Source organism: Salvia splendens, chromosome 1 (assembly GCF_004379255.2).
Source record: "Salvia splendens isolate huo1 chromosome 1, SspV2, whole genome shotgun sequence".
NCBI lineage: Eukaryota > Viridiplantae > Streptophyta > Magnoliopsida > Lamiales > Lamiaceae > Salvia > Salvia splendens.
In genome coordinates this window covers 33,331,608-33,475,786 of record NC_056032.1, presented here as the reverse complement: position 1 = coordinate 33,475,786, position 144,179 = coordinate 33,331,608, and the positions used below count along the sequence as shown (strand labels likewise).

The 144,179-nt window shown below is 37.5% G+C and overlaps 8 protein-coding genes, 3 non-coding genes and 1 pseudogene across 11 annotated transcripts; 4 read left to right on the top strand and 8 right to left on the bottom strand.

Moving 5' to 3' along the window:
- Positions 1-7,188: 7,188 nt before the first annotated feature.
- On the bottom strand, positions 7,189-10,465 carry LOC121747692 (probable nucleolar protein 5-2). Its single transcript, XM_042141794.1, has 8 exons — positions 10,262-10,465; positions 10,125-10,166; positions 9,730-9,909; positions 9,485-9,649; positions 8,870-9,070; positions 8,028-8,525; positions 7,808-7,942; positions 7,189-7,730 (listed from the first exon to the last, which is right to left on the bottom strand). Exons 1-8 carry the CDS (start codon positions 10,337-10,339, stop codon positions 7,368-7,370), a joined length of 1,662 nt encoding a protein of 553 aa, XP_041997728.1. The 5' UTR covers positions 10,340-10,465; the 3' UTR covers positions 7,189-7,367.
- A 1,177-nt stretch (positions 10,466-11,642) lies between these two features.
- On the top strand, positions 11,643-19,590 carry LOC121775829 (annotated as a pseudogene).
- A 27-nt stretch (positions 19,591-19,617) lies between these two features.
- On the bottom strand, positions 19,618-23,030 carry LOC121747686 (beta-fructofuranosidase, insoluble isoenzyme 1-like). Its single transcript, XM_042141789.1, has 8 exons — positions 22,688-23,030; positions 21,912-21,920; positions 21,587-21,834; positions 20,885-21,496; positions 20,625-20,783; positions 20,272-20,516; positions 20,080-20,197; positions 19,618-20,002 (listed from the first exon to the last, which is right to left on the bottom strand). The coding sequence occupies exons 1-8, from the start codon at positions 22,866-22,868 to the stop codon at positions 19,805-19,807; spliced, it is 1,770 nt and encodes a 589-aa protein (XP_041997723.1). The 5' UTR covers positions 22,869-23,030; the 3' UTR covers positions 19,618-19,804.
- Positions 23,031-32,863: 9,833 nt separating this feature from the next.
- On the bottom strand, positions 32,864-34,892 carry LOC121798635 (40S ribosomal protein S14-3). Its single transcript, XM_042197730.1, has 6 exons — positions 34,816-34,892; positions 34,143-34,262; positions 34,016-34,061; positions 33,447-33,532; positions 33,201-33,330; positions 32,864-33,100 (listed from the first exon to the last, which is right to left on the bottom strand). Exons 1-6 carry the CDS (start codon positions 34,816-34,818, stop codon positions 33,033-33,035), a joined length of 453 nt encoding a protein of 150 aa, XP_042053664.1. The 5' UTR covers positions 34,819-34,892; the 3' UTR covers positions 32,864-33,032.
- On the bottom strand, positions 33,742-33,833 carry LOC121758146. Its single transcript, XR_006041354.1, has one exon. It is a non-coding gene; the product is annotated as a small nucleolar RNA Z101 (small nucleolar RNA).
- A 37,977-nt stretch (positions 34,893-72,869) lies between the features above and the next one.
- On the top strand, positions 72,870-88,033 carry LOC121747677 (transcription initiation factor TFIID subunit 2-like). Its single transcript, XM_042141780.1, has 26 exons — positions 72,870-73,253; positions 73,625-73,757; positions 73,988-74,320; positions 74,897-75,052; positions 75,154-75,220; positions 75,980-76,179; positions 76,366-76,519; positions 76,691-76,775; positions 76,857-76,948; positions 77,856-77,981; positions 78,063-78,116; positions 78,479-78,547; positions 79,653-79,750; positions 79,839-80,186; positions 80,288-80,375; positions 82,224-82,349; positions 82,436-82,492; positions 82,922-83,001; positions 83,090-83,132; positions 84,022-84,108; positions 84,351-84,440; positions 84,629-84,687; positions 84,825-84,915; positions 85,008-85,170; positions 85,363-85,546; positions 86,340-88,033. The coding sequence occupies exons 1-26, from the start codon at positions 73,238-73,240 to the stop codon at positions 87,841-87,843; spliced, it is 4,503 nt and encodes a 1,500-aa protein (XP_041997714.1). The 5' UTR covers positions 72,870-73,237; the 3' UTR covers positions 87,844-88,033.
- Positions 88,034-88,440: 407 nt separating this feature from the next.
- Positions 88,441-92,284, top strand: LOC121775746 (casparian strip membrane protein 1-like). Its single transcript, XM_042172819.1, has 4 exons — positions 88,441-88,703; positions 91,674-91,808; positions 91,907-92,015; positions 92,099-92,284. Exons 1-4 carry the CDS (start codon positions 88,441-88,443, stop codon positions 92,282-92,284), a joined length of 693 nt encoding a protein of 230 aa, XP_042028753.1.
- A 403-nt stretch (positions 92,285-92,687) lies between these two features.
- On the top strand, positions 92,688-95,051 carry LOC121798626 (small RNA-binding protein 11, chloroplastic-like). Its single transcript, XM_042197718.1, has 4 exons — positions 92,688-92,894; positions 94,283-94,351; positions 94,427-94,533; positions 94,615-95,051. The coding sequence occupies exons 1-4, from the start codon at positions 92,735-92,737 to the stop codon at positions 94,723-94,725; spliced, it is 447 nt and encodes a 148-aa protein (XP_042053652.1). The 5' UTR covers positions 92,688-92,734; the 3' UTR covers positions 94,726-95,051.
- An 8,885-nt stretch (positions 95,052-103,936) lies between these two features.
- Positions 103,937-105,670, bottom strand: LOC121775631 (protein FAR1-RELATED SEQUENCE 5-like). The gene is made up of 4 exons (XM_042172713.1): positions 105,666-105,670; positions 105,244-105,363; positions 104,572-105,156; positions 103,937-104,435 (listed from the first exon to the last, which is right to left on the bottom strand). Exons 1-4 carry the CDS (start codon positions 105,668-105,670, stop codon positions 103,937-103,939), a joined length of 1,209 nt encoding a protein of 402 aa, XP_042028647.1.
- A 10,703-nt stretch (positions 105,671-116,373) lies between these two features.
- LOC121798620 (probable F-box protein At2g36090) lies at positions 116,374-117,572 on the bottom strand. Its single transcript, XM_042197706.1, has one exon. It carries the CDS (start codon positions 117,524-117,526, stop codon positions 116,531-116,533), a length of 996 nt encoding a protein of 331 aa, XP_042053640.1. The 5' UTR covers positions 117,527-117,572; the 3' UTR covers positions 116,374-116,530.
- Positions 117,573-127,416: 9,844 nt separating this feature from the next.
- On the bottom strand, positions 127,417-127,502 carry LOC121758082. Its single transcript, XR_006041324.1, has one exon. It is a non-coding gene; the product is annotated as a small nucleolar RNA Z196/R39/R59 family (small nucleolar RNA).
- Positions 127,503-127,576: 74 nt separating this feature from the next.
- Positions 127,577-127,661, bottom strand: LOC121758076. The gene has a single exon (XR_006041322.1). It is a non-coding gene; the product is annotated as a small nucleolar RNA Z195/SNORD33/SNORD32 family (small nucleolar RNA).
- Positions 127,662-144,179: the final 16,518 nt, after the last annotated feature.

The following is a 144,179-nucleotide window of genomic DNA, read 5'->3' as shown; positions in this document are numbered from 1 at the left end:
ATTAGAGCTATACTTTTGTATTCATCTATGGTTTTATCATCATATCTTTTAATATCTTGCACAAGCTTCTGAAATCTATCAATATTATCATATATGTCCTTAGTTAAATCAAGCTTAAATTTGAACAATTTCTCAAGCAGGTACATCCTAGAACACATAGAGGTTTCTGTAAACAGAGAATCAAGATTTTTCCACATTTCAGAAGCAGATTCAATATGATCAACTTTCCTAATCACAGAATCAGACAGATTTAACACAATAGTGGCTCTTGCCAACTCATTCATCTCATCAATTTTATCTTGAGCAGTATCATCAGGTAAGGAGCCATCCACAACCTTAAACACCTTTTGTTGAATCAAAACACATTTCATTTTTGTTTCCAGATCATAAATCACTTTTACCATTGAAAGGGATCAGACCAATAGGCTGGGCCATTTTTGAAACAATTTTTGCAAGAACACAGGTAGCAAGACAAAAACACAGAGCCTTACAAACCTTAAAGCACACAGACATAGGCAAAAGACACCAAGAACACTTCAAGAAACCCAACACACATGAGTTCAGACCTCAAATCCTTGACTGTCACGAGCAACACTTTCCAAGGCTATCCCAGCTCGCAATCACTCACTACTGGAGGGCGCAAGGGGTCACTTGGGCAGTATACTATGCTTGGTGGCCAAGTAATGAGAGATCAAGAAAACACAGTGAAACAAGATCCAGCGGAAACAAGCTCACACAGATAACACAGAAGAGTCCTATGCATTTGCCAGAGGCTATCTACCAGCAACAAATATCCCAAGCCTATGGGTGGCACTACAACAGAAAAGAAAAAAAATACCAGAGGGTAACAGCCAATTTACCAGAGTGAATCCCCTCTCGTAAGAGGATTCCACTAGCCCACCTCCTTAAGCGACTTGGCGTGCCGATCTAGTCCCCCCGTGGCTCTGATGCCACTGTAGGGATCAGACTAGGGTCGGATTCACTAATTACCAAGACCTCTTTGTTCTTCATTAAGAGAGCTCAGTCAAACTCTAACCACGCGACTGATTTATACAATTCAAGGATTACAAAACTTGAATACAGGATTACAATCTAGCTATTACAACAAGATTAAGATCCTCTTTAATCTCTTGCGATTCCACTGCCTGCACGCCCAATAAACGAGTTAGTAACACAAAAGATAGATCCTCTCGGATCTTAAACAGTTAACCAAGTAAATCAAGAATAAGCAGAAAACACAGAAGAGAACAAGACTTCGCCTCAGCCACCCGCCGATAGAACAAGTCTATTCTCTAGAAAATAGATCCAAGGGAGCACAACTGAATCTACCAGTGATTGACCTCACACTCCAGATTTCAGCACCAACAGACTCCTCAACACCAGATCTAAAACCTTCGAGAACAAACTCACACAGAAACACTCACACACAAAACCCTAGTTTTCACCAACACATCAACAACCGAAGTGGTTGCCTTCTCTAGCACTGTAGCCAGATTTGCTACACTCTTAACCGTGAGAGATCACAAAGAAACTGTCGGAGTATCGTCGGAGAAGAAAGCAGAGAGAGAGAGCTTCTGAGAGAGAGAGCGCGTTCGAGAGAAAGAGAGAATGAGTGAATTGAGAATAGCAAGAGACACACCTCTCACATAACTAGCACACACCTCAATCCAATGGCTGAGAGCCTTGATCCGGATGGGAGTACACGTGACTGAAATCTGGCCAAGCCCAAATTAGCATCACCTGGGCTAAAGAAATAGACAGCCCAAATGAAAGTCCATCACCAAATATTCAACAATATTTTCGTTAAGCATAACTTAGTTGTTACTCCAAAGAATCGAAACTAGTATAATTCGTTTAGATACAGATCAAAAGTCCTTACATGAATTCAAATAGTAGAGTTTATATACACGACAAAATCCTAACTTTTCAGTACAAACTAATTTGAAAGACCTAACTTGTAATACGGACGAGTTCAAATAGAGATTATAGTTTATACATACTAGTAGTACTAAAAACCTGCTTCGAGATGTTTGTACATTGTAAACATTATTTTTTCTTTTATGTGTAGAATAATATCCACTATTTCCATTGGTTTGTTCTATAAAAATAGTTTTTTTACTTTTTTTGGTATGTTTCTTTCTTATTAGATGGACCTCATTCTCTACTAACATACTCTCATAATTTTTTTTCTCTCTCTCATACTTTACTAATTATTTATTAAAATTTGTGTCGTTCCAAATGTCTCTATTTTTATAGAATGAAGAAATATTATGTTGTGTATTCAATTATTTTATAATTGAGCATACAACTCTAGGTAATATACGTGGTAGACAAAGTGGTGGCCTATTCATAATCGAAGGCCTCTTAGTTGGTGTCTTGCACAAGTAAATTATGTTTCACAATCAAGAAAAGAGTAGGACGGTCTATCGATGTAGTGTCAGCCCAAAATCTGCTAACCTTAGCAAGATTATATAGAGACATTGCATAGCACTGAATGGATTCATATTGAAATAAGTCTTTAGTGGTGATAACGGAAAAATGAGATCTCAAGTATTATTCATTTCTTAACCTTTGTGTATGACATTGAGCGTACATTGTTAATTATGCACTACTTTGTCAGATATATAGTTGTGATTGAGGATGAGATCATGAGAAGAGAGAAAAAATAATTGCAAAAAGTATAAACATATACATCCGGTCAAAAAAATTACCGAAAGGACAAAAAAGTCATATAGTAGTGAAAAAGTCATTCTAGTGTTATTACATCAAAGGTCAGAGTGTGTGAAGATATTTTTAAAGAATAAGAATCGTGTTTGATATTATTTCATTGTTTAGGGTCTAAATTTGTAATTCTCTCATCAATTGAAAATTACAAAAATACCCCTCAACCAAAAAAATACTACCAAAAAGACAAAATTCTTTCAGCAAAATTACAGTATACTAGTTTTCTCTAATGTATTAGCAATTCCTGTGCATTTTCGTCCTAAAAAGTGCTATATATAATTTAGGATACTATAGCTGTTTGAAAGATATGCTACCTTCATTAAATTTAGTTTAATGATATTTGTTGCAGCGACTTTCGCACATGTACAAATTAATTAAAGTGTTCTACCAATATACTCCATATGACCATGTCAGTTCACGTCGCGCGATCGCCAATCAATGGTAAAATACTAAAATGAATTTCAAATGCAAATAAAAGTTGGCCTCGCGCAACAGATAACAATGCTGATCTCTAATTACAACTGTTAATGATTGATTTCCTTCAATTTTGTTGATGCTGTATAAAATGTTCAAACTAAAAAATGGCAAGCTAGCAGTATATGAATAGTTCAAACTATAAACTTTACGAAACCAAGTTAGTAAATTATAATAATTTAGTTGTTATTTTTCTCTCTTTTTTCATCTGTGGTTTCCTTTTAATTAAAACCCTAATTCTACCTTAGCTCTGTCTCCCTCGATCACCATGTGTGATCTGCCAGCATCGCCAGTCCGGCTTCGTTCTGATCGGGGCTCCTCCTCTCCGATAAGAACCGAGTTCTTATCAATATGTCTTATTCTCCATGGCCATCAATTAACTTGTTCTATTTCCCAACCACTCTATGACCAATTCATTGAAAAGGGTTGTTTTCGATTAATTACATTTCTATTCCACGTTTTTCATTTTTTTTACTAGCATGTTCTTCATTATTTAGAGACTGAAACTCTTTTCCATCACAAACATGCCAAGCTATTGTCACAATAAATGTGATTGTAACGATTCTCCTCTTCAAAAATATCACTAGTGGTAATAATAATATCATTATACTACTACTATTATTTTTCGACATGGTGTTGTGTTGCCACTAAATTTTTGGAGGGGAAAACAATGAAAAACTATGTAGAACTAGAAAAATATTTATTGCCTCTAATTAAGGAGTAACATAAAAATTATTTAATACTCAACTAACAAATGATAATCCATAATCATCATCAATTGCATGGATAATAATATAATTCCATTATTAATTCATGAGTATAGTAGTATCTACAAAATTTTGGGTTCGTTGGCTTTTCCTGTTCTGCGAAATATTATGTAGGTAGGGATGCATTTATGTTTTTAGCACATATTTATTTTTCAAGGGAGACATGTGCACATTATTGCTCCTTTTCTATATCTGTTTCCGGGTTTTTTTCTGCGATTATTTATTAAAAGAATCTAGTAGCTAGTATTTAATATCTGCGTGAATAACCATTATAGTCACATGCTGTGAAAGTCGAGAAAAAAAATCTACTACTATGCAACCACCAACTCTTAACACATGAATTTTGCATATCATAACAAAAAACAATAGTTCAGATCGTACTGATTTCAAATTAAAACATGATTTTTTCTAATCTTCCAATATAAAGTGAAATGTAAGATATAGTATATCATAAAGAGGATAGCATTATAGCAGAAACCAAAAGGAAAAAAATATTATCCTTTAACCTCTTTTTAATTAAGCACTCCTAACCCTGAATTAATATCGGTGTAATGAAATATCACCCCTTAACCAGTGGCGGACACAGTAAGGAGGGAGGAAGGGCTTAAGCCCCTCCCAACAACTCTTTTTTGTGTATTTTTTACTTCAATTTTTGGAAAATATTTCGTATACACTCTTTAGCCCTTCCCAAGTTTATATTATTGAAGAGTAAATCATCAAAATTGGAATGGTAGAAGGGGCTGAACTTTGGAATAAAAAAATTGTAGAGGTGAAATTGCAGAGATGAAAATGACTCCTTGTTTGAAGGAAGAAGAAGCGTCCTTTTTTAAAAAAAATAATAAGTGGAGTAATATAATATTATTTTATTCTAAAAGTTTCCTCGTGAATAGTGTAGAATATGTGGACTAGTTGAGCTATAATAATTAATAACTACTCTGTCAATATATTCACACATAGATTAAAAGTACAATCAATTCATAAATTTAATTTCAAAATATTTTTTTGTAATAATAGTGCTACTATTAAAATGTTAATTGTGTTCAATTTCCATTTAGGTAATGTAATAATTCTAAATTGATAATATAGCTTTTAGTACTATTCCATTAATCATTATGAAAGTATATACAATGTACCAAAATTTCAATTTAGTAGTCAAATTTTTGTTGTTAATAGTTACATCAATGATAGGTAGGCTATAGTAATAATTTACTAGTAATTGATATTTACTCTATTGAATATCTTATAACCTTGTGTCTAACAGAACATTTCATTATTTATTTGCAATAGTAATTTACAAAAAATTGATAAGTCTAATTATAATAATATACATTAAAACTTTAATTTTCTTTAGATAAATTGGCCGACTATTATTTGATTTGAGTTTAAGATGTTAGAATTGGAGTTTGGTTCAAATTAGATTCATATATTTTTCTATCTTTTTTTTATATATATTTGCAACATAGTAATATATTGATTTATGCATTATAATAATTTTTTTATAATTTTTTTTATCATTTTTATAGTTGTATTTGTGATTTTTAATATATTATTAATTTTTATTATATTTAGTGTTTTATTTATTGAATATAGTATATATATTGGGTATAATGCAGCCCCTACCAATAATATATATAGAGAATTATTTATCTCCCCAATCACCATCTTAACATACATGGTAATTCCAAATTAGTAGTGGATGTGTCATGTGTTCATTTTATTGGTGATGATGTACGCTATTATATGGTACTGATTTAACATACATACATACATACATACATTAGAACACGGTAAAAAAAAATTAATTTATACAACAAATTAAACCAAATCACGTGTATATGAAAATATTTTAGTTTAGGTGGGCCAACAGATACTTAAGTCATATTTAGATGGCTCGACTGATGTTTAAGCCAATTGATATCATGATACAGAGATAAATGTATATAATTTTCGCAATTTCCTTTTTAGAAATTGTTGAAATGGTTGGTGCTCAAAATGTAGTGTATATGTTTACATGCTCCTAGCCTCCATATTATAAAAATGTTACTACTATTTTGCTGAGTGAAATGCGATTGGATTTATGAACGTGCATGCATAAAAGAATACGCAAACTAGTCCAGCAGGCACACTAGATTCAAATATTCAAATATTTGACTAGCTAGTATTGACTACCATAGGGAAGTAACTTTAAAAAAAGATGATCAACAATACTTCTCCATCTACCTCCATGATGACTCGAACCCCCGACCTATTACTTGGAGGGGAAGCGTGTTATCAACTGAGTTGAAGTAAGGATCGATCCATCGAGATGAATGGATTGCAAAACATGTGCAAGGGCATTTTGTAAGAGGTTTGGTTGTTGCAACGCTTCAAGAGTGGGTTAAGAATTACACTACTTGTATTTCACTGCAAACAGAGGACTAAATTGATCAGTGTGCTAAGGGCAACACAAAAAATAATGTAACTAAATGGTAAGAAAAGCATGACAATGAACTGGTCAGTTAGATTGGATAATACATAATGCTTGGCAGGAGACACAAAAGCAATTTACCAGACACGCAAAAGGACTCAAATCAAGTAAAATCAGACGAGAGCACCTACTCTAAACAAATCAAGCAAGAATTGTTGCAAATAGACCAACAAGCTGGAAGAGTAACTTTGGACCACATTTTCCTTCATAGCTTAAAGGACTAAAAAGGTGAAAAGCATATGCATGATACATATAGCATAAAGTATTTTCAGATCTGATTCTCTAATTGGTTTCCTAGTTCTTCTCCAAGTAACAATTAAAATGTGAACGTCATGGATAAACACAAACAACGCGAACAAAACTTACTAACAATTGCTGCAAGCATCCAACAGACAAAAATAAAACGACACATCTTAAAACCAACATAAACTTCGATAAGAAAAAATGAATCTAGAAGACCATAAATAGTCACTCCCTTTATTACAAAACAATAAACTGATCCTTCAGATTATGATTGAGGGGAAACAGTCGAGAAATGAGGGTAACAAAGAATAATGTCGATGAACTAAAATAAATTGATACTAATAAACTTAATAAATCGAAACCATCGAAGGAGTACATGATTTAAATGAAAATTTCTATTTTGAAGCTTAACTATATAATGCAGAATACAAGAATTAAGTAGGGCACCAATAAGATATACCTACTACCTCAGTACCTAGCGGCACAAATATGTAAATTTGAGATTCACTAACATAAGTAAAATATATAAAGTCCCATTTGAAAAGCTTAATTATCCAACGCATAATAAGAAATACAGCCACGATAGTGGACGAACAAACATCTTACGAAGAAAGAGGCCCTCTACTTACATGCACAACACCAAATCTAGACCAGGGAACAAAAATTTTAGACCTGTTGCTCGTGTGCATGCATCAGTCTGCACTTTTCTTCTTCTTCTTTTTATCTTTCTTAGCAGAAGCTTCGTTGGCACCGCCATCCTCAGTTTCAGCATGTTTCCTCTTCTTTTTCTTCTTCTTCTTCTCACTAGCATCTGCATCACCATCTTCATCTGCTTCTTCAGTGTGCTTTCTCTTTTTCTTCTTCTCCTTCTTAGCTGGTTCAGTTTCAACTTCTGCATTGTCAACTACATCTGGTGTAGCATCTTCGGGTTCACTCCTCTTCTTCTTTTTCTTTTTCTTCTGCTCTTCGGCAACTTCAGGTTCCGTCTCTTCTTTATCATCCTTGGAGAGTGATTCAGTAAGTGCAAGAATTGAATCAGCAGCCGGATTGTAAGTCTGCAAAACGAGAGACTTTCAGATAATTGTACTAAAAAAACATTACGATACCATTGTATGATTAAAATGTTTTAGACCTTTGCGGGAGTGATCATCCCCCCTGATCCCTTCTTCTTGTCCTTGTCATAAAACTCAATCTTCGGTTTTCCTTTTACAGAACCAGCAGACCGACTTAGTTCTTTCCCTTCCAAGCTCCTCAATCGTGCTTCAAGCTATAAAAGAGTAACAAATGGGTTATGAGAGAGCAACTGGTGAAAACAAGAACATTCTTTACATAAAAAGAAAAGCAAAAATCACCTTGATTCTATTCTCCAAACCCATTGTGGCATCTTCGCCATCTCCAAGAGCATCACAACGGATAGCCAATGCAGCTTTGGCAGCAAGAGAACGCGAAATCTTACCCTTGTGCTTAGGGGCAGCTTGACCAATAAGAGAAGCATGATAGATAAGCCCATACTTGGGAGTTGCATGCTTAGTCTTCAATGCTCTGAAAAGTGCCTTCTCTGCACCAAGAATCTGCACTGTACTTCCAGGTTGCTTAGCCAGATTCAACAAGCTGCCTCCATGAGCAATCAAGCGAGCACCAACAAGTTCACCAACAAGTGCTGTTAAATTGGGAGCAATAGTGTTCATCCTGCTCTTTAGATAGTCGTACAGTTGAGCTCTGTACTCAGAAAGAGAAAGAACTTGGTTGCATAGGTCTTTTATGTTCTCCAAATCCAGATCACTAACTTCCGTTCCCATGGAGATCACTGCTGCCTCCTTTAGTTCAGCCTCAACCTCCTCTGGAAGTATCTATAATATTTATAATGTGAGTACTAGAAGAAAATCAAATCCTACCAACAAACAAAAAATAAATAAATTTACAGGAAAGTTATTTTTTATAAAGAACTGTATTTTACAGTCAGTACTAGAAAATAGCCAAGGGCCCAATTTCTATTTAATGATGTGAATGTAGAAATTTCATGAATAAACCTTCAAGCAATTAGATGATTGTTGCATTTTGTTTATCTCGTTCAAGCTTACAGAGGGTAAAATGTAAGCAACAGTTATATCCCTATTTACATGTATCTATTTATCAATTCACATTACTTATAGCTAAAAGGAGTGGGCAAATGACAACATAACTAAATGCCTACCTCTGAAAAATCAAGTTTGGCAGCATTGGAGCGGTAACCCATCAATTTCACAGACTTTGCATAGAGGATATTATCTTGCACAATCTTCGCAAGTTCGGGAAAATGCCATCCATACCATTCCCTGACCCTCATAGCATATGTATTCAACTCTTTGTCAAGGTCATCCAACAAGCTAATGGCTTGAATTATCATTGTATCAACCTAAAATAGGAATCATGAGCAATCGTCAATGAAAGAAGTCAGGGGCATAGATGCATTGTAACAATGGAGGCAGACAACAAATAAAACAAGTAACAAAATATACATGTCAATGTATTTAAATATTTTCCTTCCCCGTGTCTACCAATGACAATACTTTTTTAAGTATACAAAGCATACAAGATTACATCATTTTTTCCAGCTTCTTTCACCTTTAAAGATTATAAAATAATAGCAAACTTATGCATAGCACAGATAAGAATGATGTATTAATTAATACGATAGTTAAACTTTAATAAATACCATACAATATCAGAATGCATAATAAAACAGCAAAAGTAACAAAATTACTAATAAGCATAGTCTATTCCAGGCACATAAGTTGAACAATTCTGGCACCTTAGCCTTATAACTCACCTTATCAGGACTAAATTTCAACTTGTATCTGGATAGGCTGTGAGATAAACCAAGGCTCATTGGAGCCATATCTTGTGCTGCCAGACCTGATATCAGTTCATTCAATTGACTTCTGACCCCTCTCATTAATTCCATGACAGAATTGTTGTGGACGCATTCAATTTGCTGTAAGGTTTAAAATAATCATATATACAAACATTTTTCATACTATAACTTAACCAAATAACAAAGTTCTGCCCACTTACAAGCTTCTCTTTGATTGAGTTCCCAAGTTTAGAATCCGCTACAGCTAAAATGTCACCATCACAATGGCTACGGAGGAATTTACGTAAGTCTTTGCTGGGTTTGCTATCTATCAGTTGGGTAGTAGCAGACAATGCCTCCGCGGTATTCTCAAATTTAGAGAATGCTTTCAGCTTGACAATCTAAAGTAAAGTTGACATAAAGAAAATGGTTAATAAAGTCTATCATTAAAATTAAAATTAAAATAGAGGAGTCAAGCATTCAGCTATAAATGATGTTCAGATGAATCATTAAAATGACTTTCAATTCATAATCCTCACTATAACTATCCACCCTACTTATTCATCGCCAATAACAATCAGCAAAAACATAAGAAAAAGTATTCAAGGGTACATACCTGTCTAGCGGAGTCAGGGGAGGCGAATTCTTTCCCCAAATCCTGAAACAGCAAAAAATTAAAAAAGAAATGAGAAAAAAAAATTCAGAAAGTCATTAGATGAAACGAAGCGAAAACAGAGAGTCGGACGAAAATACCTCGACTTTGGAAAGTTTTCCCTCATCGAGAACCTTGAAAAGGGCAAAGCCGGCCGGTGTTTCAAATAGAAGCAACATATTTGGTTTGCTTACACCCAAACTCCGTCGTCCGCGGTTTTAGGGTTTTATAGAAGTGGAGACTGCTCCGCCGCAACCTCTAGGGTTTTACAAGTGGCTCAACTGAAATTCCGCTTAAGGGTTTTAGGGATGCCGCTGTATATATATATAAATGAAAGCGTGTTGTACTTATAAATTGTTTATTATAATTTCCATATTTGCATTTGATGTTTATATTAGCGATATTGGAGTATTTTTTTAGGGAAAATCTCAAATCCAAAATTGGAGTACATATAAAAAATGAAGTGTGTCCCATTTCATAGGGCCACATCAGACGCTTGCTGCGTGATATCGACTATATTGGTAGAAAAAAAGTACAAAAACAAAACTTAGGCATTTTATATCCATCCATATTTTTTTGAAACCTTTAAATAAAAATGAAAAAAGAAAAGTACGTTTAACACTGCACTACATATGTTTATAGAGTATTAAGGACAATTTGGTACTGTAGATAACAATAAAATAAAATAAAATAAAATAAAACAAAAGGGAATGGTGCATCACTTATTCAACAAAGAATGAGATAAATGACTCTTATACTCGAATACTCTAGCGGGGCAAGAGACCTTTTGGATGCAAAGGGCAAAACAACACTGGCTTCGGGATGGAGATCGTAATTCTAAATATTTTCATGCGAATGCTTCTACTAGGAAAAGGAAAAATATGATATCCCAGTTGAAAGATGAAAATGGTGTGTGGAAGTCTTGGGAAGATGGTTTGGGGTTAGTAATTTCCGATTATTACACTAATTTATTTACTGCCCAACCAGTGGAGTGTGAGTCAGTGTGGTTGATGCGGTGGCTAGTCGGGTATCTTCACCGAATGATGCGGTGGCTAGTCGGGTATCTTCACCGGATAATGCGTTGCTGACTGGGGAGGTAACTGAGGTAGAGATCAAGCATGTGGTATTCTCAATGCACCCGGACAAAGCTCTGGGACCCGATGGAATGAACCCGGGCTTTTTCCAGATTTTTTGGCATATTGTTGGTAGAGATATAATTGAGTCTTGGGTAAAATTTTCAACTATGAATCTTTACCTAGAGATTTTAATGACACTTTTGTTACACTGATTCCCAAAAAAGATAGGCCGGAGACCATAGCGGATTTTTGGCCCATTGCTTTATGTAATATCCTATACAAGATTATTTCGAATGTGTTAGCCAATCGATTGAAAAGGGTCCTCGACAAAGTGGTCTCATATTCACAGAGCGCTTTCATTCCTGGTAGGTTGATTACGAATAATGCGCTAATTGCTTTTGAATCAATGCACTGGATTCTAAGGAAATCAAAAGGTGGGACAGGTTATGCAACTCTTAAGCTTGATATGAGTAAGGCGTATGATCGCATTGAATGGAGTTTCTTACAACAAATGCTTTGTCGTATGGGGTTCGATGATCGGTTTATTCGGTGGATAATGATGTGTGAGTCATCTGTGAAATATTTTGTGGTGAATAACAACAACAAAGTGAGTCCAATCACAGCGAGTCGAGGCCTTAGGCAAGGGGATCCTTTATCCCCCTATCTCTTCATCATTTGTGTCAAAGGCTTCTCGGCTATTTTGAGAAGGGAGAAGAGGTTGGGGCGACTGCACAGTTGTCGGGTATCTCGGGGCGCCTACTATTTCTCATTTGTTCTTTGCAGATGATAGCTTACTTTTCTTCCGTGCAAATCAGGAGGAGGGGAATGTGGTGAAGCATTGTATCAAAGAATACGAAGAAGCATCTGGTCAACTGATAAATTATAGTAATAAATCAGAAGCTTTCTTCAACTCCAATACTTCCAACGTGGCTATAATTGAGTTGTGCGAGTTGCTAGGTGTAAATCTATCGGAAGGATGTGGTATCTATCTGGGGATGCCTATGTTTGTTGGGAGGAACAAAAAAATCGCTTTTCAATCTCTTAGAGAGAAAATGTGGTCAAAGGTAGCGGGGTGGAATAAATCTCTACTTTCCATGGCAGGGAGAGAAGTACTAATTAAAAGTGTAGCGTAAGCTCGACCATCTACTGGATGAATATGTTTTTGTTGTCAGATAGCATTTATGGCTTAGAAAAAATGTTAAATGGTTGTTGGTGGGGTGATAGAGAAAATAGGAATAAATTTTATTGGGCGGCTTGGGATAGGCTTTGTGTGCCAAAATGTTAAGGAGGTACGGGTTTTTGAAATTTGAAAGACTTTAATATCTCGATGTTGGGAAAGCAATTGTAGAGATTGATTGAGAATCCTGACTCTCTACTTGGGCGGGTTCTTAAAGCTCGATACTTTCCTAGATATGGGATTCTTGAGGCTGGTAAGGTTGATAATCAAAGTTCTTTTTGGAGTGGGTTAGTGGCAGCAAAAGATCATTTGAAGGCTGGGTTCTGGCAACACACTAGAGATAGACGGGAAACGCTTATCTATGGGGAAAACTGGTGGCCGAATGCCGATAAACTCCACCCAATCTCTTGTAGAGATGATCGGTTTCATGATGTTACGGTGTCGGAGTTGTTCTTTGAGGGGTCACGCGTGTGGAATGAAGCGGTGGTGAGAGCTGTGTTTAATGTGGAAGAAGTCGAGCAGCTGCTGAGCCTCTCGCTGGCCCAGAGCTCTAGTGAGGGTGCGATTTTTTGGTGTCAAGAGCAGAAGGGCTCTTTTTTTGTACGCTCAGCGTACAAGTTCTTGTGCGGTGGCTCCTTTGAAGTGGAGAGATACTCGATGGTGTGGAGAAGACTTTGGAGCCTAAAAAATTTTATAATCACCTATAAATACTCAATTCATATGAAGATTCTTTTCGCACAAAAAACTTTCTCTCGCTAATCTCTCTAAATATTCAATCTATATTTTGTTGAAAAATGTCCCGTGGAGACGGCAATGATTATTGGAGCCAATTTTATCTCAACATGCCTGATTTCCCAACGAACCAAACAAAGACTCCCAGATCAGCCGCCTCGATGACCACCCGAGTGAGGATGTGTATATCCACATGTGTCCTTCATGCCAAACCTCTGACGCAGACGTTGGACGAAATACGTCTGTGTTGTGGTTTGCTCAGCGGAAATTGCAAATTAAATAAATTCACAAAAAGAATCTATTTAGATGATTACGTGGATCGATTCAATTTCATGTCAACATGTTACAATTTTGATTCTCCAAAGAATCGAAGTGGCTTGCTACTTTTCCGCATGTAGATCTTGAAGCTTTATTACAAAACCAAAAATCTTCTAACCTATGACCCAACTCTAGATCTAACTTCCTTGTGTTTGTGTCACACCTCCTTCATCCCTATTTATAGAGTTTGTGATGGGCTAGGTTAGGGATCTATGAGGCTTGGATTGGGCCTCCCCATTTGGACATTTTATTTACTAATTAAATTATAACCCATAATTTAATATAAGGTCAATGGATTATTTCTTGTGCCACTAAAAAAAATAATATTGACCGCCCATCCAATCTCTGATTACAAGCAATCCGAGTTAATCTCTTTAATATATTATGTTCCGTGTTTAAGACTTTCTATACCCATTAATTAATTTATAGTCTGATGTAGACTTTAAAATTAATTAATATTTTATTTTCAAGAGTTTGTCTAGTATGCGATGTATATTAAAATAATATACTTGTCTTTACTATTATTCTTGGATTAAATCCAAACCGGTCGGGTTTCCGGATAATAGAACTTTTCTCGAACACCTCTTGGGAATATAGTTAAACCGCGAAAGCACACGATTCAATATAATAATAAAACTGACATCGTACTAGTTATTAATTACTACTACCCAAGATATCAGGAATATTGGGTTGCGAAAAACTCACACCTACTGAAACAGCGTATGATTAATAACGTATGTCCTATATTATTACAATGTTTAAGAAATATTAAATCTCTACGACATCATCTTTCCGTAGATAGCAATAAAGACGTGTCTATATTTTAGATCCTTTCAATGTTATACCACACAAGTGTCACTAATCATTCTTAAGGTAAAGATGACTTTCGGATGGACACTGCAACCTTTCGCGATAGGTAGTCAAAGGCTATCTAGGTTATGAAAAAGTTTTACTTCTACAAAGTTTCGGCTGAGTCACCTACTTTCCTGTTCCATGACCCAACCTTCAATGTAGAAGACTTAGACTGATTTTACTTTTCGGCGTTTTAATTGAATATAATTAAATATATAATTAAAACGGTCAATGCCCATTAAAATAAAATACACCGCATGAAGAAAACATTTATTATTCTCATTTAAAAAGAGAGTTTACAATATTTAGGTAATTTATCCAATAGTGGGTCCAACGAGCCATGACTACCAACACTAGCCATTTCACGCCAAAACAATTGAAGTCACATGCTCTACTTGTTCGTGGTTTCAATGAGGAGTTGCGGGAAAAAGAGTTTCAATTAAGTAATCTATAGTGAGTGGAGAATTGCCACGGGGAGCAGGAGTGATAGCCAGAGCAGTAAAACAAATTTTTGATACATTAGAGAGTCAAAATGCAGAATATAGTGTAAAAGTCACATTCTTGGAACTGTATAATGAAGAGATTACTGACTTGCTGGCCCCCGATGATTTGTCCAAACTTGTGTTGGAGGATAAGCAGAAGAAGCAGTTGCCATTAATGGAGGATGGGAAAGGAGGTGTTCTTGTGAGAGGATTAGAAGAGGAAATTGTGGAAAACACCAGTGAGATTTTCTCTATACTTGAAAGGGGATCAGCTAAGCGTCGAACCGCGGAGACACTGCTTAACAACCAATCAAGGTCATTGTCATGTTCATAGTAATCCCTTGCATAATTCTTTTGGTTCTCTGAAATAAAGTTGACATGATTTGCTTTGGGGCATCAGTCGATCACATTCTTTATTTTCCATAACGATACATATAAAGGAAGCAATACCTGAAGGCGAAGAGCTAATAAAATGTGGGGTTGAATTTAGTTGATTTGGCTGGTTCAGAGAACATATCTCGCTCTGGTGCACGGGAGGTAAACTTATGACCCAGTGATAAAGTAGTAGTTATTATCTTACAAAGTCATGTTTTTGTCATTATGATTTATTGTTTGAGATTTAAAATCTTATCAGGTGATATCCTGGCATATTTTTTTATGAGGCATTTTCAATGATCCCAACTTTCATCATTCCAGAGGAGAGCAAGAGAAGCTGCGAAATAAATAAAAGTTTGCTGACACTGGGGCGAGTAATTAATGCTCTTGTCGAGCATCTTGGACATGTTCCTTATAGGTTTAGCCTCTTACCGGTCACTGAATATTTTTGTTAGTCCTGTTACTATACTTTTTAAGCTAAAGGTCTCCAGCTAATTCTTAAAACAGGGATGGATAGTAAGCTGACTCGCTTACTTCGTGATTCATTGGGTGGAAGAACTAAGACATGTATTATTGCTACTGTGTCACCAGCAGTGCACCGTCTTGAGGAAACCCTTAGCACATTGGATTATGCTCACCGGGCTAAGCATATTAAGAATAAACCTGAGGTTTGTTTGTTTCATATTTTGCATTTCTTACTGACTTCATCTTTTTTTCTTTTTTGCTTATTCTTATCCTTTATCTTGTGAGCAAGTTAGATTATTTTATTAGCAAATCCTATCCTAGTACTCTTTAGCATAGTGTTCCGTCATAAGGCTCACCTATAATGTTTAATACCTACTGATAGTCTGATATATTTTTTTCGTTACCTTGTATGTGAATCAGAAAATGATGAAATCGACTCTGATTTAGGATCTCTATGGGTAAATAGAACGAATGAAAGCAGGTAAGTAGGTAACTGTCTCTTGGTTTTGATATGCTGTTTTTGTATCATACCGATGCTCCTTCTTAATGCAACTTTACGATACTCAACCCCCCATCTCTCTAGAGGTTTATGCTTCAAGGGAGAAGAACGGGGTGTACGTCCCTAAGGAACGATACTATCAGGAGGAGAGTGAGAGAAAGGTACTGCATATTAGATGTTTGCCTAAAAAACACATAATTTGGTTGAAAGAGTATGTGTATGTAGTGCTCAATACTTAGTTTTTTTTAGTGAATTCATTTGTCTAATCATAATATATGTTTCCTTATTATTGTAGGCAATGGCCGATCATATTGAACGGATGGGAGTGACAATAGAAAACCATCAGAAGGTCAACTTACTTGATGTTTATTTTTACACGGCATAAAATTAAGTAGATATATCTCAAAAATGCTTAATTGCCTGATGTATGATACGCAGCAAATAGAGGAACTGCAAAGTAAATATGATCTTCAGATTGAACAATGTACTGATCTGAGCAAAAAACTCGATGCCACTCAAGTAAGCAATACCCATTGAGAATAGTAATGTTTTTAAGCTGTCTATGAATCTTAATTTGAGTTGTTTGCAGAAAGACCTGGACCAAACCAGCAAGTTGCTGGCAAATGCCAAAGAAGAATTAAAAGAATCCCAACATTGCATCAAGGAGCAGGATTTTATCATATCTGAGCAAAAAAATTCTGGTATACTTTTTTTGGCCCTGCTTCCTATGTGTATTTTTCTTTTTGTGGTGTCTAATCTTGTTTCTAAATAATGTAACTAGAAAATGCTCTGGTGCATCAAGCTTGTGTCTTACGGGCTTATTTGGAGAAATCTCTGAAGGATAATGCTTCTCTATTTCTTAAAATTGGTACATCATTTTTGTTGCCTTTAAGTTCAAAACATTTATTCATCTGGGGAGGGGAAGATTTCACTGTTTTTCATTTCTGTTGGTTTTCAGCCAGAGAGGACAAACTGAATTCTGATAACAGATCAACTTTGGATAATTTTCGCGCTGATCTTTCCAAGCAGCTTGACACCCTTTGCAATTTGTTGCCTGGTTCTATATCTCGACAATGTAAATACCTCCAGTCTGTTGAGAATCTGTGTAATTCTTTTCTTTTAGCTCACAATACAGTAAATTTTTCTACCATCTGCTGGTTGTAGAACAATCTTTCATTCCTTCTTTCAAGAATGCCTTCAGTGAAATTTTTCTTTGTATTTTAAAAATTTCCATTTACTTGCTGCTTTAGAACTTAAGAAGAAAGTAAGTGCTTCAAGGACTTTGTGTGTCTCTCATTTTGAGGCTGTTCAAAATGTTGCCAGGCTGCACAAAGCAGGCAGTAATGCAGCTTTGGATGAGCTGTCAGCCATAGCTTCTTCTAACTCACATTCTATAGGAGAAGTAATAAACGTCTCTCACATTCCTGATGTTTTTTGTAGGTATTCGACTTATGTTTGATGTAATCTCACAAAATCTGTACTGTAGTTTTTAGCGGCAGAAGATGTTGAGATGAATTCCGTTTTTGTTGATCTTCAACAATCGTTATCAAATCATCAAAGGGAAATGGTTGACTTAGCAAGAGAGCTTAGACAGGTATGCATATGCAATCTACGTTTCCCTATTAGTACCTCTAAAAAGGAAGTTGCTGTACAGCCTGTACCACTAAGAATGTTCTGCTCCAGTTCTTCATAATAGTTGATGACTTGATTTATTAAATTGACAATTTTTTTGAGATTTAATGCTAGCAGGAAGCACAGGAAGAATTCCTCAGAATCTCTTCATGGATTTATCGAAAAGCTTGATGAAGAATCAAAAAGGCTTGGAAGTCATGCAACTAAAGTTGATGAAGTTCAGACAAAGTGCATTACTGACTTTTCCAGAGCTTATGAGGTTTGATGAATATATGGTCAACTGTCAGGATGAAATTGACTGTATTTCTTCGAGCTTATTAAGATTTGTATAAGCAGGAACAGTCCAGGACAGATGCACAGAAGCTTATTGCTGATGTGATCACCTTAGTTTCTGACTGCATGCATAGCCATAAAGAGATGGTTGGCTTCTTTTGTTTCATGTGCATTTTCAGTTTTATTGAGGTATCCAATGGTTATACTGGCAGGTGGATGCAAGGCTTGGTGATCTTAATGATAGTGTAATAGGGAATAAGATGTTTTTGGATGGATATGTTTCAACAATGGATGGCATTACTTCGGATTTGAAAAGAAAATGTCAGGACTCCTTTACACAAGCAGAAACTAACCTTTAGGATAATGCAGACTTTTCTGCAGCTAAGCATTGTCGTATGGAGTTACTTATACAGAATGGGTAAGGAACCTGTTGTTACTGAAACATTCTTTGCCCATAATCCATTTGTTTGACCTTCTTCTCTTTGCTTTTAATAATTTTTTCAGTGCAAACACTGGTGATGCAGCTTTGAAAAGGTGGCAAAGTAGCAAACAAGTATTGCTTGACATGGGCAGTCAACATGCCTCAACAATTGCTTTGCATGCTAGGTTAGTCATAAACTAAGACTATATTATCATGCAATTTATGTTAAATTAATTGCAAGCATAGGTTGACATGCAGTTGTATGGATTTGGTTAGATAATAGTTATGTTGGGCAGCTCAAAATCTAAGATTCTTAAATGCACATGTGCATATACTGGCATTGGAAGCCATGCGTTTAGTGAAAACTTAATGCAGCATGACAATTTTTCTGGAACCTTCTCTCAGGAGTATCAGTGAGAGTAGTGAACTACACGATGCTGAGATTGAATCTGCGAGAGTTACAGTCGAGAAGGATGCGGAAGAGAGTTGCAACGATATTATACGTTGCTTTGACGGTCAGTTACTCTACACTTGAATTTTTTATTGTTTTATTTGTTAATTGTAATGTTAAATATAAAGACCTATGTCGTTTGACATCAACCACTCCACTGCTAGACCAACACACACATACATTGCTGTTTATGATTTGTTAAGGTCACTGCTGTAGAGATTTATGTGGAAGAAAATTTTAGATCATTGGTCGGAACAAGAAAGAGCATCCGTTTCTGAAATTTCTGCAACTGCCAGAGCTCATTCAGAAACAGTAGATGATCTTAAGAGAGATCATTCTGAGCATGCAGCATGTATTCAACAACATGCCACTGACACTTTCATACAAAAATATATGGTATGCCTCATTTTGCATCTTATGAACGGTTTTTTACAGTAGTGTGAATCGGATTATTACAGCATTTTCATCTTTCATTTTAGGATTACGAGCCAACTGAGTTGATACCTGTAAGGTGTGAGCCAGTCATTCCCAGCAAGAGCACTATCGTCGAGTCACTCCGCACAATGCCTATGGAGACCCTTCGAGAAGAATTCCGAGAAAACCATTCATTTATAGTAGGCAAGGAAGTAAAGATCCAAGCTCCTCGTTCTCCGCTTTCACAGATCAACTAGGCAACTATGGCGCCTAATATTTACCAAGGGAGATAAAGAAATTAAAGCTCTTTTGCATATATAAACGGTCTTTTGCCCTGAGTTGTACCGAATATATGGCCACTCTCATCAAATGAGATACCAATAATTAGTTGTAGTTCACATTATTAGATACAAAATGAGTAGGTATGCTCCTAGTAGATAAGTCTAAGATGATACTACATGTTTATAAGAAACTATGTTAATCCTTGAGTTCCTGATTCATATGGTCGGGTTTGTCCATGCTCCACGCACTCAAGCTCTCGATTTGGATAGTTTCGGTTCCATTGTTGAATGCATACAAATGAGCGTCTCCATACAATGCCATGGTGGGATACACTCTAGAAGTAATGACAGTCTTTCCTCCCGCAGCAAAGCTCTCCACAACAGAGTTGTCAATCTACAAATGATACCTTTATCATCAAAATCTACCTTGGTAAGAAAACACAAACGAAAGAAAATCAAGAATATGCATACCAAACTCCTAAGAGAAATCTTCATGTCTTTCAAGTCTACATTAACAAATCCTCCAAAAGAGGGCCTATATGCATCCAACCCATTCACCATTTTGGTTTTGTCTTCCTCTATGGATGACCTGCATAAAGACTTGGATCAGACTTCTTCAACATCAACAATTTAAATAATCAATCAAAATTCAAAAATACTTACATGGATGCATCAGAGCACATAAGAACTAGATGCTTGTCATTATCCTTGAAGATTCTGAAGAAGACAGGAGTGAACTCCTCCAACTTCTTAGAAGCCAACGTCGCCAGCCCAAACGGTCCCAGTCCTCCTCCAACTGTCGATTTCTTCTCGCGGCATATCTTCTCCGCGTCATATCTATCCCAGCTCTCGTTAAACGGCTCAGCCTTGTCCAAGCTATCAAACGTAAACGTCACCTCCACATCAGCCTACACCAATTTTTTTCCCCATTAGCCCACCTTTTCCAATTACCACCACAATAAACTAACTACAGCCACAAAACACACACACTACACTACACTACTACACAACACTACCTGTGCAGCAGTTATCTGTTCGATCTCGACCTTCTCTCCCTGCTCGAGCTCGAAATTGCTCAACTCCATGTTCTCCGCCCTCAGCGACTCCAGTTCTTCAATCGGCCACTGCAGCAGCTGCTTCCCACTCGGATCAAGCACAATAGTGCGAGGAATAAGCTGAAACAACACAACAAGTATCACTACAAACCATTTTTTTAAATTTTCGACAACAAGGAATTGTTTGGGGGTGCTTGAGCCCCCACAATCAAGAAAATCACCTGAATACCAGCCCAGCCTTTCTCCACATCCTTATCAGTAGAATCCGACTCATTAGCCCAACCCCACAAGATCCTCCGGTTCTTACTCGGATCAAAGAAGGACTTGGACGCGTAAAAGTTGCCATAATCGAACCTCAGCCCATTCCATCCATCGACCATATCCTTATCGGGAACATACCTATCACTCTCAAGATCATACGTCCCAATAGTGTAATACTCATATCTAGTGAGGTCAAGGCTGACTTTGAACACATGCTTGACCTTAGGACCAATGACAGAAGTGTCCAAGCCAGCGGCGCAGTCGGTGGAGACCGGGAAAAAGTCAGGGCACTCCCAGTTGCCGGTGGCGGCCATGGAATGGAGGGGGTGCTTGGCCTTAGTCCAGCGGAAGAAGTCCCTGCTGCTGTATAAGAAGGACATCCCCCGGTGCTTCCTCCGCCCCCCGATGGTGATCCGCCAGTGGCCGTCAGGGGCCATCCATGCGGTGGTGGGGTCGCGGAAGGAGGTCTTGTTGACGAAGTCGTCTGCCACGATGAGAGGGTTGCTGTCGGGCTTGATCCAATGGCGGAGGAAGGGGTCGGAGAGGTTGGCGGGGACTGCGAAGTTCTGGACCTGTGATACAGACCAAACAGAAGAACTCAGCTCATTTAGTCTATATATCTCACACAAATGGCGTTTACAGGACATTGAGTCTATAACAACCTGGGTTTTGTTGGAGTCGACAATGCCGGTGTAGAGGATGACGGGCTTGTTGCCGGGGAGGACGGTGGCGGAGCCGGACCAGCAACCGAACTGGTCGAAGGGCTTGGAAGGGAAGATGGCGGGCTCTAAGGCGTGCCAGTTTATCAGATCTTTCGATACGGAGTGGGCCCACACGATGTTGCCCCACACTGCTCCCTTTGGGTTGTATTGGTAGAACAGGTGGTATATTCCGTTGAAGTACATTGGTCCTAATCATATATACCCATCAATTATATTTCATTTCGATCTTAATTAATCAGACTCACGGAAAGTTTAAGTAACTAACCATTTGGATCTGAGATTTTGTATCACCCGCCACGCCACATGAAACAAAAATAATATAAAATCAGTTTGAGTGAGTTGGTAAGTTTTGATGATCAAATCATCTCATATCAGAGAATTAACAAATACGGAAACGATATATAAGTGCAACTCATACTCTATCAAAGCCTTGGTTTGGATCAACCTAAGTGATTTGGGGTTAAGTTGTATGGACTCTATTAGTACTCCTATCTAATTAAGTTGAGAGTCAAAATTGGAGTAATAAGGCAAGTTGTTTCATGGGGACCATGATGACTTATACTTCAATTAAAGCATGCACAAGGATTTACACATCTTTTGGATTCCAGTTAGACAATATTTTGACATCTTTGAATTGTAGCCAAATTAATATTGGATAAATATACGTGGTTCATTCAAAAACACACAATTAGCAATGTTTATATATATTTTAAAAGTTATCATCTACTGCAGTCTGCAGTCTGCTGATGCAAACATAAATTACAATAGGTCAACGATAAGAAAAGGGGCAAATTGTCTCCATCCAAACACAAAAAGTATTACCAAAAAAATCAAGAAAGGCCACAAAGATAATATTTTTAGAGAATTAAAGTTTGACTCTTCCTGATTGGAAAACCAATTGAAGAAGTTGAGATACATTCATTATACTAATAACCTCATGCATTCAAACTCCATCATTATCATAATTTTTGTTCACCCCAAATTAAACCCAAACATATATAGTTACTACATGCATTCACAAAGAGAGAGAAGGAGAGAGACCGTTTATCCAATGTTTGGGTGGTTGAAAATGATAACCAGTCCTGCCTTGTTGCTTGACATCAACCACATGCTTGGATTTGGATTGTAAGTGCAGAAAAACATGGTGAGATGATTCGACGAGATCAAGGTTGAAAAGTGATAGCAATGAAAGTGCACAAACAAGGGTGTTGAATATATCCATGAATAATCAACGAAAATGTCTTTACTATGTTAATTGAAAGGATCCAAGTGAGCGTATTTATAGGAAAAACAAGATGGTGGATCCTTATAATCTATCAGGTGGAGAAAATGGAGTTTTTTTTTTCTGGAGAGAGAAGAAGAGAAAAAGAAAAAACTTGATAAGATTCAGAAATCGAATAAAAAAGATAATGATCCGTAATTTCGTGTTAAATGTTAATGCTCTTTAGGTTTTCCGAAATGGTCAACCGTTCCTTGGTTTTCTCTTTCGATAATGCTTTTTTTTTTGTCGACGGACCAAATTAGTATTTTCATTAATTTATAATTTTCTCTTCAATATACGATTCAAATTCTAAAAACAAACACGATTTCTTTTTTTTTAATTGAAAATAATGCATGCTTATTTTCGATGAGAAATATTTAAATATTTTAAGATAAGAAACTTACAATCGACGTACGTAACTGAATGTGGATAAAAATATTCACTTTTCAAAACTCGCAAAATATGGGGTCAAAACTAGAGAAGTTAGAAGGTTGAACTTGAAGCCAAAGACATTTCAAAATTAAAAGGATAATTGCTATTGATTTGATTATATTAATTTTAGTTATGGAAGTTGAGATTTTTGGTATATTTTGTAACGTGAATAAATTATATTTTTGTTAATTATAAACTTATTAAACGCTGGGGGGATAATTAACAATTTATACAGGTGTATCAATATATATGATGACAGTAGATCTAGATGATCAATTTAAGTTATTTAACCCATTCACGTACGATCACGACAATAGGCAAAAAATGAAAATGATATATTATTATTATTATTATTATTATTATTATTATTATTATTATTATTATTGTTGTTGTTGTTAATATACAATAAAATCACACCAGATAATTATATGAGCTGGCCCTTGTGTAATTAATTCTGTCGGAGTATGAAAACTATATGTTGACAGGTTGGACCAATGACTCTTCAATAAATGAGTAATAATCATAAATATAATAGTCTACATTTGAGTTTTGGAAAAAAATCTTCCTTTTACTCTTAATAAAGATATTCTAGAGTTTGACAAATTGAAATCACTCCTTCAATTTCTTATCGACAGTAAGAGAAGAAAAAAACTTATCATGGCTAAATGTGATGTGTAGCCGTAGTACATAAGTTAAATAATTAATCCAATCCCGATAAGCTTAGAAAACAGTATATTATTGAGAAATTTTTTTGAGCAAGAATTAAGTTAATTTATAATTAAATGAATTGTTGGACGTGAATTCGAGTATAACTCAATCTTAATTTACTTTTTAGATTAGATTTACCATCTCAATCTTCTTCTTGTTCGGTGAAGCCTGGTTTTTTTATACTATTTGTAGCGTCATTCAAGCTATTTCCTTTCTTGAATACTTGTAGGGTTCGTAGGGGCTCGTGCATTCGTTCTTGTCTATGATATTAATTTTTTGAGGGTCAATACCATAGAACATCGATTTTTGCATTTTTATAGATCGCGTTGAAGGTTTTGAGTAGGGATGTCAATCGGGTCGGTCAATCGGGTTTCGGGCCAACTCTACTCGGGTTGCGGGCTAATCGGGTTGTGATTTCTTTCGGGTTGCAAATGTTCAACCCTAACCCTAAAAGCTCGGGTTTCGGGCTAGCCCGGCGGGTTAATCGGGTTGCTACCGATAAAATTAACATGCGATCAATCCAATAGATAATGATGAAAATTAGTTATATTCATAAAATGTAAAATATTTAATTATGATAAATATGAGATATATTTGAGATACTAATATTTGAGATATTTCGTGAAATTTTAATGCTTGTTTTAGAAATTTAAATATTTTTTAAGGGAATTTGAAGTTTTTAATTTATTTATCAATTATTATATTAATAAAATTCAATATATAATTTATATATTTAATATAAAATTAAAAGTTATATTTTTAGTTATCTATATTATAAAAATTAATCAATGAAGTGTCGAATTAGAAGTAAAAAAATAGAATAATAGAAAGTTTATCGGGTTTTCGGGCCAGCCCATCGGATTTTCGGGTCTGGCCCTAACATGTTGCGGGTTAATCGGGTGCGGGCTAATCGGGTTTTAATTTTATCGGCCTAGAAATTTTCAGCCCTGCCTCTATAAATTCGGCAGGCTATTCGGGCTAGCCCACGGGTTGCGGGCTACACTGACATCCCTAGTCATGAGCATTTTCCGTCATTGTTGTCAAGTTGCCGATGGGACCGTATCATCAATACATATAGATTTTAGCAATGTTTTAAAAACGGACTGGACCGGCCGGTTCGACCGGTCGGACCGCGAACCGGTAGGTAGTCCGGTTCACCCCTTTAAACCACCACTGCATTGAACCGCCGTGAACCGGTGGAACCGGCCGGTCGGACCGGTTGGACCGTGAACTGGAAACCGGTTTTCTATTTTTTTTCAAAATTTTTTAAAATTTATTGTTGGTAGAGGTTGAACTCATGACCTCTCTTCTAGTTAAAAAGACCTCTACCATTCCACCACATGGGCTCATTGAACAATTTGAACATTAAATATTTTTATACATTAACCATTAATTTTATCTACAAAAACTAATAATTCATTTTAATTTTATTATTCTTTAATATAATTGTTAATTATAATATATATAATTATCATCCTTTATATTTTAATGATACTCTACTTACCACCTATATTATTATTAGTACCATATAAGATTCATTATTTACTATAAATAAATTTTTTATATTACATACTTAATTTATATACCCTAGCTATTGAGTCATTGACATTAATGAATAATCTTATCTAAACTAATTAATAAGTACTTAATTCGTATTTAATTATATATTATTTTACGAAATAAATTTTCTTAAATTAATATAAACATTATCTATTTTAATACGTGAAATATTAAATTTTTTATCTAGATTAACTAATATTAAATATATATATCTGAATATATTTACTAAATTTTAATATTATTTATATTTATACATCACTAATTATCTATAAGGTTTAATGTTTTGTGATATATTATTAATTGTAAATCATTTACTAAATTTAATATATTTTTATATATATTTACAACAGTAAAACGGTTAGACCGGTGGTTCGAACGGTTGGACCGGTTGAACCGTGAACCAGTAACGTCACCGGTTCGCTTGCCGGTCCGGTTTTTAAAACATTGGATTTTAGAGTACTCTTAAAATCACAGTTAACACCAATTTGAGCAAATGCATAAATAAATAGAACAACACCGATTATCTTTCAAGCAATTACCATTTACCTCAAAAGGTTGTCCATTATTCTCTTTTTTAACAAACTCAAAGTGTATAGTCCATTTTTCATTCAAAGTGTATAAACTTTTGGACAAATTACTAAAATTCATAAAATTTAGTCAAATTTAGGTTGGCATCACCATTTCAGAAATCAGTCTGAAAATAAATTAAATTTGGTTAAAATTTTTAACTATCAAAGAAAAAGTTTGGTCACCTATAAGCTGTGTTTCTTTTTTTTCCCATAAATTCCTAGCTATCTCCTTGCTATCCTAAAAGTATTTTTAATGTACTAAAATCAATTCTTTACCAATTAAGCATGTTAACTTTGATTGTACTTTTTCTCTTTCATTTATAGTAAAAGTCATTAAAAGATTTCCAGGATCCACTTAAATTTGAAAGCTGTTTGACACGTCTTTTATTATTTTAGCATCTACTGTTGTCTTTGTTGACATATATATGCATAATGCAGCTCAGATCCAATTGTTTAGACGTCTTTTTGTTGTCATATAGAGATATGGAGAAATTATTCTAGGTGTTGACTACGACTTATACCAGCTCAAACTTCAAATTATTAGACATAAAAAATCATAACATATATAACTACTCTATGTTAAATGCTGACGTATATTTAATTTAGCTCGTAGTCATGTGTAATTTGGGGCGGTTTCAGCGGTAAAAAAAACCCTAATTATCTAATTTTGACGTATCAAGAAACCATAATTTTCATAACTGTTGGAATTGGAACTTTATACTGCAAATGATGGAGTACAATATACTCCATATAGATATATATAGGAGAATTACATTCATCTTTTAAAAATAACAAATTTTGATTGATATACAATTGGTAAAAATAAAAATTTTAAAAAAGGGAATGAGAATAGATAGTGAAAATAGTGTGAATAGATCACGTTAGTAATACTACCTCCATCCTTTAAAAATGTACTAACATTCACGCAAGTTTTAATACACAATTAGTAAAATAAAAAATAGATGTAAAGAAAAAAGTGATTAAGTACTATTATATTAGTGGAGAATCAATCTCACCTTATTTGAGATAAGAAAAGTTTTTAAAATAGAAAATTCATAATTTTAAGTAATGAAAAAGAAATAATTCATAGTATTTTTAAGAGATGAAGAGAGTAGTGTTTAGTTGTGTTTGTATTTTTTAAAATAAAAAAGTATATAATTTTAAGAGATGTATTAAATTGAAAATAGTTGATATTTTTAAAAAACGGTCAAATGTAAATTGGTTATATATGATGAAATGATTTAGTGATGTATATAATTCCTTGAGGTGACATTTCCTATGTAGGATTAGTATAAAAAAGTAGTAATACAAGTCAAATGGAGTAATAGGGTGTACAGAAAATTAAAATATCTTAATGTGATTGATGATCTCTACGGTTTGAGAAAGCTTACATGCATGCTTCTTATATATCCAAATAAAAAATTGAATAGAAGAGATTATAATAATAATGATAAAAGGTGATCGTTTCGTAATTTGCCCTTACTATATCTTTTTTTACTTCGTGGAACTCATACATTTATAAACTGAAATGTAGAAAAGTTAGGGAGTGAACTTTGAATTTATGATATTTGGTATTATTAACAATACTAATACCATAGAATTAACAATATTCCATACACACATATATAACATATTTTTTATATCAATGTGACGTCAATATTACGCAGCTAAGTTTATAAGTATTTAGTATTTATTTGATCATAGTATAAGACAAATAGATTTAAGTGGGGGTCCAAGTTTTACCCACTCATCTATGCATACATAGGTTCTAGACTGAGATGACCACAAGTAAAATTCCTTCACCACTCTTCGAGATCATCCATGATTCATCCATGATATGATATGTCGTATTCAAATTTTATTTATTGCATCTAAATGGACTATATTTATTATATGTGATGTAGGGGAGTGATGTATTGCTAACTATTTTGCAATTATAAATAAGACCAAATCTTAATCATTAGATTAAGAAATATAATGGTGGAAATAATGTCAAATATATTATATTTTAAATTTAAAAAATTATTAAATAAACATAAAGGATATTAATGTCAATTCTCTCTCTTCAAAATCATCTTAAAACTTTAAATATATGTAACTCTCTTGATTTAAATTATTTTTTCACAAAAAATATATCAAATTAAAGATAATTTTATAAGGATTCCGACGAGATCTCAATTGCATATGTTCCGTCGATGTTCGGGTGATGAAATTTGATAAATTATATTTCAATTTTCGTACATGTTGATAAGCAGATTTTATCAACAAATGTAAAAAATATCTAAATATAGTATATGCAAAATCTCAATATAATGTAGGTAAAATATCAATAAAACTGTGTTGATATTTTCTTGTACTTGTGTTGATATTTCCATGTCATATTGTTGATATTTGTAATACACCATGTTGATAAAAAAACACACACGAAAATTATCATATGATAATATAATGACAATATTACCCTTTTGTTGATATTTTGTCTACTATTTATTGAAATTTGTGAGTTTAATCTCATCCACCCATTTCAAAATCGAATGGTGTATATTTAGTCTTAGTTTTGGATTATGGTGTTATAAGCATTAGAAGAGGATCCATGTGGCGTATATGTACAATACTACTTATAGACTATTTAAGAAAATATAACCAATTTTTTTTAACGTTAATAACATCAATTTGAACTCTCACTATCACACTTTATTGAGCACTACGCATTAAGATTGTGGCGAGAACAAAACATCCTTTTAACAAAACAACCGCACAAGGAGGAAATAAGTGAAATCTACAATCATTTTAGGGTTTCTATTTCTGTGTTTTGTTTCATGATTTTGGTGTGGAAGTTCCCCCATCACTTTTTAGAATTTACCTTCCCTTCAGTTTCATATGTATAAGTATTTAACACCAAATCATGATGCCAAAAAGCAAAAAACTGTAAATATTCTAACATCCTAGTTGAAACTTTTTATACCAAAAGAAGAAAGTCCACTCTAATTTATTTTCTTTCTCTTGTGCTTTTTTGGCATGGGGTTAAGCTTATGTACGTATTGAAGTCGTGGCACGTTTAAAAGTAGTAATTAAAAATTGCACATTTAGAAAAGGTTAAAAATTGCACGTTTAATAAGCTCTATTCTTATATATTGTTTTATCGTTATATTATTCTTAAATTATTATTGTTCTAAAGGGTATGTGTATAGTACTTAGAACATCCGTTTTATTTGGCATCCAAAAAAAAGTACTCCGTAGTATATCACATGGATATGATATTTCAGTTTTACGAACAACTCTTTTTACAAAATGAACCACGTAATGAGACCGTTAGTAATAGCACTCCTTCTGTTTCACAAGAGTATGCACTTTTGGTTGGACATGAATTTTAATACACAATTGGTAAAGTAAAAGAGATATAGAAAAAAGGTAATTGCGTTAGTGTAATGGTCTTGTTAGCTTTTGAGTGCCCGTTGATTGCCTTTTGGTGTTGACACTAAGAGAGTTCTCTAGCTTGGATAGTTTTTGTACTTGGTTTTGCCGCCTTGTGAACTTATGCTTACCACTCATGGTTTGAGCCTTTTATTTTTATCAAAGAAAGAAAGAAAAAGTAATTAAAGTATTGTTAGTGGAGAATGAGTTTTACCTCATTAGAGATAAAAGAGTTTTCAAAATTAAAAAGTGCATACTCTTGTGGAACAGAAAAAGTAAATAGTGCATATTCTTATGGGACGAATGAAGTATTATTTTTCTACGAAATATACATCTGCCAACATTCATCAATTATTTTCTTAAAATATGTGCCAAGTGACAGATCAAGGATTCAATTTTGAAGGAAGCGGAGTGAAATGAACAAATGATGAAGAATAACAAAATTTACTTTAATAAGAGATAAATTTTAATTTTATGAAATAAATATTTAAAAAATCTTCTTCTGTTAAAAAAATCCTGCAAATCGGGGTGACATCTAATCTTTTTCTACCGATCTTAAGAAAAAATTAGATCCTCCTCTCGATCTAGGGAGTCTTCATCTATTGATTATAGAGTGAACTTTAAATTTGGTTACGGGAAAATACACTTTGCACCTTTTAGGTTTCTGAATTCGAAAAAATATCGCTATAGGATATGAAAATTTCAAAATATCATTTGGCGTCCATTTTTTTTTCCCTTTTTTTACCCCTGGGCATCAAAAGGGGATAAATGTTAAATTCATTTTCATTTTCTCCTCGCTCTGATCTCATCTCACTTCTTGAACAAAATTCTCGATAACCTCTCTCCACACTTCTCTCTCTTCAATTCTCGATTAATGGTTGTAGATGTTCTACACAAAAATGTATTTACATAATAACAATATTCGTATGGCATGCATTAGTTTTGTGAAAAAGTTGATGTTGTTGGATTTTTTTCCCTTGTAAGCCAAATTCGACAATTCTAGATAATAATGATAGAGGAAAATGTACTCATGATTCCATTTCCCTTTTTTTTCTGTTTAGCTAAACGTGATTAAATTTACTTATACTAGTAATTAATGCAAACAAAAGTACGAATACCGAATTCACAGATCTGTCAATCAATGAGTGTGTATGGAGAATATATGAGTTACAATTTGATTTGGATGAGTGAGAAGTAGTTGGATCTCACTAGGAACTTAGTGGGATTTGAATGCCCACGCTTTTTTCATTTCTCCACTCTTATATTTCTGTTTACGTCGCCGCACTCCATCTTTTTCTTACACTTTTATCACACCTGAAGCGGTAACATTAATTAACCGAATGTTTTATTTTTTGTGGAAATTAATTTAGTTGATGTTACTCAATCGTTATCAAGGTAAATTTTGAGCAAATTAGAAAAGTCATCAGTTTTGGGATCTGGCCGAGTTCTTGGAAATGAAATAGAAGTAATACATTAGAATAGTCTAATGACTATTGACGAAATCATATCGACTAGGATTAAATTTAAGTCAAGAATCCAAACTGATCCAGTGCATTTGCAGTTGGTTGCCACCAAAATCTCATCTTGATACGTAATCTCAATTTGTGTTTGACTATGTTCTCTCGCAAGTTTGCAACTCTACCCTCCGAAATCAATTGCGTTGTCCCTGCAGACTATTTGAATATTTTCTTTCCCACATACTTAAAATCCTCTAGATTCTGGATAAACAACTGCTGGAGTACTGGCGTTCGTTCACATGCTAAAGATGCAAAATTTTGATCATAAGCATGCTCTTGACAGGTTTGTCAATGTTACTCAAATAAATTGAAATATAAGGATTTACATTAGTTAGTAAAGGTTGCTCAATTACGGCACTAGTTAAAAAAATTACTCACCGCGAGATTTAAAAAAATACTACTACTACTACTATTATTGAGTTTATTGGGAAAAATAAAGTAAAATATAGTACTAAGAAAGAATAACTATTCTTTTATAATAAATTGAATTCAGGGAGTGGACAACAAAGAGAAAATCAATCAATTTTAATGAAGAATAAAGTTATGCGGCCACATTATGGCCAGCCATAAATTAATTAAATAAAATTAATTAAATAATAAAAAAAATTGATTTTTTTTTCAAATTTTTGATTTAATACTACTTGATTTTACTTTTATATCATCTTCATTATATGTTGCTCAACATGTTAGTGTTGTTCTTTGGTAGTTTTTGCTCAACTTATTACTACTGTCATTTCTTGATTGTTGCTCAACGTATACAATAATTCGTGATATTAAGATGTTTTACGTAATAGAATTCAAAGATAAGTATCAACTTATAAATCCATTCACACACATATAAGTTTATATCGGTAATTCTAATTTTTTATACATGTAAATAGACTAAATTAACTTTTTATGACCGGCCACATTATGGCCATTTAGCATCACTCTTTAATAAAACATGTATAAAGAATAACGGTAAACTTATTTAATACGGATAAACGCCATGATGACCATAGATTGAGTGCATAAGGATTTATATTAAAAGAACACAATAGGCGGCCTCCAAAACAAGTTAATTGTGTGCACGGAGTTTTTTGCAACCTATTCAAAATAAAAAATTATTTTTAGAATTGTCAGTCTTCAAACATAACGACATTTCATGTTACTTTTTTTTCCCGCTCCAGCCAAAAAGGATGGAACTTCAAGTTTAACGTAGGAAAGAACATTTCTATCCAATGATACAATTACAAATAATAAGTTATAAGTTTAACTTAGAATAACTGTAATTAAAACAGGCTATTACATATTTTAAGCAATCAATCTTTAACAATACACACCAACTTTAGTTAAATTACTAATATAGTTTTTCCCTAGGATGCAATACACAATTTTAGTGATCACAATTTAAGAAAAAGTTTGTTTAAAAAATGTTACGCTCGCAAACGGAGTCATATACCATTACTGAAAATCAACTACCATAGAATAAATTCAGCTGACAAAGTTTAATGGATTTTCAATATAGGGATTTATAACGTACACTCTGGCATTAAATGGCTACAGAGAAATAGTTACATACCCATTAGATGGGGCTCAAACTTAAGAAATTCTAACACAAAAAACGTTCAATGCTTAATCTAAAATAACAGGCAGTAGAACACATTAATACATGCAAGTAAATTAAGACAAGCAAACAGAGAAGATATTATGGATAGAACCCAAGAGAAAATATATCCCAACTACAGAATAAATTAAGTCAAGGAAAGCATGGATATTATCCAGAAAACAACCATCTTCATTGTTGATATCCATAATGATCAAACATAAGATTTCATGTTTAAAAACTAAAATTGTTCAAAATCTGAATAACAAAATTTTCAACATGAAAAAAGGCATCCCAACCACATTTGCAAGACTCCTGATAACAGAGAACAGAGAACAGATCACAGCCTCCTTCCCCTTCTGCCTCCCTTTCTCCTGGTGCTGTCAGTTGGGATGGGAGTAACATCCTCTGGAGATGTAAAAACAGGTTAACATATATTAACCAATGAAATGGAAGGCAAAAGAAGATGAATCCATGATCCGCTTCATCAAATAAAACTGCAACATACCAATACGACCAATCTTCATGCCCGAACGTGCAAGGGCTCTCAATGCAGACTGGGCACCAGGACCAGGCGTCTTGGTCTTGTTGCCACCAGTAGCACGAAGCTTAATGTGAAGAGCATTGATTCCCAATTCCTGAAAAAATCAAGCATCAGTAAACCACTAATCACCTCAAACAAAAAGATGGCAGATACGAATTACTTCCAAGGTAATGTTAGTCATGTAGTTGCAAAACAATATGATGTAGAAACCTTGCATCTCTGAGAAATATCCTGTGCTGCAAGCATAGCTGCATATGGAGACGATTCATCCCTATCAGCTTTGACCTTCATTCCACCTAAATACAGAAATTTTTTAATCAAATTTCAGAACCTTCAAATTTGAAAAACATAGTAGTAAATAGAACAATATACAACATATCATAAAATTATGAAACTTTGTATTCAGGCCTTAACATACAACATCACCTAGGACATGGGCTCAGCAATATTAGGAAACTATACTACTACTTCTCTAGTAAAAGAATGAGGACTAAAGTGGATTACAGCAGGACATCAGTTCTCCAAGGTGATAAAGCATCATAAAGAAGGCTTCAGATGCACAATACCCATTAAAATGAGATTCATCCCACGCCCTGTATGCCTAATTATATACTCCTATCGATTAACATATAAGAAGTAAATATAGCATGGCTACTTTCTTTCGAATTGAAAAATGTGATATTGTCGAATTAATAACCATGTCAATGTTCTAAAGAATGTCTAAATTCCAATAAATAAGGTCCAAAACGAGATAATAGGTATAAACAGCTAAACCATACCAGTAATACGGACCATGGTCTCACGCCCAGACAAATCTGTGACATGCTGCAAGAAAGATTTGGAAAGAATTACTTATTTTAACTAGTTATTAGATAAGTATTTTACCAAATTTTGATATGCACTTACAATGAAGGTGTCATTGAATGAGGCAAAAATGTGAGCAACTCCAAAAACTAGTTCACCGTCTCTGGTAGCAGGTCCAAGGGTGACATTATCTTCCTTGGGCTCTCTGGTCTTTCTCTTCGACTATTGTAAATTAGAGATGGAAGATCAACATAAATTAGAGATGGAAGATCAATATACAGTAACATGGAGTATTTACGCTTTATTAAAACGATGTATTTCACATAATACCAGAAACGCCACTCAGTCGTTCAAATACCCGAGTGGAATAAACACATAAATCAAACTAAATGAATGACTATTAAAACATCAATTCATCATAATTCCTATCACTGCTACCAATGCATCACTAACGGCTCTAGCACTCTCGTGACAAAATAACCTATAGGGAGGGCATCGGTATGAACCCGATGCTTCTTAAACTGATATTTAAACTCAGAACGATGATATAAATGAGCGAAATCGAGGAAAAAAAAAGTTAATTATCAACATTCAAAAACATAAAATCATAGTTCAAGGGGAGGGGGGAACGAACAACAAATTATAATCGATTAAAAAATACAAAACCGTCTGATTAACCTGAGGAGAGAGTGTATAACGCGTCGGTTCTAAAACCAGTTTTTGGAATCATAAATTGATTAACGCAACTGAAAAGTATGTGAACTAAGAGAAGTACCATGGCTTTCGGATGGAGGACGAATAAAAGGTCTGAGTGAAGCTGCTTCTCACAAACCCTAATGAAGAGATGGGGAGAGATAAAGTCAAATATATAGCTAGGTTTTCAGGTTGTGGGTTGGGCTACAATTTTATTGGATTATTATGAATAATGGGCCCAGGCCTATGACTTTATTAAAACCAGTTTTAACGCCATGACCCAATTGTTTTTTAAATTCTCATTAGTTTAAAATTATAATTTCAAATTTATAAAATAACAAATATTATTATATAAAGTTCGAATATGTAAATAGTTACTAAATTTTATTATAAAAATAAAAATTATACAATCAATTAAGTTTCAAAACCAAAAGATGCACCCAAAACACACATTTATTAGAACATTTTTGGATCTCTACTACTCCGTTTGTCCCATAAATGTTACAATATTTTTTTAAGTTTGTCTCACAAAAAATGTCACATTTCTTTTTTAAACCGTCCTCTCTCACGTCAATATATAAAAATATATTTTTTTTTCTCTTCACTTAACACAAAAAACAACATATTCTAAAATCTTGTGTCATCATCCAAGTACGACATCTATTATACGAAGGAAGTACGAAAGAGCAACCGGAGCGGATCACCTCCCCCACATCCTACAACCCACCAATAGAATAGTGACATGTGTTTACTTTTTAAAATATTAAAAAACAAGCAATATCCGGCACCTTCTTCACAAAATATTGTCAACGCATTCATCTTCCTTTTTTATTGATAATCTCACCTCTTAAACATCAAAACGACGCCGCTGAAAAATCCAAAGCAGCAGTACCACCACGATGCCTCCGAGGACGATTGACGCGAGCAAATCCAAATTTAGATACTAAATTACATATTTTAGTTTATTTAATTTGAGATAATTCAATACTACTATTTAATATTTATTCCTTTCATTTGTGATCAAAAGTTTCCACATTCAGTATTTAAAAATTCGTTTAACATGAATAGTTAATGAGTATCAACTTATGAGCACATATACCAGTTCTATTTCCAGTTAGAAAATATTTGACGTGAGTATGAGTTTTTATTTTACACACTTTCACACTCTGTATGACTGATAAAATTCACATCATTCTATCTAATAACTTTAAAGAATAATTTTGTCTCTGAAAATGCAACTATTTTTTCTAACATTATATCATATCAATATTAATAGAATTTATTAATTTTGTGATTTTCGTATTCAGGCTTGTAATATGATATTATATATAAATTATAGGACAAAATATATGCATGGTTGGGCTGCAACAAAGAAAATTGATATCTTCATTTCATTATTAAGGCATGAAAATGTAAAATTGGAAAAACTCTTTGGAGATTCTGTTTTTATGTTAAAATAAATTAGTATTTTAACTAATATTCCTCCCTAAAAATAGACAACATTTAAAATGACACATGTCATTAATTCACAATTGGTAAAGTAAGAAAGATAGAAAGAAAAAAGTGATTAGATTATTGTTAGTGAAGAATGAGACCCACCTCATTAGAGATAAAAAAAATTTCCTTATATAGAATTTGTCTATTTTTAAGGAATATCTTCAAATGATAAATATAGTCTATTTTTAAGGGACGAATGAAATATTTTACAATTAAAGTCAAAATAGTATAGTTGAGACTTAAAAATCTTAGGGCAAAAGCAAAAGTTCAGTTACTAACAATATACATACTCCCTGCATCCCAAGAAATAAACTAGTTTTACTATTTTGGGATATCCCCAAAAATTAGATCATGTCTAAATATGATAAGTTTTCAACAAATAATAATCTTACATATCATTTATAATGTGGACCCAAGAATTCAGTAACACTCCTTCCACTACTTTTTCAATTTCTATCTCTTATTTTTTCTCATTTTTTTCTTACTTTACCAATTATATATTAAAACTCATGTCATTTACAAATTTGTTATTTTTTAAAGCCGGATGAGTAATTGAATAGGCGCACAAAATAGTTATCAAAATACTTATGTCACGGGTCATAGTTTGGACTTTGTACAATGTTTAGAATTTGCATTTGATTACATCTCTAGGGTCCTGTTAGGTTGCTAACTATCTTAAATTGCTAACTACTAACTATGTTAACGTCCTATGTTATAGATGTCAACACGAAGGAATTTGTATTGCCAACTATAACGTAAAACTTTGTACAATGTATAGAGCTTGCATTTGATTACAACTCTAGGGTCCTGTTTAGTTGACATACAAATGCATTTATGTTGACATCTATAACATAGGCTGTTGACATAGTTGGCAGTTAGCAATTAGCAAATAGTTAGCAACTGATCACATCTATATATATATATATATATATATGTGTGTGTGTGTGTGTGTGTGTGAGAGAGAGAGAGAGATCAAATACTAACTTTTTACAGTAATAACTAATAACTAAATATCAATTTTATATGTTAAAAATATCAACACAAAGCCATAAATTTATCAATCTTTCTTGTATTGATAAATTATGTCTTTGTGTTGATATTTAAATTTACATGTTATATTGATATAATTATATCTTTGTGTTGATAATTTTAATACACAGAATTGGAAGTTATTAGTTATTACTGTAAATTAGTTAGCACACTAACGCAACCATATATATATATATTCTCCTATTAATCCCTTAGATCCTTTATTCTTTTAAATATGGGTCGTTGGATCTGATTCATCTACGGTCCAGATGGATGTTTGTTTTTATAACCCGCGTTGCATTATAAGGCTGATTTTGTGCATTATAAGGGTAATTTAGTCAAAACACAAAAATTGGAACCGCCAGACTATGGAAGGCACGAAATTTAAGCATTCTGATGAATTCCACCCTTCCATCGACGTATTCTCTCTCATTTAACACTCTCTAACTTCCTCTCTACTCTTCCGCCTTTCCCACTCCCCTTCTTCCATTAAACACAAACCCTAGCCGCCGCCGTTATTTTCCGTCGGAAGCCGACGAAAAATTTGTCATCACTTTCCTAGATCCCGTCACTCACCCTCCACCAGTGCAAACATCGAACGCAAACCGGCAACACTGGTGTTGTTGTATTCACCAAGTCGACAAGGTATGTGTGAAAAAGGCAGACTAGAATCCGAATTCATGAATTTTTAGACACGAAAAGCAAAAATTTTAACATCCACTACGTTGCGATTTTTGAAATTCGTAAATTAGTAGTTTGTTTGGTCAGGGTTTTCTCTGAATCCGAAGCGCAGACATCAATTTTGGGTTTAGAATGATGGAATCGGGTATCTAATGTCTTTTTGTTATGACAGATTCGCAATGACTAAACGAGGTCGTCCGTCGCGCTCTCAACCTACACAAGCTGCAGGTAAAACTGCGTGTATAATTGCGCCATTTGATTGAGTGTATGAACTGAGTGTATAATTGGTTCAATTGTTCGACATGGCCTCCATTGTGTATTCATCTTCATGTCTGGGTAATGGCTGGAAGGGTAATTGCATGACTGTTTTGTGCGCATTAGATAATCTAAAATCCACATTATTGATGTACTTGGATGCATTATTTGTTACATATTTTGACTTATGTACCCGGTTCGTTTGCTGTTGTGGGAAAAGTGGTTATTGGAAGATACGTATGTGCATTATTTGGTTTAGGTAGTGCATTATGTAGCCGCTAGTTGTCATTATATGCAGTATATTATGCATTATTAGAGGTATTATGTATATGTGTTAATCAACTCAGTCAAGATTACATATTTACATTATTTGGTTTAGGCAGTGCATTATGTATTTTTAAGTTGTCATTATCTGCAGTATATTATGCATTATGAGAGGTATTGTGTATATGGGGTAATCAACTCAACGAAGATTACATATGTGCAGTATTTGGTTTAGGAATTGCATTATGCAGTATGTAATTGTCATTATTTAGAGTCTATTATGCATTATGAGAGGTGTTTTGCATATGGGTTAATCATCTATGTGAAGATTACATATGTGTATTGTTTGGTTTATGCAGTGCATTGTGTAGCAGGTTATTGTCATTATTTGGAGTATATTTTGCATTATTAGTTTTTATATTGGTTAATAGACTCGGTGAAGATTACATATGTGCATTATTTGGTTTGTACAATGATTTATGTAGTAGGTTATTGTCATTATTTGGTTTTTATTAGGCATTATTAGAGGTATTTTTATATTTGTTAATAGACTCAGTGAAGATTCAAAGTGTAAAATGATCCATTATTGAATGCAATATAAATATGTGCATTTTTTTATTTGTCTTGCGCATTATAGGTTAAGTTTTTGTCATTATTTACATTATTGTATTCATTAGGAAGGCTATTGTGTATATGTGAATTATTTCAGTGAATTTCAAAGTACACATTATTTGAAATCAGAAGTGCTTGTTGTCGTTAGTATTATTCATTATTTGAAGTATATTATGCATTATGAGAGGTATTTTGTATATGGGTTAATCAACTCAGTGAAGATTACATATGTGCATTATTTAGTTTAGGCAGTGCATTATGTAGCAGGTAATTATCATTATTTGGAGTATAATAGGCATTGTGAGAGGTATTGTTTATATTGGTTAATCCACTCAGTGAAGATTCAAAGTGCGCATATCATGCTGTATTCTGTTTTAATGATAATTTTCTGATGTTTTATGTTGTTTGTTCCATATCAGAGAAGCAGCTAAGACTCGACATCGACGAAGCAGTCGATGATGTAATTCCGGTAGCACTTGCGAAAAAATTCAGGGATAGATTGGCCGAGGTAGGCCCAAGTACGACTGGAGATCAGGGTGAGCCGAAAAACCCTAGAGGAAGAAAGGGCGATCGTCTCTTACATAATATGTACATTATGTAAATCAGTCAAAATTAGTCCATAACCGCGATTATAACAAAACACTAGTTTTATAACTCAAACTACTGGTCTTTGTTAACGTTGTTATTAATGTGTACATACTACCCCTAGCCCCTAGGCTTGTTAAACCCTTAGGGAAAACATGAATCGTTCGCCAAACATCGAAACACGGCACACCTTAAATTAAACGGGTCAGGATAAATGTTCATTACATATCACAAATAATGCATTACAGAAACTAAAACTACGCATTATACTACACAATATATACATTATGTATATCTGTTTTAAAAATTACCGACGCGCTATGCATGTGCAACCCGAGATGAATTACTGCAGCTCGTGTATTTGGACAACGTTTTTTAGACTTAGAACATACTACACCCTAGCCCCTAGGCTTGTTAAACCCTTAGGGAAAATAAGAAACGTGCGCCAAACATCGAAACACGACACAACTTAAATTAAACGGGGCAGGATAAATGTTCATTACATATCACAAATAATGCATTACAGAAATAAAAACTATGCATTATACTACACAACATGTACATTATGTATATCTGTTTTTAAAAATCCCTACGCACTATGCATGTGCAACCCGAGATGAATTACTGCAGCTCGTGTATTTGGACAACATTTTTTAGACTTAGAACATACTACACCCTAGCCCCTGGGCTTGTTAAACCCTTAAGGAAAACAAGAAACGTGCGCCAAACATCGAAACACGGCACAACTTAAATTAAACGGGGCGGGATAAATGTTCATTACATATCACAAATAATGCATTACAGAAACTAAAACTACGCATTATACTACACAATATGTACATTATGTATATCTGTTTTAAAAAATGCCTACGCGCTATGCATGTGCAACCCGAGATGAATTACTGCAGCTCGTGTATTTGGACAACGTTTTTTAGACTTAGAACATAATACACCCTAGCTCCTAGGCTTGTTAAACCCTAAGGGAAAATAAGAAACGTGCGCCAAACATCGAAACACGACAAAACTTAAATTAAACGAGGCAAGATAAATGTTCATTACATATCACAAATAATGCATTACAGAAACTAAAACTACGCATTATACTACACAATATGTACATTATGTATATCAGTTAAAAAACTCCAACGCATTAAACTCCAACGCGATTAACGATCTCCACAAACTCGTTCATAATTACTCATCGTCGATTGGCCACTACAATCTGGCTAAAGCGCTGAATCTGGTCGCGGATTTCAGGGGTTTGCAGCCGCAGTCGGCGGCGCATAGCGTGGTCCCGGGCGCGCTCCCAGCGGCGGTGTATTCGGATCAATTGTGGGAGTGGGGTGCGCTATCGGAATCGGAGGCGGTGAAGGAATTGAGCAATCTATTCAATCTGTGAAAAGAAAAAATAATCGTGAAGATCTTCAAGGGAGGAAATCAAGGAAGTTTCCATAACAACCAAAATAGTGTTTACCAATTTTGTCCTTTTCAGATTTTAATTGAATTAAATTTAATGGTTAAAGCTAATAATTTAGGCCATAGGATGGAGGAAATGAACGGTTGAGATCAAGAAAGAAATAGAAGAAAATATGGAAAAAGGAAATGAATACATCCACATATATATATATATATATATATATATATATATATATATATATATATATATATATATATATATATATATGTTAGGGTTTTGTATACTAGAAATCACCTTTCGAGTGATTGGATACTGTAAAACTCTAATTGTTATTTTCCAATAAATGCAACAGATTATTTTTTGTCATAATATTGTTATGTTTTACATTTAATGGTTGTTTATTACAAATTTAAATGTGTAAGCAAACGTAACAAAGTCTAAGTCTTTGTTTTAGTAGACCGGTGGTGGGCGTCGTCCAATTTAAGGTAACATGGTCAGTTCTAAACAAAAAAAAAAAAAAGAATTTCACAACCTAGATAGGCCTAGACTACCTATCGCGAAAGGTTGCAATGTCAGTCTGATTATTTCTAAGCCTTATTGAAATAAGATGACGTTGGTGTGGTATATCACTGAATGGATCTAACAGCAAGACGTGTCTTTATGCTATCTACTGAAAGACGAGGTCTTGATAATTAATTTCTTAATCAATGTACGTTAGCATTGAACATACGATATTGAGTATCTACTACTTTGACTTACCAAAGGTGCGGGTTTTTCGTCACCCAACGATCCAGGTATATTGGGTAGTGGCGATCATTATCTAGCGGTGCTAGGATTGCTATTGCGTTGAATCGTGCGCGAGGAGAGTCTCGTTTGATAACATCCACAAGAGGAACTCGAAATAAGGTTTTATTATTCTGAACCTAGCTAGTTAGAGTTTAATTACTCTATGAATAATAAATAAGAGTTTCTTGCTAAGTCCACTCTTGGAGATTAAAATATGTTAATTAGTTAAGTCCATAGCAGACAATAATTAATTAATGGATGTTTCTATCTTAAGCGCGTGAAATAAATTTAATGCAATTAAAGGAAACCCGAAATACTTGCAATTTCGGATTTGGAAGGCAGTGCAATATTACTTCTGTAGTGGCTGCTTGTAATATTCCAATATAAGCTTATATTAAATTATGGGTTCAATTTAATTGGTAAAAAGCTAATTGGGTGAGGCCTGTTCCAAATTTTTCCTTAGATCCCTGACTGGACTCAATATGTGACTTAATATAAATAGGAGAATAAAGGAGACAGAAAATACACATTATTACTCTATCAAATTTCTGTCCCCCTCTAAGAAAGAGAGAGCTCGAAATTTTGCCTCCTCCGTGAGTTGAGTTCTGTCTTCGTTATTCAAGTCCTAGTACGTTGGTGAGATTTGTCCACACAAATATCAGCGTATAGTCCGGGACACCAGTTAGAAGATCCAAGGTTGAGTATTGAAGATCTTCACGTGGAGACGGAGCAAGCCATCATCGATTCTTGATTGAATCAACGAGGTAAATTGACTAATTCCGTAGTAAGCATGTTTTAGGGATTTTATATGCTAAAGCATGTTTTAATTCAAGTTATGAGCATGATACATGTGATAATTACGCGAATAGAATTTGTCTAAATAATCTGCTAAATAGATCAAATTTATGTGATCATTAAATGTTGCACACTTCCGCTGCCAACCCCTTCAATTGGTATCAGAGCCAGTCTTTGGCTCTGATTATTTGGATTTAAATTTTGCGAAATTCATGTATGCATGTCCAATTTGATTGCGAAGAATGTTCTTTTGTTTTGTTTAATTTTTATGCATGTTGAACTCAAGAACTATCGAATCAAAGAACTTGAATTGCTCTAACGTACCACGTGCGATCGAGGTAGGGACATCGAGACAGTGGGAGCCGGGGACTCGCGATCACGGGGCGACGCGCAGGCGAGCTAGGGCTCGTGCGCGCCGCAGATCGAAACCGCATGACCCAGACGCACCCGAGTCAAGGTTGACACGGTGGAAGGCATGGCGCGGCAGTTCGAACGAGAACGTGCCGAGGCTCCGAGCCGCCAGACCGAGAACCCTAGGCGGAAGGGTCGAGAGGGATGGCGGCGCTGGCCGAGAGCAACCGCGCTGTCGCGCGAGCTGTTGGCCGGGAGCGCGCGCCACCCAGACAATCGGATAGGCCGAGACGGGGGTCCGAGCTGGCCGAGAGCAGGCGCGCCACCGTGCGCTCTGCTGGCCAAGAGCCCGAGCCGCCCGACAGAACGCTGGCCGAGACGCGTCGGCACCCGACGGTCAACACATCCGAGACGGACGTCGAGAAAATGGCCGAGAGGCGCGGACCGCCGCGTGCGCGCCTGGCCGAGAAGCGTCGGCACCCGACGAGCCGAGACGCCGAGACGGGGACTCTCGCTGGCCGAGAGGAGCCGCGCCTCAGCGCACGCTCCTGGCCGAGACGCTGGCGACACCCGCCGAGACACTCGCGCGCCACCTGCGCGCCGGTGGTCGAGACGCTGCGTGCGTCGTGATTCGATGACGAACTCGTCGAATCTTCGTCGTTCATCGTTCGTGCGAACCTTGTACGATGAGATAACGATGAAGGATTATTTTAATGATTATTTCATTTTTTTATTAAAAGATATCATTAAAATATTATTATTTAATGGAAATAAAATCATTTTGGAAGATTTGTCTAGATTTTACGAATATTTGTATTATTTCTATATCTATGGAAATAAATAATATTATTTTATTCCTAGATGATATAGATGAGAATAATTTAATAGTTTCCTAATATTTATCTAGACTTTAGGAATATTTTTCATTATTTTCTATATCTATGGAAATAAATAATATTATTTTGATTCGTAGATGATATAGATGAGAATAATTTATAGTTTCCTAATATTTATATATCTAAGATCCTAAAAAGGATAGATATGTATGATAACATTAAATAATAACATATCTCTTCCTAATCTTGAACAATGGAATTAATTTGAATTTAATTTTTGATGTCTTATTAAGAATTAAATAATTTATTTTAGACATATCTTATAGTAGACATGAATAAGAATTATATTCTAGAACAATAATTTCCTAAAGGAAGATACCAATTAATAAAAGATTTAATTATCCAGCAAATTAAATACCAACAGAATTTAATCAAGCCTTTCTTTGCCTTAAGGCTAAGGATAATTAAAGAAAAACCATAACCCCAAATATCTAAGCTATAACTACGAACTCAACATTTGTATATGGTCTCCACCAATTGGTCTGCAATTTATGAAGCCTTTTTCTAATATTATCGTCACCTGCACTGTGGGGACAATAATCCTAAGAAATAGCAAGTTCATATGGCGGACTTCTCAAATATAAATGGTATGAACTAGAATGTGGTTTCCAATATTATCGCCACCTGCTCTGTGAGGACAATAATCCTAAGAAACTACGAGATTCAGAAATTCACACAGGATTTATGAGATAGCTTGATCTTGTTAGCAGCACATAAGCATTGTTATGGGAGTGTGTTGTAGAAATGAGATTCTGTAACGCTAAATTCGGTGGTCTTGCTTAGGCAACATTAGGTGGCCATGCCACTCTGTGGTCTCTGGACTATTCGTCGGTGTTGTGATCAGTAATATTGTAAGATTTTAATACGTATTGACTTCCTCTGGAGGGTACAAAATTTTAATTTTACAGTTGTAAGATTTTGAAAAGTTTTATGGTTAATCTAATCAAATTTCTTACATAAGTTTATGACAAATAGTAAAATACTCTGTTTTGTAGTGCAATTCAAATCGTCACAATGTCGTTCAATCCTCTTTCTGCAATTCTCAAAGAAAACAAACTCGAGGGCCAAAATTACATAGAATGGAATCAAAATTTGGACATCGTTCTTATAGCCGAAGAGTACAACTTTGTGCTCACAACCCCGCGACCTCCAGTACCGGCGGCTAACGCTGCGGTAGGACTCAGAGATGCACATAGAAAGTGGCATAAGGCGAATGAGATGGCTAAGTGCTACATGTTAGCATCTATGTCTTCAGTACTCAAGCATCAGCATTCTGCCATGGAAACTGCCACTGAAATTATGCAGAATCTCAAGAATCTTTTTGGTACTCAGAATCGAACGGCTAAGTCTCAAGCCTTTCGGAGTATCATGTCGAAGACAATGAAAGAAGGCTCGTCTGTGAGGGACCATGTCCTCGAGATGATGGGCCACCTCAACCAGATTGAGGTGTTGGGAGGGACGATCGATCCCGAGTCCCAGGTAACAATCATCCTTCAAAGTCTTCCCTCTAACTTCCAGCAGTTCAAGCTCAACTTTGAGATGAACAAAAGGAATTACACCTTGGCAGAACTATTGACTGAACTTCAGTCAGCAGAGGACCTTATGGTCCAGGCTAAGGCTGCCATGATGACTTCGGCACCTCGTTCCTCTGACTTCAAGCCTAGCAAAGGAAAAAGGAAGGCACCGAACTCAGAATCGGGCAAAGTGGATAAGGGAAAGAAGAAGAAAAGGGCAAACAAGAAGCCCTTGGGGAAGTGTTTCAAGTGCGGAGAAAAGGGGCATTGGAAGCCAGACTGTACTAAAAGGGGCAAGGCTACAAGTATGCACCAAGCTTTAGTAGTTGAGTCATGTTTGAGTTTGACATCTACTTGCACTTAGGTTATTGACACAAGAGCCACTGATCATATTTGTTTTGATCCTGACTTAATGCAGGTGACAAGACGGCTACATGATCGTGAGATCGAAGTCCAGCTGGGTGACGCTACCAAAGTGACGGCCGTTGTAGTGGGAGACATTTATTTGCGTTTTAGTAGTGATAGATTTTTTATTTTGAAGAATCTTTTGTTGATACCTTCTTTTAGAAGAAATTTAATTTCAGTTTCTAAATTGGTTTTTGATGGATATTCGATTTCTTTTAATGACAACTGCGTTATTAAGAAAGATGGTTCTTATATCTGTCGTGGTATCATGGAAAACAATCTGTACACAATCATTTCTACACAATATAATAATCGCAAATCAGAACTCAATACAACATCGAAAATTTCAAAGAAACGAAAGGAACCTTCAAGTTCAATGAACGAAACGTACTTATGGCACCTTAGACTTGGTCATGCAAATGAAAGGAGGATCCATTCTCTTGTTCAACAAGATCTTATTAAGGGTCTACAGGAGGAACCTTTTCATAAATGTGAGTCATGCTTAGAAGGCAAGATGACCAAGAGGCCTTTTAAGGCTAAGGTCAATAGGGCAAAGGAAGTACTTGAGCTCATTCATTCCGATGTATGTGGACCAATGTCTACGGAGGCAAGAGGTGGTTTTCGATAATTCATCACATTTATTGATGACTTCTTGAAAATTGGATATGTCTATTTGATGCGTCACAAGTCAGAGTCTTTTGACAAGTTTAAAGACTTTAAGACTCTTGTGGAGAAGTTCATGGAAGGAATATCAAAAGCCTACGATCTGATCGTGGAGGCGAATACCTCAGTGCCGAATTTTTGGACTACTTATCGGAGTCGGGTATTGAATCTCAACTGACTGCGCTGGGCATGCCCCAGCAGAACGGCGTGGCTGAAAGAAGGAACAAGACCTTGTTCAATATGGTTCGATCGATGATGAGTTGTGCACGTCTGCCTATTTCGTTTTGGGGACATGTCTTGCTTTCTGCAAGCCATATTTTAGACAATTTACCATCAAAATCCGTACCTACTACTCCTTATGAGTTGTGGACTGGGTACAAGCCCAATCTAGCACATCTCAAGATTTGGGGTTGCCCGACTAATGTATTGGAAAAGGATCCAACTAAGCTAGGATCAAGGACGGAGGTATGTTTGTTTATAGGATACCCCAAAGGGACGAAAGGTTATGAATTCTTTAGTCTCTGAGACAAGAAATTCATTGTGAGTACTCACGCTACATTCTTAGAGGAAGACTATGCAATGAATCATAAACCCAGCAGTGAAGTGGCTCTTGATGAGCTAACTTCTGTCACAAGTTCCATTAACCAAGAACAAGTACCAAGTGTACAAACAATTCCCGAAACTTCAACTTCTACTCAAAATATTGTAGTGCCGCGCCGCAGTGGGAGGGTCTCGCATGAGCCCGAAAGATACATTGGTTTGGGAGAATCTATGGATCACTCCTCGGACAGCAATGTATTAGATCCCTGGAACTTTGCGGAGGCGCAGGTAGATGTCGATCATTGCGAATGGGTGAAAGCAATGGATTCGGAACTACAATCTATGATAGACAAAGACGTCTACAATTTGTCCGTCCTTCCCGAAGGCTGTACTGCCATTGGGAGCAAGTGGATATATAAGCGTAAACGTGGACCCGATGGACGAGTTAAAGTCTTTAAGGCAAGACTAGTGGCCAAGGGGTATACCCAAAAGGAAGGCGTCGATTATGGCGAGACCTTCTCCCCAGTGGCCATGCTCAAATCGATCCGAATACTATTCTCTATTGCAGCTTATATGGATTGGGATGTATGGCAGATGGACGTTAAGAGTGCGTTTCTAAACGGCGGTCTTGAGGAGACCATCTACATGGAACAACCCGAAGGATATGCCATAAAGGGCAAAGAACACATGGTTTGGAAGCTTAAGAAGGCCATTTATGGCCTCAAGCAAGCATCTAGATCGTGGAACCAATGTTTCGATCAAACTGTTCGCAAGTTTGGATTCGAAAAGTGCCCAAGTGAAAGCTGCGTGTATAAGAAAGTTGATAAGGGGAATGTGGTGTTCTTAGTTTTATATGTAGATGACATTCTTCTAATTGGAAACAATAAAAGATGTTGTCATCAGTACGAACATGGTTGTCGAACCAGTTCGAGATGAAGAATATGGGAGACGCGGGACACATCCTCGGGATCAAGGTTCTTCGGAATCGAGAAAAGAAGATGTTGTGCTTATCTGAAGAACCTTACATCAACACAGTACTTAGTCGTTTTAGCATGCATGACGCCAAGAAAGGTTTCTTACCTTTTAGACACGGTATCCATTTATCTCAAGAGATGTGCCCTAAAACGCCGTCTGAGATACAAGCAATGAGAAGGATTCCATACGCTTCGGCTGTTGGAAGTCTCATGTATGTTATGCTTTGTACTAGACCTGATATTTGCTTTGCTGTTGGCATGGTGGCAATATATCAGTCGAATGCGGGCCAAGGACATTGGACTGCCGTAAAGAACATACTCAAGTACCTTAAACGGACTAAGGACTATGCTCTAGTTTACAATGCATTCGAGCTCTGTCCTTTGGGATATACTGACTCAAACTTTCAAGCTGATCAGGACTCGAGAAAATCTACTTCAGGATATGTGTTCACCTTAGGAGGTGGAGCCGTAATTTGGAAGAGTGTGAAGCAGAAATGCATCGCGGACTCTACCACGGAAGCCGAGTATGTGGCCGCTTCGGAAGCTGCAAAAGAGGCTGTATGGTTCAAGAACTTCCTTATGGATTTAGGTGTGGTTTCGAATCTGCCCAAGAGCATCACCATTTATTGTGACAATTCTAGTGCTGTGGCAAACTCGAAAGAACCAAGAGCTCACAAAGCGAGCAAACACATAGAGCGGAAGTATCATATCATCAGGGATATAGTGCAGAGAGGAGACATACAAGTGGTCAAGATTGCGTAAGAGAACAACCTGGCAGATCCTTTTACAAAGGCTTTGGCGGTGAAACGGTTCGAGTGCCACGTTGAAGGGATGTGAGTTCGACTCATTCAAGACCTCAACTCGCTTTCAGTATAAGTGGGAGAAATTTTAGACGTGTGCACTACCATTTTGTATACTCGAAAGTTGTTTTGAGTATAAGTGGGAGATTGTTAGGGTTTTGTATACTAGAAATCATCTTTCGAGTGATTGGATACTGTAAACTCTAATTGTTATTTTCCAATAAATGCAACATATTATTTTTTGTCATAGTGTTGTTATGTTTTACATTTAATGGTTGTTTATTGCATATTTAAATGTATAAGCAAACGTAACAAAGTCTAAGTCTTTGTTTTAGTAGACCGGTTGTGGGCGTCGTCCAATTTAAGGTAACACGGTCAGTTCTAAACAAAAAAAATAAGAATTTCACAACCTAGATAGGCCTAGACTACCTATCGCGAAGGTTGCAATGTCAGTCCAATTATTTCTAAGCCTTATTGAAATAAGATGACGTTGGTGTGGTATGGCACTGAATGGATCTAACAGCAAGACGAGTCTTTATGCTATCTTCTGAAAGACGAGGTCTTGATAATTAATTTCTTAATCAATGTACGTTAGCATTGAACATACGATATTGAGTATCTACTACTTTGACTTACCAAAGGTGCGGGTTTTTCGTCACCCAACGATCCAGGTATATTGGGTAGTGGTTATCATTATCTAGCGGTGCTAGGATTGCTATTGCGTTGAATCGTGCGCGAGGAGAGTCTCGTTTGATAACATCCACAAGAGGATCTCGAAACAAGGTTTTATTATTCGGAACCTAGCTAGTTGGAGTTTAATTACTCTATGAATAATAAATAAGAGTTTCTTGCTAAGTCCACTCTTGGAGATTAAAATATGTTAATTAATTAAGTCCATAGCAGACAATAGTTAATTAATGGATGTTTCTATCTTAAGCGCGTGAAATAAATTAAATGCAATTAAAGGAAACCAGGAATACTTGTAATTTCGGATTTGGAAGGCAGTGCAATATTACTTCTGTAGTGGCTGCTTGTAATATTCCAATATAAGCTTATATTAAATTGTGGGTTCAATTTAATTGGTAAAAAGCTAATTGGGTGAGGCCTATTCCAAATTCTTCCTTAGATCCCTGATTGGACCCAATATGTGACTTAATATAAATAGGAGAATAAAGGAGACAGAAAATACACATTATTCTCTATCAAATTTTTGTCCCCCTCTAAGAAAGAGATAGCTCGAAATTTTGCCTCCTCCGTGAGCTGAGTTCTGTCTTCGTTATTCAAGTCCTAGTACGTTGGTGAGATTTGCCCACACAAATATCAGCGTATAGTCCGGGACACCAGTCAGAAGATCCAAGGTCGAGTATTGAAGATCTTCACGTGGAGACGGAGCAAGCCATCATCGATTCTTGATTGAATCAACGAGGTAAATTGGCTAATTCCGTAGTAAGCATGTTTTAGGGATTTTATATGCTAAAGCATGTTTTAATTCAATTTATGAGCATGATACATGTGATAATTACGCGAATAGAATTTGTCTAAACAATCTGCTAAATAGATCAAATTTATGTGATCATTGAATGCTGCAAGCTTCCGCTGCCAACCCCTTCAATATATATATATATATATATATATATATATATATATATATATATATGGGTGTGTTAAGGTCCTTCGCAGATTTTCAGTCCAAACTTCAATCAGATCACAAACCTTGGATCCTTGAATTGGATGGTTGTGACGATCAGCATTATTACACTCTAATGGTGCATTATTAGTCGGTGTGCATTATTCAACTGAAAATTTACATTATTACACTATAATGGTGCATTATTAGTCGGTGTGCATCATTCAACTGAAAATCTGCATTATTAAATGACACGTGACATCAATCTAACAGTCGGATGACAAAATCGTGGGGCTGAGATTAAAAAGAATAATAGAATAAAAGATAGAAAAAGGATCTGAATACATCTCTATATATATACAAAAACCGCAATCTCAACAACGGTAAAAATGCATATATATTTAATACAAACTAGTCTAAAATATATCTAATAAGAAGAACAAAAAGACCATGTCATAGCTGTGGTTTTAGATCTGAGGCGGTGACAACTAAATTCTACGTGTTCTCATTGATTGAAAACGCTGCAGGATTTGTTTGTTATCAATCATTGAAAAAATGTCATTCTCAATATACACAATTAAACTGTTATTCATCCACCCATCTCTCATTCGAATCACAAGTCAGTCTTCATAGTCTTCATTGCAGAAAATGCTCTCTCACGAGAAGCAGTAGCAACGGGTAAAACCAATGTCAACTCAATAATCTGATAAATCAATGGAAAAACCAAATGCTTACCACCTTTGACCATTTATGTAGCAACGCCTCCTAAATTTCTAAAGGCAACAAATCGAGGATCACATCATACATTAGCAATAAAATTATTAAGTTGATGTGGAAGACGTAAACAATCACTTATAGAGAAGTCCTCGTGATATGAAGTATCAAGACAGATTACTTGATCATCATTGAATCGAGAAAAAGATTTTTTTGGATCAAGACATGATATGCATCTTAGCAAATCGGTGCTAGTTTTAGAAAATCGATTATCGTCTCTTCTATAGTTATATCAACAACCTTGACATTGCAACCACAATAACATAAATTACGAATAAAATATATATATACAAAAAACATGAATAGGAATATTATAGTAGCTGTTGAAAAATCTCTACACAATAATGATGCAAATTTGCGATCAACTTTATTCCATACTTCTTATAACCACGACGTGGTATAATTTCATCCATCTCAACTTGTGAAATATTATGCAATTCACAAAATTTTGTTTCGTGATCATATATGTCTTCCCATCCATTCTTTCTAAAACTTTGCAATTGATGTTTCACACTTTGGATCAATAATATGTGACTTGAACAATATTTTGATCTTTCCTTTGTAAGGCAGTAGATGATTCATTGTTTTTTTATTGGTTATTCCAATAGATGATTCATTGTTTTTTTATTGGTTATTCCAATAGATGTTTCATCAAATACAAAGTTGAAACAAACTCGTAACTATCCATTCTTTCGATCAATCCTTCAATGGTACTTCTGTTATTATGGGAAGTAGCATCGTCACGTATAACTTCAAGCACTTTATCAACTTTAGACCACATAGAGCATAGATGAAGCAATGTATAGTAATGTCATCCCCAGCGAGTGTCTCCATGCCTTACCAAACTAGTTTCTTGATTTTTACCTCTTCCACTTATCACTTCTCCGTCATTTAGTTGGTCAACTAATCTGTCATGTTGCAACTACCTAAGTTGGTCATGAAATTACCTTGATTTGAAGAACGACTTGACTCATCGTGTTCACTAAAAGATAATCCATGCTTTAAGAGAAACCGAGTCACTTTCAATGAGGCTGTCAACCGAACATGATATGCAACTTCCCTCTCACGAGTTTTTTACTGTAATATACTTGTCACACTAACCCTTTGATCTTGAAAAACTTCAAACTGAATTCTAGCATTATTGTGACAACTTTCACGCCCCCAGCATGACAATTGAATCTTTCTTATGCTTTTTTCAGTTGTTACAACCTGTCTATGTAAAAGCATAATCTGATTGTCGACCTCCTTTATCTGGTTTCTTGAAAAGGCATCACCAAAAGAAAAAAATTGCATCTTTTGATACACTATACTCTAGCCATGTATACATTTAAACCAAATATCTTGAAAACGTCTTTCTTGAATACCATGTTTCTTTTTTTCATACTTATGTTCAATTGGTTGACAAGTGCCCTTATTCATGTACTCTCTTGGTACTCTATCACGAAATGAAACAACAAACTCTTCAATTGGCTTACGTTGTCCTAGATCACCAACAATACCATCCATGTTCAATTCGACTTCAATTCGAGACTGATTTTCCATTGCTTCAACAATGGGTTCACTTGGAGAAGAAAAGTCATCCCGACGCTTATTTTTTTTAAGAAGTGTTCCATCTTCTACGGTCTACCTAAGCAATAATTAACTACAACATTAGTTTATATCCATAAGATACCATCAACACCCACATACACAACTATGTACTAGACAATCATAAATATTTAATAAAATTTAGATATTAGAATATCAAGATTTGATAAGAATTTCAAAGTTCAAACTATAGAATTAAAAAAATAAAACTCAAAGTTCAAAATAACTATTGTTATACTTCCTCCATCCCACAATATGAGTCACATTTGGTGTGGGCGCAGATTTTAAGAAATGTAGAGAATAGTGTGTTGGAAAAGTTAGTGGAATATGAGGTCCACTTTTTTATATTGATTTTATAATAGAATGTGAGTGGAGTGAGTTAAGTGGAGTGAGTTAGTGGAATGTGAGACATACTCACAATTTATGATAAAAGTAAAATGTGACTCTTATTGTGGGACATATCAAAATGGCAAAATTTGACTCTTATTGTGGGACGGAGGGAGTAACTTTTTATAAGTTTGCTACTATTCTCTCAAAATCTTAACACATAGAATACAAAATTAACAACTTTAATAAATTCTTTACCTCACAATTTGTGTAGAATTTGAATTTTAATTTCTCTGAATCTCAAGGACTAGAACCCTCATTTGCACAGTTTCTGTATGCAGCTGCTCTAAACCTTTTTGTCTCTCTCTTAGATTTTTTTTAAATCGTAAGTACTTAAATTTTAATAAGAAAAAAAATCTTTTATTTAATTATTTTAAAAAAAAACGTGTGCCCACTTTTAAAAGTGATAACACTTTAAAAAGTTTGAAGAAGTGATTTCCTTTTTTCAAAGGTAAAAAACTTGCCAGGTTCAGTTTGACTTTTATTTTTATATTAGTTAATTTGTTTTTGTATTACAGATCTTCTTCCTCACATTCAACACCATTGTTAAACTTTTATGCAATTTTTTACTTTTCTATTATTTAATTTCAGCACCTTACAATTATTTATTCCAAGATAATTTGTTCTTTAGTAGCATTATTTGGTAAGGGCTTAACATGATTTTACAAAATTTTGAAAAATTTGGAAGTAGGAGATTAAAAAAAATAATAAATTGGGTGAGGGCTTAAGCCCTACCCTCTTGCCTATTATGTCCGCCCCTGAACACGAGTAAGAGATTGACCTTCACTTTTGTTAATTGTCATAGCATACGACACAGTCAAAGAAAATTGATGTCGTTGAAATTTGAATGACAACCTTGGATCATAGGTATTAAGGACATCACAAGAATCAATGCATTTTGCTCAATATTATTATGGCCACTCAATACTTTCCCCTCCAAAACATGATCGCCTAAGCGTGTTCCATCACATAATTCATTAACACGGTTTATGTTACTTAACAACATCACGGGAGTACCAACATTCAATAGCAATTCATGATTAGGTGTTCCATTATATTTAATTCAAGAATTCAACATAATGCATCTTAGCAAAACCATTCGGGATGGTACTAAACTACAATCTAAACTTAACTAAATACAAACATCTGATTGATCTAAGGAAATCAAGAATTGATTAACCAACTCAACAACATTTAAAGTAGGAGCGAGCTATTGCTCATGTAAATCAGAGTTCAATTCTCCATAGATCATATAAGAAAGATATGTGGCAGAAGCAATGACTTCGCTCATGTAAATCAGAGTTCAATTCTCCATAGATCATATAAGAAAGATATGTGGCAGAAGCAATGACTTTTAAAGAATCATCACAATCACTCAAAACAATATTTGCAAGAAGATCAATATTCATGTCACGACCGCACTTTTTAAGGAAAGAAAACACGGTGGATCGCGACTAGGGGGGGATTAAAGAAGCGGGAAAGAAGGGGAAAACAACACAACTCGACCATAGCTCGAAATATATGGGAATAGCTCGAATAATATCAGAGTATCATTTTGACAATCAACAACTCAAAATGAATATTATCTCAGCAATACTTGAAATCAAAAGAAATACTATTTTGCGGAAGCATTCGAGAGTAGAATACTATTATTTATGAAGAAATAATATATTCGGAACATTTTATTTGCTATCTTTTTCACTTTCATGCTCAACACCCACTACGCTCGTCACAGCTCAACTTGCACATATGGAAAACACATGTAGGGCTGAGTACTTGATGCATGATAAGGCTAATTTCATGCATTAGTTAAAGGGTGGAATTCATGCATTTACGTGGTCTAACGCATTTTTTAAGCCAGGTGTGTAGAAGGTTTTGCCAGGTCCAGGAAGAAAATAGGACAATTGCATGGCGGAAGGAAATTGGCGGTAAAGTGAGCAGTATGAAGGAAAATGACCAGACGGAGGAGATCGCAAAGCTGAAGGGCAGAATTGAGATTTCTGCGAAGGCTTCTAGAAGATCACCTCCGCACCTATAAAAACTGGGGGAAAAGCTTTTTTTAAAAAAAGAAACTTTTGTTTTCGGCTCTGAGCTCACTTATACACTTCTACACACTTGAGAATTCTGAGAATAAGCAGGGGTTTCGGGTTTTACTTTCCGTTAGTTGTTGCGTAACATCGTCCTCACGTGGGGCGAAGATACAATTTATTGTTTTAATTTCATTTTGCTGCTGTGAATTTCAACGAGCTTCGCTGTTCGAAGCTCGGCTCTGTTTTCCGTCGAATTATCGTGATCTATGCAATTCATGTTTTCTGCTTTGATGTTGTTGATTTCGTGGCATGGATGGTATTTGTTTTGAGTTTGTCATTGTTTACTAATCTGGATGTTTTTCACGCTGATCTGTAGAGGTGGACTACAGCAGTGGTTAGTTGTTGTGATCGGAATAGATTAGTCAAATCGGAGTTTATCGAGTTGATTTTGTTTGTGGTTGGGTTCAGATTGCTTGGATCCGGAGTGGATTAAGCATCTGGCAGGTGGATCTAAAACAGAGTTGATCGTAGTTGATGTCTCGTTTCCGTGTTTTTGTTTCCCTCGCAAGTTTCCGACGTCCGAACCTTTACATTCTGTTTGAATCTGGATATTTACTCTGTTTGCTTCATGTTCGCTTTTAAATCAGGTAATGAGACGTACGTCGTTGTTAGTTAAATCCTTAGTTTGTTATCTGCAGCTTTATTTCCGTACTTGCATTTTCTGGAAGATGGTCCCCACTGCACGTTGCTTTCTGTTTAGTTAAATTAGGTAGCCGTTTACTAGGTCAAGGAAGTTCGTTTGAGTTATTGCTGTTTAAATGATAATCCGTGTCTGCATGATGTTTTCAATTTCCTAAGTCTAGTGTTAGATTTTATCCCTAGGTCTAGTAATAGTTGCTTCAACCCAAATTTGCGTGGCAGCAGCCATTCACCTTTCCAGAGTCTTTTGAATGCATTCTTACGCGTCCATCTTCGTGGGATCGATCCCTACTTCCCTGTACTAATTCATAGTATAGCGAGTTGAGGGTTTTTGAACGCGGAATTAGTGTGTCCGACGACCGAGACTTCCAGAATCCTCTGAGTTCCTAGACCTTGTGATCTAGCGGATTCTCTGGATCTGAGAGCTTGACCTAGCACAAAAGCACACACTGTTTCCTTAGGCAGTTTGAAATGGCGCTATTGCCGGGGATGGATGGCGTAATTTACGAGTGTGTTTAGAAAATTTTGGCATACATATTTTTGATTTTTTTTTCCTTTTTCTTTATTTTCAGTTTATGAGCAGGGGCTCACGATTTGGACACTGGGATAACTCATCTGGGTGGATGAACGATCAGTTTATTTGGCAGGTCAGAGACACAGCATCTACGGTCACCACCAGATCGGGATTATCTACGGGAGATCCATTTCCGTTTGGTTCAGAAAGTGACGAGGATTGGAGTTCGTCAGGAAGGGAAGATCCCACGTCGTCTTCAGAAACATAAACAGAGGAGGCGAGGATCAGAGACATGGCACACGTAGTCGATCCAGATCCGGAGATCAGTTCGCTCACTGCCCATCTAGATGGTGAGCCAGCCCAGGCTATAGTTATGAATCCGTGTCAGAGGGCCATCGATATTAAAACAAATGTGCTAGGCATTCTACCGACGTTCTCTGGGCGTAAGAACGAGTGTCCATATGAGTTTTTAAATGAGTTTAGCAAGCTGTGCAGTATTCATAAAAGGCCCAACGACACAACAGAAGAGGATTACCGCCTACGTGCAATTCCGTTCGCCTTGAAGGGAGAGGCCAATATATGGCTGCTGAGACTGCCTCAGGATTCCATCCGTACGTAGAGAGATTTCAAGCTGGAGTTCCTGGATTACTTTTTCCCTTTGAACAAGACGAACGCCCTCAAGAAGGAAATCGTGGAATGTAAGCAGGAGTACGACGAGTCTCTAAGTCAATATTGGTCGCGGTTTAAATGATTGCTAGATGCTTGCCCGAATCATAGGATGATTGAGGCAGAGATTTATTATCTGTTATATGAAGGAGAAAACCCCGAGTCAAAGGATCTGATGAATTCCTCGAGCGGGGAAAATTTTACAAAGAAGAAGGGAAGTGAAACAAGAGAAATTTTAGGAAAGTTAATAGAGGCTAAGAAGGCGTACGACAACCCAAGGAATATTATGAGGAGAGGGTCAGCGAACGTGCTGAGGGAGCAAGATGACGAAAGAGTCGAGGCGAGGATAGATAGGCTCGAGAAAGCACTTTTGAATGTAATCGAGAAGACTATTCCGCCAGCCTCACAAGAGAAAGAGAAATCTCCTGGCCCAGGAGATATTCCATCCCGCAATACTACGGCCCTCAAGAAGGAGATTAATATGCCCAGGTGAATGCGATGGGGAGTTGGAATCCGGATGGGAGTTGGAACCCCGAGAAACAGAGGGATGCACCATGGAGAAACCATCCAAATTTTAGATGGTCTGATAGCGATACGGCCCAACCATCTCCACAACAGAACGCCCAGTTTACACATCAACCAGAGAGGCAGACTAACTGGTCTGGAAGAAATCAGGAGGGGCAGAACAATTGGAACAACCGGAACCAGGGAGATCATTCTAATTGGGGGAACAGGAATCAGAATCACCAGGGGAACCCTTATGTACCGCCGCACCAAAGAAACTATCCCAGAAATGATCAGAATCCCCAAACCAATTACCAGGGGAACCAGGGACCAGGAAATCATTACAACAATAGTTCAGGAGGTCAGGGAAACTTTCGCCAGAACCAAGGAAGTTGACCAAATCTGGGTTTAGGATCAAGTGCGGGCCAATCAAATTCTAAGCCCCCAAGGAATCTAGATGATATGGTGAATGATCTAGTCAGTTCTCAGCAACATATGCAAAACAACTTGCAGTCCAACAATGACGTGGTGCATAAGCTTCAGGACGCTCAGTTGGAGCAGAAGGCAGCGATGGATATGCTGGCCAAGCAATTGTCCCAGATTACAACTTCTTTTAGCGAGATACGAGGAAATGAAGGAAAGATTCCTACCTCAGTAAGGCCACCGGATAGGGCTAATATCAGTCAAATCACTTTAAGATTTGGGTGAGGTTACGAAGGTCCAGTGATAAGGAAGATTGAAGAAACACCTCCTGCTGAAGGCAAGGAAGGAAGAGACTCGGTTCCTGAATCTGAAAATTCGAAGGCAGGGAGTTCCGTGAGAGGAGATGACCTTCGGGAAGGTGATCTGGGGAGACTGCTACCAAAAATAGCTGAACCATTTTTCCTAGACCCAGAGCCGGAAGTGGAAAATGAAGTAGTGAGGAAGGAATCGAGCAAACTTTTAGCTGGAGGTTCTACAAGTGCAGAGAAACAATTGAAACTGTTCCCGCACCGAGGAGAGTCTAAGAAAAAGAAGGATGAACCGGTTGATTTTATGGATATCTTTGGAAAATTAGAGATAAACCTACCGTTCTTACAGGCTTTGAAATTGCCGGTATTCAGCAAGTTCATCAAAGAGTTTATAGCTGGAAAGACAAGGCCCGGTGGGAAGATTTTGATTGGGGAAAATGTGTCCGTGGTGATTCAGAAACGGAGGATGCCTTCGAAATGCACTGACCCAGGTATGTTCACCTTACCCATTTCCATCGGTGATGTCAGAATTGAGCATGCTATGTGTGATTTAGGGGCGTCAATAAATGTTTTACTGCTTTCCATATACAAAAAGTTGGTAGGAGTAGGGATGGTAGATACAAAAGTGGTAATCCAATTGGCGGATAGGTCGTGCATTTGTCCTGAGGGAGTTTTAGAAAATATTATCGTCAAGGTGCATGATTTTCTGTATTCTGCCGATTTCCATGTTATCAAAATGAGTGACAATGAATCTGCTGAGTCTAGCAGCGTACTTTTCGGAAGACCTTTCCTGCGAACCGCTAAGACCATTATCGATGTTTTTGATGGGACCATATGCCTGGATTATAATGGGGAAAAATATACATTTAGCATAGATGAGGCAATGAAGAAACCATTAGATGTTGAGAATTTGCATGCTATTGATGTTATTAACCCCCTAGTCCACGAATATCTTGAGACCGAATTGATGCAGGAGCAGATTGACAATTCAGAGTTGAGTCAGTCTATCGACAAAGAGGTAGCTGGATGGTTTAAGGCAATGCACACAAGGGAATTATCGGATGAAGAGCTAGCCGAAGCTATTTCGGAATTCTGTGCGAATCCAGAGTCAGCCAGGTCAAGGGGATTAGTCCATGTGGCTAGTATGAAAAATTCTTCCAGGTCTGGAAAGGGAATGACAACTGATGTGAAAGAGAAAAATCCCTTGCCCCAGGAAACAAGTACCGCCAAGAAGGAACTGAAAACGCTCCCACCAGGCCTCAAGTATACCTATCTGGAAGAAAATGAGACTTTCCCGGTCATCGTCAACAATAACTTGACCGAGGAACATGAGAGAGATCTACTAGAGGTAATCAGAAGGAACAAGAAGGCAATAGGATGGACTCTCTCAGACCTAGTAGGAATCAGTCCAGATCTTTGCATGCATCACATCAGGTTGGAAGAAGGAGCTAAGGCCTATAGAGATCCGCAACGCAAGCTGAATCCAAACATGAGGGAGGAAGTTCTGAAGGAAGTTTTGAAGCTGCTTTCCCTAGGCATCATTTACTCCATACCAGACAGTGAATGGGTTAGTCCGGTTCACATGGTGCCTAAAAAGTCCGGAATTCAGGTAGTTAAAAATGATAAGAATGAATTGGTGCCCACTCGACTTGTCACTGGGTGGAGGATGTGTATTGATTATAGGAAACTGAATAAAGCAACCAGGAAAGATCATTTCCCATTACCCTTCATTGATCAGATGTTAGAAAGGCTGGCTGGAAAATAATATTTTTGTTTCCTTGACGGATACAGTGGGTGCTTCCACATCTATGTAGATCCCAAAGACCAAGAGAAGACTACGTTCACGTGCCCCTTTGGCACGTATGCTTACAGAAGAATGCCGTTTGGACTGTGCAATGCGCCAGGCACTTTTCAACGCAGCATGATGAGTATCTTCTCAGATCTACTAGAGGATGGTATCGAGATTTTCATGGATGACTTCACCGTATATGAGAACTCTTTCGATTCTTGTTTAGCTAGCCTGGACGTAGTGTTGAGAAGATGTCAGGAGAATAATGTGGTCCTTAACTTCAAAAAAGGTCACTTCATGGTACCCGAGGGAATCGTCCTAGGGCATGTAGTTTCGGAGAAGGGCATACAGGTGGACCAAGCAAAGGTCGGTGTGATTTTGAAATTGCCTTACCCTACGAATCAGAAGGAAGTCAGGGGATTCCTAGGGCATGCAGGTTTTTATAGGAGATTCATAAAGGACTTCGCGAAGATTGCTCATCCGCTCACCCACTTGTTGCACAATGATGTTGATTTCGTCTTCGACGAAGAATGTAAGAAGGCTTTTCAATTATTGAAGGATAAGCTAGTGTCTGCCCCTATCATCAGGGCACCCGAATGGAGTCAGCCGTTTGAAATAATGTGTGATGCGATGGACTTCGCAGTGGGGGCGGTGCTAGGACAAATGATAGAAGGAAAAAGTTATGTAATCTTCTATGCCTCGAAGACACTTAACCAGGCCCAGAAAAATTATGACACCACGGAAAAGGAAATGCTGGCGGTCGTGTATTCATTTGAGAAATTTCGTCTATACTTACTGGGGTCGAGAGTGATAGTTTTTACCGACCACGCGGCTATCAAGTACTTGCTGGCGAAGAAAGAATCCAAGCCAAGGTTAACCCGTTGGGTATTACTCTTGCAAGAAATTGATTGGGAAGTGAGAGACAAAAATGGGACAGAGAATAAAGTGGTTGACCATTTGAGTCGGATTTTTCAGGGAGAGACGGAGGAAGCTATACCTGACGCATTCCCGGAGGAACATCTGTACTACATAGGAAAATCTCCTAGACCTATCAGTTGGGAGGAAATAATGGCGATAACAGGTCCAGGAAATGCTGAGAAAGGAAAGTGTCAGCTGAATGTTGAACCATGGTTCGCAGACCTGGCAAATTACTTGGTCACAGGAGAGGTGCCCAGTTCACAAAAAATTTCCCGGGCCCAGAAGATGAAGCTCAAAAGCGAGGCAAAGTATTATTTCTGGGACGATCCCTACTTGTGGAGAATGAGAGCTGACCAGGTGATCAGGAGATGTATCCCCGAGTGGGAACAGAGGGATGTGCTTAATCATTGTCATGCATTGGCGTGTGGAGGTAATTTTGGACCAAGAAAGACTGCGAGAAAAGTCCTAGACAACGGATTTTATTGGCCTACATTACACAAGGACTCTTTTAAATTTTGTCAAATCTGCGAGAGATGCCAGCAAACTGGAGGAATTTCAAGGAGAGATGCCGCAAATCCCAGTAATCGTCTGTGAAATCTTTGACGTTTGGGGGATGGTTTTCATGGGCCCATTTCCATCTTCGTATAAGAATGCATACATCCTTGTGGGCGTTGATTACGTTTCAAAGTGGATAGAAGCCAAGACTACCAAGTCTTGTGAGGCCAAAGAGGTGGCTAAGTTTCTTAGAGCTAACATTTTCAACAGGTACGGTGTACCCCGAGCTATTATATCTGACCAAGGGACGCATTTTTGCAATCGAACAATAGAAGCTCTGATGAGGAAATACAAAGTCCACCATAGGTTTTCAACCCCGTATCACCCTCAGTCTAATGGGCAGGCAGAGATCTCAAACAGGAAGATCAAGGCGATATTGGAGAATACGGTGAATCCGCCAAGGAAGGATTGGAGCAAGAAGCTTGGCGATACATTATGGGCTTATAGGACAACAACAAAACGCCTATTGAGATGTCACCTTACAGGCTAGTGTTTGGCAAGATGTGCCATTTGCCCGTGGGTGTGGAGCATAGAGCTTACTGAGCGGTCAAGGAGATCAATATGAAACCCCAATCTTGCGAGGAAGAGAGGAAACAACAGCTTCAGGAGCTGAAGGAGTTGAGGCTTGAGTCGTATGAGTCCGCGATGTGGTATAAGGAGAAGACGAAGCTTTGGCATGACAAAAACCTCCGGGGTCAAGGAACTACAAGTGGGTCAGAAGGTCCTCCTTTTTCAATCTAGGCTCAAGCTGATGCCTGATAAGCTGAAGTCCAATTGGATTGGGCCGTACACAATTATTGGTCTTCGAGCGAATGGAGCTGTGGAAATCCAGGGAAGTACCTCAAACTCTATTCATTTCCTTGTTAATGGTCACTGAGTGAAGGTTTTTAGGGATAATTCGGAGTTGTGTGTGGTGGAGGAAGTGCCACTACGCGCACTCTCTATTATCGCATAATCGGTCTAGTGAGTAAGTGCTCTCGACGAATTCTTGGGTCAGGTAAATAGGAATGCATTTTGAATCTATACACTGAACCAGGGGATCTTGAGATTACTCAATTGAAAGTGTAAATAGTTTAATTGCTTTTCAAAAAGTAAAAAAAATTACCAAACAAAAAAAATCTAATTTTCCAAAAATATTTTCGAAACACCAGACTTCTTAGGGAAATTGTTTTGTCACATGTGAATCCTCGACCTGGGAGTCTGGCGTTTCATTTTTTTGTTTTCTTTTCTAAGTGTGGTATTGCGGAGAGTAGCGTTTACATGGGGCGGTGAGATTTTTGGACCAGAATGTTTGGGAGGGAAGTTGTGAAATTTCGAATTTCAAATTTTTACTTTATGGGTAGGCATACAGTTGCTTACATCACGGCTGCAACCATTCTCATCCCTACCTAAAATATCAATTTCCCTTCTTTTCTTTTATTTTCCACCCGAACTCTCTCTCTAACTCTAAAAATCCCTCAATTCATCTCTCGCAATACCCACAGTTGTCTAACCCTAATCGAAAAATCCTTCCAAGTTTTGTGATATTTGCAGATTCTGAACATGGAGAACACACCGGAAACTGGACACCCCATCACCACCGTAAGTTCCGACGCGGCGGCGTTTATGGCAGATTTGACGAAGAAGTTTGGCAGTGCAGAGGAGGCGATGAAGGCCTTCGCTCTCTTCACGACAATGATGGAACAAGCCAAACCCTCAACAACAACAACCGCACCACCACCACCGCCGACGATTCCAGAAGAGTCGACGGCCAAACCCGCGATTTTGCATGCACTAGCCGAGCCGACCACCAGCGCGCCGGAGAAGGACGCAGCAGTAGGCGAAGACGAGGGAGTTGAGGCCGATCTGGCAGAGGATCTTGTGCAAATGGCGGTTGGTGACCAGAGGGCGACACTGGTGTTCGAGGGGGAACCCATGTTTCTGCTGATGGCGTGCGTGAGGGGGAAACCTGATTTTGTGACGATGTGGTTATTGAGGGGGAAACCCCTGTTATTGAAGGGGTGGGATCGAGGAGGAAACCCCTGTTGTCGACAGAGTAGTTGCTGAGGGGGAAACCCCAGTGAAGTTGGTGGGCGGTGAAGCCCGTGTTTCTGACCAGTTAGTTGCTGAGGGGGAAACCTCTGTTTACATTGAGGGAGGGACCCCTAGTCTGTCTGAGGGGGGGTGAGGTCCCCGTTACTGATGTGATTTCGGTGCCCGAAGAAAGTGGGCTAAATTTGGTGGTAGATCTGGTAGAGAATCAGGAGGACGCAGACTCGCCGGTGGATAAAAGGGAGGCCAGACGTAGTGCCCGTAGGAGCTTGAGGGACGAGATCGATGTTCTCGCCCTACCCACGGAGGAGGAGTGCCTAGCCCACGGAACAGAGGGCGAACAAGTGGAGGAAACCCCTGGGTCTAGCGGGGAGGAGAACGAAGTAGAAGAACGCCGTCTGGCGGAGGAACGCAAAAGGAAAAGAAAGCATGCAACTACCTCCCAGACCAAGAAGCCCAGGAAGACTGCAGTGGGCAAATCTATTGAAACTCCGCTCCCAGCCCCTACCAAGGTTCCCTTCGCTAAGGAACAGGTTGGCCCTACTCCGGCTACCGAGTCAGAGGAAGAAGAGATGGAGGAACAAGAGGAAGAGTTGAATTTCGAGCCAGCGGAGGTCTGGCTGACAAAAGGGCTGTTGGAAGCGATGGGGAAGTTTGAAGATCCGAAGAGGACAACAACCTACAAAGAGCGGTGTGGTTCTGGCAAGCTAGCAAAATCTGGGAAACGGTACGATCGTGATGAATTACGGGAGATAGACTCAGATGAGGAGTTCCGTCAATACATCGGTGCCATTGGGTTTGATTGGCTTTTAAAACATAGTGACTCGGAGGTGCCAACAGCATTGGCACGGGAGTTTTTCTCGACTTTCCGACTGAAACCCACCACCGATCTTGACGCGGACTCGATTACCTTCCGGCTATTTACTGAGGAGCACGAGATGAGTATTAGAGACTCCCTACGGATGGGGTTGTTCACTCGCGCAGATGATGACGATGGCATTTGGAACGGGCGCGTTGTAGGAGCTCCGAAGTACACTCCAGGGTTCAAGCCGCAGTCCGCTTGGGAGTTTGTCACCCATCCTAAGGTGGGGCAATTCAAGACCAGCTATTCCAAAAGCTTCCATATTGAGAACCGCATCCTACGATTTGCCCAGACATTTATAAGCTACAACCTGATGGGGACTTCCAATTCTACTTTAACCACTGCTGACCACTATTTTACATGGTGCATGGCGAAAGAAGTAAAGGTACACTTGGGCTATTGGCTGGCTCAGGCTTGTCACCAGATGGCTGCCAATCCCTCCCGCCACATGTACACGTGCCACCTTCTCGGAGCTTACCTCCAGCGCAACACGATAATGAAGATAGCCAAATCCGCGCCCGAGGTAGTCATGTGTGAGCCCCCCGAGATATTCAGCGTTGAATATTTCTTCAACAAGGGCCTGCTCTACATGCACGGGAAGGATGTGTGTTTCTATGAGGTGGGCAGGATGGAACCCCAAGTGAAGCCGGAGCAGGATGGTGTCGAAGTAGTGAACAACGCAGAGTATGAAGAAGGAAATGAGATTGATACGACAAGAGCTTGGTGGTGTCAGGGATGAGATAAAGACTCTCAGGGTAGTATTACCGATCTTGTGGGAAGGTCATCCGCGCAGAATGAGCGTATGACGGAAGCCGTCAAATTGATGATGATGATGACCAGTGGCTGAAGGAGAAGTTTCCCCGAGCCCCAGAGGAAATTGCCCTCTGGACCCAGCAGCGTGTCCAAGCAGCTAGGGCAAGGAAGCTCATCCATCCAGCAACCCACCCAGCGTCAAAGCCCCTGTTAGCCCCGTCTGCATCGAAGCCCGTGTTTGTGAAGAAGAATGTGTCGAGACAGAGTGAGAAGGAAGAGGAGAAGCCGGCATCACCGGCCAGGAAGAAAGCGAAGGTGACCCGCCCTTATGTTCCACCCCAGTTTGGCTCCCGCGGGGGCCAAACCCCGAATTGAGACCCCCAATGACCAAGTAACTTTTACCTTTCGGTTTTTCTTTTCGTTTTTTTTTATGTTTGTATATGTTTGCTGTTTTGAGTTTATGCTTTTGTGTTTGTTTTTCCAGCATGCCTAGTAGTGTATATATGTGTCTGCGTTTATATGTGTCTTCTCCCACTTAGCCCAATCTTTGGTCTGAGAAGTTTGTGTTTCTTTTAGGCATGTTTTGGCTTTTGTTCTGTAGTAATTTCTCTCACTTAGCCCGTTGCTCGGTCTAAGTGTGAGAAGTTTATTTTACTTGTGCTTGTTTGTTGTTTTGTGTTGTGCTTTTTGTGTTTGTTTAGGTCTGTTATTCCTTCTCTGTTTCCCTCCTTCACTGGGATAGCTTGGGGACAAGCTTGAGTGAAGTGGGAGGGGGAGGGAGTTAGCTGAGTTTTTGTTAATGTGAATAGGAGTCTTTAGGTCTAGGTCTTTGTGTGTCGCATGAGCTAGTGAATACAATACGACAAGATTCCCTTAGTAAGAGCAATTGAAGATATGATGCATGTCAACTTTGAGGCCTTTTTCCTTAATAAGCTGAATTCGGTTTGAATGAAGTAAGGACGATAGAGGATGACTTAGATAACCTAGTTGTGAATCCCTACTATAAATGTGAGTTATAAGCCTATACACTTAGAGCTAACTTGTATAAAAATCGGCCACCACTTGATTGCTTAGGGAGAAGAGTCCGAAGAAAGAAAAAATAATAGAGGGTTTCTGGAGGTCTAAGCTGGACGAAGTCCAGGAAAAGGAGGTATAAGCTGGACGAAGTCCAGGGAAATGAGGTATAAGCTGGACGAAGTCCAAGGGGAATGAAAAATATATAAACGGAAATTCGGAGGTACAAGCTGGACGAAGTCCATGGAAAAAATATATATAAAAGGGGAATAGAAGGAAAAAATCTAAGGGCAGGAGACAATAGTAACCTGACCCAAGAAAAAAAAATAAAAAAAGAAGGGAAAAAATGGGGACTATAGGAAAGAGAAACTCTCATAACCCGAAGCATCAGTGGTGTGTCATTAACATAAGAGTGAATCGATCCTAACATCCCTGGTGAGGAATGAGCGATCGAGTGAATCCAACAATTGGGAAGTCATAGGCTATCTTGACGAATTGACAGACCGATTAGGTAGAAGGAAAGGGGTGGATTTGGAGACTGTAGATGAATCGAATAGACCTTAAGCTTGTGGGGACGACTGCCTAAAAGTTGAAACTAGTTCATGTTTTTGTGTTTTTCTTTAAGTGTTTAGTCTCTTTTTGTGAGTCTGTTAGTGTGTCTAGGTCTAGAAGTTTGTATCTTGTTTGTGTCTGTAGAGTCGGTCATAGGCTAACCATGCATTGAAATTCGCCTTATTTCCTTTTCTTGTTTTTATACTTGAGGACAAGTATTGTTTAAGTGGGAGCAGTTTGATAAGACTAATTTCATGCATTAGTTAAAGGGTGGAATTCATGCATTTACGGGGTCTAACACATTTTTTAAGCTAGGTGTGTAGACGGTTTCGCCAGGTCCAGGAAGAAAAGAGGACAATTGCATGGCGGAAGGAAATTGGCGATAAAGTGAGCAGTATGAAGGAAAATGACCTGACGGAGGAGATCACAAAGCTGAAGGGAAGAATTGAGATTTCTGCGAAGGCTTCTAGAAGATCACCACCGCACCTATAAAAACTGGGGGAAAAGCTTTTTTTTTTAAGAAACTTTTGCTTTCGGCTCTGAGCTCACTTATACACTTCTACACACTTGAGAATTCTGAGAATAGGCAGGGGTTTCAGGTTTTACTTTCCGTTAGTTGTTGCGTAACACCGTCCTCACGTGGGGAGAAGATACAATTTATTGTTTTAATTTCATTTTGCTGCTGTGAATTTCACCGAGCTTCGCTGTTCGAAGCTCGGCTCTGTTTTCCGTCGAATTATCATGATCTATGCAATTCCTGTTTTCTGCTTTGATGCTGTTGATTTCGTGGTATGGATGGTATTTGTTTTGAGTTTGTCGTTGTTTACTGACCTGGATGCTTTTCACGCTGATCTGTAGAGTCGGACTAGAGCAGTGGTTAGTTGTTGTGATCGAAATAGATTAGTCAAATAGGAGTTTATCGAGTTGATTTTGTTTGTGGTTGTGTTCAGATTGCTTGGATCCGGAGTGGATTAAGCATCCGGCAGGTGGATCTGAAACAGAGTTGATCGTATTTGATGTCTCGTTTCCGTGTTTTTGTTTCCCTCTGTCGAGTATATGTAGATCTGTTTTATTTCTGGCTAATCGTAAGTTTCCGACGTCCGAACTTTTTCATTCTGTTTGAATCTGAATATTTACTCTGTTTGCTTCATGTTCACGTTTAAATCAGGTAATGAGATGTACGTCGTTGTTAGTTAAATCCTTAGTTTGTTATCTGCAGCTTTTTTTCTGTACTTGCAGTTTCTGGAAGATGGTCCCCACTGCACCTTGTGATCTAGCGGATTCTCTGGATCTGAGAGCTTGACCTAGCACAAAACCACTTCTCTTTGAGTTATTTAAGAAACTGTCATATCTGTTCTTTAGGGTGCCGTGTAAGGTGGCCACTTTTCACGAGCATGAAAACCGGCTAACCCGTTCGATGACTCACAGTCCACATCATGTACACTAGTCCGAGTAGGGACGCACCCTTGCTAGGACCCGAATTCGATTACCATGATCCGGCATAGTAGGGTCACTCCCTTCCCTAGCCCATCATCAACCTAATCAATATCAACATCAACATCAACATCAACATCAACATCAACCTGCGAAACGAGAATGTGGCCACAAACTCGATCACTGGACCGGCCGACCCAAAAGACGATTCACGATCCCCATTGGTGTACACTAGCCTGAGTAGGGACTCACTCCCCAATCAGACCCGAATTCGATTGTAATAGGTCTAGTAGGACACTTCCTTTGCTAAACAAACAGATAGACATTTCTCAAAACAAAAATATGGCATGACATACCCTTCTCAACTTTCTTTTCCTCATAAAACGTATTTTGAAACATAAATCATACTTTGTCAAGGTCGAGCATCAATTCATATCATATCAACAAAGTCGAGTAATTCACAACCAATCAAAAAGCTATACATCACAACCCATGACAATCAATTTCACTTTAATCACATATCACATCATCATGGAATAAAATAATAATTTCAATCACACTTAGAAGGAATTTCATCACATAAAATGATGCTCAAACCGATATATTAAATCAAAAGCTCTTGAAAACTTTAGTTCGAAAAGCCCACCTCTTTCGTTTAATTTTTTGAGTTTGAATTCCTTATTTCGACTTCAATTTTGTTCATTGAGAAATCCTTTCCTTGAGTCCATACTTCTCTTCTCTTTCATATATTTTCGAGGCCGCCGCCCGAGCTTCGTATATTCTTCTGCCCAAGACAAACCAGCTATCTCCTCCATTTTATTTTCATATCAGGCCAACTTATTTTAATACTCTAACTACAGGCCCATACTAAAACTAGCCTAATCTTGATTTAAATATTTTGATCCATCCATTAGTTAAAATATGCCCACTAACAAATGAAGCTCAACTCCCTCTCTTCTCTTTCTCAGTGTTGTCAAAATGTCGTTCAGGTCGCTCGGTCGCCTGGGTCGAGACCATCATCGCCCCAACATGGGTGAGTTGATCGAGATACATGGTCGCCGCCGGTTCGGCTGGATCGACTGGATCGCCCTAACACATGTTGCGCAGTGAAGTTTTTAAGGTAATCCCTAAATCTTTTATCTGTGAATCTTTTCCTTTTGATGGTGATTTGTTTTTACTAAAAAAAAATATAAAAGTAAAACTTACCTAAAAATCTGCTATCTTCAATTTCTCAAATCACTCACACGTTTTCTGACTTTCTCCTTTGTTTCTCAATCTCAATTCTCCATATATATGCATGCACCACATCAAACTTTTCAAACCTTACTTTCTACACTTTAGAATTCAGCCTCTTCATTCCTAAACAAATAAACAATTCAAAGATCTTTTGCTGCCACTCTTCATATATTCATTTGTTTAATCAAGGTATTGTTCTAACTTTCATCTTCTTTTTGAATTTTGTGTGCAGACTACATAGTTAATTTTAATTTTAATTCGGTCTCTACAAATGATTGCAGCTTGTACCACTTTATCTACCTATAGGCTATATGTATTGAAACTTTATGTATTCGGCCACTCTATCTAGATAAGGAGTTAATGTTAATTTTTTATGTAACTTTATTTTTTCTACTTTTTGTATAAATCATGTAATATTTTATTGAATTATAGATTCATGTATATATTGTATGAATCCATGCTCTCTCATTGATAACATCATAACATGTATATTGTATTTTTTTTATCACAGTTAATATAAGATGGTTCAAGATCCTATAAGCAACTCCAAATCCACAGAATATATATTTATTTACGTGTAATTTCTACTAAATGGATATAACATCAGGGGTTCCAAGGGTCAAGGAACACTTGGTCGGTGGTTTTAAAAATGTCACGGCATGCACTAAATGTCCATCACCTATGAGAGATGAGATTATAGAGTTCATGAAGAAAAAAGAAGATGCTAAAATGGATCAAGATCTTCCGTCAGCATCACAAGGTAGGCATGATTCAAAGATTTAACCTTTGGAGATGACGAAGAGGATGATGTTGGTAATACAACAAATAAATCGAAGAAGCCGAGGACGAAAGGTGCTTTGGATGTATATTACAACCGCGTTCCAGCAAAAGGAGTCCAAGTACAAAAATTGAGCAAGGGAAAACAACAGATGATAAATGAAGTTCACGGAAAAGATTTACGTGACAGGGCTTGCAGTAAATAGGATAAATGGTTTTATGACACCGGAATACCATTTAATGCTGCTAAGCACGAAAGCTTTAAGATTTCCATTAAATCTATTGGACAGTATGGTCCTGGTATGAAGCCACCAAGTTATCATGAACTGAGAGTGTTTTTGCTGAAGAAAGAAGTTGATAGTGTGAATGCTCTCGTAAATGCTCATAGAGATGATTGGACAACTTATGGACGTTCAATTATATCTGATGGGCAGCGTGATTATGTTTCTCATAAAGAAATTATCAACTTCTTAGTGAATTCTCCAAAAGGTTCAATTTTCCTCAAGTCTGTCGATGTGTCTGACATTGTAAAAGATGCAAACGCTCTATTGACAATGCTCGAAGTGATGGTTGATTATGTTGGAGAAAAGAATGAGATCCAAATTGATGAGAAGATATATGAACAAGAGAGAGTTACTTAGGCCGACAATTACTAGATTTGCTACTTCCTTCATCACTTTGAGGTCCATCCATAGCCAGCGGCCAAATCTCATAAAAATGTTCACTAGTGATGAATGGACTACTAGTCAGTGGTACAAAGAGGCATCCGAGAAACAGACAACTACTACTGTGTTGAATGATATGCTTATTGGAGACATATTGTCCATGCACTCAAATTGGGTTATCCTCTTATTGAGGTGTTAAGTATAGTTGATGTTGAGCGCAAGCCCGCGATGGGGTATATTTATGAGGCTATAGATCGTTGTAAAAAGACCATTTCCAAGTCATTCAATGGAAAGGAAGACAAATTTAAGAGAGCATTTGATATAATTGACTCTAGATGGAATGATCAATTGCACAAACCATTGCATGTTGCAGGTCATTACTTGAATCCGACAGTCTTTTATAAAGATGTGAAAGGTATTTTGGCTTGTTCAGAGGTTGTCGAAGGCTTGCATGAGTGTTTTCTAAAATTGGTTCCCGACATAAGTATGCAAGCTCAGATCATGAAAAAGGAAACAACTTTGTATCGGGACTTGTCTCCTGTTTCGGAACTCCTTTAGCTATTCGACATAGAAATCAAATGGCACCCGGTAAATATTATCATATTTTTCATTAAACTATTTATTTGATTGGCAAATGATATGTTAAATATTTATATATCTTGTTTTCTTCAGCTGAATGGTGGAAACATTATGGATTTAAGGCACCAAATTTGCAAAACTTTGCCCCATCTTAGTACTCCTAGCTCTGCCCTTAGGTGGCGACACCCATGGTGCGACGACGATTGTGGAGTGGCCAGTTTGGCTACTGTAACGTTCTACAGCATATCGATAACCACAAGGCAAAGTACTGCTGACGGTTGACTAAGAGTCACGCACCCACTGTATTGCGCAAAAATGAAAGTCAGAGCGATGTGACGTTGGTTTGCATAAAAAATCATCGTGGTTGCATTATAAGTTTTCTTAGGCTTCTGGAAAGTATAATCAACTAAAAATAAAATAGAGAGTGTCCATCTATTTCCTATTATGTTTGACCAATCAAACAAGCATTATTTGAAAAACAATGATATTACATTATCCTCATTATCAGAAGTAAATACATGCTTTGACAAGTAACATTGTACTAGTAATCCTCATTATCAGAACTTAGAGAAAACAATATTTTCTCCTACGGAGTGGCCCATTACAACGCAATAACACATGATCAATCTTAGCCTTTTGCTTTCACAGAATTCACCAAATCATTCGCAACAATTTCTATATTATGAGGGGCACTAGTCCTAATTTAACAGGTTTCCATGCATGATTCAACAAATCAACAATTACTAGTGTTTTGAAATTGGATTGGTACATGTTTGGTCCAATTTAACATATAAAATCGTTTGATTGTTGAATCATTTTGAACCGGCAAAACCATAGGGATCGACCAGAAACTACGGACTAGTCTGACCAGTTCAAACTATTTTTTAAATATTTTCATGATTTCACTTAGTTAGATTTTATTGTCCTTCCCTCCAACTTTCATGTCTCTTCCAGTTCCTCCTTTTTCAACACATAAAAATGGATTAGATTTCAATGAAGTCTTCTTCTTAGTAGTAAAATATACTCCAGTTCAATTCGAAACTTGAGGATAAAATAAAGTCTTTAATGGAAAACTCTCCCAAAAATGAGTCTATATGGCTTATGGTACCCTAAATTTGACTAACATATGATGAATATTGGGTTCAAGAAGACAAGATAAGATAGTCGTGTCACATAAAATCCATGGGAATTGAGGGACTGCACTGAAGTTTTACAGAACCTGGGGGGCCTGAATGCAGTTTCTGTACAGATGATGGACCATTCTGCATTTTCCAGAAATATGGACTAAACTGTAATTTTCTAAATATTGAGGGGTTGGTATGCAATTCTGGAAAACCCCTTTTCTATATTCTTTCCTCTCGCGATTCTGATTCAGAATTCTCCACAGCCCCTCTCCTCTTCTCTCCCTCCCTCGGAAACCAGCCGCCGTCGTCGCCTTCCGGGAACCAGCCACCGTCGCCGCCTGCCGTGGACCAGCCACCGTCGCCGCCTGCCGTGGACCAGCCACCTTCGTCGTGTGACGGGAACTAGCCACAGTCGCCGCCTGCTGGGGACAAGACACCGTCGCCGCCTGACGGACTGGCCGACGCCTTTCCAGCGGTCTCTCCCTCTCCGTCACCGGTGGAATTTCCTCCAAACTCGACAATATTTTCTTCTGTGAAGTCGCCAGAGACATTCTCTTCTCGGAAATCGACAATCTTAGCAGCCTTCTCTTCTCCAAAATTGGTTCCCTCCATGGATTCCGGCAACATTCTCTATGCCATCTTCAACCGGTGAGAATTTTCTGGTTTGGTGTATTTATTTGCCTTGTATTTGGAGATTACGTTTCAAATTTTTTCAACTAGGATTTTAAGTGTTTGGATTTGGTTTCCCTCTGTTGTTGGGTTTATACTCTTATCTCAGCTAGTACTTTGTTTTCTCATTCTCTTTGTACTTTATTCTTTTCCTACTTTATTATTTACTTCTCCATAATCTAATTCACTAAACATTACTATCAAAATTCCTATGCCAAAATAGAAAGTCTCACTTAGGGCTTAGGCTGGGATAGAGGGAGTACGTATCAATCTAATTTCGAATTTATTCCTTTCCTTCTTCCGCAATTTGTTTCAGTGTTTGACAATGCATGCATATGCTCTACCTGCAGTTGTTAAAATGGCGAAGGCTAAAAAGGCAAAGAACGAAGAGCAGAGAGATGGAGATAATAGTAATTCGGAGGCAGTTGTCAAGCATCAGAAGCTCTGTCTGTCCATTGACATGGACCGCCGCCGAATCTATGGGTCTTTTTCTTGATTCTGAACTCTTTTGTTGTTGAATTTCGTTGGGTCCTTAGGTAGCTTGATTGGCATCTGATTCAGATTTAGTCGGGAAGTCGAACTGTACTTTCTCCTTGAAGTTACTTTTTTTCTTATGAAAGAGAGAAAAAAGAACTGAATGCGAACTGAGTCAAAATTTTAAAACGAAAAAGATTGTAACCTTTTTCTCTGTGTTATGAAATCTGCAAATTCAGGTACACAGAACTTCAAATAGCCATACCGGACAATGGAATAGTGGGTTTGCATGCTGATAATTTGGCAATTGAAAAGGTTACAGTTGATGGAGAGCCAGCGATGTTTGAAGTCTTCCCTCACTATCAGCATCTGGACCCAAAGGATAGATGGTCTGTGGTTTCTTCAGCCACTTCAGCTGCTGATGCCTCCGGTTCTGTTTACTTGTCATCCCTTGAGATCGAATTACTTCCAAATTTACTGATAATGTGTAGCAAGACCACTAAAACAGAGAACAATCAAGAAGAATATATCCAGGTGGACAATGGTGAACCAACTTTGGCTGATGCTAACAGGTTTCAAAATTATAATTCATCTGCTGCTCTTTCTTTTTATATAGATGATCTGTTCCGTAGCTTCTAACTCTTTGATGTGTGGATATGATCGAAGTTCTATGCATGCCATGTGATGTGATCCTAGTGTGATCAAAGTCCCATCCCTAGTGCTTTCTGATAGATACTTGTAACGAGGCAAAATAATAGATGAGATTCATGATAGATGTTTACTCATAAAGTTCTAAAAGGCACATGTATTACTCTTTACATTATACGTTCTAGATACTTGGTTTCATATAGATGCTTAATAGTATCACCATATTGCATCAGGTAGATAGAAATATCAACTTATGTGGGAAATTGGTGCACCTAAATTCAACTTGTGCTGTCCAGAGTCTGATTTGGGCACTGGCTTTATAAGACATGCAATCTGTTTTTAGGTTAACAATTTTCATGTGTGAATGAGCCGGTTTCTTATAACTATATCTCCATGTCTCCACTTCATGTAAATAGTTCTAGTTTTTGTGTTCAAGTACATTGTTATGTTCTTGTTCTGATAATCTTATGTGATTTTGCTGCTTCTTACTTATCACCTAGGCCGGATCAGAATGTGAAACTTGTGCGCATAGAATATTGGGTTGAAAAAGCGGAGACAGGAGTACATTTTAATGGCAATGTTTTGCATACAAATAACCAGTTGAGACGTGCACGGTGCTGGTTTCCTTGTTTGGATGAGAGTTTGCAGTGTTGCTGGTATGTGCAAGGCAGCCAAGGCTAGAAGTACTTGCCAGCTTAAATAGTTTCAATAAAATGCATTCTAATACTAACAATAAATTATTCTGTATTTTGTTCAGTTATGACCTTGAATTTACGGTGGCCAGTGATCTTGTTGCAGTTAGCTCCGGAACGTTACTTCATCAGGTAAAGGATAAAACTATAAATATTGAGGCAAAATATTCAAAGAACTACACATATTTCCTATTTCCATTTGAAGCTAGATAGATAAAAGGATGTTAATTACTACTACTGATTTGGATTGCTGGAATATTTTAAATTGAATCGTTCTTTTCATTTATCTTGCTGTTGAGCGTCGGCTGACGAGTGTTAACATATGGCAAAATGGGTAAGCCGGAGACATCTCTACGTCCCCAATGAAGGATCTTTATACGTACTTGCTAAGATTTCTGTCAATCTCTTTATACGTGAGATGTGACTATCCTACCATTGAGCTTCTTATTACTGGTTATCATAGCTGTTCTGCTATATGGACTGACATATTAGATGTTTAATTTGGTTGTTCAACATGAAAATTTTAAGAGCTTGCTTGGTGAAGACTGCCAGAACAGGAATGGTTGTCTTGGGATCTTTGGGAATTATGACATAGAAAAAGTGTTTGCCTTTAGCATTTGACCCTACATTTAACTTGTAAACTCTTGAGATTGTGTTTGAACTCTGTTTTTATTTATATGGCATTCCTTAGTATATGAAAGTGCATTTCATATTGAGATATAGATTATAGAGAATAGAGATATAATCTCGATGATCTAGTGGTTCTTCCTCCTTGTTTGAGTGAAAAAACTTCTTTGGTGACTCGCTTATAATCCTTGAATGCTTTATGCTTTTACAGTGCCACAATATTTGCTTTTGTTTGAAATGTCACTGATGAATCTTCTCTTGTAGGTGTTGACCAAGGATGATCCACCACAGAAGACATATATTTATAAACTAGATGTTCCTGTAGCTGCTCAGTGGATTTCTCTGACAGTTGCACCATTTGAGGTTCTTCCTGACCGACATCGTGGGTTGCTCTCATACTTTTGTTTACCTTCTAACTTGTCAAAGCTGCGGAATACAATGGTGTTTTTCCACAATGCTTTCAGGTATTGCCTCATACTGGTCTTCATTGTATTGATTGCGGCCCCTCGATCATATAACCAGTATTTAAAATTCATTTATCTCGTCGAAGTTTGATTGGCCAATATAAAATAATGTTAGTTTATTAGGCACTTGTATTTTCAGTCAATGTTATCTGATCCAATATTAATTTTCTTGGTACTTTTCACCAGCCACTATGAGGATTACCTATCTGCATCATTTCCATTTGGATCATACACACAAGTTTTCATTGCTCCTGAGATGACAGTATCCTTATGGAGTTCAGGAGCTTCCACGAGCATCTTCAGTTCTCATCTTCTGTTTGATGAGAAACTCATTGATCAGGTATGCTTATGATATAGTTTCCTTGTAAGCTGCAAGTAATTTATATAATTTTGACCATCCCGCTTTTATTTTGTTATTAGACCTTTTCTATCTAATGAAAATCAATGGAAAGCCACTCTGATCAAGTTTTCCCTTATTATTTCTGTTTCCGGTGATGGGTCTTCTCCACAGACTATAGAGACAAGGATTAAACTTTCTTATGCTCTTGCCAGACAGTGGTTTGGAGTATATATCACCCCTGAAGCTCCAAATGACGGTGATATACTAATTCAGATATTTGTACCAACAACTATGGAAAATTCTCAATCTGATATGGTTGCTGTAATATTTCTGTCAGAGTGGTTGGTGGATGGTCTTGCTGGGTTTCTCACCGATTCTTTTATTAAGAGGTTTTTGGGAAACAATGAAGCGCGCTTTAGAAGATATAAGGTTCAATGATTCTTCAATACCCTTTAAATTGAGATTATATGCTTCGTTACATATATAACTTATGCGTAATATGATATCAAAATGAATGATAATGTGTTGCTATGATGGGGAACCACTTACTTTAGAAGTAATGAAGCACTGGAACTCGCAATGCTTCTTTTGTTTTAAAAGTGCTGATTTTATAAATTGACCAAGAGAAAAGCCTACTGACACCTGAACTCCCCCGAAAGGCTAATGACGTTTACATAACAGGGTATCTGTACCCATAACTAATTGTTGAATACAAGTGATTGCATGGTAACTGTCTAATGAACACACAATTTCCACTATGTTTTATATTCCTTTTCTTAAGATCTTCAAATATCTGTTGGTGATTTTGAATATTTGAGCCATATGTTATGCATGCTGGTAATTTATTTGGACTTGAAATTAGCATCATTCTGAGATTAATTTATTTCAAAGATATTTTTGTGGATTTCTTTTCATTTCTCTCTCACGAGATCAAAATATTTGATTCCTGAAAATTACTTTCTTGAACCCAAATGACTCATTTCACAAATAACTTTTACCAAATCTTTCTTTGCTCCTGGCTGTGGTCATACTTCTAAGATATAGTGATGCATGCGTAAGACAAGGCCGGTGATTGTTCTTTCAGCATATTGCTTGCCAAAAAAAGTAAAGACTAGGTTTGCTCTGTCTTGTGTTAATCATTATTCATTATCCAATCATTTATTCATTATCCAATCATTACCCAACAATTTATATGATGAAGGGAGTGATTGACAGGCTCATTAGCTTTGGAGATAATATATATTTATCTTTATATAAATATAAATTCCACTCTCAAACTACCACAGAATGTATACACTGTGTATTAAATTGGCCAATTTACAATAAAATATTGCAGGCCAATTGTGCTGTTTGCCAAGCAGATGATAGTGGTGCTACTACCTTAAGTTCCAGTGCTGCTTCTAAGGATTTGTATGGCACCCAGTGCATTGGTTTTTATGGAAAAATAAGATCATGGAAATCTGTAAGTCCTATTTGATCGGTTAAGAGAGATTTTCCATTTAACCTGTCATGCTTTTGGCTTAACTCTCTTTCTTTATTGTAGATAGCTATCCTTCAAATGTTGGAGAAACAGATGGGTCCGGAGTCATTCCGTAAAGTAAGAACCTGGAATCTTGAAATTAGATATATGAAGCTCTGTCCCAGTATTGCATGTTTGTGCTCTTTAGATTTAGTTCTGTAACTTCTGTTCAGCAATGCTTTCAATATGCACACTGACACACTTACAGAGACAAACATTCCTTCATTGTAGCATAGTACCATCTCTTATGATAGGGGATTGATACTATCTATCTTCTCAAAGCTACAAGTTTTGCTTGTGGATTTAGATGCTAGGGTAATTGGTTACTCTCCGAAAACTATATCTTAACCAGTTCTATAAACCCCAAGATTTGGTCTTCTTCTTGAGTATATAGCCTTTCTTTATGTTCGTGAGTTTTTGATAGTCTTCTCCATCCACAGATTCTGCAGAATATTGTTTTGAGGGCTCGAGATGGTAACCGTTCTTTGAGAACACTGAGCACCAAAGAGGTAACTTTGTAGGTTTTTTATTCTTATGTTATCGCTTTCATGCTCATTGCATTCAGTCATCGGATGGTGTAAGTAATTTATCTAGCGTAATATAATTCTTACCCTGGAGCAGATGACTTCAAGGTTAAGTTTTCCTCCTATCCTCAAAGCTGACCTAAATACCCAGTCTTAGAGTAACAAAATGTTAGTGCATCTTCTAGTGGATAGATGTTATGACGCTGGATTAGAATTTCTAGCAAGCTGTTTGTTCTCTAGCTTAAAATGTTTCCCATCCAGTGTACTATTGAGGATGTTTACTCTTATTTGAATACTCAATTTCTGTTTTTCTTTCCAAGCAAACATCTATCATATTAGTATATGAAAGCTCCAGATATCCTTTCATGGCATTTATCTGCAGTAAAAAATTTAGAACCAAATATTTATTCTTTTGATTTAAGAATGGAGGCAAAACAATATTGCTTTTGCAAGACTTATTTCCTCTCCTTTCACATCTTGAACTTCTGTCTTTTTCTTTGCATATACTCCCTCCGTCTGCAATCAAATGTCTCAGTTTTCCTTTTTCATCCCCCCGCCAATAAATATTCCATTTCACTTTTACTATTTTTGGCAAGTGGATCCCACATTCCACTCACATTTTATTATAAAACCAATATGTGAAGTAGGATCAACCATCGACTAACTTTTTTTGCCCACTTTCTTTACCATAATTTCTTATGGTAAAAATGGGACTTTTATTGCTAAACAGAGGGAGTATGTTTTTTGTTACTGTTTGTACTGCATATTAGCACTTGCAGCAGAATACTTGTGATTTTCCGGCTACAACTCATTGTTACTAATGCTTATTATTGCAACGCATATATCTTATATGGTAAAAGTGATTAATATGTTACTCTAAAGACTTTGGATTTGTTTTTTTGAAAATACTATAATATTGCTTTCACTGCTTCATCTTGCTATATTATGGTGGAAGTCTGTGGTCAGCTTTCATCAATGTCACACATCTCTCTTTCATGTTTCTTAACTTCACATGTATATATGATTAACTTCTTGGGATGTTATTATGCTATTGTTGATATCGTTTTATTTTGACATTGTTTGATGGCAGTTCCGTCACTTTGCTAATAAAATTGGAAATCTTGAGCGGCCATTTCTTAAAGAGTTCTTTCCTCGCTGGGTTGGATCTTGTGGTTGTCCAGTGCTGAAGTATGATTCTTGCTGTATATATTCTGTTTTGATTGTATTTTGTGTGTTACTAATAGCTTTTCTCTTAACTACCCTTCATTCCACTTAGGATGGGATTTTCCTATAACAAAAGAAAGAATATGATTGAATTAGCTGTTCTGCGGGGATGTACTTCTAGACCTGATTCTTGGGTAGGCGTTGATAATATCAATCATGATTCCGAAAATCGAGATGGCATAGTTGGGTGGCCAGGGATGATGAGTATACGGGTGCATGAGCTGGATGGCATGTATGACCATCCTTTCCTGCCCATGGCTGGTGAGCCGTGGCAGTTGCTGGAGATTCAGTGTCACTCAAAACTTGCTTCAAAGCGCTTTCAAAAAACCAAGAAGGGCACTAAGGCTGATGGTTCTGATGACAATGGTGATGCTATGCCCATAACTGACGTGCGACCAAAGTACGTGTATTGGTATCTTATGCCTTTGTGCAATCCTTTTTTAACCTAATCCTACTGTGATATAGCCTATTGCTAAGATTGTCTTTTTATGGATTCAACAGTTCTGAGTCTCCCCTATTATGGCTACGCGCTGATCCAGAAATGGAATATCTTGCTGAAGTACATTTCAATCAACCTGTGCAAATGTGGGTGAGTGTAAAACTCAGATCAAAACTCTTACTTCGTAGTAAAACAAAGAAAAGTCAATAAATTTATACAAAAGTTCTTTGTAAAGCAATTGATTTCAAGTCTAATACTTCTAAAGGCATTCTTCTTTTATGGAAATCAATATTAATAGAGTTTTTATTAATGGAAAAACATTGATAACTTTAAAGGTCTTTCAATGAAATGGTTTGCTGCTATATTCATATGCTATATACATAAGAGTGTAAATGGAGATTAAATACTAAAAGCAGACCTGGATCAATGTATGATAAAATCAATATACATTCCATTCGTATATATGCATATATACATATATATTGTTTCCACTATGATGTCATAATGATTATATGTGAGATGCCTCCTTCCTGGTATGATGGTATCTAATCACAGTATTTTGTTAAGTGTTATTTCTCTATTTTTGCCATAATTAGGGATGTTAATGCAACCCGAACCCGTGGGCTAACCCAAATATCCCGCTAAATTTCTAGTGCTGTAAATTTTTAACCATATGAAATTCCAACCTGATTAGCCTGCAACCCGAGTAGGGCCGACCCGAAACCCAATGGGTTGGCCTACGAGCAAGAGCAACTATTGCTTACTCTTATGACTTGTTCGCAATGTCGTCAAAAGCATGCCCGGGCGCGCGGCGCACGTGGCTCGAATAGAATCACCCAAATAACCGGAGCACATACCGAAAAGGAAATGCTTCGCTTTGCATGAGACAGAAGGAGTATGGTACTCCTTCTGGCCCAACTAAGTTGATACATTTCTTTCGGGTACGGAGATTAAGAAATTGTGTTAAGGTTAAATGAAGATAAAATAAAATAGGAGAGGGAATAAAGTAGGAGAGAAGAGAGAGTGAAGTAGGAGAATGAATAAAGCAAGAGTGATTATATGTTTTGTTTTTTTGCAAAAAAAGGAAATGACTCAACTTAGTTGGGGCATCGCGGAAAGGAATACGACTTGACTTAGTTGGGGCATCGCGGAAAGGAATGCGACTTGACTTAGTTGGGGCATCGCGGAAAGGAATGCGACTTAACTTAGTTGGGACGTCGCGGGAAGGAATACGACTCAACTTAGTTGGGACGGAGAGAGTATTAGATAAACGAATTGAAAATTCAAGTTTACTATAAGAAATATTATGAATTCTAAAACATAAATAAAAATGTGTTTATGTTTAAATTTTACAAGTTTGTCAAATGTCATTCTTATCCAGGGTCATAGTTATTTTTAGTAAGTTTTATACTACTAGTAGTATTTAATCGTGTTGAGCTTGTATATTCCAAAATTCTCCCAATTAAAATTTTTATAATTATGGGTGATTTTTCTCTTCATGCATCCCATTTGAACTTCTTTTTGAAATGTATAGACATTGAATTTTATGATGTCATATGATTTAGTATATATTTAATTATTGTGCATGTATATACATTATAAAGATATGATCCTTAAAAATACAACTTATGATGATAATTTTCATTTATAACTTTTTGCCCTATAGTTGGTGAGTTAACCTGAAACCGGAACGTTCAGGGCCAGGGTTGGAAAATTGTAAGTTGTAACCTGATAAAATTTCAACCTGAATAGCCCGCAGTCCGAGTAGGGTTGACCTAAACTCTAGTGGGTCGGTTCTGTTGACATCCCTTGCCATAATTAGTACTTGTGTCACTATGTATGAACACGATAGAGACTAGATCATAATTTAATATTGAGAAATGACAAGGTATCAATCATAAGAAATGTAAATCAGTTGCAAGAAAATTGGAATAAGCCTGTAATCATTCTGTGATATTTCTCTGTTGCAGGACCTAAATGCTGTTTTATTTTCTGCAGATAAATCAATTGGAGAGGGATAAGGATGTTGTCGCTCAGGCCCAAGCTATAGAAGTATTAGAAGCACTACCACAACTTTCCTTTTCTGTTGTTAATGCTCTATATAATTTTCTCTGTGACTCCAAGGTCTTTATCCTTGTACCCCACTTCCATCTCTCTTTTAGTCTATCCTTATCTATGTCTGCTCAACTGTCGTTTTATTTCTCATTTAGGCTTTCTGGAGAGTTCGCATACAGGCTGCATTTGCGTTGGCTGCTACTACAAGTGAGGTATTTTTAATGCCATTTCTACTTTGTGAAAACATTGAGTTTATGGGCCATTTCTATATATTGAACATGTATATGTAGAAACTTTTGAGATCAATGACTGTCAATTTGCTTTTGCATGTCTTATGGTTGTGCATATAATGTTAGTGGACTCCTATCAAATTTTTTTCCAGTGTCCTTATTTTCAATCTGTTCTTGTAGGGAATAAGCTATTTTCTCATGTGCTCTGTGTCAACTTCTATTGTTCCATTTTGTAATGGAGAACATCATAAATGCGGTGGTCTTGCTCTAAGTAATTATTTTGTGACATTGAATTAAAATAACATTGATCATTCTTGTCACTGTTATTCTCTGTCGAGGAACGTAACTTGTCACATTGTCATTCTGATAATTGGTTTTCTTTTATTAATTTTTGCTTTACTGTCTAATCAGGACACTGACTGGACTGGCTTGCTTCATCTGATAAACTTCTATAAAAGTCGTAGATTTGATCCAAAGATCAATCTTCCCAGGTATATTCTTTAAGTTATATCAGGAATTCAAGTAAATTATTCAGTTACCTGGTCAAATTGTTAATTGCATGCTCTTCTTTTTTAATAGGCCAAACGACTTTCATGATTTTCAGGAGTACTTTGTACTTGAGGTAATGCACTGAGGTAGGCTGTGATGTTATTCAGATGAAGACTGTAGCACTGAATTTTATACTAGTAGATTAGTCTTTTGTGAAACTAAAGTAAGAATTTATTTAAGTCTCCATTTTAAAGATATATTTTGCCTCTATGATGAACTCTTATAGTCCATTTTAGACTACCTTTATATCCATGTTCTTTGCTTCTCTATATGATTCATGCAAGTTTACTTGCACCAAATACTCTCACAATCTAACATCTGGCCTGCTTATGTTAGACCTTCATGATCGGTCTATTCCAGTCTTCCATATCATTGTTGATCACTTGATCTTCGTATATTTTTTTGCATCCTGATCAGGTTTCAAGTACATTAGGCATGGTTACAAAAATAAATTTAGGGCTTGCCTATTTACCCACCCTCTGTTACTTATATGGTTCCATTGTTTGGGGCAATTTATAAGTTTCAGTAATTGTGGGTTTTGTAGTTGCCCCTTAATTATGTCTATATTTCAATATGGTTCTGTAAATGTGTCTCTATCAGATGAAGAATTATCTATAATACCTAGGGTGCCTGTTGAGGCCAATCTATCCACCTCTTCTTTTTGAAAAATATATTTAAGCCCTTCCTTTTTTTTTCTCATTTCTGTAGATCTTTCATGTGTTTCCTGGTTGCATATTAACTTGATGCTGACTCCTCTGTGGAGCCATATTGTTTCTTCTCAGGGTTATATATCCGAGTCTGATTTTATCTTGCTGAAGAACTATTGAACTCATATTTCTATTGAATTGAAGAAAATCTCCAACTAATCAATAAATGAAAAAAACCAATATCGCCTTATATTTCAATACAAATAATGCTGACTACATTTCACTATCCAATAAGACTCCCTACTTATTTTTCAGGCAATACCACATGCAATAGCTATGGTCAGATCTTCAGACAAGAAGAGCCCCAGAGAAGCTGTTGAGTTTATTTTGCAACTTCTGAAGGTAACACTGCCAACAATATGCACAAGACTACTTTACTAGAAAATCTGAACATTTGAGATGCCTATGTGGACTGGATGTGTGAATAAACGTACTTATAAGTTAGTATATGGTTTAAACTGGGAGAACTGTAAGATAGTTTTGGATTTTTGTGATTTTGATGATGAAATCAATGGCGGCTGCCTTGAGTTTATGCTGATTGTTCCGATTAGATTGCTTTTTCCTGATTTTTGTTCCGGTTGTAGTACAATGATAACAGTGGGAACACATACTCGGATGTTTTCTTGGTAGCTGCATTAGTCCAGTCTGTTGGAGAACTTGAATTTGGACAACAGGTATATGATCTGATTCACATCAGTAATGTTGCCTTCTCTTATTGGAAATTTGGTTTAATTTTTCCATCATCTATGTTAATTTGTTCTGTTGTACTCAACAGTCTTTCATCTGTATCTTTGTAATGCTGTTAATAAGTAATTTAAGAGGGATGAGCAATACTTTGACTTATCTGCTTGATCTTGTACAGAGTGTCATCTATTTACCCTCTTTGCTGAAGCGTCTTGATCGTCTCTTGCAATTCGACAGGTACTAATTATAGTTTGTTGGTTGCATGATACCAGTCTCTATTTATTTATTTAAGGATTGTGCTAGAAGCCTAAACCCCTTTGTTTTTAATTTGAATAGTGCATGTTATATTAATTTTCGGAGATTTCAATGAACAGGTTGATGCCAAGTCACAATGGGATTTTGACAATCTGTTGTATCCAATCACTTACTCAAATGGCACTCAAACTATCAGAATTTGTTCCTCTTGTAAGTTTTTCCCTGCTATTTGAAAACTTAACCTGCTATTTGATGTGTGCTTGATTGATTCATTGCGAACATGACGTCACTGACTTATGCAGGAAAATGTCGTGGAACTAATTAAACCATATCGAATATCAAAGATGTGGGAAATTCGAATTGCTGCAAGCAGAGGCCTAGTTGAACTTGAGTTTCAGTGTAAAGGAATAGATGCAGCACTGAAACTGTTCATCGAATACCTTAACGACGAGACATCTCTACGAGGTTCATGTTTTTTTTGGTTCTTTATCCTGTGATTCTCTTGTTGTTTGCATCATCTGTTCTATTCCTTATTTGACATTAGAGTTTTGTCCTTGTGTTGTCATAATCACATGCATTAATGTTGGCTGTTTTTTGTATATGTTCGTCAGGTGTGCATGGTAAGCATTCTGAATCTGCTCATATTATTTTTTACAGGACAAACCAAATTAGGTATCTGTGCTTTGCGCATATCGCAGATGATTAGTCAATCCAATGGTGACAAAGGTGTAAAGAGCGACACACTTGTTGCACTCTTGCGCTTACTTGAAAGTCCTCTGGCCTTTAACAATACTATGCTTCGTCACTACGTCTTCTGCATTCTGCACGTTCTTGCCAAAAGGTGGTCAAACTTGCATTCTATTTATAATAGTGAATTAAGTCTGGTTTGCTAATTTAAAGCTCTTTATAGCTAACACATGCTGATTGCTTATTTTAAGTACTTTAAAATAACTCAGCAACGGAACATAACGAATAGGAAAAACACGGGTTATCTCTGAAAATGCCTAAAAATGAGGTAACAGCCATATGATCTCGCTGGTTAGTTGATATAATTAAACCTGCTATTTGTGGCATATAAGAGACTGCAGTATCAGCAAAGAATCAATTGGTTAAGGGCATTCATTGCCTTTATTTCTTGTTTAGTGGAACACTGGTCGAGATGACCCTTTTCACTGCAACTCATCATCACTAAAGACAGCGGCCAATAGGCCTAACTGCTTGGACTCTATCAATGGTTAATCAATTAGATGAAATGTTGAACATGGCTGTCATATTGTGATTTATTTTCATGAAGGAAAATGAGAACATCAATTACATGTTTATCATCCGCTGCTAATTTTCTACTTTTGAAACAAGAAATCACTTGCGTGATAAGAGAATCTTTGAGGAGTTGTGGATTTATCTTGAAAATATCAGTCCTGTATGAATACGAAATAATGCTTTAGTTATTCAAAAGCAACTACTATTCTCCAATTAAGTTATAGAAAAGAGGTAGCTGAAAAAAACATCTATCAGCATCAAACCTTGAAGGCGTTTAAGCTATTTTATATAAGCTCTATACGAATGAATAGTTGTTTGATGATTGAGTAGTGTTGTTGATTACTCATTACTAATACGATATCTTATATATTCAGGGCTCCAACACTTTACGGGGTTCCAAGAGATGAGACTCTCAAGATGGGACATACAAAGACATGTAGCGAACTTAAGAGCATTTTTGCTGCCCTTATCAAGCAATCCAAGACTCCTGAGCCTTCATCTGCCTCTGATATGACACTAAATCTGTTGGTTCCTGAAGGTTATACAGATGGAGACACTTTTGTGGAAAAACATGAACCGATTACAGAAGTCCCAAATCCTGCACTCGATAATTCTGAGGTTCAGGCTGTTCAACAGACAGCAGATCCTTCTGATGCTCCAGAAATATTGCATATTTCTGATGATGAACTCTCAATGATGCCTACAATGCCCTTGCCCATTGAAGGCCATCAGCCAATTGAGCAAGTTAGTAACTCTTTAGGCAATATTGTCATTGACACAGAGGAAAACACCAACACCTTGATTGAAACCGAGGCATTGGGAAAACCAGATACTTTCTTTGATACTGAGGCTTCCAGAAGAGGCGACATGTCACTTACCAATCATCAGGAAACTGAACCAGCTGGCCTTGTCCGTCATGATAGTATGCCAAGTGGAGATGCTACTCATGGACCTGATACTGTTTCCATCAGTCGTGAGGTGAAGAAGCCAAAACTAAAGATAAGGGTCAGACAGTCTGCTGCATCTAGTCGGGCCGAAGATCCAGATAGAGCATCTAGTCGGGCTGAAGATCCTGTTAGGAGTAGAATCTTGAATGCTCAAGATGGAAACAACGATGCTGATCATGGAGCGAGCAGTTCAGTTTCTGTTGACGCGCCACATAGAAACTTTGGCGAAACTATCAGTACTGGAAATCACAACTTTGAGGATGCCAATTCATGCCATGATGTTGGTTCACGAGTGACAGCCAGTATAGGCCATGCTAAACCCACGACTGATGATGGAGAAGAACTTTCTAAGGAACTACAGTGTACTGCAGATTCTAGTAAAGTTTCTTTACCACTCACTTCGGATGATCATCGCTCTCCTACCTCCACGAAGAAAAGTGATGGAGAGCAACAAGCAAGTGAGAACCATGTAATTGCTCTAGACTCCAGAAGGTACGATGGTGGAGATAGTTCAGCTCCCACTGATCTCCAATCACATGGTAAGCACAAGGAAAAGAAGAAAGACAAGGAAAAGGACAAGAAGCGAAAGAAGGATAGGCACCACGACGATCCTGAGCGCAAGGAACAGAAGCGCCAGAAAAAGGAAAAGAAGCGAAAGGAGAAGGAAATGGCGAAACTTCTCGCTGAAAAACCCAAAACTATGCCTCCGATACAAGAAAAGAGAGTAGGTGTGGATAATCACCCTGCCGGAGTGGAGTCGGGGAGTAAAAAAGAGCTGCCGGTAACTAGACAAGGTACAGTTGGTGGGGCAAAGGAAGTAAATAACAGGAGTAATGTTGAGCAACAAGGGGCGGGTGTGAGCAGAAATGATGGGGGCTCAAGTTCAGCGCCGTCTCATAAAATTAAAATCAAGTTTAAGCGTAAACAATAACTTTGTAGATGTTGGAATCATTCATTTCCCCCTTTTTTTTCTAATGCAATACTATCTAGATTTACACTGTATTGTTCTATTGTTTCGGCAAATGATAAACTGTGGCCATTTTAGACTTTGACCACAAAAGTAACAGAACAGTTTATGATTCTATAATTATTGCAAACGACTACACACTTTGTTTGTTAAATGGCTCATCTGTAGTAACTAGTAACCTATGAAGTACAGACGATGTTATTGTACACACCTATGCAGAGAATCAAATATGAAGACAAAATAAATGATTTGGGAATAGCCAGATTTTCCTAATTAGATGCTAAGAGTTTATGCATGTTTAACAAAGGCAAGATGCCTCTTAGAATAGGAGGATTACAATCTGTGCTCTATATATGAAGATTCTTGCTATTTTTGTAAGACAGCAGAATGAATACAATAGAACTTTTTCCTAGCATCAATACAATGTCTATGTTCAATACATTATCTTCCATCTTCTTCTCCCTCTCGATAGCATGTTAGAATGTAATCGAGATTTTGATTTATACTATCATCAGTCTAATCCTCCAATACAAAACAGATCAAACCCAAAATGGATTAAACATGGCGTTTGTGTGTTGTAAGGAGAATGTGGTAGCTGATGTTCTACCTAAATTGAAACTCTATTCAATCGTCAGTGATAAAGAAATAAGATGGGTTTTCACTGTTGTGCAAATTATTTCCTCTTACTGTCTTACATTTGTTTATTTATTACCTGATATGACAAAAATGCCCCTTCAGAAATGGCCATCCTTGATACGTGTACCCAATGCCTTCAGAGGGGTAAAAATGGAAAATGCACTTCAATTCAGGGTGCAGAAATCAATGTAGTTTCAAAAACCATCAAATTCGAAAGGACTTATTTCTTCCTATCACCACGTTGAACAGTGCAGTCCGATCATTAATTCTAGGGCTGCAAAGTTGAACTAGTGTGCATGATTTAGTTCTTTGCAACCCTAGAATTAATGATCGGACCGCACTGTTCAACACGGTGATAGGAAGAAATAAGTCCTTTCGAATTTTATGTTTTGTAGGTTGAAAATTTCTAAGTTTCTGTACTGTTTTCTTTCTCTTCAGATTTTCGATTTTTTAATTCGGTTTTCGGTTTAAGGTTTTTCGATTTTTCGGTTTTTTATATAATTTCAGTTTTTCGGTTTAGTTCGAGTTTTTAAGTTCGGTTTTCAGTTTTTCGGTTTTCGGTTTCGATTCGGTTTTAGTTTTAGGCGAAATTCGGTTTTTCAGGTTTGGTTCGGTTAGGGCGAAAACCGAACCGAAACCCGAATGCACACCCCTATTTCATAGTAGAGGAGTCATTTCCCTTTTTAGTAAAAGTCAATACATTTCTTCTGACTTACTTTACTCTCTCTACCTTTTTCATTTTTTACTTTATTCTTCCTTTACCTAACCCACTTGATACAATCTTTCTTAATCTCGTGCCGAAAAGAAACGCCTCGACTACTATAGAACGGAGGGAGTATGTCCTTTCTTTTTCTCTGAGGGGGTTGCTAGTGAAGAATCTCAACTAGGGGCAGGGATGTCAATCGGGTCATCCCGTTCGGGTTGTTGGGCCATTCGGGTACAGGCTATTCGGGTTATGATTTTTTCGGGTTATAAAAGTTTGACCCTAACCCTAACCCTTCGGGTTTCGGGCTAACCCACCGGGTTATTCGGGCCAATAAGTATTTTTAATTCTTTTAATATTTTAAAAAAATAATACGTATTTTAAATTTTCTTTAATTATATACATATTTTTAATTAATCATTCAACAATGAAATACTTATTTTTAATTTTCTTTAATATTTTTAAAAAAGATTAAGTTATTTAAATTTAAATAACTTATTCATTACATAATTATTTACAAAATATCTATCACTAGTATGTTTATGTATTTAAAACATAAACCAACACTTTGTTTCAAAATTCAAACATAAATCAATTCGTAGAAAATTGAATAAAATTTTCATAACGTGAGAGGTGCATCGTAGATGTAGCAAAAATATTTTGAATTGTTAAAGAGTGAATTCTGCTAGCTAATTGGAGTAACTCTAAGTTTTCTTGAATTATGATTGGTCAAATTTAATTTATTCTAGCTGTAAATAAGTCAAATAATAATTTACCTTTGTTTTAAAAATCATCAAAGTAAGCATAATTCAATGACGAAGCGGCGCCATAACACTTTGCACTATTATATTGGAAATATACTAAAAGAAAGCTTTTATATACGAGTATTTATGAATCCATGAATCACATAGTGATTTTTTCGTGATCTTATATAGTCGGTTGACGTATTTGGATTTTACATGGTTTTAGAGGGTTCTCTTGGATGATTTTGATTATATTTCTATATTTTGGTATGTTTACATGTTTGTTGAGAAATGATAGAAAATGGATTAGAAAATGTACACAAAATATGTACATGTGCAGTAGCATTGTTTGAGTCAATGTTTCTCGCGACTTTGAAGTCTGATAAATCCCTAATGCATATCATTCTCTTCGTCTTCGAAAGAGCTTCGCGTGGATATATTGCACGCCTCAATCGGAGCTTTGTAGAGAAAGTTATGACCGTTACAAAAACTGCTCACTGTGCAGAAGCCTTCAACCAGACGGACCAATCCGAACGGGTCAGCCCGCCTAACCGGACAACCCGAACGGCCCGATTTTAAATTTGGGCTGCGAAATTACGACCCTAACCCTATATTTTTATCGGGTTATTCGGGCCGGCTCGCAGGTTCCGGGTTACATTGACCTTCCTAACTAGGGGTGATGGGACATTTGGTTGGTCAAAATGCCATATCTTATGTGAGTATTTTTATTAGCTAAATGACTAAATCTTAAGAAAATATATTGAGAGGGTGTGTCCTTCATGCATAAAGTGTACACAAGCAAAAGTCTAAATCTAGCAACTTTGACTTTTACAAACTTTTGCCCACCCTGACATATTCATATACAATGATTAAGAAATAATAATCATCGAAACTTCGTCTTTCAATATGTAGTTGAAGTAATGTTAATGAATAATGAAGCTTGTACTATTAGTAGCATTTAGTTATGAAAAATTTCCAAAAATGAATACAGACTAGTTTATGGAACGAGCAACAATGACCGAATGAGAGTATTACTCTGTGGTACGTACACATAATATAATTTTATAAATATGTTTTTAGCAGTAGTCAAACAGATGGTATACAAATACAAACTATGTGTTGAGGTTAAAAAGAATAAATTAAAAAAATTGTTGGAGGTCATGTCACCAACAATGTTAATTAATAAAGAAATTATGTGTGATTAAACAGATGAAGTGGTATTGTTGAATGGTGATTCAGGGAAAGCGAGGCGGATCTACTTTGTAACTACATATTCTCGCATTTAGTGGATTAGTTTTGTGTTAGTTCACTGATCCGATTAAGAATAATCATGTCTTAACTTCCACCACATTCTCCACCCAAAATTTAAAATAGTTGACCTTAGTCTTCACTTAATCATCTGGAATATATTTGAACTTAAATACTTATTTTAATTTATGAAACACAAGATGTTAATAGCATATTATAATAAAACATTTTGGCCATACGATGACATAACAAATTTGTAGTGCATGCATGAGTTTATAAATTAATACTACCATTAATTAATTTCAAAGATATTGGTTGCCACTCTGATATAAAAATCGATCAATAGTTAAAACAAGGAAGCTGAATTAGTTGTTTGAAACAAATTGATAATTCAGCATGTTGTAAAGTGAATGAAGAAATGGAAGAGAGAAAGGGAAGGGAAATCAAGGCTTTTGGCACTGAAGAAGAGCGTGGCCATTTTGGACCTGTTCCTCCGCCGTGGCTGCGTTGGCCGCCACCCTCGCCATGGGAACCACCGAGCAGACTCTTCCATTCTTCACACAGTTCCGAGCCAGCTACGAAGATCTCCCCGCATTCACGTCAGTCTTCTTCTATCTTACTATATTTTTATTTTACATGCCTATTAGTATTACTAGTTACTATTAAGTTTTTTGATTTTGATTTTTCAAATATACAGTTTCTTTGTGATAGCAATGTCAATATCTAGTGGCTACCTCGTTCTATCATTGCCTTTCTCAGTAGCTTGCGTAGTACAACCCCTTGTTCTCTTAATTATCTGCGATACAGTAAGTAATTATAGAGATTATTGAAAATTATAGTAAAACAATTTATTGTAAAAATCTTGCAATTCTTCTTTTCGATTGTATAGTTTATAGTGACTTTGCTTACTTCGGCGGCGGCTTCATCGTACCTTGCTCACAACGGAAACTCCGAGGCCAATTGGCTACCGTTGTGTCAGCAGTTTGGTGATTTCTGTCAGAGGATCAGCGGGGCGGTGGTGGCGCTGCTTCTCATCATGGTGGTGCTTTCCGCTCTCGCCCTGACAAAGCATTGATCTCTTCAAATTCATATACAAATGCGATTTACATTTCGTTTTGATTTAATACATTATTGTATATATGATGTAATTACCCCTTTTTCTTCCTTTCATGTTTACGTTGTGGTGTCATTTATTCTTGATACTCCATAAATAGAAATCAAAACGAAATGTAATTCGTGTATGTATATTTTCAGTGTTATTAACAATTTAATAAAATCTAGCAAAGACAAAATAAATATTCATCCAACGATGAATTGCAGTTCAAATTAATAAAACATTTTTCATCAATATTCACCCAAACTTAATTTTATTTAATAAATTCAACTAGACGCAAATTCGGTCCCCATAATTATGAAAATTTTATACAGGCAATAACATTTGCTTGAAATTACATAATAACCCCATATTTGAGGAACCTAATTCCTAAAACCTCTGATAATTCTCCAAGAAATTGATACACAGACGATGAAGCCATCGACCATGGCGGCCATGAGGAAACTGTCAAATAATATAACCTTTTCTTCTCGTCTGCCAAAATTCAGCTCAAATATTTTATCACCATCTTCAGTAGTCCCACCTCTCGTAATTTTCTCTAGAGGCATAGCATCTAAGCTCTTCGTTGGAGGTAAGTACCTCAGAATTGGCAACAAATTATGACCAAGTTGGGGCTTTTTTTTAATTTCAGAAAATACGTAACTTTAATGTGATTCTTATATTAATCGCCTTTGCTTCGTTATATCCAATTGATTGGGGTTAATGATAGTTTCTTTGAAGTTCAATTTCGGAATATGTTTAGTTGTCTGGGGAATGATGATATAACTATAGCTCTACTGTTGGAAATTTCAGTTCAGCTCTACTGTAAAAGCAAATTTAGAGGGATCGATTCATTCCTTGAGGATTTGGAAAATGCCCTTTCTGTATTTTATTCAAGTGTGTGTGACTTGGAGTTTTGGGATGAAGAGTAATAGTGGAACTACTACAATACTCTACTCTAAGAGTCTAGTCGCTGGCAACAATGGGATTCGTTGCAGGTCGAAACCTTCAGTCTTTGTCACATTAGATGGAGCTTCTTGTTACTCTCTCAATTCTCTTTGTTCTTTCTGGAGGCTAGATATGTCAAGGTTTTTCTTATATGAATGTAATACAGTTAACATTGATTACACAAACAGCATGTAGTGTAAGCTCTTGGTTTAGGTTATCCTCGGATTAAGGGTGTCAAATGCAAGACAAGCTAGTCTCCAATCAATGTACTTGTGCTTCAGCTTCATACTATACATATATATAATCAACCGCGAGCTTGGGTTCAAGCATGCCAGGTTAAGTGAAAGCCTAAAATTAGGTATCCCTTCCCTGCAGATTCCTAGCCATTAGTTACTTAATCTCATTGGATCAATCACTTGCAAGTTGCAACTGTTAAGCTCTTCTAGATGATTCAGCCACCAATTCTGTCCGTCTGTCATCAATAGTCCATTATTATCCACCCTAAAAATTCTAAATATCCCTTCTATGGTCAACAAATCCATTGGAATTAGTAATGCAGCCTTGTCTTGGATTTATATACAAATATTACTTGTTCATACTTTAGAATCTTGTAAGCGTGCTTGATTTCATCAATTTCATGAGCTAATTGTCCAATAATGTACTAAGTGTTTGTAAACCATTATGTAGTTGTACTCATGACATGCCTTGCTTTCCCGAGCATGGCCAAGTGTAACATACACTGAAAGTTGCTCGAAATATACCATGCTTATAATATAAAAGCTCTGTGCCACGTTGACCGTGTCCAAGACCATTTTATCCTTAATATGATCAACTTAAGTGGAGAATGTTTCAGACCCTCTTTGTTACTTGTGACTTTGATACACTTGGCTATAAGTTGTTTTTACGCAATCGATAATTAATCGTGACGCCGTGTTGTTTAATCCAATTCCACCTAATCTCACTGGTTCGCACCTATAATTGATTCTAGTTTACTCTCCAAACAAAATGTGTGTGTGTCTGTGTGTTTGGCAGGCTTTTCATTTGACACTACCGAACAGGGGTTGTCCGAGGCATTTTCTCAACATGGTCAAGTTATTGAAGGTATATTTCCTGTGACATTAGCTTAGCCATTCCATTGGCCAGCACTCTTGACTTTGATTACATTCATTTTTCCAGCTAAAATTGTGATGGATAGAGTCTCAGATCGATCTAAGGGCTTTGGATTTGTGACTTGTGCATCGGAAGATGAAGCTGAGAAAGCTATTGCAGAAATGGATGGAAAGGTTGGCCTGGTCTCTCTTCTTTCCTTTTTCCCATTCCAACTTTCGCGCTTCAAATTTTAACATAACTACTGCTTGCTGCAGGAACTCAACGGGCGCGTTGTTTTTGTGGATTATGCTAAGCCAAGGTCAGGGGGTTCTCGTAATTCAATGCCAATAGCTAGGGGGCCTCCTGAACCATCACCAGAAAGTTGATCTCTCGATCAACCGATGTGACAAGTTAAAAGCATCAAACATTGTGACAATTCATTACAATACAAAGAATATGCCAGATAGTTTCGCAGTTATGCAAGCTGGTTTGGTTCCTGAAACTAAAATACAGCAATGTTGGTGATTGAGAGCCGAGGTAACTTTAGATTGCTACGTAAAATGTTTCATTCTCTTAGAATTTATTGATTTTGCAGTAAGAGACTACTCATTTTGGCATTCAGTTTAATTAGTTGGAAAGTAATACTAGTAAATGATATTTATGTTGTCAACTATGGTAGAGTTATTCCAGAAGTTGAGGTGATTTTTAATAATTTGCAGGCTTAGTCAAATTTGTTATTTGAAATTTGAGGATTTTTTAAAATTGTCTGCATATATTGGTCTGACTGTTGGGCAATTATTTTTTAATATTCATGATATGCACATTTAGCATTGTAGGTTTTGTTTGATTCAAATACCTTAAAAATGTTATTGACATTTTTAAATTTACAAATTTCACAAAAACCAAAGCTCGTTTTGTTTGTTTTCTTTATAACTTCAAATAAAGATTAAAATAACTGAAAATGAATAAATCGGACTTGATTTTTATGAATTTTGTAAAATTTAAGATATTAATAACCTTTTTATTATAGTATTAAAATTAAACTAAATATATAAAATAAAAAATGAAAATGATGTTGATTGAAGTTAAAAAATTTAAGATATTAATAACCTTTTTATCATTTCTCACTACTACTATATTATATCAAGTTGATTGAAGTTAATTGAATAGTCTTAATGGATGACGGGAGAGTGATTGATATTTGTGGCAAATAACGATGAAAATAAAATAAATTTATGTGTAGCATTAATTGGTCCGGTCCAAAACGGCCGATTATTTAGGTGAAACGACACCAAACGTGCATCCTTTTGTTTCTTATATTTAATAGTCCACTTTTTCAGGTTTCACATCTAAATCAATCTCTTAATGCTTTATTATAAGCACATATACCGCTTTCTGACCCAAATCCTGCATTTTCTTATAAGAAATGTCACATAATCTTGATAATGACTGATTAGGAGTATTCAATAAATTGAAAGAGCACGTATTGACCATCAAAACTTTGCAGGGAAATTGTGCTTGAATACAAGTCTATATTGCAAACGAAGTCAATTTATTAGGCAATAATCTCTTTCATTGATAGTGCGTGGGATGCTATCATAAAACATGCATATTTTGGGACAAAAATTGATACATATGTAATATTGGGTAGTCAATAAATATATATTGATCTTGATTTGTATATGTTCTTCTACAAAACTTTAAGAATATACCTACCTATATACTACATGGATAAAAATTAAATAGATGTACAAACGTGACTAAAATTCTTCCACTCGTCCTTATAAATAAATAAATGAGGGAAAATGTGGCACTAGTTGAAAGATAAACATCACAAGCATTTATAAAGTGCAATTAATGATTAAACAAAAAGCCACAAATGCATCTATCAAGTTTTGTCTCTTACAAAGAAATAAAAAATAAAATAGTGCAGACGTAAATTGTATGTTTGGCAATAAAAATATCGTGTTCTATAAAATTGGTTAGTTTATCTTTACTTCAGCCTAATCCTGCTTTCATGCCTTTGTGATTTTCTTGAGCAATTCTACTGATTTTGATATGATGATGAATCACAATCTAAAAAAGACATGTCATTCAGAATTCTAGAAATGTGTATTTGGTCTCCCTTGAAAGAAAAACTCAATTAAAACCCCTGAGGTAGAGAAAAATCATGACCCCACCATGAAATACACGTGTTGAGATATTAATGTATGGTTTGATCAGCTCATTATTGTTATTTATGTGTAGCAGAAAATAAACATGATGTCAATCTGTTTCTCCTAAGTTTAGCCAGTATTTCACTTTATCAAGATTCAATACAACTTTATTTATTTATTGGGGCGCATTTAGGTCCTAATGCCCTATAAGTCTTAAACATAGCACTAATGTAATCCGTCGGATCTAGTAATTTAATGGCCCTGATTTAATGACATTTGGTACATTATATTAGTTTTTCGGTACATTAAGGGCAATTTCGGTAGGCGTGTCATTTGTTGAAACTGCTAATGCTAAAATTCCGGATTTTAATTTCATTGACGATTCATTTTCTCTCCCACTCTCTCTCTCTCTCTCTCTCTCTCTCTCCATTACTCCTCTTTTCTCTTCTCCCTCATCAGACGTTTTTGCTCACAAAACCCTAACCTCTGCCGCGCCTCTACAATCCTAGCGTTTCTGACGGTGAAGCCGACGAAGAAGAAGTCGATTTGCTACCACCACCAAGTCGCTCTCACTTGACGTCTAGGTATTGATGAAAACGAAACCATTTCGACATTTTCGAATCGATTCGGGACTTGACAACGGGTTTCAACTATTTTCGTACATCATAACAATCGGTTTTTGGGTGAATCGTAGTCGGATTCGTCAAATTTGTGGATTGCTTTTAACCATTGTTGCTGTAAAATTCCATTTTGGATTTCGTACATTCGTTGTCTTTTTTTTGCTTTTATCATTATGGGTTCGATCATAAGATGATGGTTTTTTGTTTTATGTTGCGGTAGATTGTTGTTGCTGTACAATTTTGGGGAAGTTTCTAATGCTCTTTTTCCCCTCTCTTTTCTATAAATTACAACGATACAGTGACTGATCGGAGAAGACGGATTTCAAGTAGAAAATGGTGAACAAACGAGGTAGGTCGAAGAGTCAGCCTACTCAAACGACAAGTAATATTTGTTTTTTGGGTTACATTACATTAGTCATCACCCGTTTTACATCATTGTAGAGTAAATCGCACATTACATAATGAATAGGTGTACATGATTTTTTAACAGGCTTCTGTGTAGTATGACGTTCTGTACATTATACATCACATTATTTAGATTATACATCATATTACATATTTACATAGTACATTATGTGCATTACACAATACAATATGTACATTACACATTACATTATGTACATTAGTATATTATAACTGATACATTATACATCAAATCTTGTACATGATGGGAAAATATTATGTTGTTGTACAACCTCTACATTTAGTTTGAACTTGTCAGCATTGTATATTACATTATTTAATCTCTGAATTACATTGTCTAACCTTTTTATGGTGGTACATGATTGTGACATTATGCATCACATTGTGTACATTAACATAGGGTACACAATACATTATACATGAATGCTTGTACATTACTTAAAAACATTCTGCTTGGGTACATCATTTAGTCGAAGTACTACATTAACCAGATGCGACTATGTAGGTAAAAGTTTGCATCATGTGCTTATACTTTATGTAATGGTTGATGTACATTCTTAAATCTGTTTTTTACATATCCTACTGTAGACAGTCGGCAAGATTAGTTTTCATCATTTTTGATCAAAATGTCTTTGAATAGGGTCGAAGCGTCGAAGAAATCTTGAGGATGAGGATGAGCCTGAGGTTGAGGCTGAGGTTGCGGCGCGTAAATCTAGAAACAAGAAGGATAAGAATCTGTATTTTAAGAGATCTCAGAATGAGTTTGTGAAGTATATAAAGAGACTCAATCCACGATAAAGAGAGGCAGTAAACGAATTGGGTTTTGGACCAATATTCCACTACAACATACCCTACCTTCCCGGTATGTTGGCACACTGGATATTGCCGGTGTTCAACCCAGGCCGATGCAGGATTGAGTTTTCCTCTGAAGAAACCCTACCTATTTTTGAGGAAGACGTTCATCTGACGTTTGGTTTCCCAAAAGGAGCTATGCTGATTGAACGCCCTGATAAGGCTAAGAGCAATTCAGCGTTCCTTGATGATGTAGTTGGACGTTTAGGTAAAGACCGATATATGTGCACAACGTCGGAGATGGGGGATCTAATGCTCGAGAGCGCACTAATTGAGACGCCTGGAGATGGAATGATGAAGCCAAAGGTTTTGCATTTCATTGACGATGTTGATGAGATAAAGAACATGAACTGGTGTGGCTACCTGCTATCTGTCCTCGAGTATACGTATGGGAGATGGAAACCGAAAAGTAGTGTGTCATTTACCGGCCCAATTAGCTTTCTTATGGTGAGTGATGTACTGAATACGTGTCATTATTCATATGAAATACAGTTACAATAAATCTAACATGATTCTGTGGTTTGTTGTCAGTGCGCGTATGTCGATAGAGTTGTTCACCGCCGGCGTACAGTCATTCGTGCATGGCCAACCGTAAAAGGGTGGACAACCGATGCACTTAAAGTACGACAGGAGAAAGAGTTGGAGCTCAAGAAATTTGGATCAGGAAGCTTGGAAGGCATAATCAACAAAGAGCAATACTTAATTGAGGAAGAAACGAGGATGGTACATGGCATGACCGCAGAAGAAAGGGAGGAGGCCACCCGAGAAAGTGCTAAACAAATAAAGGATCAATTTAAGCGCATACCGGTTCAGTTAATGAAAGAAGAATGTTTCAGACTTGGAAGCCTAATTGCCAAGAAGCTGCTTGGAATGAAGGTTGATGAAGGCCAACCAGATGAAGACATACCCTAACTCAAAAAAAGGAAGCAACGGTAGATGACGAGGAATTCAGTCCAGAGTGGATTGCCGAGATGGAGGTCATGATGCAAGTGTATGACAAAAAGAAGTCCATAAACTTGGACTTTGAAAAGCCGTCGTTCATCCTACCAGGATTCCCGGATGGCCTTTTTGATTCTCAGCCTACTGATATGCGGAGGCAGCAGGAACAAGCCGGAAAGACAATCAATGTGCACCAAACCCTTCTCAACAGCCTTTGGTAACGACGGATGTTGAATATTCTGATGAAGAGGATCACTCTATTGAGCATCAAGTGCCAGACATGTTCTATGGTGCTTGTCCACAACAGGACCCACCTCCCTCTGACAAGGTTGTGGCCAACGTTCTCCGCACATCAACAAAAGGTGGACGATTAAGATCCGATCAGCCTAGGTCGAAAGGCTGGGTGGATGGTGACGCCCACATTGTGGAACACAATCAGAAGGTACATTGTTTCATTCAAATTATACATTAAATAATAAAACATTGTTAAATGTTGTTGACACACGGTGATGTTGTTCACAAGAAATCCGATGGTGGTGTAAAGGAAAAAGATGTTGTTGTGGTCGACAAACAACCCCCCAAAATGCAAAAAGTACCTACATCTCGTCAGCCAAAAGGGGTTCAAAAGACTACTAAATTTGTCAGGGAGGCTGCACAAGGAAAGGAAAAACTGTGGATGCAGTATTAGGGGATGCATCTGCATCAAAGATGACCCTTGTCGATTGTGTGGACCATAACAAGGTTCAGTACTGTATTAGTATTCTACATTTAATATATGAGATGACACTTTGTTTTAGTAGTAAAGTACATTATCTGCTTAATTTGTGGTTTACATTACAGGCAAGTGGAAAAGCTACTCTGGATGGTGTGGTAAAAGGCAAGACTGTTGTTGTGCCCGTGAAACAGCCGGCGAAGAAGCAAGCAGCTACTGCATCGAGTAAGGGAAAAGGGGTTCCGTTGACTGGTGAAACGCAGTTGATTGGCGGCAAAGTGGATGCAACTTGTATGGTTAAGGGCAAAGCCGTGGAAAGCACAGTCAAGGGAAAAGGTGTAGAAATCCCAACTGAACGTGCGGATGATAAGGTTTTGCACCGTATACCTATTTTTTATATGTATTGTCCTTCTTTTAATCACACATTAAGCAATACATTGTGCATTAATGTAGGGAGTCGTGAATGCTGCTGGAACGCGTACTAAGAAGGCTAGTTTTACCCTGCGATCTCCTTTCTGTGACAGAGAGGTCAGAATAACAATGAGGCCCAACCAACATGACATGGAGCTGTATTACTGGATACTAGACACGATTGACAAGAAACTGTAAGTTTCAAAACAATGTTGTTATTAGTGTTGAAGTTTGTAGGTGTACACAACCTCATATTATTTACAGCAAATCCGTTGTTTACCAAGACAACGCGGTGACGACTCCAAAGATTGAATTTCTGTCTCTCGGCCCCTACAAGTTGGTGTCCACTGGAATCATGATGCGTGGGCAGCATACCTAAACAACATGGAGAATTTGAAAGCGCCTGAAACATTGTCCAGATTCTTCTTCTCAACACAGACATTCGTGAGTCCAAATTTCTGAGCCACAGTTTTTTATTTTTTAGTTTTTGTGTGTTAACACTTGATATCGTTGTATATCAAGAGCATCCCCTCGTGGGCAGAGGGGCTAGAGGTGTTGGACCAAGCTTGTCTCACTTATTCTGGACAAACCTTCTGAGTGACACTTTGAAAACACCGCAGTTCAAATGGGAAAACTACAAGCTGGTACCAATACATGGTTAACTTGTACATTACATCGTTATATTGCCATACTCGTACAATAAGTGCCACCGCTGTTACATTATACTACTCATATGTAGGGTTAAATACATCATACATCACATTATGTACATTAGTATATTTTAAGTGATACATTATACATTATACATTATACATTATAAATTATACATTATTTACATTTTGTAGTACATCAGATAGAAATTGATGCTACATCATGTACATCATCTAATCTCATTCGTACATGACCAACATCAGATAAGCGTAACCATAAAGTACAGTAGTCTATGTTATACATCATTTGTCGTAGCTATGACACCTCATCTGTTCTTTTTCTGATGTAGTTTTTCTTCTCGGTTTACACCAACAATTCTTACTACCTCATATGTTTCGATCTCGCTCATAACCTAATGAAAGTAATCAACCATACACCCGCCGAAACGCATACGTGTTTCAGTACAAAGTATGGGACAACACCGTCTATGCTGGTACGATGTTTTTGTTATGTTTGTAATGTTTTTAATTTTCATTTGTTTGTTGTATGTTATTCTGATTTTGTCGTATTATGTATTAGCACAAATTCTTTGCTGAGGCCCTCGAGAAGTTCAGGGTTCCTAAACTAGCTGATCAAGTGCGAAAATGTGATGTCCATCTCTTGACGTTGTCGTGGAGAAACAAACACAACGACACCGATGGTGGTGTGTATTTGATGCGGCATATGGAGACATATTTTGGAGCATCAGATGAGGAATGGGATTGCGGTCTCACAAGTAAGGGGTTGAAGAGCTTGACGATGTTGAGGATTAAGTACGTGCGTACCATGCTGACTTGTACTCACAACACGATGGATGCCGTTAACCAGGCAAGTACATCCATGCATTGGAAAGAACGCCCGGCTAAATTCATCTTCGTAAAGTGGTTCGAAGCGTATGGTTTATGAGTAGGAAATCTTCATGAAACAATTATAATTATTTTTTTGGTAATGGATTACATTAGTCTATGTATTATCTGTTTTATTTATGGGAAGGACCTGGATAATATTTTGCGAAACAATGTGGTTGGTAGTGCGTTGGTTTTTGCCTATGGTTTAATTAAAAGTCAATGTTTTGGTCTTATCTTGTTGTTGTTTAGTAACCTGGTCTTGATGTACGTCAATATGTAACTAATGTACATTAATGTACTTAGTAATGTATGCTGATGTACGCCAATCTTTAACTAATGTACCGTAACGCACTTAGTAATGTACAGTTTTCATAAACCATGTTATATTACACTCGAAAAGCAACTATGAAAATAGTATGTACGTCACTGAGGTTGTTAAAGGCAAGCATAATCGAATTTGTAATGTACTTGAACCATACAATAATAACTTTTGCATAAGCCTTGCTTATGTATAGTAACTTAGTGGTGAAATTGCATCATAATGTACGCGATACAAAAAACAATGTATATGACAACATAATGTTGCATTTCGTAGGCATACTGTAGCATTGTTATAGTTCCGTCAAGGCCTGAAAGTAACACTATTTCCATTTGGGTTCAATAGTTCATCGGGCTAGGGTGTAGTATACACACATTCACACGTTATAGACAATGTACGTTATTAAAATTATTATGTATATTACTTTTTTAAAATTGGATGTGAACGCCAAACATAATCGATAATGTACGTCTGTAATAACTAATGTACTTGAATTACACAATGAATAACTTCTGCAACATTACTCCTTAACATTAGCAATGTAGATTTAAGGTCGCATAATGTACGTCTAGAAAAAGGTACTATGACAGAATACATGGTGAATCAAATTAAACATGTGCAAAAGTCAATTGATGGAAAACAAACAGTAAGAAAGATATCAACGTTTCTCCTTGCCCTTGCCCTTTGCCTTCTCTTTTTACTTCTCCAACTCCTTCTCCTACACACGGTTGCAATTCCGGGAATCACGATGACCTAACTCTTGGCATTTACCACATCTTCTAACATGCCGGTTGAACTCCTTTATAGCCTTATCTCTATTTGAAATGATACGCTTAGCTTTTGTACTACATGATCCTTTTGTCTGCACAACATCTGGAGGGTGAACTTCAACCACTTCGGGTCTCACCATTCCATAGAATTCTTCTACCATTCTCCGCTTTTCAGGTGCAGATATAGGAGGGGTCTCTGAATCTAAACTAACAGCAAGCTCGCTCACACCACCTACAAACGCACACAATGTATCAACATTGGCCTAGTAACGACTAAGGCAATTGTAAAACAGAGTGGTGGCTTCAGTAGATAAAGTTATCTTCTCGTCAACCATGCGCGTATTTTCCAAAGAGTTAGCCATGTATCCATGTACAGCTTTTGCTAACAGTGTCTTCATCCATCTGCTTTCAGCATACTTATCTGGGATGACACGCACTTCATTATTCTTGAACAGGTAAAATATGTGGCAACATAAAAATCCGTGCCTGCTAAACAACTTGCATTCGCAGGCATATGAGTCATGATTCTTGTCGTGCGTTACAACAAATGTGTTGCGGTAGCTGTCACCGACTTTGTAAAAATCAATCATGCATTCGAACGTCAAACCAACAATTCGACATCTGTTACAACCCTTCACAATTTCTACTTGCATTTTTCTGAACATGCTGTCGGTAAATAATGTGGATGCATGTTTTTCAAATGGTTGGTCAGTAGCCAAGATTGGGACAAGAGTAGAATCCGCATAGTCCAACTTTGCAGAAGAATGCCGTTGAGATTCAAAGGCATTAGTAAAACTCAAGTAGAATTCTGCAAGATTTAACCGAGGCTTCAAAAAGTTCTTGTAAAAACTATTTTTTTACTCAGAAACTGATGTAATCCTTATCATTGAGCCCAGGGTGAAATCCCTAAAGTACGTCGGTATCCTGTACTTCCGGTGGCGATACATGGTGTTGTACCACTCCACATCTTGAAGACCATATTCTTCAATGATTCCATTCCATATTTCTTCAAACTCCGCTGGTTCATGTAAGTCGGACCACACGCAAGCGTTGAACTCCTTCTTGAAATGGTCATCTGTGAGGAGCTTCTTCGGCTCCTTGACAACTAGCTTGTACATTATATGCCACATACACCAACGATATTTTGTGCCAATGAGAAGTTCCTCAATAGCAGATCGCATACCCATATCCTGGTCAGTTACGATCATTTTGGGTGCGACAACCATGCACTCAATGAAATGTTTAAACAACCATGCAAATGCACCTGTTTTCTCGTTTGAAACCAGCCCAGCAGCGAAAGTAACATGTTTCCCATGATTGTCCTTCCCAGTGAATGGGGTAAATATCATACAGTACCTAGTGGTTGCAAAACGGAACATCATGTAAGCTGCAACACTATATGATGTACAAACTTATAGTGTCTAGGGGGTGTAATTGTAATGTAGTTTCTATCCTATTATAATGAGATTTGCTCAACATAAGTAATCAATACCTGTTTGTATTATATGTGGAGTCGAAAGCAACAATGTCACCAAACATGTGGTAATTCCTCTTCGACACACCATCGCACCAAAAAAGGGCTTGCAACTGGTTCTCACTGATCACTTCGTAGTGATAAGTAAATGCATCAGACAGTTCCTTCTTCCTACGCATCTCGTCCAACACCATTTGAACACCGTACCCATGTGCGTATGCTTTGATGTCTCGAGATGCATTACGTATATCACCAATGGTGCACCCCATCATTTCATAGCCTCCCAATACCTCTTTCAAGAATTTGAAAGTCAGCGTAGGCCCAATGTTAGCCTTGGAACAGTCGAGAATAAATTTTTCATGAACTTCACTCAATTTTCGATTTATACTCATGAATGGCTGATGCTGAACCTCTACCATGGTATGGTTATGTGTCTCCACAAACTCATGAATCTTGTAACCGGGAACTCCATCTTCACAGAAATACCGAAAGGATATCCTAGCTAGACAACCACATCTGTTCGTCAGGCGTCTGTGTTTCATTGAGAACCCCTTACTGGCATTCAACCTGTCATCCTCCTCTGTCTTCTTCTTACCTTGTCGACTGCAAACCACATACTGCCAAATAGTAAGACCATCCACTTTTTTAACACCTTGTTTGCGCATGTCAAAACCAAATGCGCGGGCTTACACGTCGTAGAATGCAGCTGCAAAATCTACTGATTTGAAACACTGACCAACGAAAGGCTTCAGTGCTTCAGAGCAATGAGGTACAACAACAACTGTTTCAATAAATGAGAGATCAGCTGGCCTTCACAGAAACACATATCAACAAAAACACATCAAGCAAAAAATAATAAACAATATATATTATACGAGAATAGTAATATACATTATCATTTGAATATCGTACATTAATAATAGCATGTGAATGTGTGGATAATACCACTCTAGCCCACATGGAATAATAAACCTAGGGATGTGGTGTTATCTTCAGGCATTGACGGAACTCAAACAATGCTACATTACGACTAATAAATGCTACATTATGTCTATGAAATGCTACATTACAGAGTAATATACATTATTATTCGAATATCGTATATTACTTACAGCATGTGAATGTGTGGATACTACACCCTAGCCCACGTAGACTACTAAACCCTAGGGAAATGGTGCTACATTGAGGACTTGACGTAACTAAAACAATGTTACATTAAGGCTAATAAATGTTACATTATGTCTACGAAATGCTACATTACAGTGTAGTATACATACTATTGGTATACCATACATTACTATTAGTATGTCACTTAGTTGAAACTACACCCTAGCCCCATGGAATAATAAACCCTAGGGAAATGGTGTTCACTTCCGGCCTACATGAATAAAAAACGATACTACATTATGGATACGAAATTCTACAGTTTTTGTCCCTACACATTATCAGTGGAATTACGTACATCACTTAAAGTACGTGAATGCGTATATACTACACCCTAGCCCCACAAACTACTAAACCCTGGGAAATGGTGTTAATAGCCGACATTGAAGGAACTAAAATGATGCAACATTAAGGGATAAAAACGATGACAAACGAGGTGGTTGTCTAATGTACATTAGGTTCGACATTTCGTACATCAATGCCTATAGATTCGACATATCACATGAAAAACAAAACTAAAATGACAGGAGTTATGCACGATTACAAACTGATGCAAAAAATGATGACTATGGTGGGGAGTTCATGACGATTACAAACTGGTAATACTACAACGCAATTACCTTCTTCCATCGTCGACACAAAAAAAAGTCCTCGACGAAGCGTTGATTGTTGTGTGAAGATCGTCGTCTTGCGTGAAGTTTGTTATCAACGATTGTGTTATCAAGGATTGTGATTATTGCCGAGAACGAAATCAGCAAAATAATATCCAGAAATACACGTCCAAGGTGGGAGAGAATCATGGGTATAAAATAACCGTAGCATAATCTAGTTCCTAATTTAACCTTTTGATTATTTTTAATGAATTAAAATGAATGAGATATCCTACGATCTCGGCCCTTAAATAATAAAAATGAGTGATTCAGATTTGTGTTATGTTTAAGTAATATTTAGAGTAATGATATGAATACATCCTTTGGTAGTATCATCCATAGATAAACTACAAAATGTGAAGGGGTATATTTTTGGAATCATGTTAAACAACACCCCTACCAACTTACTTTGCCGGCGGTTTCTTCTGTCCTCTCATCCTCGCGAGAGAAACAAATTGAATCTGTTTAGTTTTTATTGCTTTGTCATTTTGTAGTTTCAATATTCTCTCTTTGAATATCAGTATCTTTCTTTCCACTTTTTGGGTGTTAAAAGACTTCAATGGATTCAGACCTTGTATCTCAACTAATAAATTCATTCTTTTATTACTTATTTTAAATATGTAATGAAAATGATAAATTGTATAGATTCTACTAGAGGTGGAAAAAATACCGAAATATCGATGTATCGCTTTTATCGTATAAAAAATATCAAATTTTCGGTACACTGTAATTTTGTACGATACATATGATAACTTAAAGATTTTTGGTAAGATAATGGTATAATTTTTATATACCGCGACATATCAAAATTTTGGTATATATATACCGTAATTTATGGCGACAACATATATACCATATAAACTGTATATACCGTGAATATTGAAAATATTACATAGTATATAGAATATATTTACATATATGAAATAACTTAGTTATAGGGATGTCAATCGGGCCGGCCCTACTCGGGTTGCGGGTCAATCGGGTGTGGGCTAATCGGGTTGTGAATTCTTTCGGGTTGTAAAAGTTCAACCCTAACCCTAAAAGCTCGAATTTCGGGCTAGCCCAGCGGGTTAATCGGGTTGCTACCGATAAGATTAACATGCGCTCAATCCAATAAATAATGATGAAAATTAGTTATATTCGTAAAATGTAAAATATTTAATTATGATAAATTTAAGATGTATGGTCAAACTCAATCATAAACATGATCAAATACTAATATTTGAGATATTTCGTGAAATTTTAATACATGTTTTAGAAATTTAAATATTTTTTAAATGAATTTAAAGTTTTTAATTTATTTATCAATTATTATATTAATAAAAACTCAATATATAATGTGTATATTTAATATAAAATTGAAAGTTATTTTTTTAGTTATCTATATTATAAAATTAATCAATGAAGTGTCGAATTAGGAGTAAAAAATAGAATAATAGAAATTTTATCAGGTTTTCGGGCCAACCCATCGGGTTTTCGGGTCTGGCCCTAACGGGTCGCGGGTTAATCGGGTGTGGGCTAATCGGGTTTTAATTTTATCGGACTAGAAATTTCCAGCCATAACCTTATAAATTTGGCGGATTATTCGGGCCAGTCCACGGGTTGCGGGCTACATTGACATCGCTAGTTAGTAATTTAAATATGAGTGAGAGTATTTAAGCTGGAGCATAGAAAAAGTATGAAACCTGATCGTGGAATTCAATATCGAATATAATTACATACTCCGTATTTAAAATATATTTATATATATGAAATAACATATATATAGTACTTTAGATGTGAGAGAGAGAGTATTTAAGCTGGACTGCTGGATCATAAGAAAGTATGAAACCTGATTGTAGAATAGTGAATTATAATAATTAATTGTGACCTAAATTAATACTGTAATTAAGGAGTAGGAGTATAATATAACTGCAACTAATAATTATAAAAGTTAACTAAATCACGCAAATTGAAATTGAAGGACTTTTTTCAAAGAATTGAAATGGTACACAGATATGATACACAATAGTATGGACATATGATTGGAAGTAGACTTCTTTCTTAGTTTATGTTTCTTCTCCTCTTTTGGGATTTTCTGTTGGGATTCTTAAAGTGGACAAGTTTGAATATCTGGTTATCCATTGCCCATTGTATGTGTGTGCAAGCCACCACTTTTAAAGAAATTTGCAGCTTGTTCATTAATATTTATATATATATATATATATATATATATATATATATATATATATATATATATATATATATATAGATTTTGTTGGTATGTCGCATCGCATCTCAATGATCTATCGAGATATTTTCATTTTTAATTATGTGATTTGAGAAAAATTGATTGAGTTTGATATACGCCTTTAAATTATTCTGCATTTTATAAGGATGCAATATTTATTTTAAAAAAAATACTTCTGCCACTAATTTAGGATGATTGTTCTAGTTTTACAGCTGCTTCATTTATATAAAACAAAAAACTGCTTCAAGAATGGTTAGTAAGCATTACATATTACATACTACTATTCTTTAAATTTGTGAACTAATTCACTGAATTCAGTGGAGGAGGAACTATAATGAAAACAAAACCGGACTAAAATGATATCATTTGACTTTTAATGTAAGTCATAACTTGTTTTTTATTTATTGAGTCTCAAGTTTTAACTTATTTGGATGATTAAGTATGCCTTAGGGCGTTAGCGCTTTGTGATGCGTTGGAGACGAGTGCCACATTGGAGACCAAGAAATCGGCATGATAGCACGAGCTATGATGCACATGCGGACGTCTCGGCTAATCACGTGGCGTGGCGCGTGCAGTATACGTGTTGATCAAGCGTGTTATTAAGGTATACTATAACCATATAAAATTTAAAAGTAAAAGAAATAACAAAGAATTAAAAATTAAGATATGACTCACAGACAATTAAAATGGAAAGGGATAGTGAAAAGGGTATAAGTGTTAAAAGATAAGGGAAAATAGAAGAGTGGTGTCAATGAATATCACAAGTAAAGTGATCAAATAATATTGCAGTTGTAGATGACCATAACTTCAACTTACATAGTTCCCAGCAGCGACGGTTGCAGAAAATAATACAATAAGGGCTATATTTTTTAAAATTTTATTTAAAAGTATATTTTTATATACTTTAGATTATTAATAGGAGCTTTATATAGTACTCCCTCCGTCCCAATTAAGTTGAGTCGTATTCCTTTTTGGAATGTCCCAACTAAGTTAAATCATTTATTTCTTTAACTAAAAATAAAACATTCAATCATTCTTACTTTGTTCCATCACCTACTTTATTCTCTCTTCATCTCTCCTACTATATTCATCTCTCTTACTTTTCAACACAATTTCTTAATCTTCGTGTCTAAAAATTTTGACTCAACTTAGTTAAGACGGAGGGAGTAACTTAAGTCAAATTTGGACAAATATAAAAAATTTTATAAAAGAAAAACACTAAAAAATAGTTTTATTGGGGGCTTGAGCCCCTAGGTGGCATATGTGTCCGCCCATGGTTCCCAGTGACGTGAGAATTTGGCATTTTGATCAATTTTGGTCCTTTTTGGTGTCCATTTTTGTTTTGCAAGTTGCCCAACTAATGTAGAAGGAGATGCACCGCTTAATCTAGGAAGACAGATATGGAAGAAAGTTGCACAGCCCCTAGCATAACTTCAAGTGTGGTTCATCTTTTAAGGACGACTCAGTACAAAAGAAAGACTCGTCAGATTAGGCTTTGGAGGAGTAGAAGATGATAGGTGTACACTTTGTAGGGATGAGCCAAAACCATTGAACATTTGTTCTTCAGCTACAATGTCTCTTCATGATTATGGTACTATTGCTGACAGTGGGACTTGTCCCTATGTCACAACCAATGGATTGTTTTCTCTCACGGTTAAAAGCATCTTTTAAGAAGTTCGACAAGAAGATGACAACATACATATTGTTGGGTTAAGCGTGTCTGGATCAACCAACCGGGCCCAGAAGGTTAATTCGCGGCCCAATTCTCGAAGGCCCAAGTTTTAGCTAAAACTTGGAACTAGCCGTTGAAACAGTTCGAGGATCGGTTAAAGCTCATAACCAACTCTCTTCTTCTTCAATTTTTCGGTTGAATTCAATCTGAATCAGAGAGAGAGTTTTAGAGGAGTGAATACACTTTGTAATTCTTTAGCTAGCTGGATCGAGTAGTGTCTTCTCCGACTACTTTAGCGAGTGTGCGTGTATTGTAATTGCTTTCTCCTTTTTGTCTCTTCAATAAAATCATCACCATCTTCCTCCGTGGATGTAGATCCGATTGTGGATCGAACCACGTTAAACCCTGCGTCGATTTACACATTTGTTCTCTTCAAATTGGCGCCGTCTGTGGGAAGGCTTCTTGATCGGCGCAAATGGCTTCCGCAAAATTCGAATTGGAGAAGTTTACGGGCAAGAATGATTTTGGCCTATGGAAATTAAAGATGAAAGTTGTGCTGATGCAACAAGGACTTTGGGAAATTATCAGTCAAGAAAAGGATGATGCCGCAGAGAGTTCGGATGAGAACGCCGATCCCAAGATTAAAGAGCTCCACCAAAAGGCCTATAGTACTCTGATTTTGAGCCTTGGTGATCGAGTTCTAAGGGAGGTTTCAAAGATGGAGACCGCCGCGGCCATCTGGAAGAAACTTGAATCGATATACATGACGAAGTCCCTCGCCAATCGCCTTCATCTAAAGCAGAAGCTGTTCACCTTTAAGATATCAGAAGTGAAGGGCATCTTGGAGCAGCTCGAAGAATTTGGCAAATGTGTGGATGATCTGGAGGATATTGATGAACAGATCAAGGATGAAGACAAAGCACTTATGCTTCTCAATTCATTGCCAAAGAGCTTCGAACAGTTCAAGGACTCTATACTTCTTGGAAGAGACTCCAAGATCACCTATGAGGAGGTGTATTCGGCTTTGAAGTTGAAGGATTTTCAGAATTCTTCATCAAAATTGCGTGATCAGATTGGAGAAAGCTTGAACGTGAAGGCTAATATCAAGAAACCTGATAAGTGGAAGAAGCAAAATCCTGAGAAATGGAAAGGAAAGGGCCAGAAAGAATGGGATCAGAAAGAGTCCAGGTCTTGCAACTATTGCAAGAAGCCTGGACATATCAAGAAGAATTGCTGGGCATTGAAGAAAAAGCTTGCTGAGGGCAATAACTCTGATCAACATACTGCTGACTGTGCAGCAGATTTGGAGTCAGCGCAGGTCATGAACGTGACTGAGAGGCCCATTGCTGACTCTTGGATAGTGGACTCAGGGTGCTCATTCCACATATGCAGCCACAAGGATTGGTTTGAAAACCTGACTGAAGCACATGGCTCAGTTTTGCTCGGCAACAACCAGGTGTGTGTTGTTAAAGGCATTGGTAACATTCGTTTTAAGGTGCATGATGGTTCTATAAAATTGCTGACTGAAGTAAGATATATACCTAGCATTAAAAGGAATCTTGTATCTGTTGGTGTGCTGGAAATGAAGGGTTTCTCTTGTGTTTTTTCTAGTGGAAGCATGAGGGTGATGAATGGTGATACTGTTGCTATGTCAGCATCTAGAAGAAATAAGTTGTATTATCTGGAGGCTGATGTTATTGTGGGAAGTTCCCATATTGCTGAGGGACAGAATTTAGCATTGTGGCATAAGAGATTAGGCCATGTGGGTGAAAAGGGTCTCAAAGAACTGATAAAGAAAGGTGTCTTTGCCTGTGATGATAAGGAGACAGTGAAGATGTGTGAATCTTGTTTACTGGGAAAGGGAAAGAAATTACCTTATGGCTCAGGAAAACACAACTCCACCAGGCCCCTGGACTACTGCCACTCTGATTTATGGGGTCTTAGCCCGGTTAATTCCATAGGTGGTGGCAGATACTTCCTGAGTATTGTTGATGATTACAGCAGAAAGGTTTGGGTCTGGGTTTTAAAAGAAAAATCAGACACGTTTGATAAGTTCAGTACTTGGTATAAGGCTGCTCAGGTAGAGAAAGGCCATGGTTTGAAGTGCCTGAGGACAGACAACGGGCTAGAGTTCCTGTCAGGAGAGTTTGACACTTTCTGTAAACAAAAAGTGGTGAGAAGGCATAGGACAGCTCCGGGGAATCCACATCAAAATGGAACCGCGGAGAGAATGAATAGGACTCTCCTCGAGAGAGTAAGATGCATGCTATTTGAATCTGGGATGCCTAAGAAATTCTGGGCAGAAGCTGTCTCCACCGCAGTAAAGTTGATCAACAAATGTCCTTGCTCAGCTATTGGTTTTGATACTCCGGATAGCAGATGGTTTGGAAGTCAAGGGGGTTATGAGAAGCTCAGAATTTTTGGTTGTAGAGCTTATGCTCACATAAGACAAGGAAAGCTTGAACCTAGAGCACAAAGATGCATTTTCCTTGGCTATCAAGATGGTTCTAAAGCATACAGACTTTGGTGTATAGAAGAAGGTAATCAAAAGGTCATCATTAGCCGAGATGTCATTTTTGATGAATCAATCATGCCATTCAAGACCACTCAGCAGACAGAGACTACTGCAGCACCTACTGGAATCACTTTTGAGCAGCATGAGCAAAGAAATGAAGGTTCAGATAATACTGACCTCAGGGGGCAGTTGGTGTCCTCTGATGAAGAGGTAGAGCAACCTACTGATTTGCATCCAGAGCCACAAACTCAGCAATACGTTCTGGCCAGAGATAGGACCAGAAGAGATATTAGACCACCAACCAGATATGGGGATGCAAATTTTGTGTATTATGCACTATGTGTTGCAGAGGAGTTGGAGATTTCAGAACCTAGCAACTACAAAGAAGCTATTGGTAGTAAGGATAAAGAGAAGTGGATCAAGGCTATGGAGGATGAGATAGATTCTCTAATCAGGAATAAGACCTGGATCCTAGTCCTCAGATCACAAATTCAACAAAGGCCCATTTCTTGCAAATGGATTTACAAGAAGAAGGTGGAGGCCTCTGAGAATGATAGCATCAGGTACAAGGCTCGTTTGGTGGCAAGGGGTTTCACACAGGAGGAGGGGATTGACTACACTGAGGTGTTTTCCCCTGTGGTGAAACACACCTCAATAAGGATCCTCATGGCCATAGTGGCTAGGAGGGATTGGGATCTGCAACAGCTAGATGTAAAGACAACCTTTTTACATGGTGAATTAGAAGAAACCATCTACATGGAGCAGCCACAAGGATTCATTAAGCAGGGAGATGAAGACAAAGTCTGCTGTCTAAAGAGAAGCCTCTATGGACTAAAACAGAGCAGCCGTCAGTGGTATTTAACTTTTGACAGACAGATGGAGAAACTTGGTTTTAAGAAGTCTGCATTTGACAGCTGTGTTTACATAAGATACAAAGGAGGTAAAGCAATTGCTTATTTGTTGCTCTACGTGGATGATATGCTTGTTGCTGGTCCCAGCAAGTCAGATATTAAACAAGTAAAAGAAGACTTGGAATAAGCTTTTGAAATGAAGGACTTGGGCAATGCAAAAAGAATTCTTGGCATGGATATCATAAGGGACAGATCTGCCAAGAAACTATGGCTGATGCAACATAGTTATATCAAGAAGATGTTGATCAAATTCCAAATGAGTGACTCTAGAAAGGTATCAACTCCAACAAGTCCACATTTCAAGCTATCTGTCAGTCAGAAACCTGCAAATGATCAAGAGAGAAAACTGATGTCTAGGGTGCCTTATGCAAGTATTGTAGGAAGTATTATGTACATGATGTTGTGTACTCGGCCTGATCTATCACATGCCATAAGTCTCACCAGCAGGTACATGGCAGATCCAGGTGGCACCCATTGACAGGCTCTAAAGTGGATAATGAAGTATTTGGTGGGCACACAAGATTTGGGATTGTTATTCTGCACAGCAGATGGTGAGGATGAGCTCATAGGCTACTGTGATGCAGATTATGCTGCAAATGTTGATAGTAGAAAGTCCCAATCTGCCTATATCTTTAAGCTTTTTGGCACAGCAATCAGTTGGAAGTCCAATCTCCAATCTGTAGTAGCTCTCTCTACAACGGAGGCAGAGTATATCTCCTTAACAGAAGCAGTTAAGGAAGCTAAGTGGCTTAAGGGAATATTGGAGGATTTTGGTGTGGTGCAGAAGGCTGTAACCATCTTGTGTGACAGCAATAGTGCCATCAGCCTGGCCAAGCATCAGACTTTCCATGTGAAGAGTAAACACATTGATATCAAACTTCATTTTGTGAGGGATGAAGTGAGCAGAGGTATGGTGGCAATCAAGAAGGTCCACACCTCTGAGAATGCGGCTGACATGATGACTAAACCACTACCAAGTGCTAAGTTTGAGCATTGCTTAAGCTTAGTTAATTTGACAGCTAGGAGATGAGTAAACTTGAGTGAAGGTGGAGGTGCTTGTTGGTAGATTCAGCCAAGGTGGAGATTTGTTGGGTTAAGCGTGTCTGGATCAACCAACCGGGCCCAGAAGGTTAATTCGCGGCCCAATTCTCGAAGGCCCAAGTTTTAGCTAAAACTTGGAACTAGCCGTTGAAACAGTTCGAGGATCGGTTAAAGCTCATAACCAACTCTCTTCTTCTTCAATTTTTCGGCTGAATTCAATCTGAATCAGAGAGAGAGTTTTAGAGGAGTGAATACACTTTGTAATTCTTTAGCTAGCTGGATCGAGTAGTGTCTTCTCCGACTACTGTAGCGAGTGTGCGTGTATTGTAATTGCTTTCTCCTTTTTGTCTCTTCAATAAAATCATCACCATCTTCCTCCGTGGATGTAGATCCGATTGTGGATCGAACCACGTTAAACCCTGCGTCGATTTACACATTTGTTCTCTTCACATATTCTATGTCATTTCTAGGTCTATTTGAGATATCAGGAACAAGATCACATTCCATGGTTCCAAACCAAATTGGGAGTTCGAGGAAAAAGGTTGTTGTGGTCTTGGAACTTGGATACGTGGCTGGAGCGCAAACTTTTTCTTTCCACCAGGACAAATGGTTGAAAATTTGAAAGACATTAGAGAATGGCAAGACACATGAATCACAAGGTGGCGAGCATGTGTTCACAGGTATGTTCTCTTCATCTAGAGAAAGTGCGAGCTCGGGAGGTTTTTGGCTTTGGGTGGTTGTTGATTTCTGTTATCACTTGGTTGTTTAGCTCTTCTCATCTTCCTTCAACATGTCTTGGTTGTCAGGGTGCCCCCAGTCTCACTTATTCTTGTGGGGGTTTTGTATTTTTATTTTGTTGCAGATTGTTATTAGTTGCTCTATTGAACTTTAGCTCACTATCTTCAATAGTTTGAGCATTTTGCTTCTTCATAAAAAAAAAAAAATAATTCCCCAAAATATTGCACACTTCAGTATGAAAAAGAAATTAGTACTCCCTTCGTCCCACTTTAGGAGTCCCAGTTGAGTTCGGCACGGGTTTTAAGAAATGTAAAGGAAAGTTAGTGAAAAACGATAGTGGAATGCGAGTCCTACTTTTTTTTACTCCCTCCGTCCCATGTTACTTGCACTGTTACTTTTCGGCTCGTCACAAACTCCTTACACTATTTATAGTTTAAGTTAGAATTAATGCATTTAATTAATATGTTAGTTTAAGTTTAAGAGCTCCTTTATTAAGTAATGTCTCATTACACTTAAAATTCTAATTTAATTACACTAAAAAATCAATCCCAAATTTACGGCTTAAAATGAAAAGTGCGAGTAACATAGGTCGGAGGGAGTATTAGTTTTATAATAAAATGTGAGTGTAAAAAGGTTAGTGGAATGTGTGGCCTAATACCATTTATGGAATATTCCAACCGGAACTTCTAAAATGGGATACCCAAAAAATGGTAAACCGGGAGTCCTAAAGTGAGATGGAGGGAGTACTATAAAAATGTAAACAATATCAACGTTCGACACAACATTAACATGTACTAACAAAATCTATCATTGCTTTGTAATACCAAATGAAGACGAAATAATAGAGGAAACGGACGGAATCCGTTTGTCGTATAGTGAGATTAGGATTGGTATTGCACTTCAATGAAAAAAAATCTCGTATATTTGATAATTTTTATAATCAAATAATCTGTTTACAGTTTACAGTATCAATCTTCACCTAATTCCGAGCTTCCCCTTCAAAATCATATAATTACTCTTTGTCCCACCAAATAGTGTGCAGGAGTATATGAATTTTTAGTTAAAAAGAAAACAGCAAAGAGCAACAAAAATCGAAACCCCAAACGCGACGCAGAACACATCTAATGCCCCCTCTGTCCTCTGCTTTCTCTCCTTCCTCTCTCTCTTCATCTCGACAAATTCAGCGTACCTTCTCTGACCCTCCTCCACCCTATTCCGGCCCGTTCCTTTTCTACCCTCCAACGCCCCTTGCAAAAAGACCAAACTGTCCTTCCCATTCAAATGCGTTCCATCCATGTCCTCCATCTCCAAACTCACCTCCCTCACCTGCATCTCCCCGCTCTCCGCCCCGCCGCACGTCACTACGATCGCGCACTGCACGTGCGCCCCGTCCACGGCCAGGATCGATGCGTACCGCGCCTGCACCTCTCCGGTCAGCCAGTGCCGCTGCACCGCCACCGGCCGCTGCGACGAGAGGTTCGCCGCCCGCCGCCCCGCGGCGTCGATCAGGATCCAGCTCAAATTCATGTTCTCAATCATCTCCTTGCACTCCTCGTCCCCCTCCGGGTGCTTGATCGCCGTCGGAACCACGTCTTTCGGCTCCAGTAGGTCGATTCTGAAAGGCGAGCACCGGAACCACCCGCTCTCGGTCTCGGTCTCCTGAATTTTCGTGAAAATTAGGTCGTTTTTGTAGTGCACGTCGACGGCGGAGATCAGCTCCGGCGGCGGAGGGGACTGACTGCGGGATAGGTTGCCTCCGTTGCTCGCGATTGGAAAGGCGTGGGAGAAGAATGCGCGGGGGCCGCTGCAGGGGAAAGAGGAGATGAGGTGGCGCATCCGTGACGTGGCGGTGGACGGCCACGTCGATTCGCAGATGTTTAACCAGAGGCTGTCGTCGTCGGAGAGGCGGCGGAGGGTGGGGGAGCAGCTAGCGGCGGAGGCCAGGGCTGGACCGTCCAGCCGGCTGAGGATGTGTGACTTTATAACATCGGGATGAAGATCGGAGAATCCGCCTTGCTCCGCCGTGGCTGTGGTGGTGGACGGTGAGGCCATATTCTTTGAGTGAAGCGTCGAACTAATTTTGATGTACGTATGATTATTTTGTACTGAGCTGTTTATATAGGAATGGGCGATTTAGGGGCTTGTGTTGCCATTTACATGAATACCCTTCACATATGAGGGTGACTATTAAAATATTCAAGGGTACTTTGGTGTTTTCAGAAATTCAACGAGGCTCCAAAAAGTTATTCAGCAATTGCGTACTAGCTGGGGTTGAAATCGCTTGGATGGGGCCTACATTAAGAAATAAGAATACCGGCGATTCAACGCTAACCTTATGTATCAAATAAAATTAGCAAGTCATTATCAATTATGGGAATTTATTAAATTAATGTGGGAAGGATTGACGCCATGGTGAAGACTACGTGCTTTAACTGACTTTTTTGTTTTATTAAATTAATTTAAGATAAGATGCATGAAGATGAAGTAATATTGCAAGTTTAAAACCGTGTTTCTTTGTGCGTCAAAAAAATTTAGAATATAAGTCGTAGTCTTGAGCTAACACTAACATCATGATAATGTTATTTTCGGGATGTAAACTCATGCCCAACAGATAAGATTTGGATGGACAGAGTTGATCAATTTTACATAAATTTCGTGGATTTACTCATGGGTTGAATTACGCTCATGATTGATTAATTCTTGATAATGACTATTATTAATTAAGATATTCGAATTGTAGGAGTTGAAAAGAATGAGTTCGGCCATTTACCCTTTCAAATGATTGATATTTAACAATGGCACTACAAAAGTTAATGTTCAATATGTTGGACTTATAGGAGGGTTGGTTAGATTGAATTTGATAAATTAAATCCACCAATATCTCGTTCTCACTAATAGGACACTAAAATATGGATAATTGATTAGTATAATCATAAGGATAGATTTAGGGAATCCATGAATATTGCATACTTACCGCTTATTAGGGCATAAGAGCATCCACAATGGCACCCGTCCCGGCGGACGTCCGCAATTGTGCAAAGGTGACGCGGATATGGACGTCCGCTGCGGACACCGGAGTTCCGCGGCGTTCCCGGGACGTTCGTCGCGACGTCATTGCGAACGTCCGCCATTGCGTTGACCCCACGGACGTCCCGATTATTTTATATTTTTTTCGAAAATTCTATAAATACTGGTCATCATAGATGAAATTTTTATTTGTTGAAATGTACTTTTTTTAGTTTTTTTAAATGTACCTTTCTTTTTTTTATTTAATGAAAATTTTATTCTGTAATCGTTCCATAAATTTTAATTCCGTAAATTGTTTAATTCCGTAAATGATTTAATTTGGTGAATTTGCGAATTTTTATTAATGTGAGAAGTCCGTCGGGATGTCCGCCACTGTGCAGTGGGAAGTCCTTATAACGTGGCAATGCAGTGGGAAGTCCTTATGACGTGACATGAGGTGTTTTTGAGATGTCCACCGGGATATTCGAACCGCCGTGGATGCCCTAAAGACCAATTCAAAATTATGCGTCACCGTCACTATACAATTATTAATCTATTGATTATTATAAGCCCTAAATTATCAAAGACCCATCCCATGTTTTGTATATTTATATTTGGTCTATAATTCTTTATCGCTCTAATTTTTGCGCATACTTATTTCTCAGAGCTTAACACTAATTAAAACATTGCCTAGAGTCAAATTAGAGGCTAGTGGAGTTCTTTAATTATAATTTTGCACAAACTTCCAAAACTATTACAACGTTTCTAATATGATTATAGTGGCGTTAAACTAAATAATTCCTTCAAAGTACAGTCAACGAATCTTTCCCACTACTGCAAAGTCAAAATATTATTTAATGATAACTGAAGAATCACTGTGAAATTTGGGTCCCTTTTATAAGGAAGCTTCAATGTGAAAACACACCCAATATTTTCCTTGGATTTAGAATCGCAAACATGGCTCGTATCATCTCTACTGGACACTAACCAAAATTTTTTAACTACAAATCTAATTGACTTTGAAAAATAAGAAGAGCTTCGCTGTATCCATTAGGCATCCACAATGGGACGCCCTATGGCGCGCCACGTCAGCAGTTTTATCCTCCTACCCTCCCACATGCAATGGGGCGGCCTAAGGCGCGCCCTATATATTTTAATATTGTTTTGTTAATTAATTTAAATGTTTTCAAATATATAATGCAAACTAATTTAAAAACACAACGAGTAACCAAAACCGATGAATATTGCATTAATAAATACACAAAAGTTACACGATTCAAGTTAGCCAATCTACGCAATTCCCAACTTTCGACGCAACTCATCGATCAACCCCAGGAGAATTTCGGCTTCGGCGGGGTCCGTACACTTCTTGAGGGCCTTGTACGATTCCATGCTGAATTCGGGATCGTACTGTGAATTGGCGTCGAACGGCCGATATTCGTCGGGTTCTGTACCCGGCCAACGCGCCCCCCCAAACATCGGACTGTTGGGACTTGCATCCATTTCGTCGAAATAATAAAAATGTGAGTTTCGAGAGTGAAATCGTGAAAATGAAACGTTACAAATGAAGGTGGGGTAGGGGTATTTATACAAAAATAAAAAATGTGTGGCATCGTCCGCCGATCCCGCAATGGGGCACCCGATGGCGCGGACGATAGCTCATCGTCAGCCGAGCCCACAATGGCGCGGACGATATGCCATCGTCCGCGCTTCAACCGCGGACGATGCATCGGGAGTGGGCGTATGGCGCGGACGATGGCGGGCACCCACAATGGGGCGGACGATGGCGCCCGCGGACGATGGCACGCATCGGGCGTGCCATCGGGCGTTCCATTGTGGATGCCCTTATAAAATAATTTGAATATAGAAAATGTAAGTTATAAAAAAACTTCAAGTACTTTGCCTTTGAACTGCATCCTCAGAGCATGCGCAGCGGTGGCGTCCGTCGCCACCGCCGTCCGCGCTGCTGGTACGGACGCCATCCGCCGCCGCTGCGCTCGCGCCGCTGGCACGGCGCTGCTCGATGTATCGAGCACGTCCGTGCCAGCGGACGCACACGTGGCGCGCTCCCATTCGTCAACGGCATAGCCGTTGTGTTTAAACATTTTTTTTATTTTTTTAAAAAAAAAATCGGTATTTAATTATAAATAATGCTAAAAAATAAAAAAAATATTTTCCAAATCCCAAAAATATGGCCGTTTTTTTCCAGTTTTTTCTGAATTTTTTTGATTTTTTTTTTATTTTTTTTTCCCAAAATCATCTATAAATACACACATTCATCACTCATTTATCACATCAATTCATCTCTCATTCATCTCTCATTCATAATTCTTATACAAACTATCAACACATTCAACCTTCACTCAAAACATCAAATGGATTTCACTCATCTCATGGCGGAAGCGGAGCGCGAAGAACAAGAATACTACGAACAACATCGTGCCGCTTACGAAGCATATGTCGCGGCGAATACCCCCGCTCATCCTCCTCAACGCACTAGATCAAATCGCCGCTACATCCATCGTGACCGGGAGGGAGGCCACGAAAGGCTCGTTGCCGACTACTTTGCCGACCATCCGCGGTTTCCGGCAGATTACTTCAGGCGCCGTTTTCGCATGTCAAAGCGCTTGTTCATGCGAATTGTCAACACATTGTCCGCACGTGTTGAATACTTTCAAACAGGTGTAGATGCAGCCGGTCGGCAAAGTATCACGGCGTTGCAGAAGTGTACGTGTGCCATCCGACAACTCGCTACTGGGCAAACGGCCGACATCTTCGACGAGTATTTGCATATCGGTGAGTCCACTGGAATCCTTTGTTTAAAGAATTTTTGCGAGGGCGTTCGTTCTGCTTTTGGGGATGAATTCCTTCGAGCACCCACCACCGATGATTGCCAACGGTTGCTTCGTCTTCACGAATCAGTCCATGGCTTTCCCGGAATGCTTGGCAGCATTGACTGCATGCATTGGAGGTGGAAGAATTGCCCGACTGCTTGGAGGGGGCAACACTTAAGCGGTCACAAAGGCGGCGGCCCAACACTTATCCTTGAGGCGGTCGCCGACTATCGCCTATGGATTTGGCATGCATATTTCGGTGTTGTCGGATCCAACAACGACTTGAACGTGCTCTATTCTTCACCACTCTTCAATGATGTGATGAATGGTGTAGCACCAGCGATCGACTTCACCATCAACGGAAATACATACCGCATGGGTTACTATCTCGCCGATGGTATCTACCCACGGTGGTCGACGTTCGTGAAGACGCTCCACAACCCGCACGACCCGAGACGGGTTCTTTTTGCGCAGCGTCAAGAGTCAGCGCGGAAGGACGTCGAAAGAGCCTTCGGGGTCCTTCAAGCTCGATTCAACATTGTGAAGGCCCCGGCTCGGCTGTGGTACGCGAATAATATCGCCGACATCATGTTCACGTGTATTATATTACACAACATGATTATAGCCGACGAAGGGCAGAGGGCGGCTAGCTTCTACGACGAGGACGAAGCCGAAAGCTCAACAGCGAGGTCTCCCCCACGCCGAGGCGAGCATACGACGGTTGGCCAGAGGATCGAGACAAGACACACAATGCGCGATACTCGAATTCACAATCAACTACAAGAAGACCTAAGGGCATCAGTAACCCCGTCCCCATTTCCGGCCCCAAGTCCCCTCCACGTCATCATTCCTCTACAGTTGCGGCCCAGGCCCCAACTGCTGTAACCCTGCAGGTTGCGGCCCGGGCCGCAACTAATAAATGACACTATTCACAACTCCAACCTATTTTGAAAGTAAAATAAAAAACGCTGTAAATTTATAACACGGAAAATTTAATTTCATCGAATACTGCAAAATTACAACATATAAATTTTCAAACTGAAAATAAAATACATGAAAACATAACGTCAATGCTGGAAAACGTTGTTGCGAGTCCAAATTTCTTCGATTAGATCGGCTTGGAGGCGAGTGTGTTGTTCCTCTTGGCGCATCGCAGCTGAACGAGCCATGACATTGCGGATGTCGTGAGGAAGGCCCTGCACGGGCGGCTCGGTGACAACGTAGTTGACAAAAATTTCGAATTTAAAATATAAAAATTTCGAATTTAAAATATAAAAAAAAAATTGGTTGCGGCCCGGCCCGTCACCGTACAACGCTGGGCCGGGACGCGGGACTTGCGGCCCGTCTCCGTGCAACCCCGTCCCGGGCCGGGACTCGGGACGCTCCCCAGGCCGGTCACGCGTCACCGGGACGGGCCTGAGCCGTGCCGCCCTTCCGTGTAATGCATGGGACGGGCCGGGACTCGCAATTTGCGGCCCGGCCCCAAGGGTTACAGATGCTCTAATCAACCACATGTGGGTGAAATTCGGCAACGAGTAGTGGTTTTTTTTAATTTTTAGGATTTTAATTATGTAATTTTTAATTTTTAGGATTTTAATTATGTAATTTTTCATTTTTAGGATTTTAATTATGTAATATTTAATTTTATTTGTCATTTGTAATATTTATTGTGGTTTTTAAATGAATTTTAATATTATGGAAATGTTATTGTTTAATTGAATTTTAAATTAATTGTGCTCGTCCTTGCGGAAGAGCACAGTTGTGGGTGTTGTGCTCTTGCCAGAGAGCAGGCATGAATAGTACCGCCCGGGCACACAACCGTGCCGCTGGCAAGAGCACGGTTGTGGATGCTCAGACTCTTAAAATAGTAAAGAAAAACTTTATTCTGTTACCATAACCATATAGACGTGATTAGCTATTTTTCGTGCAATATTTTATCAATTTGAGGTCTATTTAGATTTGAACCCAAAATTAAAATGACATATTTGTAATTCAGTTGATACTTATAATTACTAACAACTTATTTAATACTATAAATTTGGATATAAATATGTATTGAGATGTCTTGTACAATTTCTTATTTATTTATTTTAAAATTTGTGATAACCTATATCAATAAGTTTACGTTAAAGTTATTTTTAGGCATATTATATGGTATCAATTGATAATTTTTTAGTAAATATTCTTCTAAGTTCCTTGCAATCGGAGTGATACAGACATGATTTTTGTTTTTATCTTTATTTTAATTTATAAAAAAAATGAGAAATCTTTTGCCATAAAATAAAAAAATGAGTAATATGCTTCCAAAATTTTCAGATTCCACTTTTTCGGTGAAAACATGCGATTGATTGGTTATTTTTTTAATAGCAACAGTCTACGAATCGAGGCTACTGTCCAATACACGTCACCCTTTGATCTGACATGAATTTTATGAAATATAATATAGAAAATTGGTGAAAAAATTAGTGGAATATCGATCTTATTTTTATATACTTTTATAATAAAATGTGAGATGAATGAGTTATTTGAATATATGGTCCATCACTAAAATAACGACTTTAATTACATAAAATTTCACTTTAATTTTATAAAGACCCTTCCATGTTTTATACTCTAGAACTTTCGCCTCATAAGTGTTATCATATCAGGTCAGTTGGCTTGCTCATAGCCAGGTCTCGCCCTCGGTATTGAGTGTGACTTGATTTCAATAAATATGACTCTTCGATATTTCCTTTGTCTCGTAATAGGATTTTATATTTGACTCATCACATGTTTTAAGAAATGAAAACAAAAATAATGGAAAAAAAAGTTAATGGAATACGAGTCTTCATTTTGTCTTATATATATATATATATATATATATATATATATATATATATATATATATATATGGGAGCATTATTCTCCTTTTCAACTATAACATCCTTTCTTCTTCTCATTCTTAGGCGTTAGATCAACTACATCAACGGTCCAGATTGACAATTCAAATGTGAATCCGTGTTGCATTATGGAACCTGTGTGTGTGCATTATAAGGCTAAAAAAGTAATTCTACGAGATTAGAACTGCCAGAATTTGGAAAGAGCGAAATTATAGAGATTTGAAACTTCCAACTCTTCATTCTCGGTCATTAAACGTTGTACACCAAATCTTCCAACTCTCCACTCTCTCCACTATCGCCTCTCCCCAAACCCTAGATCTGTGAACAACGAGCAACTCTTTCAAGTAATCGACCGCAAGTGTCCGAAATTTCATCACACATCCTCCGCCGTTCGTAACAACGAAACCCTACCGGCGTCAGGGTACGTGTCTGTGCTTTAAATATTGTTTTGGTGCGATAACTATAACTTGTAACAGCGACAACTGTGGCGGAACAATAAATTCACACCGGAATTTATTGATTTGGGTTTAAAAGCATGCATTTTGATGGCCGACTGGGTTGTATTGTGTGTTCTGACATTTCTCTGAATCCTACTGGGTTTTATTTATTCTGGGTCTGAGAGCATTGTTTGATTTGGAATTTTATTTGGTTATTGCCAGACAGATAGAATATGCGAGGACGTCCACGCTCACAACCATCTCAAGTTGCAGGTAAATTTGCGGCGCTGCTGGTGGAATTCAATATCTTATATGTCGATTTTGTGGAAGGATTATTCCATGTTTGCTTAATGCAGTATGTATATATGTAAGTGTCATTATGTGCAGTATATGACGCATTATATATGTAAGAATTATTCAGGCAATATTATATTTATGCATTATTTATGTTGTACTATGCATTATGTAACATAATATTTGCATTATGCTGTCTATATTATGTATTAATACGGGTACTGACTCTGTGGGTTAAGCAACTCTGTCAAAGTTTACATATTGTTATTGTTTGGTGTGGGAGGTGCATTATGAATCCGTAATTATGCATTTGGTGGAGTGTATGGCTCAGCATGAGTTGTAGTCTTGATATGGTATACTAGTCTTTGTGTGTATTACATGTGCATTTTTGGGTGTAGACAATGCATTATGTATACATGTAAGTGCCATTATGTTCCTTAACTGATACATTATTTATTTTGGACTGTGCATTATATATCATATATTGAGCATTATGATGTCTATAGCAGGCATTAATACGTTTATTGTCTTTGATGTTTAAGAAACTCAGACAAGATTCAATATGGTTACTCCTGCGTTTGGGTATTGCATTATGAATCTGTGATGTATTGTTGATATTGGTTACTAGTTTTTTGGTGTAATACGTATGCATTTTTCGCTTTAGACAATGCATTATGTCGTATGAGAGTTTCATTATGTCGAATACATTTTGCATTATAAAAGAGTATAATGAGGAGTATAGTAAGCACAACAGAGGTGTTGATTGTATTTGTTAATTGACTCAGATTACAAACTAAGCTTCAGGTTGTTGATTAAATTGATAAATATGTTATGTTATGGTAATAAGTGCATTATTTGCTTTTTCAAACGCATTATGGGTGGTACTTTTTGCATTATATGTTCTGACTGAAGCAATAGCTTTTTTGATTTACGTGTCAAACCTTACACAGGTCATATGATGCTGACTTTTGAATTGGTGATAATTTTCTAATGTGTTGTTTTGTTTGGTAATATCAGACAAGGAGCTTAGGGACGAGATAGACGACGTAGTGGACGACATTATACCAGTGGCTGAGTGCAAAAGGAACAAAAGGCTTAGAGATGTGTAGAATCAAGATTGCACGGACGCTCCTTACCTGTGCGCACAACACCCGAGGTTCTGCAAACCAAACTAAAGCGACAAAGTATTGGAGGGAGAGACCTGCAAAGTTCAATTTCGAGCAGTGGGTTGATAATTATGGTCTGTAGCGAGTGATGGTTTTGCATATAGGTTGATGGAGGTTAACGAAATCCTTGATTTGGTGGTTCACATTTGAATTTGATACTGAAGTTTTTTGCAACATTAAGATGCGTGTTGGTAGTTGACAATGTTTTTGGGAATATGTAGTATGAATGGATTACAAGTAATTATTCAAACTTATAATATGTGCATTACATTTATTACTTTGTGCATTATTGTTAAAGATGTTTGCATTATTCAGTAATAATGCGTATTACATCCCACATAATATAAATGACACGATACATAATGCAACTTGTAAAACAAACAATGCACTAATACATTATACAGTACAATAAGCTAGAGGGATGTAAAATATGTTATTTGATTTACGACTTTCTTTAAGCGCCGAAAGATTATCGATATTCAGATAAGTATTAGGTGCAGTACTATTATTTATGATGTGCATTACGTCTGCATCCAATGGCATTATTTGCAATATAGTATGCATTATGACAATTTTTTTGTGTATAGGGGTGAATATGGTTTTGTAGGCCTTAACATCCGTGTAATTTGTAAGTTGCTAACGGCACACCCTAGGGTTAAACAAGAAACGTGTGCTAAACATTGAAACACGACATATCTAAACCCTAAATGAATGATGCATACTCTCGGTCCTTCATTAATTCCTCCAACGTATTATGCATTACACAGAAAATAGATATCATTATGCACATTTATTTGGTGCATTATATGTATCCTTGCACCTTTTCCATAACTTTATTCGGTAAAATATGTAAATTTAAAAAATACGTGATGTTTATATACGTCAGTTACACGCTCTTTTACAACTTCCATATAATGTGTAAGTACTATACCCTAGCCCATAGGCTTATTAAACCCTTGGGTTAAACAAGAAACGTGTGCCAAACATCGAAACATGACACATTAAGAGCCTTAATGAACAATTTTAACTTACTTAGCAAAATACTAGTAATTGGAACAAGAAATTTCATAATTTCAATTCAGAAAGAAAGGACAATATACAGAAACAAATAAAATTAGAAATAAAATAATTTTAAAATAAATATGTAGACAGGAAATTAGTAACAGAAAGCCTATGCAGCAAAGCAAACTGTGTCGCAAGGCCTGTTCTAGTTAATTTATGCGCACAAAAACGAAATATCAAGAAATTGAATAAACTCCTTAACATTAGATACCATGGGCATAGATAAATCAAATACTAATTCTTGATAAAAGTGTTTGAATCAACAGCAATCTCAGTCGAAAGATGGTGATTTTGTATTTGATAATCACTGGATATCAGTCAATTGACAACAAATTGCATCACAGATTGCCATTTTTTAATCAAGTTTAAAAAATGGCATTTCAATCAGAAATTGGAAAAATAAATGAATTTTTGAGATACTGATGAGAGATCAGATGGTAGTGCATGAAAGTATTCATCATTCAAATGCAGAAATATATCTATATGGGTAGATTATCATCATACCTCTTATTCAGATCTCGTGAATTCAAAGACACATGAACAAAACAAAATAATTAGAAGAAGAATCAGAATTTCAAGAGTCAATCTAATTTGTAGAATTAGATCGAAATAAATCATCACATAGATCTAAATCTGCAGATTCAATCACGAATTGAAAAATATTTGAAAAATTAGGAGTGGATTTGGAATCAGAATTTGAATTGTCAATCACCACGCCGGTAACAGACGACACTAAACAATTTAGCAATGATCGGATATCCGATAATTGCAAGGAATGGCTGAGCGAAATAATCAATTAGAGAGAAGAGAATTTTCTATAATTCACGTCTGGAGCGAAAAAAAAATTGCAGAGAGGAGAATAACCGTGAAGATCTTCAGAGGAGTAAATTAAGGAAGTTACCATAACTACCAAAAACACTTATTACGAATTTAGCCTTTTCCGATTTGTTTAGTGATTATTTTAATTGATTCAACCCACTCATTTAGGCCCTAGGATTTAGTAAATCAACGGCCATGATGAAGAAGGAAATAGTAGGAAATATAGAAAAAGGAAATGAATACATCCCTATATATATATATATATATATATATATATATATATATATTTGTTTTGGGATGTCCTTCAAATTAGTCAACTTCTACTTTTGACAAGTTTTTTCTCTTTTATGAGCTGAACCCTAATATTGGCTAATAATACTTCAATCACTTTTTCTTTCTATCTCACACATACTTTACAAATTTCGCATTAAAATTCATGTTATCTCCAAAATTTCTATTTTTACAGGATAAATGGAATAATAAAATGTGGATAAAATGAGTTAACTGAATGTGATACATACTTTCATTTATAGTAAAAGTGAAAGTAAATTTGTACTGTAAAAGTGAAAATAAATTTGTATTGTGGGAGGAAGAACTAAAATAATAAAAGTAGACTCTTAAATGAAACAAAGGGATTATTAATCAACAATATTCAACATTATAATATTCCATCATACTAGAGCTCTCCATACCCGTTAACATATTACTATTAAAATTTTAGAGTGAACTATATAAATGACACCTGATCTTTCACTTTCGCACATAAATGGTATCTGATCTTTATTTTATATTATTTTTGGTACCCCGTGACAAAAATAACCTTAGGTACCAAACATGTGATTTTTTTCTTCTTTAATTAAATAGTATACCAAACATGTGATTTTTTTCTTCTTTAATTAAATTGTATACCAAACATGTGATTTTTTTTCTTCCTTTCTTATTTCTTCCTTTCTTCTTTCTTTCTAGTATTTTATCTTCTTTTCTTCTTTCTTTTTTCTCCGTAGTTTATTTTTCCTCTTTTTTCTTTTCTCTCCTTTTTCTTCTTTCTTTTTAATATTTTATACATACATCTAATTGCATTCATAATACTTATAAATCAAGAACAAAACACCTAATTAAATTAATTATTTAAAATATTTTATTAAATTATTTTATACTCATTTTATGGTTGAAACACCTAACTAAAAATATTCAACTCTTTATATCATTATGAATACAATTCACAATTTTAAAATTTTATTAAGACTATATTGATTAGTTATTAATTTAATATAAAATAATAATAATAATAATTTTAATTATTATTTTATGTTACATGATTCATAATTTAAATAATTATACTATAATTATTTATTAATTACTACTAGTTTTTAGTATTATAACAATAATATTATTATATTAATTAAATATAATTATAACTGTAATTATAATTAAGTATATTTGAATAATATTTAAAAATAAATAAATTATTAATTTATAACATCAAAATAATAATATTAATATTGATTAATAATATCAATTTTGGTACTATTTTTGTGTATGCCCAAAATATCTTCTATGACACAAATGAGAAAATGTATTTGTTTAGAGGGTATTTTGGGGTGAAAATATTATCAGGTACCAAAAATGTGATTTATAGGTACCAAAAACGATATAAAATAAATATCATGTACCATTTATATACGAAAGTGAAAGATCAGGTACCATTTATGTAGTTCACTCAAAAATTTAATACTATTTGTGATTTCCAATTTAGCCTTTTCAACTTAACCCATAAATGAAACAAAGGGATTATTAATCAACAATATTCAACATTATAATATTCCATCATACTAGCTCTCCATACCCATTATTAAGATTTTAATACAAGTTAAGTATTTTCCAATTTAGCCTTTTCAACTTAACCCACCTCTCCGTTTCGTCTGCTTCATCGACTCTTATGCTGTTATGCATGACTTATGTACAGTAATAATTTGAGGCAACACATAAATTCATCACATAGCATATAAGACATTTAGTAGCAACTAATTATTTTGTCAAAATAATTATTAGCCGAATCTTTTTTTAAAAATACCAACAATTATTGACGCGTCTTACTATTCAATTATATAACTGCATATGTAAAATTAAATGAAGATAAAATCGTTGATAGATCTCATACATTAAAATATTTTCTTCACAACATAATATATAAAGCACACGAAGATATTCTTGGGATTTGGTGTCGAAACTCTTGCATGGGTAGTATATGTTTATTGATTACGTTAAGTCAACAGTTTAGAAAATCTAATTTTGCTAGTATTCTATATATAGTTGTTAATTGTTAATAATGCAACAAAAACTAAACCTATATGCTCCTATCCTATGCCCAACATCTCTCATATCCACTTTCACATGTCCAACAAAAATAATAAATGCAACTCCTAAAATAGTTAGGTTATTATATAAAATCTACTACTATGATTTATCTTGATTGGCTTAGTCAGAATCCGAGTACTCTTGATAATTATCTGAATTCAAGATAGGTTGTTCATGCTGTTTTTTGGCCCGTATCAAGTCAAGATCCTTGATAAATTTAGTAATTAGTAGTATATAATGTTTCCGCCGAAATTAAATTGAAGGAGGTGACCTTATTGGAATAAAAAAAGAAAAGAAAAGAAAAAGAGTAGTGGTGTGCTTATCCCTTATGACTTGTCTTAATGTGAGGTTAAATTAAGGTAGCAATACATGGAATAACACGTTTTCTTTCATCAAACTTGATTAACGTGTTAATCCTATAAATTAAACGAAAGATGTAACTACAAAGATTACTTAAATAGGGAGTAATTAATTGGCGTATCCCATGCCTTGGTTGGTGTGCCCTAGTTGAGTTTATAATATTACTATACGAAGTATATGACTCGATTTTATATGAAAAATCATATATTGGGTTTTCAAACATCTAATATGATGTAATAGCATACAGTATTTCTTTCATAGTATAATCTCATTATTGAAAATTGAAAAACTTAAAGTTATTGTTCGGCACTCCTACGTACAATTAAAAATCACCAAGAAAGCATATACTATAATACTATATTGATATGTTCACTAGATAAAATGATTTAATATTACTGATGATATTTATCGCATACAAAGTAGAAACAAAACTCGCAAGACCCTTTATTGGCATTTAAATGTCTTGATTCCAGATCTTCATTTCATAGTCAATTTTACAATTTAGAGCATCCCCAGCCAAAGATCATGGACGTGGGCTTGGACCCACTTTTATTCATTTTTTACTCCATGTTATTTGACAAGAGCACAACATTCATATCCATACTCTTCCGCAAGGACATGCTCAAGGGTGTCACCATTCTATTATTCAATTTAAATAAAATAATTTTCGCAATATTAAAATACATTAAAAATACATAAAATACTATTACTAATTACTAAAAAAATTAAAAATTACATAATTAAAATCCTAAAAATTAAAATTTACATAATTAAATTAATAAAATTAAAAAAAACCACTACTCGTGGCCGAATTTTGCCCAAATGTTTTTTATTAGGTCTTCTTGTAGCTCAATGTGGGTTTTGGTATCGCGCATTGTGTGTCTTGTTTCGATCCTCTCGCGCACCGTCGTATGCACACCTCAGCATGGGGGAGACCTTGCGGTTGAGCTTCCGGCTTCATCCTCGTCGTAAAAGTTAGCCGCCCTCGGTCCTTCGTTAGCTATAATCATGTTGTGCAAGATAATACACGTGTACATGATGTCGACAATGTTCTTAACGTACCACAGCCGAGACGAGGCCTTCACAATATTGAATCGGCCTTGAAGGACTCCAAAATGGATGATGAATGTGTGTATTTAAAGATGATTTTGGAATTTTTTTTTTTTTTAAAAATTCAAAAAAATTCAAAAAACGTTAATAAAACGGCTATATTTTTGGCACGGACGTGCTCGATGCACCGAGCAGAACCGTGCCGTCGGCAAGAGCACATCGGCGAACAGGGGCATGCAGCGCCGACGGCACGGACGCCGTCCTTCCCCACAAGCACCGATGCAGATGCTCTTAGTTGACTCTAGCTCCTATCCATGAAACTAATCCATCAACCAAGATTGTCACGAAGGATAAACAAACAAATGAGAAAATAAAAAATTGAAGTTAATGAAATACAAACGTTTTATTTTCTCCTAAAAATGCCAAAAAAGACAATGAGTAAATAGTCGACACTTTAAAAACCCCTCAAACTTCTCCACAACAGCACTTTGCTTTGAATAACTAAAAATTGTTTTCTATTAATAACATTATATGATTGCTCCAGTCACGGCCTAGCAATAGCCAAACCTAAAACTTCTTTGCTAAACCATTATACCCTTCCCAAGGTCTACCCAATACCCTAGCCCAACAACAGCCCAGCCTAGCTCTCCCATTTAAATGAATTTGAAAAAAAAACACTAAAAACAACAACGAAATGAATTGAACAAAAAAATACTCCCTCCGTCCCAGGCTACTCGCTCATTTCCTTTTCGGCTCGGAGATTAAGGAATGAGTGTATAAGAAAGTCAAAAATGACGGCTGTAGGTGAAATTTTTTACTAAAAATGGAAAGAGTGCAAGTAACTTGGGACGCCCAAAAAGGAAATAAGTGCGAGTAGTGCGGGACGGAGGGAGTATAGTTTAACTAATTTGAAAACCTTCATTGTATTACAATTTTGAAAAAAAAATACAACGATTAAACAACCATTATAGAAAATACAAACGATAGCAATGTGCAAACCCTACATGCCCATAACTCTTCAATTATATTGTGTTGGAGTTGAATATGGGCTTCCTGTTGGCGCATAGTAACAAATGCTTGGACCTTTTCGGTGTCGCTGTGGGGTATACCCATTTGTACAGGGGCGGTGGCTACACTGTGGCTTGGTCCGACACTATCTTCATTGGCCCAGTCAGTGAGTTCTGGACCTTCATTGTCGACTATCATGTTATGCATAATGATACATGCATACATGATATCAACAATGCATTCGTCATACCACAGTCATGACAGGGCTTTCACCTCAGCCCATCGCGACTGAAGCACACCAAATGCCCGCTCCACATCCTTCCGAGCAGCCTCTTGTCGTTGCGCAAAGTAAATTTTCTTTGGGTTAGTTGGGCATCTGATCGTATTAATAAATACGTGCCACCTAGGGATATCCCATCAGCCAAATAGTAGCTCATATCATGCTGGTTGCCGTTGGCTATGAAACTGATGGTCGGACCCATGCCAAGGCACTGGCCATTGAAGAGGGGCGACGACAGTAGGACGTTGATGTCGTCGTTCGACCCGGAAACCCCAAAGTACGCTGCCAAATCCACAGCCGGTAGTCAGCAACGACTTCGAGGATCATTGTAGGATTCTTGTCTCTGAACCCGGTCTGTGCATCCCTTTCCAAGCGGTCGAACAGTTCTTCCACTCCCAATGTATGCAATCTATGCTGCCAAACATTCCTTAAAAGCCGTGCAACTTCTCGTGCAAATTCATCATGCCTTGGCAGTCGAGATGGGTAGGCTTTGTTAGCCCCTTTACCGATTTCTATACCGAAATCTGATACTAGATTCGTATTAATTCAACCATTGCATATACATCAACAAAGAGATGATTTACCAACCTCCATCCATAGCTTATATTTGATGTAGGGTTGTATTCCACGAGTTGATGTTTCCCCTAAAAGTTGTGGATGATATTATCGTCTCTTTCGCCTTTTCTTTCCGGATTCTTTCGATGGAGGAGAATCTGATAACAATATGACTTTTCTGTATTCCTTTCTTGTACATTGAATTCTGTAGAGTTTTCTGTGTGTTTTAAATCTGAAAATCTGATTTGTTTATATAAGTTTTACGCAACCTTTCACGAAAGGTTGCATCCGTTCACTTACACCCTTTCATGTTAAACCCATCACATTTTCTGTAGACTTTATTCTACAGCTTTCCATCTTCTATACACTTTAATGTACACATATTTATACCATCTATGCAAGGAAAGAGAAGAGGGTTATCAATACATCCGATTCTAATTCTTTAATCGAAACCAATCCATCACAGTATCGTCTTTTATATTAGAATCCAACTGATATGTTTGAACTTGATCTTTAATATTAAACCAATATCTACATAGGTCACATATAGGAATAAATATTCCTACATTCTCCCACTTGACCTTTGTAGCTTTCAATGGTTTAATTACTTTTCTGCGCACTTTACCATCAAGTTCATATATCCTTTAAATACCTATAAAGTTCATATATCCTTTAAATACCTATAAAGTTAAACTTGATTGAATCATGGCGGTCACATAATCATTTAGTTGACATGATTCCTTCCATGTATCACAAATCAATTCTAACTTTATATGAATAAACCTTTCATTGAGATGAACTTTAATTCTCAATACAACATATGTTATCTAAACAACCATACTGTATACAAACTTTAATGATAACATATAAACAAACAGAAACATAACTTTTATTGAATTCACAAGAATGTTTATACAATACATGAGCATACAACTAAAATAGCAAGGCTTTATCTTTGATACCCATCCTTTCTACATGGCCAATGTAAGCTTTGGGTGGTAGTCCTTTAGTTAACGGATCCGCTACCATCATATCGCTCCTTATGTGCTCAAAATACACCCTTTGTTTCTGCACTTCTTCTTTAACTGATAAGTATTTCCACTCCATGTGCTTAGCCCCTTTCGAGTACTTATCATTCTTTGAAAAGAAGACAGCTGCGGAATTATCACAATAAATTTTCAGCGGTCTAGCTATAGAGTTGACAATTCTAAGCCCTGAAATAAAGTTCCGCAACCACAATCCGTGAACAGTGGCCTCAAAGCATGCCACAAATTCGGCCTCCATAGTGGAAGTAGCAATGACATACTGCTTTCCACTTTTCCATGATACTGCTCCATTTGCTAAAAGGAACAAATAGCCAAACATTGATTTCCTACTATCAACGTACCCGGCATAGTCTGAATCTGAATATCTAATGACCTCTAGATGATCGGATCTTCTATACGTAAGCATGTGTTCTTTGGTGCCTTGTAACTACCTGAGGACTTTCTTTGCAGCCTTCCAGTGGTCCATACCGGGATTACTTTGATATCGACCCAACATACTAACCGCGAAGGTGATATCTGGTCGAGTACATGTTTGAACATAGTTCAAACTCCCAACCACTGATGCATAGGGAATCTTTTCCATTTCTTTATGCTCCAATTCATTTTTCGGACATTGCATCTTACTGAACTTGTCTCCCTTCTGAGTTGGAGCTATTCCAGCGGAGCATTTGTCCATTCTATATCTCTCTAAGACTTTATTGATATAGCCTTTCTGAGACAAACTTAACAATCCTTGTAATCTATCCCAGAATATCTCTATTCCGATCACATAAGATGCCTCACCCATATCCTTCATTTCGAAGTTCAAAGAGAGATATTTCTTTACATATTGTAATAAACCCATGTCATTTGCGGCTAGCAAAATGTCATCAACATATAGGACTAATATAATAAACTTGCTCCCACTGATTTTAATATAGATACATCGATCAACGATGATTTCTACAAAACCATATGACACAATGATCTCATTGAACTTTATATATAATTGTCTAGAAGCTTGTTTGAGTCCATATATTGACTTTCTCAACTTACATATTAACTCTTCTTGTCCTTTTATCATAAATCCTTCGGGTTGTTTCATGTATACTTCCTCTTCAAGTACTCCATTTAGGAAGGCAGTCTTTCAATGTCACATTTCGAATCACGTTTTGTTTTAAAGATCCATTTACAACCAATGGCTTTAAAACCTGTAGGCAATTCTACTAAGTCCCAAACATTGTTATCGCTCATAGATTTCATCTCACCCTTTGCCGCATTTAACCAATTTTCAGAATTGTCACTTTCCATGGCTTGTTGGAATGAGATCGGGTCCTTATCAATGCTTAAGTTACATTCACTTTCAACAGAATATATCACATAGTCATCCGATATGGCAGATCGACGTTCCCTTACTGATTGCCTTAAAGGTTCTATTGGTTCATCATTCTGTTCTTGAATTATGACTAGTTCATCTTCAATCTCAACAAGTGGATTATGCACTTCATGTTGTTCGATAGGAACAACAACCTTAGGTGCAACAATAGGTGGATGAACAACTTTCTCTTGAACTTCATTAAAGTCCACTTTACGAGGTTCATTACTCCCACTAGTTTCGTCGTTTTCAATGAACCTAGCATTTTCCGTCTTAACTATCCTCGTACTATGATTAGGACAATAGAATGTATATCTCTTTGACTTATCTGGATAGCCAATGAAGAATCCGCTGACTGTCTTTAAATCCAGATTCTTTTCATGTGGATTATACAACTTTACTTCTGCAGGGCATCCCCAAATACGTATATGTCTTAAACTTGGTTTCCTTCCCGTCCACAGTTCAAAAGGGGTTGATAAGGCTAATTTCATGCATGGGTCTAGGGATTTAATTCGTGATTTTACTAGGACTAACGCACGTTTTAAGCCAGGTGTGTGAAGGAATTCGCCAGGTCCAGGAAAGAAGACCAAAAAATCACAAGGTCGAGGAACTGGCGATTTAGTGAACGATTATGAAGAGAATTGCTCGACGGAGGAAGCTCCAGAGTTGAAGGGTAGAATAGGGATTTCTACGAAGACTCAAGGGCTATGTCCGCATCTATAAAAGGCAGAAGCATGCAAGCTGGAGGGATCTTCCCGGGGGAGACCTCACCACAGCCTGTTGCTTAGTTCACTTTCCCACACACACACTTGATACTAGTTTTGAGGAGATCTCAGTTCGCACGTTCGGGTTTCATCTTAGCTTCCGATATGGTGTAACACCGCTCTTGTTAGGAGCGAAGAAACAATTTATTTTCCGCTTTCCGCATTTTACTTACTCTGCCGAGCTTCGTTGTTCGAAGCTCGGTTCGCTGTTTTCACCGAATAGTTTCTGGTTTAAATGCAAGTTTGATTTTCTGTTATGGCGATTGTGTTGATTTCTGGTTTGATCGTTTCGTTTATTGAGATTTTGGAGTTTTTAAATTGTCTGAGTTGGATGCGTTTCGCAGCTGTTTACTGAGTTATTGTAGGTTAATGGTCAGATCTGGGAGATTGGAGTTGGATTGTGGAGGAATTTTGGTTGGATTTGCTGGATTTGTTGGTTGTTGGGTTCGGATGTCTTGGATCCGGAGTGGATCAAGTATTCTGACGTGAATCTGAGTAGTTTCGATCTGATTTTCATGCTTAGTTTACGTGTTTTTCTTTCATTCCGTCTAGTGTACGCAGATCTGATGTGTTTCCGAGTTGCAGCAAGATAACGACGACCAAATCTCTATATTCTGTTCGAATCTCGCTTTTTGCTCTGTTTTGTTCATCTGCAAGTTTAATTTGGTTGAGAGGATGCATTTTGCTGCGAGCTAGCGTCAGAGTTTGTTAATCTGCAGTTCTTTCCGTACTTGCCATTTTTGGAATTATGGTCCCCACTTTCAGTCATATTCTGTTTAGCTAGATTAGGTGGATGTTTACACTGTCTAGGAAGTGGTTATGTTTCTTGTTGTCGAAGTCTGAATTTACAAGTTTAACATGTCCTAGGTCTAGCATTTACATTTTCTGCCTAGGTCTAGAGTTAGTTTAAAATTCTCAACCCTTTTGTTGCGTGGCAGCAGCCATTTGTCTGTCCAAAGTCTCTGAGCACTACTTTGCGAGTCCATCTCTGTGGGATCGACCCCACTTCCCTATACTAATTCATAGTATTCGGGTTGAGGGATTTATATTTTTTGAAGGGGAGTCGATGTGTGTCCAACGACCAAGCACTTTATGTTCTCTTAAGTTCCTAGACCTTGTGCTCTAGTGGATTTAAGGAGAGTGGTGTCTTGACCAAGCGCTTGCAGTGATCTATTTCTGTGCACACGTTATAAAAAAAATACCTCGTTTCAAATGGCGCCGTTGCCGGGGATGGATGGCGTACTTTGTGTTAGTGCCTAGAGTTTTTGGTGTGAATAATTTTAATTTACTTTTTCTTTCCGTTTTCTTTGTAGTACATGAGCAGGAGCTTCCACCGGAGTAACTCGTCTGGTTGGAAATACGGTCAGTTCGTTTGGAAGATCAAGGATACAGCCTCCACTGTGACTACCAGATCAGGGTTCACGACGGGAGATCCGTTCCCGACTGAGTTTTTGAGTGACGAATCCTGGGAATCTTCAGGACGAACAGATCCGGAGTCCCCACCAGAATCGGAAACAGAGTCAGAAACAGGGGAGGAAGAGGAAGTTGAGATGGCACACGTAGCGGACCCAGATCCAGAAATAGGGTCACTAACGGCTCATCTCGATGGAGAGCCAGCACACGCAATAGTGATGAACCCACGTCAGAGATCTATTGAGATCAAAACGAATGTGTTAGGTGTCTTGCCAACATTTTCTGGGCGAAGGAGTGAAGGCCCGTACGAGTTTTTGAACGAGTTTAGCAAGTTATGTGGCATTCAAAAGAGGCCTAATGATGCGACAGAGGAGGACTATCGCTTGCGCGCGATTCCTTTCACTCTAAAGGGGGAGGCAAATACATGGTTGTTGAGATTACCCCCGGATTCTATCCGCACCTGGAGGGACTTTAAATTGGAGTTCCTAGATTACTTCTTTCCATCCAACAAGACGAACGCTCTGAAGAAGGAGATAGTGGAATGCAAGCAGGATTACGATGAGTCATTGAGCCAATACTGGTCAAGGTTCAAGGGATTGCTGGACGCATGCCCGAATCATCGGATGATAGAGGCAGAGACCTACTCTCTGTTTTATGAAGGGGCAACTCCCGAGTCTAAGGATTTGATGAACTCCTCGAGCGGGGGGAATTTTACAAGAAAGAGAGGAAGTGAGGCAAGAGAGATTTTGGGAAGATTAATCGACGCCAAGAAGGCGTATGACAGTACGAGGAATGCTGTGAGAAGAGGCTCTGTGAATGCATTGAGGGAGCAGGAGGATGACAAAGTTGAAGCAAGGATTGATAGGCTGGAGAAAGCCTTGCTGAATGCTATCGAAAAAACTAATACAGCCGCACCAAGGGAAACGGCTAAGTTGTTAGGTCCAGTAGATAATCAACTCCAGCAATATTACGGACCTCAGGAAGGTGATTACCAGGCCCAGGCGAACGCGATGGGAAGTTGGAATCCTGATGGAAGTTGGAACCAAGGAAGACAAAGAGATGCACCCTGGAGGAATCACCCGAACTTTAGATGGTCTGAAAACGAGCAAAGCCAGCCAGCACCCCAACTGAGTATACAGTCCGCACCGCAGCCCGAGAGGCAGGGTAACTGGAGAAATCATGAGGGGCAAGGAAATTGGAACAACCGTAATCAAGGAGATCACTCGACCTGGGGAAACAAGAATCAAAATTATCAAGGGAATTCTTATGTACCACCACATCAAAGGAATTTCCAAGCACCTTACCCAGGTCAAGGAAGTAATTTCAACAACAATCCAGGAGGTCAAGGGCACATTCGCCCAGGCCAAGGAAGTGGAACAAACCAAAATATAGGGCCAGGCCCTAGTCAGCCAAGCTCTAGACCCAGGAACCTTGATGAGATGGTTCACGACCTCGTTAGTTCCCAGCAGCACATTCAGAACAATTTACAGTCGAACAATGATGTGGTCCACAAGCTTCAGGATGCGCAGCAAGAACAGAAGGCGGCAATGGATATGTTGGCCAAACAGTTGTCTCAAATAGCTACTTCCTTGAGTGATATGCGGGGAAACGAGGGCAAGATTCCTGCATCGGTAAGACCACCTGACAAAGCCAATATTAGCCAGATCACACTGAGATCTGGGAAGGAGTACGAAGGGCCGGTCATGAGGTACAGAGAGGTCACGACCCCCATTAAGGATAAGGAAACAGAGGAAAAAACCACTGAATCAAGAAACTCGGTTGAAAGCAACCCTGCAGTTAGAGATGAACTTCAGGCAGGAGATTTAGAGAAACGGCTGCCCAGGACAATCGAACCATTTTTCCTAGATCCAGAACCGGAATTGGTAGAGAAAAAAGGAGTCGATGAATCTTCAGCAGGTGAATGTTCCAGAACCGGGAAACGACCAAAACCTTTCCCAAACCGAGGAGAGCCAAAGAAAAAGAAGGATGAGCCAGTGGATCTTATGGATATTTTCGGGAAACTGGAGATAAATCTACCCTTCTTACAGGCTTTGAAAATGCCAGTTTTCAGCAAGTTCATCAAAGAGTTTATAGCTGGGAAGGCTAGACCTAGTGGAAAAATCTTGATAGGCGAGAATGTGTCCGCGGTAATTCAGAAGCGGAGGATGCCTTCGAAATGCAATGACCCAGGTATGTTCACCTTGCCTATTTCCATCGGCGGTGTAAAAATTGAGCATGCTATGTGTGACTTGGGAGCATCCATAAATGTGTTACCCCTGTCCATATACAAGAGGTTAGTGGGAGTAGGAATGGTGGATACGAAGGTTGTGATCCAATTGGCGGACAGGTCATGCATCTGCCCTGAAGGAGTGCTCGAGAACGTAATAGTCAAGGTACACGACTTCCTGTACCCGGCTGACTTCCATGTGATTAAGATGAGCGATAATGAGTCTGTAGAGTCTGGCGGAGTATTATTGGGGAGACCTTTCCTGCGAACTGCTAAGACTATCATTGATGTCTTTGATGGTACTATCTGTCTCGATTACAATGGGGATAAATATACATTCAGCATAGATGAGGCAATGAAGAAGCCACTTGATGTTGAAAATATGCATTCTGTAGATATCATTAACCCCTTGGTCCAGGAATACCTCGAGACTGAATTAATGCAGGGACAGATTGAGAACTCAGAGATGAGTCATGCTGTTGATAGGGAGGTGGCCAGTTGGTGCCAAGCAATGAATACGAGCAAGTTGTCAGATGAAGAGCTAGCAGAAGCAATTCTGGAATTTTGCACCAAGCCCGAGCTAGCCAGATCGAGGGAGACACTTTATGGGGCAAGCAAGGAAGATCTTCCTGGATCGACTAAGGGGATGACGACTGGAGCAGCAGAAAAGAACCCCCTGCCCCAGGAAAAAGATGTTCCCAAGAAGGAGTTGAAAACACTTCCGCCAGGCCTAAAGTATGCTTACCTTGAGGCGAATGAGACTTTTCCGGTGATTATCAACAGCAACTTGATCAAGGAACAGGAAGAGGAGCTGCTGAAAGTCATCCGAAGGAACAAGAACGCTATTGGTTGGACACTTTCTGACTTGGTAGGGATTAGCCCTGATCTGTGCATGCATCACATTCGATTAAATGAAGGAGCGAAACCCTGCAGAGACCCTCAGCTCAAATTGAATCCCAATATGAGGGAAGAGGTATTGAAGGAGGTATTGAAGTTGTTATCCCTAGGAATCATTTATTCCATACCAGACAGTGAATGGGTTAGCCCAGTACACATGGTACCCAAAAAGTCGGGAATCCAGGTTGTCAAGAACGACAAGAATGAGTTGATACCGACCAGGCTAGTCACCGGTTGGAGGATGTGCATTGACTACAGAAAATTGAATGAGGCAACCAAGAAAGACCATTTTCCCCTTCCGTTCATTGACCAGATGCTGGAGAGATTAGCAGGCAAGCAATATTTCTGTTTCTTGGACGGATATAGTGGGTATTTCCAAATTTACGTGGATCCCGAGGACCAGGAGAAGACAACTTTCACGTGTCCGTTCGGAACGTATGCATATCGGAGAATGCCGTTTGGCCTTTGCAATGCACCAGGCACTTTTCAACGATGTATGATGAGTATTTTCTCAGACCTGCTGGAAGATTGCATCGAGATCTTTATGGACGACTTCACTGTATACGGGGATTCATTTGATTCATGTCTGGCGAGCTTGGATGTAGTGCTGAGAAGATGTCAAGAGAAGCACTTGGTTTTGAATTTCGAGAAATGCCACTTCATGGTCCCTGAAGGAATTGTCCTGGGGCATGTAGTATCGGAAAGGGGCATACAGGTGGACCAAGCAAAAGTGGACGTGATATCAAAACTGCCCCACCCGACAAATCAAAAGGAAGTGAGGGGATTCCTAGGTCACGCAGGATTCTACAGGAGATTTATAAAGGATTTTGCCAAAATTGCTCAGCCACTCACTCATCTGTTGCATAACGATGTTGAGTTTGTTTTTAATGAGGGGTGCATTAAGGCTTTTCAGCTGCTGAAGGACAGATTAGTATCTGCCCCCATCATCAGAGCACCTGATTGGGGTTTGCCGTTTGAAATCATGTGCGATGCGAGTGACTATGCAGTAGGGGCGGTGCTAGGTCAAAGAGTTGATGGAAAAAGTTACGTGATTTTCTATGCGTCAAAAACGCTAAATCAAGCCCAGAAAAATTACGACACCACGGAGAAGGAAATGTTGGCAGTCGTGTACTCTTTTGAAAAATTTCGACCATATCTGCTCGGGTCGAGGGTGATAGTCTTCACAGATCACGCTGCGATAAAGTACTTACTGGCAAAGAAGGAGTCTAAGCCAAGGTTGATCCGATGGGTGTTACTGTTACAGGAGTTTAACTGGGTAGTCAGAGACAAGAAGGGGACGGAGAACAAGGTGGCTGATCACCTGAGTCGCATTTACCAAGGTGAGACGGATGAAGCAATACCTGATGCGTTCCCGGAAGAACATCTTTATTATTTTAACGATTCTCCTAGACCTATCAATTGGGAAGAAGTAATGGCAGCAACAGGTCCAGGAGATGCTGAAAAAAGGAAATGCCAGGCGAATGCAGAGCCATGGTTCGCTGATCTAGCAAATTACTTGGTCACTAGAGAAGTGCCCAGTTCCAACGAAATTTCCCGGGCCCAGAAGATGAAATTAAAAAGTGAAGCCAAATACTACTTTTGGGACGATCCGTATTTGTGGAAAATGGGAGCTGACCAGGTAATTAGGAGATGCATTCCGGAGTGGGAGCAAAGGGATGTGCTGAATCATTGCCATGCTTTAGCTTGTGGGGGTCACTTTGGACCTAGGAAGACTGCAAGGAAGGTTCTAGACAGTGGTTTCTACTGGCCTACATTACATAAGGATGCATTCGAATTCTGCCAGAATTGCGAAAGGTGTCAGCAGATTGGAGGAATTTCTAGAAGGGACGAAATGCCACAAGTTCCGGTGATTGTTTGTAAGATTTTCGATGTTTGGGGTATGGACTTTATGGGTCCATTTCCATCTTCATATGGGAATACATACATACTTGTGGCGGTGGACTACGTTTCGAAATGGATAGAGGCAAAAGCTACGACCTCCTGCGAAGCTGTGGATGTAGCCAAATTTCTGCGGTCTAACATTTTCAACAGGTACGGGATCCCTAGGGCTGTCATCTCAGACCAAGGAACCCATTTTAAGAACCGTACAATAGAGGCTCTCATGAAGAAATACGGAGTCCACCATAGGTTGTCTACACCTTATCATCCTCAGTCCAATGGCCAGGCAGAAATATCAAATAGGGAGATAAAGGCCATTCTCGAAAAAACGGTGAACCCGTCTAGGAAGGATTGGAGTAAGAGACTGGATGATGCATTATGGGCTTATAGGACAGCTTATAAGACACCTATTGGTATGTCACCATATAGGTTGGTATTCGGAAAAATGTGCCACTTACCCGTGGGAATCGAACACAGAGCATACTGGGCGGTCAAAGAGATCAACATGAATCCGCAGGCTTGTGAAGAAGAGAGGAAGATGCAGCTCCAGGAACTGGAAGAGTTACGGCTTGAGTCTTATGAATCTGCCATGTGGTATAAGGAAAAAACTAAGCTTTGGCATGATAAAAATCTCCGGGTCAAGGAACTCAGGGTAGGACAGAAAGTCCTTTTGTTTCAATCCAAGCTCAAGTTGATGCCTGGAAAGTTAAAGTCTAAATGGATTGGGCCTTACATCATCATGGGACTTCGAGCAAACGGAGCAGTTGAAATCCAGGGAAGTGCACCAAATTCCATACCTTTTCTTGTCAATGGACATAGGATAAAGGTCTTTAGGGATAGCTCAGAGTTGTGTGTAGTGGACGAAGTGCCACTACGCGCACTCTTTGATATCACCTAACCAGTCTAGGAAGGAAGTGTTTTTAAAATATCTCCTGGGTCTAGTAATTAAAAGTTTGACCATACCCTGATCCAGGAAATTTTGAGAACACTTGACAAC

Bases quoted from the DNA above. Each gene is read 5' to 3' on its own strand.
- LOC121747692 (XM_042141794.1), bottom strand. From the start codon at position 10,339: ATGTTGCTTCTATTTGAAACACCGGCCGGCTTTGCCCTTTTCAAGGTT. The intron at 9,650-9,729 runs GTAAGTGGGCAG...TAAACCTTACAG, and splicing joins ACTCAATCAAAGAGAAGCTT to CAAATTGAATGCGTCCACAA. The intron at 7,731-7,807 runs GTCTAAAACATT...CTCGTTTTGCAG, and splicing joins GGATGATCACTCCCGCAAAG to ACTTACAATCCGGCTGCTGA.
- LOC121747686 (XM_042141789.1), bottom strand. From the start codon at position 22,868: ATGGATATATTCAACACCCTTGTTTGTGCACTTTCATTGCTATCACTT. The intron at 20,517-20,624 runs GTAGTGTTGTGT...AAATTGGTGTAG, and splicing joins AACAGATAACTGCTGCACAG to GCTGATGTGGAGGTGACGTT. The intron at 20,003-20,079 runs GTATGCATATTC...TATCATTTGTAG, and splicing joins AGATTTCTCTTAGGAGTTTG to ATTGACAACTCTGTTGTGGA.
- LOC121798635 (XM_042197730.1), bottom strand. The intron at 33,533-34,015 runs GTATGGTTTAGC...TTCTGTATTTAG, and splicing joins GACCATGGTCCGTATTACTG to GTGGAATGAAGGTCAAAGCT. The intron at 33,331-33,446 runs GTTTCTACATCA...TGATTTTTTCAG, and splicing joins ATATTTCTCAGAGATGCAAG to GAATTGGGAATCAATGCTCT.
- LOC121747677 (XM_042141780.1), top strand. The intron at 76,180-76,365 runs GTATTGCCTCAT...ACTTTTCACCAG, and splicing joins TTTTTCCACAATGCTTTCAG to CCACTATGAGGATTACCTAT. The intron at 78,548-79,652 runs GTAACTTTGTAG...GTTTGATGGCAG, and splicing joins GAACACTGAGCACCAAAGAG to TTCCGTCACTTTGCTAATAA.
- LOC121775746 (XM_042172819.1), top strand. From the start codon at position 88,441: ATGGCGTTTGTGTGTTGTAAGGAGAATGTGGTAGCTGATGTTCTACCT. The intron at 88,704-91,673 runs GTAGTTTCAAAA...TTGGCACTGAAG, and splicing joins TTCAGGGTGCAGAAATCAAT to AAGAGCGTGGCCATTTTGGA. The intron at 92,016-92,098 runs GTAAGTAATTAT...TCGATTGTATAG, and splicing joins TCTTAATTATCTGCGATACA to TTTATAGTGACTTTGCTTAC.
- LOC121798626 (XM_042197718.1), top strand. From the start codon at position 92,735: ATGAAGCCATCGACCATGGCGGCCATGAGGAAACTGTCAAATAATATA. The intron at 92,895-94,282 runs GTAAGTACCTCA...TGTGTTTGGCAG, and splicing joins ATCTAAGCTCTTCGTTGGAG to GCTTTTCATTTGACACTACC. The intron at 94,534-94,614 runs GTTGGCCTGGTC...TGCTTGCTGCAG, and splicing joins TTGCAGAAATGGATGGAAAG to GAACTCAACGGGCGCGTTGT.
- LOC121775631 (XM_042172713.1), bottom strand. The intron at 105,157-105,243 runs GTAAGCCCGCGC...TGTGGTTTGCAG, and splicing joins GCAGCTGCATTCTACGACGT to TCGACAAGGTAAGAAGAAGA. The intron at 104,436-104,571 runs GTATTGATTACT...TGCAACCACTAG, and splicing joins TCCACATATAATACAAACAG to GTACTGTATGATATTTACCC.
- LOC121798620 (XM_042197706.1), bottom strand. From the start codon at position 117,526: ATGGCCTCACCGTCCACCACCACAGCCACGGCGGAGCAAGGCGGATTC.